Here is a 136,935-nt window from a genome sequence, read left to right on the forward strand (position 1 = left end):
TCCTGCCTTTCAAACGGAGGTCTCGAGTTCGAGTCCCGCAAAGTGCTTACGTCTACGGACTCAATGCTTTTCACTTCATACATGTCATACCTATACAACGTCCCTCTCGACCCAGGTGTAAAAATGGGTACCTGGCAAGCCCTCTGGAAGAATATTGCTAACACTGAAGAGGCTACCCTGGGTAAATAAGACCACATAAATCCATGTTTGATAATGGAACACTCTGGAGCTGCTTATCTTAAGTGCAAATATTTCAAATCTTGAATTGAACTGACTACAATAAGTGTTTCGGACTCAGGTCAGCACTTTTGGCGTTGATATTCCTCATGTTCCTCGATCATAATTGTTCTGAGCTTGATAAGTTTCCTGAAAAGCAAATGAAAAACATAATACATGTAATCATATTGAAACCTTCAGTGTTTGGTGAGACGTCAACCTGGTAAATGTTTCACATCAATGTCACCTGCCTGAGCCGCACTCTCTGAAATTCGAGAAATTGCTCAAAGCGATGACGTTTTGTTATTTTTCTCCTGTCCCCGACAAACATTTTCATCGATTAAAGCCAGTACATTTTTTTAAAGTCCCTCATTTTCAACAAGTTCGGATCCTAGGAGGTGTAGTGAAACCTGAAGAAGATTGAAGGGGAAGAACTAAGATTTAACAAAATATAAAGGAGTGATAAGTTTGAAAGAGTACACCAAACAAACACGAAATGGAACATCAGAAGATGCTATGTTGCTGGAAGGAGAGTTTTATAATTATGGAGATGGTGTCAAAGTTGGCGTCGAGGGCATGGAAGGAGGGATAACGAAGAGGGTGTAATAATGGGTGATGTTCTTTATTCCGAAGGTCAATTGATTCGAAAATGAAAAAGGATTCGTTAATACGAGCATTTTGTGGCGTTATTCCGAAGGTTCCTTAATCCGGAAATGTAAAGACAGTGCGTACTGACGAACCTTCGGAATTACGAACCTTGTTTGCGTTTCGGATTAACGGACCTTCGGAATGACGAACCTTCTTTTTTCTTTCTTTTTTTCATTTTCGGATTAACGAATCTGTGAAATAACGAACCTTATTTCATTTTTGGAATAACGAACCTTCGGAATAACGAATCTTCGAAAGAAGGATTCGTAAACTGGTAAACGCAATGATATTATAATTCTCCCTTCAAACTTGTTGGAAAGTTGACAGTGATGTGCCTCAGTAAAGTCAAATGATAATGCACATTAAACTCAAATGTGATATTGATTACAGCAGTATCAATACATAAATGGGAAGAAAATGTCATTTGAAAGGGATTACTCAAGCGTAGAAACCATTTTGCTGCACTAATAATGAATAGATTTACACTTTGCAAACAGAGCTACCATTGCATTGTGTGTCGTTATCTTCGTGGTGGAGATTGGCTGAGATGAGGAAATACTGGGATTCGCGCCCGATTTGCTGTATTGCTCTTCCAAATGGAAAAATGGATTCAGAAGGGCTTACACTTTAAAATTGCAAAGGAAATAATTATGAACACACATAATAACCCTCTCACGGCACATTACCTATCCTGTCCTAATTGCATAAAACGCACAGGCGTGCTAATGTGGAAGGGGGATGCGTCGGCAACACCAGTAAGCGTACGCGTAAATCGGTATTACCTTACGCACACCAATTAACTAAGTGCGTGTTGATTGAATAAGAGGGAGTAAGGGAGAGAGAGGAGCGGGCACCTGTACATTTTGGAATGGCAGTGGCGTCCTGCCGTCGAAGAGTTTTTCTTGCGCCTAAGCATCGCGCCCTATTCCCTAACTCTACCATCTTATTATACTACCATTTGCGAACCTGATACTAGCATTCATCTTTATCCGTGAAATGAGGTATAATTGAGAACGCGAATCGGTTTCCCTGTTGTGTGTGTGTGTGTGTGTGTGTGTGTGTGTGTGTGTGTGTGTGTGTGTGTGTATAATACTCGCACATGAATTGGTAGCCTCTGCTAATGAAGTGGTGTCGAACTTCGCAGGACTAAAACATATATGCGTGGGACTGAAAAGTCTGACAGACACTGGAATAATATGTCCGTAGAATCTCCCGTTGATACGTCTACCATAGTATCAATTCGCCTTTCGTTCTCTGTGCAACTTATTTACGTAAATGGTTCGGCAAGTGACTCCTTGCTAAAACATCACATATACTTCCAATGTTCTTCATATTCCGGGTATTGTTTTTACTTGTAGGCCTGCATTGCTCTGATAAATAAACATCCGACTCAAAGATTTTATGAAGATTGAATTATACATACACACCTACTGACAGAGATTGCGAGTTTAGTTGAACTGAGGAGAGAGATGACAAACAGAATGTGCTTACAGAAATAGTATCAACGTAAAACGGCAAAATCTATTCATTTATTCATTCATTCAGTTTCCAATTTCCAGCAGAAACATATATATGTGTATATATATATATATATGTATATATATATATATATATATATATATATGTATATATAACAAAATAGAAGTACATAAGTTTGCAAAAACATTTTGAGTACAAGTAAGTATACGAAAAATGCTGAAAATGGGGAGGAATGCTGAAAAAACAAGCAAAGCTTGTAAGAATGTTATTCAGTGGACAGTATGAAAGCCGTATTTGAAGTCCATTCACAGCCACTTGCTCGATCTTTCTGCATGACCAACAAAAGAGAATCTCACACGACACACCTCTTAACCAGACGGTGCAGAGAATCGGGGAGCAACTTTCTACGATATCAAGAGTTCCATTGATGTCCTAGTCGTTCCTCCACCTAAAGTTTTTTATGGAGTTTATTCTGCAAGTCAAACCTTTGGTACGCACGATTTTAGCTGATTTCATTTCGAGATGAAAGTTATCCAATCATCTAACTTTAACCTCTGAGCAGATAGGGTGAACAACAACAACAACAACAACAACAAAATCCTAACCGATTATCCCTGTAGGCCTAGGCAATTTGTCATCAAAACACGATTTCAAAATCTTATAATCTGTCCTTTCTTCCGTGATCACCAAAGAGTTGTCAATTGAAATCAAAATCAAAACGCAGTTCGAATCAGGTCATCTTATGTTTTATTTTTCAGTGTTCGTAATTTGTTTGCTGTAAACTGGTTGTATTTCATCGATTTATTCACTTCTGGTGAGCACCGCAATCTGTACGACATATTGGTGATGGATTACAGCACGCTCTGATACTTCCTTCGTCTTTGCATCCTACTTGTGAACTCTAATACTTGTTTCTATTATCAGGAAAAGGGAACCTTTCAATAGTGTGTGTCGGACTCGGGGCACAGCAGAAGTTTGCGCGCAACAGTACAATATACTTTGAATGCTGTGCAAGATCTGTGAGAATGTGTGACCTTCGTGACTCAGTCCCGTTTATGTTGATCATGTTTGGAGACGGCCGTGCATAGGGAGAAAACCCCGCGTGCATACCTGAAAAGAAAATTACGAATTATGCATTTCACCTACGCGCACACTCTCACACTTTCAGTCGCTCCACTCGCTTACTCACACACTCAGCTCTCTCTTCTTGCGTGTACCCCAGGCCTCGGCTAGTCTGCTCGAGTTCAGCCTTTTTCGTCTTGAATGTGTGACTTGGCGTTTGTACTCACTTATCAATCCTCCCTTCACAAACACCTTCACACGAACAAAAATCATAAAACATTCACACACGCACACACACTAACACATAATTGTAAAATACGTACATATGAAAGTGTATATGTGTGGATGGATGTATATGTTATAAAATACATCATATTATTATCATTATATGTAGGCCCTATATATACCAAAATATCAATCGAGATTATCATCGGTCTATATCTTTGTGTCATAAAGTTTATACGTCAATCTCCAAAAGTTGTTACATTCATTTTGCGAATACTGCGCTTTCCAAACTAGCCACTGTAAACGAATCCGTCCCAGCATATTTGGACGAAAAGATTTCATGATGTATTCTTTCATTATCGGAGAAAATTTGTTTGTTCTGTCTTGTGATTTCGTTTATTTAGCTATTTATTAGTTATTTCTATTATTATTATTATTATTATTATTATTATTATTATTATTATCATTACTACTACTACTACTATTATTATCATTATTATTATTATTATCATTATCATCATCATCATTATCATAATTATTATTATTATATTTGTTGTTGTCGTAGTTTTTGCACAGATGCTCCAAACTATCACATAAGATTTTTTATGTCTCAAAAATAACATTCTAAAAGATTAATGATTTGCATCGTTTACATTTAGGACAGTTTATTTATAAACTAACAAATCATTCCCTCCCCCTTGTGTTTGACTCTTTGTTCATCAAAAATAAAATCGTAATTCATACCTTACATTGTAATGAATTTCAATTGCCATTGTTTAGGACCATTTTTACAAAATCTACATTCTCTTTTGCTTGCAGTAAATTTTGGAATTCTCTCGATAACAGCATAAAAGAAACTTTAAGTTTTATTGATGGTACTTTTAAATTACAGATTTTTTGGGGGTAAATTTCTAAAATGTCACAATGGATTTACATTTCTGAAAGCCGTAAATTTGCTTCATTCCTTTATTTTAATTAAGTTTGCTTGATTCATATAAACAAAACCGTCTCCCTATGTACCTCGGTGAACTCGGCTCGTATGCGTTACATGCAAAAACATCGGTGTTAGATTTAACACCATGGGTGTTAAATCTAACACCGATCAAGTGTCAATAGAGGACCACACCCACAGGTGTAGAAAGTATGTTGTGATGGTGTTGAAAAGTGTTCACCTGGAACTTCGTGGTGTTGATTTGACACTGTAGCTGGTGATATTTTTGACACTGCGCTGATGTTAATTCAACAATGACACCGCATGGAGTTGATTTGATATTGCTGGTGTTAACGTCAATGGTATAACACCGTCCAGCTTCAATATGAGACCACACCAACTGGTGTTACTACGGTGTAAATGTGTTCACACCTTTAAAAAAAAATCAAGTACTTTATCGTAAAATTCTTGATCGTTTTGTTGAAATTCAAAATCAACAAGAAGAATAGTAACTAAGAAACTATTCAAAAAAAAAAAAAACAATTTTATATTTTTAGATGACATCCGGAGGTGATAATCTAACACCATAATTGAGCACCGGAAATTTAACACCAGCTCGGTGTTTCATATTTAACACCGGACTTTTTGCCGTGTTGGTATTGACCCTTGAACTCCTCTTTCTTTGCCCCTTTTCCTGTCCTCTTTTTCTGTCCACTAATAGTTATTTTCTGTTTTTTTTCTTTCAATGAGTGCCCTCTTGTATAAGAGAGCTGCTTTGTATTATGCTTGTGTGTGCGGTTGTGCGTATGTTATTTGTTTTACGTTGTTTTCTTTTCCCTGTCTTCCCATTTTTTTTCAGGGAATCTGCCATATTGTTCTGTTTGCCCACTACTATCAATTATTATTCATAAGGGGTCTGCATTTTACAAGCCAGGCTTTTCAGCCGTTCCTTCCATTTCCAACAACTTTTCTTTGATACAATAATAAGCCCCAGTTTGCCTATTATGATCTATATGACGAATTATCAAATTGAAACTGATTTCCCTTTCAAAAGAAATGAGCTGTATTGATTTCGTATGTATAGATGCAAATGTTATACTGAATTTTATACTTCTTGTTGGAAATGAAATGAAATGATATAAACAAAAGACTGAAAATTTCTGTCCCTCACTAGGCAGGTATAATACGAGCGTACATTTAAACCGCGGAGACATGCGTGAGCCTTTACGTAAATAACCCGGAATAATTCATACAAGATGTGAGCAAGAAGAAAGATTGTCAAACCCTTTTTGCGCAACAATGAAATGATTGCACTGAGTCGTCTATTTTTACCTTTCTTCCCCCCTTCGTCTCGTCTTGTCGGCGATCTTAGACGGGGGAAAAATAGACAGACAGTGACAGCTCCGTGCCCCAAAAGACCCTTTTGTCGGAAGGCAGAGCCGCGTAGTGGCGGGAAGTTGGAGGGGGTCGAGCAAGAAAGAACGGAAACTGAATCACGAGAACTGGGAGTGCCCGTGCAGAACAGCTTATAGAATATTTCCCCTTTGAAAAATGAAAGAAAATATGTCTTTTTTTCGGGATAAAACCTGTATGATTATCTAAGGATTTTAAAAAAATACAGGTAAAAGGCAGCATCTTATTATATTCCTGTTTTTAGAGAAAATGGGATATTTTGTCAACGGTATTTGAATCTGTCGAGTTGAGGTGTTCAAATTGATGAGCTATGTTTCGAGTATTTTGAGTAATGTCCATAATATCCATATTTTGCTAACTTCAATTTCATCATTTCGTATATCACAGAATGTCCTGTAAGTTTTTGTGTAACGATGGACGGCTGCTGAACTCTCCAACTTTATGCTATATGTTTTGCCGAGTAATACAAAACACAGCAGATTCAAATAATCTATATAATTATAGAGGCGTGTTATATACTGTCATGTACAGTGAAGTACATAAAGCTTACGTCGCGGTAAAAATTGAACACATTAGGGATCGCGAAAGAATGAGAGCGTGAGTGCTACGTTCACACTGTCGTGCGATCCGTTATGATCGCCACGATTGACTATTAGTAGCTGATCGTAGAATACTGTGTATGTCTTTCACATTTGCGCCTCTTTCGAAATCGTGGTCTTAATCGTGGATTTTATAAGTCGTGGCGATCTTAAATCGTCAGATGTTATCAGACCTTGAGGTCAGTCTTGGCTATTGCATTGCTCGCAGCAATTTTTGAGCCGTCCGAAACTTGTCTACGATCAACGCGATTGCCACGACTGAACTCACGATCTGAGTTGTCTGGAGGGGTAAGATTACCACGACCACTCCACGATAAAGACCACGATTTAAAAAGTTGGGCAAAATGTATTGGACATACAGAAAAATTCTACAACCATGTCGTGGCGTGCGTAACGGATGGCACGATATAGTGGGAAGACAGCATTACAATTCGTAAAGGACGGGCAATTAACGGCCAAGCAGGTGGATGGGTCGGATCTGAAATAATGACAAAGTCTCTCTGGAAGACATTGCATGTAAACAAAGTTATAGCGACAAAAATAAGGACACCCATCACGCGGAACATTGTATGCTACTTCACTCTACGTCAACAGTGGGACGTTCCTGTCATATTTTCGCGCATGGTGAGAGATGAGACGTGATATAATGTTACACATGACTACCACATTGAACTTAATCCTGCGTTTAGGAGAGGCTGATGAGCGTAGCCCCGTCGTCTTGACACCGAGAAATTACACGAAATGCCTTATGTTGTGTCTTGCCGCCACGGTGCTATGGATCTACGCGCACACAGTACAGGTGCACCGCCACGCTCACGGGCGTCGCTGTTACGCCACCGGGGCGTCGATCCAATAATGGAGGCAAAGGCGTGGTGTAATTTTCGATGCTCCGGAGGACTTCACACACGTACTCGATTATAGTTATGCGCTGATACTTCCGCGGATTAGTGCATACTTCAAATCACGGCCATCTGTCCACACATTGATGATGTGTCGTACTTACCACTTACTCACGCAAATGTATGAGATTTGAAAGCGGAGTTCTGTGACAAAAATCTTTGTCGTCAGCAGTCCGTGAAAGACGAGTTGACAGTTCACTCCCTCCCCACCCCTCCCCCAAGTCTCCCCACTCCACCAAAAAGAGATCACATCATGTAATAAACGCAAAGGAATGTTTGAATAATGTAGCATGGATAACATTGCTGGTTAACACAGAAGCAATGCTATCGCTTTGTGTAAACATAAAACGTGAGCGCTCGCGCACTCACTCTCTCTCTCTCACACACACACATGAAGATGATTTCGTTACTGTGTTGATCACCAATAATTGAAATCATTCTTTAAGAAAAGGATTTGTTGTTGTTGTTGTTGTTGTATAGCCTTAAAGACAGATGGAGAGATAACAAAGTCCTCAAAATGATATGTGAAAACAAACTCATCACGTGGGAAATCCTGCAAAACGCTATAGGTAGAGATATTGTGAATTGTGATCATGGTGATCCAATGCCGATTCCGTTGATTGGCGCCTTGGATTCTTGGCTTACAATCCATTGAAGGAGGCAATCACTTATAAATCACCTCCAAACTCCTATTTTACAGGGAGTGGGGGACTGGTTGGAGATATCATACTGCCCCATATTGTTCATCCCGTCGATATTATTTCCCGACACCTCAAGATTTTAAATCCCGCCTTTCATCGTGCGTTTTCCGGAGGTCGAACAAATTTGCTAAAAGGTTTACACAATTTTTTGCCCGATGATTGTATGGCTGTATGCCAGCTTGGTGGAACAAGGTTCTAGCCTTCTGGTCCAGTCCGTTGGCGAAAAAAAAAATGGTTATCACCCATCGATATATGAAGTCGTCTGATGGGGCACATTGAGTGAAAAGTGCTGCAAAATGAAACGCAGATAATGAGCATTATTCTGAAACATGTCGACACGCACATCGTCACAATTAGTGAAGTCGATCTACTGCCGATCAGTTTTAGTAATTTGACATCTATCAGTAGTTCATACATTCATATAATAACCCATAAATTCACTCTTTCTCTCATCAGTTTATCCGATTTGCAGCTTCAAACCATCTGGCACCCACTTAACTTTATACCTTAATAAAATCATTATCATTGATTGCTGATGCATGTATTGGTCATCCACATACATGTATCAGACATTCTCCGTGTATAGGCTTATATCATGGTATGGAATTGGTTTATCTACTGATCAGCGTATCGACATTTATTGTTCGTTCTTTTCTTTGTTCACTATTTCATTCATTGGAGAGCATATCACAAACACATAAGAAAACATCTGCGGTTGGGCCAACCGATAGGTCGGCCTTAAAATGCATCGTTTGCCGACCATGCGCGAAGAAGACAACCTTTAAACGATCGAACAATCAATTACGAGTTTACGACGTGATCAAAATATTGATGAATGATTCACACGAAGCCAAGATTATCCTGATAAACGAGGAATGATTTTCAGATAAGTAGACGTTTAAATGAGGGAATTTAATAATGAATGTAATCAGTCACTACATCAATCGCTCGATACACGAATGAATGGAATGATGAATGAATAGAAATTGTGTAAAATGGGATTTCATAACAGTTTGTTAGTCTTGTGGTATTACAATGGACGAAACCGGGCAACCTTGTCGATAACCACGATATCTTTTTGAGACCTGAGAAAGTTGGTATCGCGCATATATCCGACCATCGTTTTGCTATTATCGATTTGCTGGCAACCCGTCTATCCAAGTTACGAGAAAGGTCTGCGGCGGTAGACTACCCACGTTTACCTGGTGAGTTACCTGCGTATCAAGTGACAATTTGATTGACGTGCAGAGCATATTTTCACCGTGCGGGCCTCGCGAGGTATGCACGGGGCCGAGGCATCGCGCAGCATGGTTGCAGGGAAGGCGCTTGCTGGCAGGGACGGGAGATAGCCTTCCTGCACGGACGGACTCAGCCAACCCCCCTCTCTTTGCTAGGCAGGCTCACTGCCGATTGGTGGACGGGTTGTTTAGTCATCCACGGTCGTCACACCCGCGAGTGAGCCAGCACACTTCAACACAAAATAAGAATTTAAAAAAAAAAGAAGAAAGAAAGAAAGGTGAAAATGTGCAAGATAGCACAGAGAAGAGAAAGGAGGAGACAGGGTGATAAGAAGGGAACGAAATAGCATATGGTCCATCATCATTTTGCAGTTGGCTTTCACAACCTGCGCAGGGAGACGACAAGACGGCTGGTGCTACCTGGAGACCCTGTATTATTGTTGTGTTTTTCACCATGACGGACATATCTCAACGAGTGTTTAATTCAAGGCAACACTCGCACTTCTACCCTCGCTCGCCACTACGCGGCCTATCACTTTTTTAAAAGCAAGCCGCTGACGCATCGGTGCTCCTTCAGTGGCCCCCTCGCGTGCTTGGATGCATGCTAATTGCCGAAGAAGCCCCGCCAAGCTACCTTTTTTTTTCCCGCCCCGAAGTCGGCACCCCCTTTTAGCTCAAAGCAATCGGTGGAATTCCAGGTGTGTTCTCGACAGCGAGAAATACAGCCCTCCACAGCGAGGCAAGTGGAGCGCTGCACCACGCGCACATGCACACAAACCCACACGCACACCACTAACCCTGGCGCATATTTACGAATTAAATGCACTTTTATTTGAACAACTTGACGGATACGTACTTCGAAGGGGCTGTATTGTTTTCGGGAGGTTCTGCCTCTACCCAATAACACCTATAGCTTCTACAACGAAAACGAGAGAGAAAGAGAGGGAGAGGGGAGAGGGGGATTATATTCGATTCTCCATCCCACTTGCATTGATGACCGCCCTTAGTGAAGCTCTTCTCTCTGTGATCCGAATAGCAAGCACTGCCGTGAAGTGGGGTTAAGACTTGGCGCCCATCACATGCGACAGATCAGTAATCCGCAGGTGCACATACCATTTTTCTTGCTCTTTCTGAAGGCGGAATGGACGGTGCTGGAAAAGGAGTTATCTGCTCAACAAAACGACTCCTCACCTGCAAAGTGACTATCTAGAAGACTCTTGAAGAGGTTCTTTCCTATGAAGCTCGAAATGTCTGAAGTGCTTACATCTGCCGACGATCTCATACCTGTCATTTTGCGCTGGCAGTGAAGGCCGGTCATCTGAAGAGGAGGAAATCTCTAGCTTTGTTTGACCCTGCGAGCAGGGTTTCCAGGTGTGCTTCGCCGCGGACATCTCGAGGACCTATTCAGAGAGGTGTGGACGAGGGTTATCCTCCTTTTGTTTTGTCGAGGAGGTTTTTCGTTCATCCGGAGAACAAAGGCGGGGAGGGGAACGTTTAAACAACGCCCGCGGAGAACAAAAAAGAGATCTTCGTTACATAAGCCGGGTTATGATGTTTTCAAGAGGAGGAGGGTGTCGAGAGGTTTCGCACAAGAGCCTGTAGGAGGTTCGCTCTTTTTAGAAGCTCGATAGACCCGCAACGAGGAACTTTCACAAACACAGACTCGCGGTCTATTTGGCCTATAGTGTCACTGGACTAACCGTCGTCTGCTCGCCATACACAGTTCGTACGAAAAACGCGAAGGACTTCTCTCATTTTTCAAGAAGAGTTGGAGTGAGCGGGATGCCATCGACGCTTCCTGCTTGATTGAAAATTAAGATTGGAAAAGGAAACTGATTGGCATTAAGGAGACGGAATGCATGCATCGCTCATCCCCGATTTTTCGATCGTCTGCGTTCGATGAGTCCTCAGAACCTTGCCGCTCCTAACTCTCGTTAATCGATGCTTGTTTGTTGCTGTTGTTGTTTTGCCGGGTGAACTTCACCGTTTGGAGGATGCAGTCGAACCTGAACTTTGAGAATCAGCCCAGCGGAAACTGTTAGGATTACTTACAGATGAATTGTTATCGGCTGAGTTTCGCTCTTACTTCCTGACAGGATTGACATGGAATGGTTCGCCCACTGAGTCTCTGTCGCCACACTATCGTCACACCTACGTTGATATAAACCGTGACGAAAGTTGGGAGTTGTACTGTCGTTGCAGAAAAAATTCTGCCAAACTCGGATATTTGACATTTGCATCCACGGATTTTTGGGGAATTCACTAGAGTGGCTTATATTTTTGTCGACCAAACAGCCTATAACATCAGGTGAGACGCAATTTTGATTACACAGAACCGACGAAATCAATGACGAAATATACATCATCATCTTTAACGCAGTTAATACTATTACTCATATTACATTCATTAACGTTTGAAAGAATGTGAACAGGATAATTACGCAATATAACATTGTTAAACTAAATTATTGCAGCATCTGGAAATATCAAGTTAAAATCGATTCTCTACATATTTCGGGGACGTCTTTCGCTGTGTTCACCCAAGACATCTGTTAGTTCTCACAAAATTCCTTTTAACTAATTCAGCCTATGCACATTTCTGTCAATATCAACAATATCATGCTAAAAAAGAGCAATATACTCAACATTAACATCCGTGATAACATTATTGGGTTCTAGCTGTATTAGATTCATTAGATTGTGATTCATTACCTGTACACAATACTTCAGACGAGAATATAAGAATGAAACACGCCCGAGAAAGTACGCAAAGAAAGCTGGCTAGCAAAGAAAATAGCTGTCATGTCTGTGGTCGAAATCATTGATTTGTCGTGACAAGAAGAATATTATGCTTTGCCATTGTGACGGTCTAGTCATCCACGTTATATCTACAGTTCATCGTCATTATGTATGACCATAGTCTTTTTTTTTTTACTTTTAGTTCTCACCAGCAATACTATTGCGCTTTTGCACGAAGAGATTTAATCCCCAGGAGAGTTATGGAAACTTGGGCACTATAACTTGTTTGTGATAGATGCCTGGTATGGATTTTATTCCAAATGAGCGATTATTTATATGGATGCCTTTAAACTGCATGTTATATGGAAGAGCAACATTTGAAAACAGAAAGTGTCCAAAACCTTTTGAGAGTGAAGTACGTGTACTCTAAACAAGTATGATAACTAACACGGTTATGAGCGTGTGGGGACAACGATTAATTTTTTGATGGACTTAAATTTCAATTCAAGATTTTTGCTTTGGAAGAGATCTCCTTGTTTAACCTCTGCTTGCATGTTTCGTTATTTGTCTTTTTTTTTTCGCTCTCTGATTTAAGTAAAAGAGCAAACTGATATATATATATATATTTTTTTTATTTATTTTTTTTTTTGGTGATTATCATTACCTTCTCCATAGCCATGGCTGCCGTATGTACTTGTCTAAGAGATTTGTTTATCTTAACCCGTTCCATATGGGAACCTGGTGGCCTGTGTATTAAGTCTATGGGGGTTTCAGAATTCAGTATCGAACTGGTTAATTTGCACATTGCAACTTCTGACAACAAGAAATGAAACCCATTGTAAATTTGAAATGCGTCAGTGGTCACGATAAATCATTATGTATAAGAGAATCCAACAAACCTGAATGCACAGTCAAGTTATAAATCTGTAATATGAATAGGAAGATATATAACCTTAATCCATACAGTTGTTCGTTGGACAACTTAACTCTTACTCATGTCACCGTTTTCAAAGTTATCACCGTGCGCACTGCAGATGACACTTATTTTTGGTTATAACTTGCATCTACCGTTTATTCTTAACTTTCAGGAACGGGCATACGTGCAGTAAAAATCTCTTCCTCACTATAATATTTCATATCTCTCAGCGGTTAAATTGTATGGAAAGGGGTGGGGGGGGGGGGGGCTGGTAGCATAAACTTCCTTAACATGAATTAGAAATCGAGGGGTTGGCGAACACCGATGAGAATGCTGGTACACTTTAAATTCACCAGGGTTTTTTTTTAATGCGAATTGACGGGGGATTATGCTGCCATCTAAAGTAACTCTCGTCATCGCAAATGATGCTTGTATAATGTATGTTATTCGTTCGCACGGCACACAAGGTTATCAAGATGACTGGTGTTTATGCTGATTGGTTTAAAAAAAATTCTCAGTACAGTATACCTTGAAAATCACTCTCAGATGAGTGGCACGGTATAATCATTTAATCGCTTTTATCACAGCACTTTCGTCATAGCACTGAAATCAATATCTGCCTGTATGATTGCGCTATACGAGGGAAACATGTTCATGTTTTAGTTGCACGCGGCCATGCGAGTTCCTCGCATCTCCGTTACACGTCAGTGCGGGCCAGTCATTTTGCGACTCTTTCTGTTGCCTGATTCCTCCCTTCTTTTGAGGTCACTGTCTGAAAGCTTTAGGAAAACATGACCGAATTATCAATGAAAGGAGGGAAAAGGGGGAAAGAGGCAGTGCATACTAGCAAACTAAGAGGGAAATGTAGACGGGGACAGCATCAGAAAAGAGGGAAGAGAAGAGAGAAAGAAGGAGGAGGCACAGAGCATCACCAGGCTCGGATGAGGTGATGCCCGTCGGTTATTGCTCAGCGATAACGTTAAAATAATTTCATCGCCTGCAGCCGGTTGGGTGGCGCGCTCGAGTTGCCAGAGATCCCTGTTAAAAAGTACGCGGTGTAAGGCGATACGCGCAAGGTGGAACGGGAGAGACACAGCACATCGAACGCCTCGCGATGGGGCCGCAGAGAGCGGAGGGAAACTGGGCTAAACATGGATCCTGGCATAAAATGTCAGGCCGGATGAGCACTGGAAATGGGAGAAAAGAACACCTCAGAGGGGGAAGGGGGAAAAAGGGAGGAAAACAGAAGTAGAAAAGAGAATCTGGACAGAGAGGGGGAAAAAGAGGGGGAGGAATGAGAGGGAACATGATTAGAATGGGAATGTGCAAGGGGTTGAAGAAGGGGCCGAGAATTAGTCGTATTGTATGAAATTCATGATGAGATACGAGACGCGCACCAACAAAATGAGGATAAGAGGAGAATGAAATGGGAGAGTATCGCTTACCATCACGGGGTGCGGGGCTATCGCCATCATGAACATCGGAAGAGGAGGGTGGGAATAAAATAGGGGCCAGTGCACTTCCACATTTTTTCCCCCCTGCCTACCCGGAGCTAATTTGCATATCGCGCATTGATATCCCGGGACTTATTATCAAAAAGAGATTGCCTTCAAGATCAATATCAGTGGTGGCGTCTAACTCGGTGGTTAGATCTGCAGCACATTACAATCACCATCAGATTCCGCTATGTATAGATGCAGGGTCCAGGGTGATGATATACGACCAGACATGTGGCAAGGAAATGAAGAGTAAAATTCCCTTATTGTTTGTAAAAGTAATGATTTGTGAAATGAATTAATCATACCATGATAAATGTCATCAATACTATTGTCAAAGGCAAAAAAAAAGAAGGAAGAAATGATTTAATGTGTGTATGTGGGGTTTGTGTTTAAGACTTTTTTCATTAAACATATCCACTACTCATGCAAAGCAAAGCAATCAAGCAAATGGGGCGATATCAGCGAAAGTAAACGCTATTATTGTATCTTTCCAACCATAATTCTAACATTAACTTAACAATGCCTTTGATATTTCGTCTTACTTATACATAGAATAAACAAAATACAACCGATAAACATGACAAATAGTTAAAGTTACATTCTAGCAAGCAATCTAAACTAATGCCCCAAAAGGATACATAAAGGCTAAGACTCATTTGAAGCAAATCTGACGGGGACGACAGGCGAAGGAAGAAAGCAAATAGAACCAAGTGGCTTTTATTTTGTTTGGATTCTTACAGGAAAAGAGGAACTTTTTTTGTACACCCATAGAACATGTGTGAAATCTGTAGTCCTCGGTTTGGTTGTGGTATATAACGACGATTCATTTTTGTTTGAAGAGGAACAGCGCGTGAAAATCGTGTTGGGCGCAATATTATCAGGTGTCCATGTATTCTTATAGTCAAATATAAGTATATACAATCATGATTGTGTTCGCATATTCTTGCTGAAATTTACATTAAAGTATGTCGAATTTAGAGATACTTTTTCTTGTTTGCAAGATTATTTGGCCACAAATGGAAGGCTGTTGGTGATTCAGGTACTGTATATCATGAGTTTGTCATAATGTACTTTCTTTCTAAATATTACGGTGTCACGTAATAATGCCGTCGGTTTTCACCATGAGAGTTATATTATAGGAGTTATATTTCATATTCATATTTGATATATTCACATAGTTGTATCTGGGATCTATTCATATCTTTCTCTCGCCCTCCATGTATATTGCGTAGTAATATATATCTCATATTCTCGGTATATTTATTGGCATATTTGTCGTATATATATCTCTCCCCTTATTTCTTTTGTCTGTTTATATCTCTGTACTAACATTAGATTCTTTTCAGTTTGTTTACTGAAATTTCACTGTCTTTTAGTTTCCCCGCTTTTGTTCCGCATACACGTACAGATTCCGTACTTTTTGTGTAATAAGAGGCATTTTCATTAAATCAAATGCGGTACAAAGTATTTTTGCCAGTTAGTCAGTGGATCGGTTTTTGTTTTTGTTTTTGTTTTTTGTTTTTGTTTTACATTCAGTGTGTCCACAAAAACAACGATAACAAAATAATGAATTAGAGGAGTCAATTGGTATACCAACCACGAAATTGTTGTAGAGGATGTAATAAAAGGTTGGGTCCTGATTACTTAAAAGGTTCAAATGACCAATTATCTTTATGCCCAGGATGCCGCTTATAAGCGATCAAGGTCATTGCTTTATACAGTAATCGATATAAATCGTAGATAGAGCTCATGGTTAAAGTGGTGTATCATGAACCACAATCAAAATTCTCTCTGGTATATAGGCCTATACCATGCAAAAAGTCCGGTGTTAAATAGTGAACACCGAGCTGGTGTTAAATTTTCGGTGCTCATTTATGGTGTTAAATTAACACCTACGGGTGTCATTTCCAAATTTTAAACTGTTTTTTGAAGAGTTTCTTAGTAACTGCATTTCTTGTTGATTTTTAATTTAAACAAGACGATCAAGAATTTTACATTAAAATACTAGATTTTTGAAAAAATGTGAAAATAAATTTACACCAAAGTAACACCAGCTGGTGTGGTCCCTTATTGAAGCTGGACGGGTGTTAAGCCATTGATATTAACACCAGCAAATATCAAATCAACACCATGTGGTGTCATTTTTGAATTAACACCAGTACAGTGTCAAAATAACACCAGGTACAGTGTCAAATTAACACCACGAAGTGTCAGGTGAACACTTTTCAACACCATCACAGTGCATTTTTAACACCTGTGGGTGTGGTCCTTTATTGAAGTTTGATCGGTGTTAGATTTGACACCCGTGGTGTTAAATCTAACACCGATGTTTTTACAGTGTAGGATAGTGTGATATGCTTAATGCCGTATCTCAAGCTCTTTCCAGCATAGTATTACGTCAATAATTCGCATACTGTTTTATTTACTATATACAACGTCAGTAAACATTCTTGGGAGTTTTTCTTTTCACCTTCGATTTTGCAGCTGATTCCGATATTATGCTGAGCTTTCCCGTAGAATTTGGCATCCCTACCCCATACTATATAGAGTTGTTGAATATCTGATATTTCACGTGTATTTCTATGAGTTGCATTTTTTTTTGGGGGGGGGGAAGCTGGGGGTCGTATCTACACATGCAAATTATACAGAGGTAATATGAAAGAGCATGTAATTCCATGAGGATTTCAATGTTTATTTGATGAAAATTTATTTTGAAATGGCTGAGATATCCAAAACAGAGCAATCCTAATAAAGTGTGGGACCCACATTTTATTACGATGGTTTTGTTTTACTTTGTTTTTGGATGTTTCAGCTACTAGTATTCCAAACCCGATTTTCATCAAATAAATTTTGAATTCCTCTTAAAATGGTATGCTCTGTACTATTTCATAAGTGTTTTCTTGGTATCTTGCAAAAAAAGTTAAAACCCAATTTTCGTCTCCACCAATACTGTATCATCCCTTTAATAACCTATAGAAGGTAATCAACCCCTCAACCTAGTGTATAATGCCAATAATCACAAATAATAAATAAGGACAGTGTAGTATGCAAGCGTGAGAAATCATGATATATTAAAAGGAATGCAGGAACATGAAAATCCCAATGCAGGAAATGATGATGACGATAATATTGTAATAGTCAAGGCCTTCAAGCATGGAGCTTTAACAACGAGTATAGCTCCATGCTCCAAGCGAACGCACACGGGGTTATCATTGTGGGTTATTCAAACAAAGGAGTTGGAGGGCAAACTTATACCACCATCGCGTAATTATTATTTAACACACAAAATAATAATGCAGTAATCTGCTTCTATACGCCACTCCGATGTTTTCGTATAACTGAATACGAATACCCCAGGGAATGCGACAGTGACTCAATAATAGGTGTTTATGAGGCTTAGTCACTCATGCTTAATAATTCCCGTGGGGAAAGAAAATGTGATTTTCTTTCCACTATTGATCTTGTCGTTTTGCTACTCTGGTTTTTATCGTTTTGTTCTTTGTTTATCACTTGCTTGTTCTGCATGTTCGATGGCATGATAGCATCTAAAACGTGCTTATGCTTAAAAATTACTTCACGCGCGCCCGTTGAGGATGAATTCGCTCGCTATACCCTCTCTCCCTCTCTTTCTTAGAGACCATAATTCTGAGAGGACAAAAACGGAACAATTCCGTGTTTTCACATTGAACGTGTTTTTGTTGTTTTCTTGTGTGTTTTTTAGCAACTTACATCGCTGAATTAATGGTTTATAGGAGAGGGAAGAGTGGTGAATTGTAAGACTATTTCTTTCTATCACAATTTCCATGTGAGCCAGGAATCGCATGTATTAACACGATCGCTCCTCCGCCACCGGATATACTTCCTTATTCTGTAGCAGGCAATATCTTGAATGTCTAAAAGCATTTTTTTTTGAGAGAGAGAGAGAGAGAGGACGCTTTGTTCTTCAAAACCCTCTACATGCTCAAAGCACGAGAGAAAGAGTGTACTATAGATACTTATTGAATCACATAGTTGTTTGTATTACATGTTTAGCATTTAGACCGGGGTATTTGACATCAATTTCAATTCGTGTTTATTTCATTCAAACAGATAAAACATTCAGACAAAGGTACATGATATGATTATGAATTCAAATTGACAATACAAAATATAATAGATTGTGAAGACAGCAAGAAAGACAAAGTTTTATGAGCAGCTGCCACCATAACAAAAGCATTTACAATAAAAGTCACATTAAGAGGTTAGGACATGGTTTGGCAACGACGCAATATTATTCCTCGATCAATAATTGTGTTTTTATTATTTTTGTGTAATCATGATCATAGCAGGGTTGTTTCTTTCGAATTGTGTCTTTTGATTAGTTGGTAATAGTAAAATCAAACAAAACTTTGTAAAGTATTAGTTGAATGCCAAATGTAAATAATCACTGTTTATCAATGCACGAGGTATCGTTATCAATCGTGTATCAGTGTGACTATGATGTTTGACTGCGAGAATTTTAGTTTCGATATCACACCTCCAATATTTGGAACAGGCTTGTATTACCAGGGACCATCTTCACGTGGAAGCATAGTGTTTTTCTCTCTTTCTTTCTTCCTTCCTTTCTTTCTTTCTTTCTTTTTTTCTCTCTCTCTTTGTCTATCTTCCCTTCTTTTCTTGTCTCTTATCCTCCCTTCTCTTTCCATCTCTCCTCTTCACTTCTTCTCTCTTCTCTTTTTTTCTCTTCTTTTCACTTTCCCCTTTGCTCTTGAAGAAGAAAACATGGGGGAAAACTCTCCCCTTTTTGTGTCTTTCTACGCTCTTGCGAAGAGACCGCTTTAATATAATGAGAATACCTCATTGTCCTCGTTATTTAGAGCTTTCACGCAGGTGTGTGTGTTGTGTGTTGAGGGCACATCTCACCTATGCGTTGAAAGTAAAGGAGAAAGAGAATCATTGAACAAGGGATTTGGGGTGGGAAATCGAGAGCGGCCCCGCCAAACTCCCAAAGAGGACCATTAGTATTCACGGCACGAACGTGTGACGTGCACAATGAATTACCGCCCAGTATTAGCGTGCCGTGTGAAAAAAAAAGAGAGAAAGAAAGATCCACTGTTGTATGGCATCGGGCCGAGAGGTGAGAACTCCTTTATTTAGTTTTATCTATTCAAAGAAAAGGCCGGCCCATTATCTGAAAGACGATTGGGACACAAGGTGAAAGAACCCAGTTTTTGACTGTTTACGTACAAAAGGACATCCCTGTAAATCAATTCAAAATGTCAGCAAACCACTAAATTCCATGGAAACCCGAATATTTTGGATGGACGGTGTGAAAGTAGACGCAGGGTAGGATGTTTTTTTGGCGTAAAAAGAATGCTATATGGCTTAAAAGACATAGTCCAATGGCCTTTCTTGTTCATTGCTAACGAAACGGTATAGAATATCACCCCAAAGACTCGCCAATTCTCCTGAACGGCCCACAGAGCAAATGTCCTTACACATTACAGTCGATTAATCTAAAGAAACCTAAGACTGGACATTTTCTGTTTTCTGACAGTGTCTGGGTAAAATAGCTGTGATGATTCCATCTGAAAACATATAAGCTGCTATCAAAATAATTGTGGAGTATTAACATCCTGCTCTAATCAAATTTCTCCCCTTTTGAAAACATGCATATTCAATAAGAAAATATTATTGATTTGTATCTAGAAACGTTTCGCACCCCCTTATATTGATATTATTTTCTCCCCTGTTCTGTAACACACGGCCCTTCCACAAAAACTAGCAGGCCTACATGTAATGCATTCTGTTTGCCTCCTCAGTAAACGCATTCCCACACGTTGCCATAGTATAGACCTCTGCACCCAACATTAAATAGCGCCATCACTGGTCGAAGATTCCTACGTTCAAAAAGGCTCTGTCCATGTACAGCCCGTATGTATACACGCATGATCTCATCGCATGACACCTAGTGTCATTGCAGAATAAGGAAGGCGTGACTCTGAAGACGTTGTAATTAGGTCGGCTATCGAGACAGACGGTCAGATTTTCGCGTTAAGAATGGAATGGACACTTTCTTTACCCATACGATATTCACCACGGTGGCGAAAGCTATTCATTACTGCACATAATTCGGGTGATTAATTCGCAGTCTGACAAGCTGCGCGGCCGTGTCCGAGATTTTAATCATAGGCGCTTTACGATGTTCTGGCGTGTCTGGACTGTGAATGAGATGAATCAAACGATAATGTGCTCAAAATCGAATTCTACTTTCATTAGGCGGTTGCGGGCTTAATTGATAAGTGCAAAGAACTTAGGTTTAATTATGATTAATTCATTGATAAATTTGCAAGATAACAACACAGCCAGACAAAGATGATCAAAATAATCTCGCCCGGGTATTTAAAAAAAAGAAAGAGAGGAACGATTCTACCACGTAACTACTACATGTACAATAACACTAATATTACTTCAACTACTCCATTTAGTCGTAAAAGTAATGATAATGATATATAAAATCAATAACATTGTTCCGATAATATTTCTGTAATGTAGGCCTACCCTGAAATATTATTTTTGTGCATTCTCATGTTTATCTATAGGTATCAGTCTTGTGATTTCCGCTCTCGTTCTGTGTCTGTGCTTTTCTTGAGTTTTTATTATCCCACAGAGTGTGTTAAAAATAAATAAATCTCAAAAAAGGCACAAACTCTCACTAGCGTTGCGAACCATTAGAAACTCAAAACAATTTAGGGCCTACATGCGTTATTCTCTAGTCACAAAAATAAGTAGTTCCATCTTCGTCCCCCCCCCCTGTCTCGCTCTCGTTATGTTTGTCATAATCATGCGAAGGGTGGTGGTATACGACATTCTCCGCGAAATCTGCCGTTTTCTTTAATTGCCTAATTGGCCGCTTTTCTCGCCTGTGTATCGATCGCGCGTGCGTCAATCAATTCGTCCAGTTGAAGGGTCTAAACTGAGGGAGAGGCACTGTTTAAAACGCGCACACCTGCTCGCCAACCAAACGCGGACTCATCTTTTCCTACCATTGAACATAAACATGAATAGAGCGACCTACGCCTCTTGGTTTCATTTTCACGCGAAACTTTAATCCCCCCCCCTTATGTCCCTGTAATATATCGAATTACCGTCTATCCATCTTATCTTCAATTCCCTTTGTCCATTTGTCTTTATTTCATCATACATATATATAAATATATATATTTACAAATCATATATATATATATATATATTCATATAATGTATTATATACTATATATATTATATACATACATTTGCATATATATGTACGCATATGTATGTATGATATATATATATATATATATATATATATATATATATATATATATATATAGTACACTAAACTCACGCGTTTTTATATGTATAGCCTGCTAGTATTCATAACGAGATTGTACTGGATGTAATGTTCTAGAAGGTACTGCTGCACATTGATTTCATTGATTTCTTACGGTGGTTTAAATGCCAATCAGGTTAGTGTCACTGGCATATTAAACGTTGTGCTCCCAGCAACTAAGTTTGTCTGTCTGTGACTCAATTTGCTTTTTTTGTTTTCTTTTTTAAAGATGATCTAATTTGACTGAAATGATTAAGTATTTTTGCAAAGCGAAGTTCACAACTCTGCGTTGAAATGAAAATATAAATGTCGTAAGATATCGGTAGCTTATAAATTCATTTAGTTGCGAAGGGAGAGCGACTATTTGATTGAAATTATTTGATGTGAATATATTCCTTATTCGGAATATTTAACTCTGATGATAAGAATGTTGATCAGCGTTTAGAGTGTCGATAGGATTTGGAAACATCAAAGGCACCGTTACTCAAGTCAAATGAAATGATCCGTGCAGAGTGTGATGTTGGAGAGTCATTTTAGATTCTAAGCAACAACACGAAGGTCCCAAACGCTGTTGAGCGCAAATTACGGCTGTCATCGCCGTACTTCGAAAATCGAGCTTGATAAAGTTTGCGACCTAGTCATGTGATGCGCTCCGACCAATGGCATTGCTTATGCGAATGAACAGCATGCATAATTAATCATACACAAAACGTGGGTGGTTTACACACATTCGAGTGCTTCGCTCCCTACTCGGTCTCCCACAAAATACTATGCGCGGAGTGTATTGTAGTATTGTAGTAAATACGCGAAGAGGGAGAGAGGTGCATAGGTGACCGTACACAACACGCCGATCGAGAGTGGACGATTTAGGCGAGAAAACGAATGTCAACGCATCTCTTTTCGCCCTGCACGACGGAAATTTGTTTGAAATGTAGGAGTTACAACTGGATATGTTAGATATGTCTCGTCAATCAATGACAACATGTTTATCTTGGATTTTATTCTTGCAGAGAGGACTATAACGTCGCGAAAGTGAGTGTTTACGACAGCGAAAACTCAACGCTGCAGTGTCGGGCATTGGAGAGGGTCAACACCCGGTTCTACGAGGGGTGCCAAAATGGCGACCTCCTCCTCGCAGATTATCCGATGTTTTAGCACGGTTTTGGTCGTCTGCTGGTTGATTTTGGATGCCCCAAGCAAGGTGTCGGGACAGAGTGCTCTCTGCCCTAGAGAATGCTGGTGTCTTGGATCCCTGGTTGACTGTAGCAAACGACAACTTCGGAGTGTTCCGACAGCCTTGCCGACGTGGGTTACAATGCTGTAAGTAAACCGAAATTTGCATTCCTGTGTGAAACCCTGTGTGCAATACGAGTGTAGGTTTCGCTCAGCGGATGGCACACAATGAACGCCATGGTTAGTGGCAAGGCTTTTGACCATGAAGTGCATGGTCAGTGTCAATGCCAGTCGCCTGACAATGTCACACTGTAGATTATCTCGTTCTTAGCAGAAGCGGGGGTTGTGTAATAAAAGTTCAAACTAATTCATCTAGGGCCTACATTGAGTTCTACACAGTAAAGTTGGTTCTACTTTGTTACTAGACATCAACAATACAACATGTTATAACTTTCAAATACTCAAGTAGTGTCAGGACGTCAGTGATCAGTGATTGGATCTTACTTCAGTTATACCTCCACACCCAACTCCTGTAACTTTCTTGTTGACTTGTTGTAGTTATACTAATAGAGTTCTGTGTGAGCTTTTTGTGTTGTTTTGTTTTTGTGGTTTTTTTTTTTTCTGGGACATGACTTGACGAAACCAAACATTTGATTTACCAAAGTAGCAATGTAATGCAACCCTGCTAAACAAAACCCGCACCAAAGTTCGACCTCTCATGCCAAAATTCAACCACACGCAAAAGCATCAGGTTTACATGTAGCTGGCAGTCAAAGTTTGGATGGCGATATGATAGACTTATGGGCATCTTGCTTTCAATACAAAGTTTAAAATGAATCTAAACCAAGTCAAGAATGTCAAAGAAAGGGAGAAGGTTATGCATGTATTCAAAGTACAATGTACTCGAGGAAATCTGACTCCAACATATCTACATTGAGTAATATTACTTCAATGCAAGAGTGAGATACAGGCACGATACTAATTGAGTGCAGTCACAATTAAACAAGTAGGCGCAAAATGCAAAGATCACATAAAATGGGCTCTTCGTCTCAAGTGTCTCAAAACTAGAGAGAACGATGAAACTACTGCTACTAGCTAGTAGTTTTGACATGCCACCGAGCCGAGTTCAGTGGCTACATGTACTGTATGTATTATCTCACCAAAAACAACAACATCAAGACTACTTGAGTCTGAGATAGTATTCTTTATATCACCAGATGGCTTAGAGGGTACTTTTATTAATATTGCAGAAGAAAGTACTTTTCCTTCTCTTCATGTACATTTGTATTTGTTTATGAAAACATATTGACATACATTTTTATCAGTTTGTCAGTCAATTATGTTAATTGTACTAATTTGCAATGTACAACTTTCATTGTGAGAACCAGCATGTGTATAAAAAAAAAAAGAGAATGTGATAGAAACTTACCCAAAAATTGAACCTGTCCTAATTAGGTTTCTGTCACAAAATTTGACTATGTCTCCATGGGGCATGAATATAACTTTGTGCCTTCCTGGTGGGTTTTCTTTGTTATTATTTGTTCATGAAGAATTTTCCTCAAAGTAATTGATATAATCCTCTAAGATTTGAAAAAGGGTCCTGGATATCTAAAATTTTAACTGGAAAAATCATGGAAAAATCATGGAGTTTAATTTTGTAAAAGGTGCAGGAACCCTGACAATTTCTCATTAGATATTTGAACAGAATATTTGTGAAGTTACAGTGATTTCAGTGGTTACACACTTTCTAATCAAGAGTCCTTCACTCAAATGAAATCCTTATAATTTTGCATGGAACTTGGCTGCTGAATATCAAAATGTATATTTGTGTTTAATGGTCTTCAAGAATCACTGTGCATGTCAAACAGCATGTGCTTTAATACAGATATACATTTTGTAATAGACAACAGGAAAATGCCAACATTTGCATGACTGCGGCATTTAGTAGTTATCATTTTTTGACATTATGTGCATTTTCATAATTCATTGTAGATGATGCAAAGTATGTTTAATATATATGTGAAATATTGCTCAATTTACTGTTAGTAAAATCTCTGTGAATTCAAGTGAGTTCAATGTTAAATCTTCTTTGTACATGAAAAGCATTAGAAGATTATGAATATTTGCAAGTTTTGGCCCTGTGTTGTACGTGGCAAATTATCATTTTTGAAGATTATGAGTATACCATGATGTGTTGGCCCTGTGTTGTAAGTGGCATTTTATCATTTGATTTTGGAGATCAGTGCAGCTTTCTGATTCAAGAGAGCCCATCTAAGCTTGTCTTTTTAAAATAATTGTTTCCATAAGTATTGACAAACCATTTGTGGGAGAAGTCAGCCAAAAGGCAGTAAGAAGACCAGATATGAAAAAAAGAAAAAGAATAAACATCTTCTGCAAATGCTTTTTGGAATGTAATAACTTGTGGAACATTACTGCTGAGTACTGTGAGATTCACACAAAACATACTGTACGTACATTCAGGATTGATTATGCAAAGACTGTAACACTGCTTGAATTTGAAATTGAGACATTAGTGGGAATGGCTTGAATGTCTTATTAAATGATAAAAGATATGAATGGTAACTGTATTATCCATGGTGACAAGCAAGTATCGATTAGAGAAATGTTGTGATTGACAGAAAGTGCAGTCACCCTCTTTGCCAAAATATGGCATCATTCTCTAGAGCATTGATATGGTCATATCTACATTGTAGAACAGAGCACTGGCCCAGTTATGGCATGCATCGATATGTTGGTCATCATCCACTTGCTTCTAAAGTCTCAAAGAAGTAGAAGAAAGGTTGGTCTTGCCCAAACTGAAAGATGTTATGATCAGATTTGTGTGTTTGTATTCATATTCCCATTTTTTTAATGCCTTTTTTGCTCTACCATCCGGGATACTGTGAAGCCAAAAATGTTTGCATGCATTTCATTTTCATGAATTTCGCGAGAGCCAAGATTCGTGAAATTAAAATGCACGCAGAAGTTCTCGTCTACATGAAACGCATTAAATGCCAGTGGCAATTCACGAAAATTTCATGCTGCGAAAAAGGCTGTCAGTTCCAGTTCGCAAAAATATCTTGCTTAACAGTAGATTGATTCATGGCTCCCTTTGGTGACATCACAATGTGAACTCCGCAGGAAGTGTCTCTTCACCTCTGACCTCAATGTGTCTGATTGGTCGTGTGCATAATTTGCTTACAAATTTGAGTGTTCCACTGGGGACCCAGGAAATGCGCAGTGTAAAAAAGAAAAAGAAAAAGAAAAACAAAAAAAAATGGGAGAGAGCTGAAAGTCAACAGCAAGGTCATGTACATGCTAATGCCAGTGAGTTTTTAGAGATCATGTCTACAATGTTATTAAGATCAATTACTTGTACATCGTAAGTTCTCCAATGCAATCTGTCATTCGCAAGTTGTTTCATGGAATCGTGAGTAGAATGTGTAAAAAAAGAGAAAATTTAAACAAATTAAACTGTAAGATGAGTTGAGGCCTACGAAAAAGTAATATTGAGAAATCGCTTTCATGATTCAAGGATCTAATCTAGATGTATCTGTACATAGTTCCTTTTCACAGACATTATAGTAAAACATTAAATTCCAACTGATTTATCATACTTCAATTTTTGGTTGTTGTTTTTATAAACTTTTTTGGGGGGGGGCAGAAGAAGGCAGTTTTAATTCCAATTTTGCATGAAGAACAACTTGTGCAGTGGAGTTTCAGGTGTCACTTCTATAGAAATTGCAATGTAAATATCCTTGACCATAAAATGTTAACTTCTCCATTGCAAGGCTTTCATTTTAGTATTGATATAACCTGCAACATTTACACTGTATCTTTCAGTGATATGAAACGTGATGTGGAATCATGAACTATGTAGTAGACAGTCACTGAAACATTAGAGCACACATGAGTGTGCATCATAGACAGAACACTATTGTTGCCCAGTGTGAGGCGACATCAATTATAACGAAATTAACTTTTTGACATTATACATTACCTGTATTAGTTTTATTAGTTTTTTTTTTTCGTTCTTGTGTTTTTGTATACAAATCAGGGCAGGTGATTGTTATTGAGTTGAGGTCTGAATTATAACAAACAACAACAACAACATAAGGTTAGATAGTTGGGAACATGTAGGCCTACATGTATATCCATGTCTTTATAGTCAGTTCTGATGTCAGTGTTAAACAACTGAACTTGAAAACTACATGCAATAGCTCTGATTAGAAAGTTAAATGTGTGTGTGTTCAAAGCAATGATTGACACTTTGGAGAAATGATGGTCTGCCTACGCTCCAAATTTTGTGCATGAAAAGTGTCCTTTGATTGCCAAGCAAACAGGCCTTCGCATCACGCAGAATATTGGAGCAGTGTAAATAACCTCCCTTTTTTTACGTTCAGGTTGTGGGCAAATTTACATCTCACGCCAAATTATGAATTGCAATAGCATCCTGAGTAGTTCTCTGTTTCTGTGGACTTTGGAGTTCTATGGGAGATTAAGCCAGCTCAGGTCAGCTAGGATCAAATTAATGAAATGGTATGCCAGAATTGAAGTTATCTTGTTGAGTAGAGTAATTCAGGATGCTATGTTATTAAAAGCAACCACAGGCAACGACAAGTTTCTGTCCAGTCATATAAATTTACACTGTAGTTTTAATACTGCAGTGTTACAGTGTTTTGTCCTGCACTCACATCATATCAGATCTCCGGTGGGGGGTAGAGGACCAAACTTTTTTTTTTTGATAATGACATTGACTCTTTCTGCATCCCAATATTGCAGATTGATGTGTGTAGAAGTTGTATGAACAGTCTGGGTATTATGAAACATTGCACGTACAATGTAATGTGTAGGCCTATATAATGGAGAACCAAATGATAATATGATGATATTGTCAGGATGTAGATAATACAGGTTGTACCTCTGACCATGTCAGTAGCATTGGCATTGCACAAACAATAATAATGTTGAAAGTGATAATAACGGTAACTGGTACACTTGATAACAACTAGGAAGATACAGTACACAAATTTGAAGCACTGGATGAAAATTTTGAATCTCTCCAATGGGAACAGTCTTAGTGGTTACAAACACAGCGTTCATGTTTGTCCGCCCAGCGACTCCTGCTTGAATACAAAAGTGTGGTAGGGGTGCGTTAGCGGGGGAGATTAGCAGAGCTGTGGTCCCTCTTGTTCTCTACCCCCGTACAGTTTGCAGGTGTAAGAAGCCCAATTTGCGCACTCGTCCTTTGTTGCGCTGTGTTTGCTCCCGTACAGAGAGCCAGGTTTACATTTGCCTCTGACCTCTGTAATGGGCAGCAGATTTTTTTTTCTTCTCCTTCTCCGCAGAAAGGCGTGACCGAATAGTTAAGACAAGAATGTTGCCCTAAGCCAAAGCACAGCTTCTACTGTCTACTTACCCCCCCCCCCCCCCCCCCTTCTCTTTTTCTTTCTTCCTTTCTCTCACCTATGTGCATGGAGTTGGGGCATATTTGTCCCTGTGGATTATCAAAACATTAGAACTCTTTTTGCCCTCCTCCAAAGTCATGCCATGCTCTGTTGTTGGTATACCAAGGGGGGGGGGGGGGGGGGAGATGGGTGAAATCCCTTCTTCTGTGGTTTTAATATTCGTCCCTCAACATGGCTGCGAGCTGTCGATGCTTCAGATGAGAAAAAATGAAACAGCAATAAGTTGGGCCTCCTCATTCTTCTTGCAGATGGAAGTATTGTGCATATCAAATTTCACATGTAAGATGCTCAGAGTGAACTGCCCTTTTGTATAGAAATCTTGTTTTTTTCTTGGGGGAGGGGTAATTAGGATAGGTGGCACTAAAAACTTATACTCTCTCTGCCACATTTGTGGGACTGGGATGTTTGTGAAGTGAGTAAGCCAGGGGGTCAAGTCGAGCGTGTACCAGAGTTCTGAGAAAAAGAGACAAGGAATCACTAATCCCTATTTGCATGTAAATGCAGCACACTGTGTGCATTGGTAGTGCTACATAGGCCCCCCTTGTGTCTCTCACACCAAGGTTTACAAAATGTACGCAAACTGCAGCGTGCAGCAGTGTAATCACAATGTAGTGCTGCAGAGTGGCGTACCTCTGTGTCTAGATGCGTATCCTCTGATATAGTATTGTAAAAGGGCTTTGCCTACATGTACTGTACATCAGTGAGTGTTTTCTACAACGTACATACATGTACATGTACATTTGTATGCCTACATTGTACAGTGGGTTTTTAAAGGTTGTGGTTGTAAGTCGCCGTCATCACAGAAATTCTCTTACGTCACAATCCAGGAGTTGTATTACAGTATATGTACAAATGTATCTTCTCAGAATGCAGAATTATTGAGCGTGCATGAATTCTCATGTGAATGTGAATGCTTTAGCATAGTGAGTTGCAGAAATTTGTACATGGAGTGTATGTACAACTGTACATAGCCACACATGTACATGTAGGCCTAATTGTAAGCACTGAAATTCAATTGTTAGTTGACTTGGTAAGTTATCTGCCCGTCATGGATGTGCATTGTTATGCTGTTCATAGCACTGCTATAATTCAATGTGTACCTCAGAATATTTACTGTGTTCATGAGAGCACATTGAAACTATCTTAGCGTTCAGAATAAGTACATTGTAAGTGACGTCGGGCCCTTATACACAGCTATAACTTTTACGTGCCAAATATTTTTATGTGTTAGGATTTAATAAACAGATTTGTTTGCTTGGTCAGATTTGCAAGTTTTGCTCTACAGGGGAAAAAAAAGACAAAATGTACCAACCTCTCATTAAATGTTTGTGCAAAATATGATTTCATTGTAGTTTTGATTTTCAGTATTTCTAAGTCAAATTTTTACTTCTAAGACATTTTTACAATATCATTTTCTTGGAGTTACATTTCTTACAATAACTGCAAGAGGCAGTATCTTCAAGAGTTCAAGATCTGCAGATACTAATACAAAATATTGATAATATCTACTTGATATTTGTTCATAGTACACAAGTATTCATATATAGCTAACGGCTGCACTCGTGAGTTCAACAAGAGGAAACTGATTTTCTAGTGTCAGTCGGAAGTGGCAAGGGCACGAAATGGACGCTTGATCTTCCTCCATGAACCTTGGCAAGAATGACCTGTGTAGAGGAAGTGTAGGATTGTTGTGTCATTGTACTTATCACAATTCTTTCTCCCTCTCCCTCTCTCAAGTTTAAAAATAAAACCGTATTTCTGGGGTGCCTGCTTCCGCAAATTTGTATGTCAGTCTACGTTAATATACAACTTCGGACATGTACACATGTAGTGAATGCCACCACCACCACCACCAAAAAAAGAAAAAAAAAAAAGATTATCACCATAAAAGTTATAATGTTTGCTATCATAAGCCTTATATTATCGAGAATAAAGTTTAAAATCATCTTCCACTCCAGATTAATGTTTAATAATAATATAATCTTTATCAACGTGCATACTTGAATAGCCAGAGAACTTGATGTAGATTTGCCAGACATTGTAGCAACAACTATATTTTTTTGCCTCCATACTGCATTCCATAAACTACTGGTATACAATTGTAGGCCTATGATTTTTTTTTTCATTTATGTCTTTATTGACATGTAGTCTGCTGTGCAATGTTTTTTGTATTACTATCCATCAATCCTCCCACCATATTAAAGAGAGGAAATACAGGTATAACAGGTAGGCCCTACATAACAAAAATAAATACAATTAGAAATCACAATATTCCATAATAATACTGTAAAAGAAGGGGGAAAAAGAGGAAAAAAGAAAAAGAAAAAGAAAAAAGGCAGGTACATTATCGAAACATAGAAAAAAAATATTGTGCATTGTATCGTGCATAAATTGATGGATCTTAGAATAAACAATATGCTGTAGTCAGAATTCCACTTTGATTCGAACTAGTAATATTGAGTGAGTCTGCTTAAAGGTATTGTTTACCATTGGGAGCAGTGATTTAAAAAATGTTCGAGTTATCACATTTGATGCATATACAAGTATGTGTAGGTCAGTTGTATCATAAAACATCCTGCCGTATAAAAATTTTGCAATAAAGTCTAAAATGTAAGGAGATATCACCATTTTTCTCACTAAACCATAACTGTAGATGGTTTAGTATAGAAATAATCTTGTTATAACTATTGTTCACATTTTGTGTATTGAACATTATCAAAATTTTGAAATTGGTTGTTTCTGTCCCTAACTCACATCTCAGAATTATTTTGAAGCACTAAAGTTGGGTTTTTGTTTCATCTACGAATTGTAAATTATGCCTCTCTAACCTGCTTCAAGCTGCCCTTCAACATGAACAATACTACTTAAATGTAATGCATGTATTTCCTCTCTTTTATATGGTAGAAGGATTGATGGATAGTTACACATGTATTATACAAAAAACATCACAGCAGACTAGATGTCAACCCTGTGAATGAACAACCTACATTTTGAATTGTGTACATGTACCCATTCCATGCGCTGGATGAATTGGTGTGTTATTGTACAGAGGGGTTAGCGTCGAAAGCTTACACCATGGAGCTACACTGTCTGTAGCAGTTCCATGCTTTGATACATGCTGCATAGCCTTCTGCACACTGTGTGGTGCAGTGGGCTTTTCAAGCTTCTACCCGTACCCATGGCTCTAGCTGTGTAGCCGTACATGTCAGTCAGCCCCCCTTGGCACACGAGTGTGACTGTGGAGGTGTGCGAATGATTGATCATCCAGCGGCCTGCGAGGGCTCTCTGCGGAGTCCCCCGCCATAAAAACAGGCCACTACAAAATAGATTGTGCCACTTATGATGACGGCTTTCAGATTGGACAATAATTGCCCCTGCTTACCGCTCTTGTTCCCTTTTGCACGGGCTGAATACCCCTGCCCTTCCAATTCAATGCCTTCTCTCTCCTTCTCTTTCTCCCTCTCTTTCTCTATCTACCTCTCTTTTTCTTTTTTCTCCCTATCCTTATCTTTTACATTACAAGCTTGCACCTGTGTTTTGTACTTAGTGCGCTCAGCTAGTTTGGGATTTGCCCAGTTTGTGGTTTTTCTTCTCCTTTCTCTCTCCTCTCCCACCCCCCCCCCCCCATTCCAGTGGTTTTGGAGAAAATAACTCGGAAGAGGAAATGGGGGATGTTCCAATGTAGTTGTCACACAGTTCATGGAAATGAATGCAGGGCTATAGATCAATAGGAGAAAGGCATCATGGTTCAAAATGGAGTGCTCTGTACCAAGAGTCAAACTAATGATGTGTAACATATGCATTGGCAGCTATTGTAGATTATGAATTGGTACACGAGTGCATAAATAACACTGCCCAGCTAGAGTACATGCATATTCCCATTGAATATGTTCAAGATATAAATCTTGTTTTGTGAATAGTCAGGGCAGAAAATGTATTATATATAAAATGAATGCGGTATATTAATTATCAAGTCTTTTGTAACTAAAATAAGATTAATCCTTTCTCTCTTGCTCATTTTTGTTTATCATTATCATTTTTTCTCTCTTGCTCATTTTTGTTTATCATTATCATTTTTTTTCAGTGATAAGGTATTGATCCCTTCCTTTAATACAACATTTTCTAGATGAGATTTGTTGTTGTTTAGCTCAATTGTAGATACAGTGCATGTGATTATTGTCAGAATTTTTGGAATTTATCATGTCTTCATATGCTCTCATGCCAGAAGCTTTAAGTTCTGGATGTGTACAGTGCAGAACCGTTGTGGTTTAGTGCACGATTTAGGAATTTCAGGTTTTTAAAGGATGTAGATTTATAGTGAAGATGTGTATGGGTTATTAATCATCACAACACCTCGTTGAGGATAATCCTTATAATTTCGGAACTTGAATTTTTGTGAATAGGCCCTGTATCTTAAATCATTTATTTAAAAACAAAGATTAAATCATTTTGCATGAAAACAATTGAAGTACAAGATTTTCTGTAATCTAGTAGAGGCCTACATGTATATACATTTTCCTTCTTTTTCTTGTAAACAGTTTTTCACCTGTCTCCTTCAAGAAACAACTCGGTGTAGTCTTTGGAGCCAGGCTTTTCATATCTTACTGTATTTCTAACCAAGCACATCCTCACCCTCCTATTTTCTGTGCATACAGGGAGTTGCAGTCTAACCGCATTTCTAGCATTCCGGATGGCACCTTTGACGGCTTACTACATCTAGAACAACTGTAAGTTTAACCATGTACTGTAACATGATTTATTTTTTTTAAATCAAATGACCAAATTTGCTTATGATATGAAGCGGATTCACAGTGAGGATTCACATTTAATTTAGATTCAATGCATGACACGAGTGCTGAGTTGTGTGTGTAGCGTGTTGGCCCTCCAAGTTGCAAGATTACATTTTCTGCATGATGGATAATATTAAACATACATAATGTTCTCAGTTGCTGTAAACTTTGAAACTGCCTCACAAACATTGTGGCATTGCTTAGTCTCATAACGTACAAATTGTAGTAAACTATCTTATTATTTTTTTTTTTTGCATGAATAGATTGGTATGTAATGTACCCTTGGGATGTAAATCAACAGTGGCCAATGATGCAATGTAATCTTGTATTAAATCTCCACAAAGTCCTCTGGTATTGAACGCGATGAATGCAAGCACTATACACAATTTGAAGCATGTTCACTTCCTGTACACAGTCTCAGTAATTCAGTAATGTAACAGTTTGACATTTATAAGTGAAAGCTGAAGATTTTATCTACATAAATAAGAATTATCTTGGAAGATAGCTGGTGCATTCATCTGATTTGGTAGCCTTTCGTAAGCCCATGGTATTATAGAATTTTGGTAACAATGTTTTCCTGGGAACAGTGAACTTATAATTTAAGTGAATAATTTTTCTTCAAAGGGTTGAATATGAGATGCTAATTTTCATATTGTGCACTTCGATATGATTGCATGAATCTGAAAATCCTGTGAAGAGTGTATGAGAGCTTGCTTCAACCACATGAACAGGAAATATGGATGTGGGATTTTATTTATAAGAGATAAATTTTTGTGTTTGATGGATCAAATCATGATATATCGGCATTCAGTTACAGGATATAAATTTTTGTATCAAAGCTTTGCTTGCATGGATGATTCCTCATATCAAGTGAACTTTAGAGAAGAATACGGTTTGATCACTTCTGTTATGATTTTTATAAAGGTATATTTTTGGTTTGACATTGGTATCTAGAAACAACTATCTAATTCCCCCTGTTTTCATGGCAAGATGGCCCCATATGTTACTCTCTCATTACTTTGCATCGCAGTTATTGCAGAATGTTCTCCTGACGGCATTAGGCAGTCCTTGTTAATTGATGCGCGAATTTGTGTTGCCGGTAAAAAAGCGAGGTGCGCACACGACCACTTTGCTTCCACCCATCACACTGCGTGACTGACAATCCGAAAGGCAGCACGCAAAGTGCTTATTTCCTCCCAATCCAATTAGCACATTTCTCCTGCATTAGTTAGGTGCACCCGCCACAGTGGATCGTTGGGTATTGATCGGCGACACCGGTGTAGCGCGGATTTGGAAATTAAATGATTGGCGAATGCTCTATCATTTCCTGGTTAAGGGTCTTTGATTGCTAGCTAATTACGTGTGTTGCATGGGGGCAAAGCTGTGTACAGGAAAGGGGGGGGGGGGCTTGCTGAGGGAAAGTACATTTTGGGGTCAATGCTCGGTATTGGAAATGGCGAATGCTGCCTTTTTAGATTGACAATTGGTGTGTTTCTGTCCATTTCCGATTTTTGGTTAGGTTTATTTTTTTTTTTCAATCTCTAGCTAGAATGCTGGCAGATTGTACATTATGGAGGTATGATTAATCACACTGATGTAGGGTGGCTTACAGGAAAACTGTCATGGTGCTTTTCTCAGAAAGGAATTCGGGCTGGATTTGTGTGTGAGTGTGCGTACCACATGTCAGAAAAAAAAAAAGGTAAAATCAGTGAAGGATTAGTTTGGTATGGAGAGATTAGCCGTTGTTTTGGTGTTTTGACATAGCTCTAATCTGTCTTTTCAATTGCTCGTGCATTCCTTAACTGATGACGTTACGTTCCTCTTGACTGCAAGGAATTTTACACAAGGGGGGGGGGGATGGACAGCAGGGAAAATAGAGAGATTGTGATATTTTGTCTTTGTACCCATAGTGTCGTGCAGTTACATGTTGTTTTTCTGTTTCCTTGCAAAAAAACTGTCACAACAAATAAGTCTGGTAGAGGCATACTGTCAATGGAACGCTATATGTATATGTGAAGTGTTTTGATTTGTGCTTTTCCACTGGTGTTTTTTTTTCTTTGCACTGTAGATTTTTTGCACAGTATGATGAAAATGTGTTTGCTGTGTATGTTTTCTTCAGCAAACATCCTATCCAATCCATGTGCCAAAGTGTACTATGTATGTACAGTTGTAGCCATGGAAATGAATCGCAACATTTCTGAAGGGAATCTGCCGATGCGACTTGCAGAATCAAGCTCACCAGAGCTACAGTACATCATCTCATGATGTAAAACACAGACACACAGAGAAATGATGATGTATTGAGATGATCTGCCAATATCTTACTACTACATAATGGGGAATGTGCGGTGAAATGTACCATGTATTTGTATTTTCACGGCCAGGTAGAGGATGGTGTTTGGTGCGTTCGTCTTTGACATCGTCAGTTTCGGCAGGATTCCTTTTATCCGGGGGAAGCCGCAACTCATGTTGCCTTTAATGTGTATATGCGTGTCTGTGGGGAACATCACCCAAATCGCCAATTCTGGTGATAAATTGCCTTGACCGCAGACTAATGACTCAGCGAGTGTGATAAATGGTCCTAATTCCTGTGATGTCTCGAAGACCTAATTGGTAGCGCTAATTATGATCTCCCCAGATGAACTTCGGGTGCTAAGTGTCTTGTAATGACTTAGGCGCTGGATCGTGCCGCTTTGAGGTGGCAAACGTGGGTTATGCATGCACAGCAGAGACGCAATGAGGATTGTGCATTCACACCACAGGCAGGTTTGGGAAATGAATGGACCTATGATATGTACATATCATGTGCTTTCACTTGTTTTCTGCCTCTGTGATATAAAATTTGGTCCAAACAAGACTTGGTATTCTTTTCCATACACTCATTGGTGTCAGTGATATGCTCAAGTTGGGTACAGTCGGTAACAATGGTGTTGTGAGTGGGTAGACAGTTTTGAGCATTCCTTGCCACAGGTAAACCAAGGTGGTGAACTTCAGCAGGTTTTAGACACTTGGACAGAAAGTGAAGGCTAATGCACGCCCCCCCCCCCCCCAAAAAAAAAAAAATGCTCGAGTAGTATTGACTTGTGCACAATAGTCTCACTATTTAAACTGAATTCACAGCTTGTGTGTATGTGTGTTCATAGAGCACCTTGGCATAGTATTTCAATTTAAGTGCTATTGAACTGCCCCACAGTTTTCAAAACTGATTTTGTTCCTTTTTATTTTTTAAGTTCAGCCACTCCATGTGTTTTGATTATTTGAGTAGACTTGAGGAGACAAGTGCTTCTTGATTAGCTTCATTCATTATGAACAAACAAGTGTCGGTGCAATCTGTCATGTCTTAACCAGCCTTGGACTCGCTCTCTTAGGACTCCGTGAAAATCGCACCAACTCTGATGTCATGCGCAGAGACAGCGTCAGACAAGACGAAATGAGAGAACCGTAATTGATTAATCCCCTTTATTGTTATCTGTCTTTTCCCGTTCGTCTGTTTTTTTTTTTTGTTTTTTTTTTGTGTGTGTATGCTAAGTCTGTCATGTTGCTGTGGAGTCGCTGCTTAGTAACCTGATCTGCTGTGTCTAGCTATCTTCCATCTTTAGAATTATCTGTTTTTTAATACTTTTTGATAAACTTGACTTGATAGGATTATACATGAAATGTCAACAGTTCACAGATCAGAGTTGTTTCTTTATGATTGTGCAGCGGGTTTTTGAAGAGTTTTATTTTATCCGTCTTTGCTGTCCCTCCCAAATGCAACCCAGCGAGTACGTGTACATGCATGCATGTCATAAAACCCCACTCACACCACATGATAATGATCCTCTTTGGGGGTCCCATCTTAGCCTTGTGTTGTGATTGTTTTTACACGCACGGGCTGATCAATGGACGTAATATTTTTATCTGCACATCACAGGCCACTATAGGGTCAGGTGCAAAAGCTCTGGTTGCAATCAATTTATTATTGACTGCGAGACTGGCAGGCCTGTCAGCTCAGCCAGTGTGGATGAGCGAGCAGCGAGAGAGAAGAGAGGGAACGAACAAAAGCGCAGGGGGGAGCGAAGGAGGAAGGAAAGGAGAGAGGGAGTGTTCATTTGTAAGGGGGGGGGGGGTTCTGGCACTCATGCTTAGTGTGAATGTGTAGGCCTACAGTGTATGTGTGTGTGTGTATGCGAGTGGGATATACAAGATATGAATTCATTGTGTCGCCACTCGGTACTGAATATCATGCTGACATCATTGATAGCCACAGCAGGAATTATTGTTACCAATATTGTAATTGCTATTTATCATGCTGTTGATTATATAAAGCTGGCTGATCATGACGAATGATGACACCAATATTGGTTATTGTGATATTTGGCTTTTTTTTTTTCATCGTAAATACAACAGGAAGTAGGCATATGCCATTGTCAAAGGTGCAAACCTTGTAATAATGTGATCAGTAATCATTCACAATATATAATTGTCTGAGGTTGAAAGAGATGTTAGTGAAGACAGCGCTGGAGAGAAAATCAAGGGGATCATAAATGCATCGTACCCTCTCATAATGAAATCATAGAGAGACTGATTCTAATGCATTCTGGCATTATTACCATGTTCACACATTCTGCGGTTTGATCTCGAAAGTAGGTGCAGGGTTACATTGCCACGATGACATTGCACACATGGGGTGTGAGGGTTATTTTGGAGACTTTTATCTCTGAAGTGGAAAGAGCGCCTTGTAGGCGTTGAGACCAAATATCCTGTTTCTGATACACGCATGCATCACTAGATCCCAAAGCTCCCTTCCTCTGACGGAAGTTGGCCATCTTTCTTATCACAAATGTCTCCTCCGAATTCCCACGCAGACTAATGGGTAGGGATCATTGTTACAAATGTGTGACACATTGGTTCCAGCACATTATTTGGGATGTATACAATTTCAGTCCTCGACTAAATGACTATCAGGCAAAATTGGGCTATTCGAAATTTAATCAATGATATGATTCTAAGATAAGTCATAAATCAATGTTGAAGCTATCTGAGTTCAGGAAAATCTGAGGTAAACTATCCAAAGTGGATATTTCAAGAAATGAAATTATGCATTCAAAAATAAAAATAAAAAGAAGCTATTTGCTTTGATTTGCTTACCTTTGGAAACAACTGAAATACTTAAGAACTGCTTCATCCTTTCATTGAAAGCATATGGAGATGTTATGTGTGCACAATAGTTTACCAAGCTACATTTTCTTTTTGATCTGGGGTGTTGGATAACAATTGATGTCACCTTTTGCGGTCATGTGGTGGCACGGAAACAATGGTGGCAGCTTGTAGTCATGTCTTCCCTCCCTGTATGCAGGCCTGTCATCCATATCCACAGTCTGACATTACCGAATGGGGCTAGGAGGGGAGCGCAGACAAAATGTTACGAACAAGGAAGGAAAAGCAAGAGGGAGAGAGAGAGACAGCTAGGGAGAGATAGATAGGGAGAAAGGAGAGCGAAGAAATGTCTTGCGTGGGAGAATTCAGTGCTGTGGGGGGAATGCTGGCAGAAAAGGAGCTCATCGCTACCCAGTCCCGGGCGAAAGGCTTCCATCAGTGGAAATTGATAGCTTTGCCCTGACAAATGTGGCAAGATCGAATTGATTATGCGCGGGAGGGAGAGTGAGAACATTTGTCTGCGTTACCGCCGCAAAAAATGCGCGGATTGGGAGATATGCACGGTCTGCATGTGTCTGTGTGTGTGTGTGTGTGTGTGTGTGTGCGGGCCGTGTAGGTGTGATATTGCGACCTAGCAGGCGCTTAGGGCCAGCGCTTGGCGAGAGGGGGTAGAGAGATGTGTGTAAGATGTACAATTGTTATCATTCCAAGTTAGACATAAATGTGTCTTGTACAACAGTAAGTAAGAATGGTGTGCTTGCTATGTAGAGTACTTCCACATTTTGTGCCAAACATGAGATCGAGATATAGAGAGGTGGAGGGGGGGGGGGGGGGATGGGGGAGAGAGAATGAGAGAGAGAAGGGGGGAGAGCAAAAGAGAGATGCTGGGGGGAGGCAGGGACTGTTGAAGCACCTTGAAGCATGCTATACACAAGCAATATATCCAGCAAATATGAGCAGAACAAATGCATGTCTGGCTGGATGCTAGGTTGTGTTGGCTCATTCCCTATGCTTGTGACATTGACAATTGTGTATGTGTAATCGGGAGATCCAAACGTCACTCAATTATGTATGTATGTGGTCGTAAATTTTGCAGTTCCCCACCTCCCCCTGAACAAGAAAAAAAGGGGCTATATTGTGGATTGACTTTCGTGATGTGCTTACCTCTCCCTCTCTCTCTCTCTCGCTCTCTCTCTATCTCACCGCCTTTTCCGCTGTAGAAGAGTAATTCCCTCCCTTTTTTCGTCCCATTCTGCTGTGGCCAAGGTTATCACAGTCTTGATCGACGTAATCAATGCGCAGCCCCAACACTTCCCAACAAAGGTGGCATGTATGGGTGCTGGCCAAAAATTGGAGCAACTCACCTCTCCTCCCTGCATTTTTCACAGCTGAGAAGTGCTAAATAGGCTTACACCCCGCTGAGCGCAGCCTTGCCTCCCGGCAGCTCCATGCCTGTATGCTGGCTGCACCAGGTTGGGTCACGTTCGCAGTGTGTTTGTGGCCATTTAATGCAGGCTTCAGTACTACTTTAGATATTAAGTATCTCTCTCTCCCCCCTCATCCTCTCTCCCTCTCCTGTTCTATGTATCCTTTATACTTTGCCTGGCCCATACCGTGCTGTACTTGTATCATGCAGTACTTCTCTTCGTTTGCTCTGAAAAACATAACAGTGACAAAGAATCAAGCATCAGAAAACGGCTTTTCAGGTCATTCGATGGCTCTTCTTGTCATGGAACTTGAAGTGTAGAATTATCAGCATACTCCATTTTGCCAGTAAATTTGATAAAATATTTTTGACATGGGGGAAGGGGCTTTGGTGTTGTGGTATATTTGTTCTTATAAGGAATTGAAGCATTTTATTGGGTTTTTTAGCAGGAGGCGTAAGCCTGGAGTAGGCATTCCTGCCCTTTCTCCATTTTCTGATGTTACTAGGTTGACATCAGCCTGAAAAATTGGATATCGATGAAGATAGGATCTTTTCTCTGATCAATTCATTTTGATCGTTTTGTGGGACTTGGACAGGAAAAAGTGATGTGTGCCAAAACATGGTTTTCTGTCTTGTCTTATTTTCACTGAGGACAGCAACCTGGTCACAGTGTCCTGCAATTACCAAATAGAATAAACACCTAGATTTGATTAACATTTGTTTGAAAACACAAATGTAATGGGCAGTGCTCATAGCAGGAGGGTAAAGAAGTCATTTCACATGAAAACAAAAGAAAGCCTTTTCCACCTGTGCGTTGTTTGTTTACAAGTAGTGTTGCCCATCATATGTGTACAACCGTAGGAGCCGCCGAGCGGAATTTATGATGGATAAAACAAGAGTGTCGCTTGGGTGGTCAAACCACAACAGGAATGCATCAACAACCGGAAATAAATCACGGCATCGTAATGAGAGTTATCGTCCGTAAATTGCATATCGAGCGAAACAAAAAGTGGAGATTAATATTCCTCCACGCCTCCGTGACTTTCCCAATGAGCGGGGAAAGGAGCGGAAAACAATGTCATTTTTCTCAGCCATCGTTTCCTGCTGTTTATACCACCAGCTGCGCCGCGGAGATAATTCTTTGTCAGTTCCGAAGCTGTGGCTATTGTTGGACCATTGACGGCAGAGCTAACTTTTGTGGCTGTGAAGAGGGAGGAATTTTTGCAGTTTTTGTTCCATTGATGGACACAATGCAATCTGTTTAGGACCGTTGAGACTGGGGTATTGTGGAATAAGTGTACACAAATTTCACACTCCAATAACTCCCCTAACATCAACATTATGACCTTCCTCAAAATTCTCCTGCTCTGGTGTATGTGTGTGTGTGTGTGTGTGTGTGTTTTTATCATCCCTCTTTTATGATAACTAATGTTTCCTCTTCCTCTCCTTCATTTTTATTGGCAGTTTTATAGTCCGGTGTCAGAAAGAGAATTCTAATATGTGATTGTGTGTGTGGCATGTGAATGGGGGAATAACTTCTTTTTTTTTTTCAATGTTCTCTGCGATAAGCACTCGACGACAAAGTCAGTGAGATGGAGTCACAACAAGTGTGCTATCATTGCTGATGTGATGAAGCTGATTGTTTTAGCGACACACTGGCATTCAACAGCCAGTATCCTGCCATGAAAATTGTGAAGGAGACAGGGTCTGTTGTGAAGACCTTTTGCAAGGATGATGATCTGTTGTAGTAAAACGTAGACTGTAGTATTGGAAGTAGGGAATACTGAGGAAAGTTATTATGAAGAGGGACCCTGGGATTTGCATATTTTGCTTATCATATCAGATACCTTGACATATCACTAGCAAAAAGAAAAACAACCTGAAAAAACTAGAGATTGTAATTTGTCATCACTGACAAATTAAGGTGATCCGATTTTTTTTTTTTATCAATGATTCGAGTCCTGATCGCAATAGGCATGACCATACAAGTTTCATCTGTGTTTAGAGACATTGGCCGTGTGATGTTTGCATTCTCATTTAGAAAAGGGAGTCATATCTGCCATCTTTGGTACCAAATTCTGTATACACTGAATAACGAAGATACAGCAATGAATACATATGACCTTTGACCCACCTTTGCACTCCCAAGATTGCATCTGATGAAATAGTGGTTATTTTGTGAAATGATTCTCGCGACATCGTCTATACGTGTGAAAAATATGGCAAAGATAGGACAGGTATTCGCCAAGATACAAGATGAAACATTTATGACCTTTGACCCTAATTTACATACCCAAGATGTTGTCTGATCTAGTAGTTGTTATTTTATGAAATAATGTACGAGACATGAACTAAACATGTGCAAAATATGGGGGTGATAGGGCGTGTTTTTCTTGAGTTATTGCAAAGAGAGTTGCAGAAAGAAAGAAATATCTCAATACATAGAAGATAAGCTTTAATTTCAACCAATTTTTTATCGTAATCCCGACATCGTATGAAAAAACAAAGGAAATAAAACGATAGCGCAAAGTCTCAGCTACAACATATTAAAATCTGGGAGAAATTCACCGAAGGGTAAGTGAGCTAGTGCTCGATAAAGACAATCATGTCAATTTTCACATTAAAGAAAATTCCCTCCCATAGAGATAACACGTCATAACGAAGATACAAAAAGAAGTACATATGAATGACCTTTGAACTCAATTTGCAACGACAAGATGGCATCTGAGTAAAAAGTGGTTATTTTGTGAAATGATCCTTGTAACATGGTCTTTGCGTGTGCAAAATATGGGAAAGATAGGACATGTATTCACTAAGATACAGGGTGAAACACTTATGACCTTTGACCCTATTTTACATACCCAAGATGGTGTCCGATCAAGTAGTTGTTATTTTATGAAATAATTCACGTGACATGAACTAAACATGTGCAAAATATGGGATTGATAGCCATTGTTGTGGTTCATCTATTGCACAGAAAGTAGTAGAAAGAAAGAAAAATAAAGAAAAATATGTTATTTTATAGAAATTTGAAGGAGAAGCATAAAAAAATCAGAAAAAGATAAAGTAAGGAAAGGGAGATTAAGATTAACTAAAGAAAAAGAAGAAAAAAAGTGTTTTAAGAAATTAAAAAAAATATTGGCAGGAGTGAGCCTCGAACCAGGGACCTTAGGATTACGAGTCGGATGCGCTACGCAATGACCTATTTCATTCTCCATAGGCCCTGTGTATTAAGCAAAATGACGCTGCATCGAAGCCTCGTGACATTTTCAACCAAGTTTTTCGACGTGATGCCGACATCGTATGAAAAAATGGAGGGCACACTTACGATAGCCCAAAGTCTCAGCTACAACATACTAAAATCTAGGAGAAATTCACCGAAGCATAAGTGAGCTAGTGCTCGAAAAAGAGAGTCATGTCAATTTTCACTGCCAGAAAAACTGCTCTCCCATAGAGATAACACGTAAACTGGTCAAATTTGACAATATTACTTTCAATCCATTTTTACGAGGTGATACTGTCCTCCAATCAAAATGTTGTTATTCTATTAATGAAAGATCATTAAATAAGCTACAACATACTGAAATTTGGGTGTAAATTGGCAAAGGATAAGTGAGATACGCTCGAGTGAACTTGAAATTTGATGACGTCATTTTGAAAATTTACTTTTTTTACTTTATTAAGAAATTTGATATCTTTTAATCATTTTGTCAGCATTGCCACCCCATGAAATGACATGTACAACTCATCAGCTTTCAAAATATGTACAGAAAATGGAGGGTCACCGTCCATCCTGACGAGTAAAATCGGATTTAAAATTGGCGTTTTTTTTGGCATCGTTGCACTGTATATCGCCATTGACGCGCGCGCGGAATTTCAACTTTGACGGGCCCGTATGACGTCATATTGAGTCGGATTGACTTGAAACTTGGTAGAAATATTTCTTGACATTTCAGGCAGCCGATAAGTGTGAAAAAACGGGAAATTTCTATTGCATATGAGCTGTGCGTGCGTATATGAGCGCGCGCGTACGCGTCCGTCCAATTTTTTCAATTTTTCAAAAAATGCTCCAAATGGTCTGAAACGTGTGCAAAAAAAATTTGAGCTCGATTTGAGCATACAAATATTTCAACGCGCGCGTACGCGCACGTTTTAAGATATAGATGAATTTTGAGAATGTGAGTAGAATGCGCATAACTTGAAATGTATGTGACGTAAATTTCATTGCAAAATTCCATTCCATTAATGAGATATGAATGAAAATGTGTTTTCATATAATGACGTCATAGTAACGTCAAGGTCGACTGATCACTATGATATTACTTGATCTGCCGTCTTTGGGACATGATACATATATGGTATGAGTTTGACATTGATAGGCAATGCACTTTCTGAGCTAACCTCTGCACAACTTTTGAGGAGAAATAAAGAAAGAATCAGTACAGATACAGAAGGTGATCCGAAGGATACTCGGATCACCTAAAAAAGAAAAACAGAGAAATTTGTTCCATTGAGACCAACGGAAAGAGGTTGCTCTGCCAGATATTAGCTATAATATCAGGTATCTCTGCACCTAGTTGTTACTCTACTGATCTTTTGAGCTAGAGATATTGGTGTGGGATGCATTGGGTCCCATGCGCAGATTACAGCCTGGCCGTAAAGCAGATTTAACCATGTAGGCTTACCCCAAACAGTTCATGAAAAATGGGGAAATCTTGCTTTGGATGATGAAGGTCTCTTTTGAGGTATGGCAAATTATGGTTTCTGTCATTTTTTTTCTCTGCATCTCACATTGTTGGGGTAATTTGTAAGCTCTTGTTGATAGTATTAACATGCATAAACTTATTTAAGTTATAAAAAATAGAAATCATGTGGTAGATATAGTGGACATTTATGTCATAAAGGGCTGTAATAACTTAACATACAGTATTGTATTGATATACAACCAATTTTGTTACTTCTCACCACATTCTCAGTTGAGGTTACAAGTATTAAAGTAGCGCTACAGTATAAAATGAATGGACAGTTCAGAACAAAATGCTGTGTCCATACACTATAACTCCTGCAGTAGTAAAAACAGAAAAATGAAGAAGGCGTTGGGGGAGGGATGGGGGGATGGGGTAGGGATCACATCTGAAATTTCATCCATACAGTGTTTGCTGCCACTGGGTTGGAGGCAAACAGTGCGGGAGTGAGTACAAACTCGGGAATCGGGCGAAGATCACGCTTCTGTGTGTACTGTCATGGTTCATCGTTCCGTTCCTCGCTTGCAGTTCTGGCTGCCCCCTTCGCCGAGGTGCAACTTTCGATGCGAAACTCACACAGAAGAACTTGTGAGTTTGTCGTGTGGGCAAGGCTGTCTCTTCCCGCTTGTCTGAATTACTCAGCATAAAGGAGATGGATCCGGGAGTGGGAAGAGGGGGCAGACAGGGGGGAGCTCACTCAAGAACGATTGGATAAAAATTTGAAGGGAAAACACGGTGGCAGAGAGAGGATGCAGGACTATTTATGGCACGAGCGAAAGATGAGAGAAAGAGCATTGTTCGCAAGCATGAAGCATCCTATAGCACTTGGTTGGAAAGTAACATTTGGAAGTGTGCAAACATCGCTACTTCTATTGGCAAGCAAGGAAGAGGTGTTTGAAGTACAGCCTTTTATTTTTGTCCTGCCGTGCTCTCTCCTTGCTCATCGTCTTATCTTCGTCTCTGGCCTCCCCCCTTTCATGCAGGAGCTGCTCCGAGAGGAGGCAAAGCAAAGCAGGGCTGTGTACACAAGACGGACGGAGGGGTAGTTGCCTTTAATGAATGGCAAATGAGTGAGCCCTGTCAATCCGCCCATTGAAGGAGAGCGCAGTCGTAATTAAAGCAAGGCTTTGATCAGTGCCAGATGTCAAATATGAGGCATGAATAGGCCTTTTTCTCCTTTTCTCTTCACAAACAACACCCCCTTCTCACCCCTCTGTTCCCCAGCCACTGCCCCCCCCCTAAAAGCTGACAAAACGAAGAAGATGCTACGCCAGAGAGATAACAGGTTTAAAAAGCTATTTTTGTACACTAGCCCCAAGAAGAGTTCGCAATGTTTATTGCTAATCACAATTTTCCAGTGCGGCATTCTCAGTTGCATTATTCAAACCACCTAAAGAGAAGAATTCCTTGCAAAAGCTGTGTTTATGTTTGTGTGTGAATGTTTGAAAATTACTGGACTACATTGGAGTATTGAAATGAAGTTCTTGTTCTCTAACGAATGACTACCAGAACTGTTGTTTGATGGCTATGTCAAAACAGAGAATAAATCCCAAGTCATGCTGCAGTTTTCAAGATGCTAATATCCTATCGTATATCAGGTTTGTTTCTTCTTTTTTCAGACATCTAATCGCCACCATTCAGATCGATCCACCAAACAGCTCTCAAAGTCTTTATTTTTAGGAAGTTGTTCCATATAAGGCTTTTTAAAACAGCATCAGGATCTCAAAGCGAAGTAATTTGAGAGCACTGTTTACCCACTCACAAGCATGGCAAGTAAACAATTTTGTTGCCCAAATAAGCAACATTTTAGAAGAATAGGAAGAAGAGGAGGAAAAGGGGGGGGGGGTCTGGAAGGAGATGAGGAATAGGAAAAAAAGACACTGCTATTATCAGTTGATATTTATTTGTCTATTCATCTATTTGGGAAAAGATAGTCAAGCTGGTAATCTAACTCTATCAACATATTCAACATTTATATGTACTTGTACTCTCTTATCATTTATGTGGTCAGTTCAAAGGGTCATTTTTATGCTACATGTAGTAACCCTCCTCCCCCCCCCCCCCCCATTGTCATTTAGCCCTCTTGGTGTATGTGTCAGTCAAGGGAAAAGAAAGATGGTCAGCATAACCTATGAAGTAACATGCACCTTTTCACGTGTTTTCTCATAGCTCTCTGTGTCAGTGTTAGGCATGGTAACAAAAGTGATCTCCGCTGCCCCCCCCCCCCCCACCATTACATGCTCACTTTTCTTCTGCCAAAAACCTAATTTTCAGATCACCAGATAAAACCACAATGCATAGCCCTAAATGTCTGAAAGACAGTGTCTTTCCTACAAACTGCTACAGTTATCACAGTCTGCATTGGAAAAAAGACTTGGGGAAGAGAAGTTGAGTCAGATTGTCATGTTGAACATTGCTAGAAAAGGTCAGTGCTCTTTCCAGCGCCTCAATTCAATTTGAAGCTGTTTTTGTTTTATTTTCTCTTTAACTTGCCCAGACATAGCATGAGGCAGAGCGTTGCCCCCCCCCCCCCAAGTTTCGTCTGCTCGTCAATCAGTCAAGTAGTTTGAATGTGCACATGGCATGCTGCCAGTCGAAGGGGATCAGGGGCAGGGAAAACAACTCTAATTAGATTAAAGAAGGGCGGAGTAAAGGGATAATCCCCGTAAAACTGATGTGCTGTGATTAGTGCCAATTAAGAAATGTGTTGGGAGGAGAAGCGACACTTCTACGTACAGGCAGAGTAGGGCTCGGAAAGGATTGAGGGCTTATGTGTCATAAACACAATAGGGATCGGCATGTGAGCTAGTGCTGGTTACATCATACCTTCCTCTTAATTCATAAGGGTGATGGGGTCCATTTGGGGTCTTTTAGCATGTATGGAATATAAATAGTTGCTATCCTCCGTATATAACCCAAATATTTCTAGGTACCTTTATTGGATTGGGGGGTTTGAATTACATTCTGGAACCAGCAGCAAAATCGATTTGCGGGAGATTTCGTTCAGATTCACCTCGGGGATCGAATGTGGGGCAAGCTTAACTCAGCACACCAAAGGAAGACGTATGCTTGAGGCATCATTGTTCGAAGTTAGAGGGGAGAAAGAATCCTGGTGCTCCAGAAAGACTTGGTTCGAGATTTGCGAGTATGAATGTCCTTAGTTACCTAAGAATGTGCCCGGCTGACATTATATTTATAAGTCCTTGTTTTCATTTTTGTCAAATACAGTGAGCAAATCGTTCCCAGCCTTTTTTTCCCCACCAAATAAATGTGTGGCTGATTGAAAGTAGAACTGCACAAATGAAAAAAAAAAAAAACATTCAAAAGTAAAACCAACCTGTGTATCTAGGCATTTGCCAAATTTTGCCCCCCCCCCCCCCCCATGCTCAGCTCAGGAAAGTTATCACATAAATTTATTGATGCAGAGTCCTTGCATAGATTGTAAATTTGTGCTCACAGATGGGATGCGCACAGTGCAGAAAATTTGTCCTTAGCCAGTTATAAATAAGCCATTTGTTGAGCCATGATCTTCGGACTATAATCTTCTGCAATATAAAATTTATTGCCAGCCATCAAACTGGGTCTCAAATTCCAAGTACCTTTTCCTGCTTCAAGCAAATTATGCCTTGCTGCTTCTATCATGTGCTTGGGCCTTTCTCAGCCTGCCTCTGTCTGTGCCGAAAAACTTCCTCTCGGCCAAAATGAGAACCAGTGGCTGATGGTGACGGAGCGCATCATCTGGACGCTTCCTTCTTCTGTGATCCCTTCCCTTATCAGGAGTGGCAAGTCTAATGATCGATGCATAATGCTCCGAATTACTCCTGTGCCCGGTCGGCCGCTTGCGACCGCGTACGGGAACGCGTACGTTGGTGCGAGTCGCAGTGGGCAAACATCATGGCCGGTATTGATACAGGCGAGCAGGCTGCCTAATGTGCAAAAATTGTTTCTCGTGCCTCAAGTTTATTCCCAAATTTTCTGGCACGCTGGGTTTATTCCCATTTTTACGTTTACATTTAGCTTCATTATCTTTTTCCCCACTCTCTTCTCTGTATGGCCAGAGGGTGTTGTTGACAACTCCATGCCTCTATACCATTCCAGGGCAAAACAAAGGAAAAGGAAAAAGAAATAGATTGGTACAATCTGGGCTATGTATGCCAGCTAATAAGTGAAGCAGCAGCACATCATGTGCGTCTGAAATTGAGTTTTGATCTGTAGTTGGGGGCTGGTGCGGAGGTGAAAATTTGGTGGGTAGCGTTGTGCGTGCGCAGTAGGGAGGGGTGTTGTGTTACAGGGTTGGTATGCGGCAGCGAGGCGGCATAGTTCACACCTGGGGTCTCTGTAAGCAGGCGACCTCTCTCCTGGTAGGTCGTCTAATTCTTGTGATGAGTGGACTTATCGTTTTTCAGCCAACACATCTATAATATAGAAATTGATGAAAATGAGATGTTGATATCTGCACCTCAGTTTAAAAACACACACACATTGTATGGGTATGCAATTGATGCGTGTTACTGTGCTTTGTTTTTCAGTCCAAAACAATTGTGATTTCTTCCAAAGGTTTTTGGCAATGGTTTTCTGTTTGCAGTGTAATTTAAAATTAAGTTGAAATTTGATGATGATTTTTAACCCTTAGAATTCCATCATAGTTATTCTGAATGACATATAAGATGAATATGAGGCAATTGAGGGTGTGGCCATGGTTCAAATCCTGCATACACAAGACAAGTGTACACAGGTAGGGCTTTGTCTCCTAGAAAGTTGGAGGAAGTGAGGGTTAATTTTTATCTTTGAATGGGGGCAGAGGAGAGACTGTCTTCAGTTTTTGTCTAATTAATGACACTCTCCACTTTCATTAAGTTCATGCACGAGAATGAGCCGTAGTCTTTGTTCCAGACATGTCTCAATCAGCTGGTTAGCAAACTTGCTTGTAGTGCGAAATCATTGTGTTTGTTCTCATTTGAACTGTGGCAGGGTTTTTAGGTCGCTAGGTAACCTGTGAAGTGTGATGCCATTTCGTTGGCCCTCATTCCTTCTGTGTCTGGCATAGTTTCTTTCTGTGATTTTTATTTTTTGAAGGTGATGTCTTATTAGTCTACTCTGCTGGTGTGTCTGACGTTAGTTGCTAGGTAACCAGAGCCCTTGTTATTCCTCAGTGTCAAATGTTGTCTGCATCAGTTTTGCGTGGTGAGTGTTGAGTTGGGCATCACTCGTGACCGGCCGCACTCGTTCCCCATGCGCGATGAGATCAGTTGCTAGGCAACCCATCCATCATATCATTGTCATCCTTGATTGGTTCTCAGATGATTGGCAATGGCAGTAGCCGTGAACCAACATCAAAGAGAGTTTGGATTGCTATGAGGAGGCTGTGCCTGTATTCCTGAAACACCATTTTGCATGCGGTGCACGTGTGAGGGCGTCGTGCAGTTTGATTCCTGCACTGTGGCAGTGATTAACCTCCAGTGAACTGCATGTAATCTCTTGAAAGTGAAAGAAAAACATTGTAGGACATCCTGTAGTGGCAGCATTAAAACAGTAGAGTAGCTGGTAATGTTCTTCCATGTTTACATGGCTCTGTTGCATTCATGGATGTTGCAGTTTGTAAGCAGTCCGCTACATGTATGGAAGGTTGCTTTGAACTGATCAAACAATGTAAGCTGCAATTCCGAGGGTGACTTCTTTAGATAAAATGGGGCCAGTCTGCCTCGTTTAAATACTCAAGGCTGTGCATGGTGTCATCAGAATTGCAACTTAATAATTAGTTGCCAAGGACAGTAAGGGTATGTGTGCTTGTTCTATGTCTGTGGTAGTATGTGAGATGCACATTCACAGTGCGCAGACGTCACTTGTTTGCACATCAAAACAAGTTGCACATTTCTGATTAGCGCAAAAGTACAATGGAGGATGTAACTCAAATGGAAACACAATAACTCCCAAGGAGATTCCGTTGAAGTGTTGCTTCTGCGATGGCAGTCGTCCAGCATTTATCATAATCACGGCGAGCTCATTTAGACTTTTGTGCTCAGTTGCCAAATCACAACTTTGCTTCATCTCGCCAGATTTCCTGAATAGGATGGATGATCCAGGGGCTTTTGCTACATTCACAATGCAAGGTCGCTTCATTCTTCGCACATTTGTAACAGGATTTTGGCAAATTTTCCTGTCGGAATTTGTCAGCAGTCTTTGTTCACCTTTGGGGAAAGTACACCAATCGCATTTTTACATTCCCCTCAGACATTGGCAAACTTTCCAGAAGTGTCCAGCCAGGGGCATGGCACAAGTTTCATTCTCAATTTTCCAAGGGAAGAACGGAAATGTTTATCTCATTCAGCGAGGTTGAGAGAAGCACATGAAGGACAAAAGAATAAGAAATAGTCTTCCTGAACTCAAGTATCTCATGCCAAGAGGCAGGGTTTGAAATGGGTAGTTGCATTTGATGCCACAACAAAACTTTGTGCCGATGCAATTTACTTTTTGTGAGCGAAAAAAGCAAGAACTGTACATGTGATACGATCCTCGTGATCTATAGTATGAAAACAAGAAGGATAACCACATCAAGTTATATGTAAATTTGGCCCAAGAATCTGGCTTAAGAAAAAAAATGAAATACAATTTGAGAGAATTTAACAGTCTTTCAGTCATGAGAAAGTGTTTCACTGATTGGACTGTTTGCAGTATTTGAGATATATTGTTTTCTACCTAGAATCATCAGTTTTTCTATCATGTCATGCTTATTTGTATGGCAGGGCAGGGCTCACTACTGTTATGCTGCTGTAAGTTACATAGTAGTATTGTATTGTACAGTATGTGTTTGTTTTTTTAAATATTGGGGAGGAAGGGAAGGAGGTAATCATCTTTATAATAATACTGGTTTGAAATCAAGGCAATTTGTAATACTAAGAAAGGATGTCGTTCGCTGGGCAAGTGAGATCTGTCATTTATTAAGTTGGATATTGATACATTTACTGTATGAATGTTTGACTGAGTTGATAGATGTTGGGTGATATGTGTGATCATTACTCGCCTCGGACTTGTCACTTTGGACAGCCTGTCATGGGAGTTGTCTCTAGTGCTATCCATCACTCATTGATATATCCCTGACATTGGATGGCTATTAGCCACAGAGGAGGCTTTCCAGCTATGGGGAGTTCTTTGTGCCAGTGCCAGAGCTGTGGAATGCATGTCGGGCCCTGTCAATGTCGACTATGTGCTGCATAATGTGCTGGGGACTGTGCTCGTTCCCCTGCATGCGTTTCGCGTACCAGGGCGGCCACTATTTTTGGCCGCAATTCCTCATCACTTGCCAGCTAGCCCACTGCTCCAGTGCTGCATCTTCCCAAGCTTGGGTTCTTTAGAGTGGAGGACCCTCCAGGATCATCTGCACCTGTGCTAAACTCTTCCAAAAGCTGTCATCATAGACACCTTTTGTGTTTTCATGTCGCGCCAGGCACCAACTTCACATCCACCAATTATAATCATATTCCTCTCTACCACCTTCCCCCTTCTTAGCTTTCAGGTTTGGAGGGGGGCAGCTTCGCAAAAACAATGTCTAATCCATCCAATTTCTTTCCTCCCTGTTTGTGGTAGCACCGGTCCGTATGTGTCTGCCCATCCCCCTGTCCCGCCGAGGTGCTGTGTGTTAAGGGGTCGGCCCACACACATCATGGCGGGGGTTGCACAAACACCGTGCCGTAATCCATCCTCGCTTAATATGATTTTGGCAAGTGTCGGGGAGAGAGAGGGGAGAGCGCCCGCGCACAACTGTCGTCAAATTCAATTTGCCGAATGCCAGGAAAGTGATTATGAGGGACCCACGCCGTCCAGCGGGTGGCTCTACGGCACAGCTCCTTCCCCGCCGCGTCGGTGCAGTCACCGCACTCTGTTTTTTTGGGGCCGGTGCATCTCTGCTTCACATCCTCTCTCGGTGCTGGTGCACGGCAGCCATGTGAAATGTGCCTTGGGGGAGAAGTGATGCACACATCTCCCAAGTAGGCTGGAGGGGGAAAAAAAAGCACAACAAAAAGGAGAAGTTTCTGGGAGATGAACAGAATGATGTGATGATAACGATGACAACAAGAATGAAAGCATGTGACAGACCAGAGCTGCACTTGCATGCAGCCTTGAGTCATTCATTGCAACCAGACTAAAGTTTTGCTTTGTTGTCGGTTGTGCAAGGATAAACAAAACAAGACAAAACAAAAAGCGAACGAAATGGCAGTATCAAAGTGTAAAAAACAGTGTCATGATAATTGATATAATAAACACTTAATAGGTCTATACATAAACCACCAGAACTGGAGATCTGTGTGAAGACTAGGCTTGGAAAAACCTGTTAAATAATTTAAGGAGTATGCCTATATCGTAGTGTCATGAAATGATGGACACAGAGTGGTCACCATGTTATTGTCAATGGCTCTAAAAAAATGCATTGTTTATAATGCCATCAGTGCCACTGCATATGATGTGATTTGAGTGTGTAGTTTTTAGGTTCAAACACCATGAAATATTGATGTGAAGATGATATTACTGTGTAGGACCTATACAAGAGATTATACCTTCTTCCTGGATGTAGATATATTTGTTACACGATTGGATCAACGTGACAGTGACGCAGATGCAAGTGTAGATTAGATGATTTTATTAGGCTAATGACAACATCTGATTCACAGATGCAACCAAAACAGTGCCCCTTCCATACATTCTAGTTGTTGCTTTTTTTTCATCCTTCTCTTGCCAATCCCCTATTCTATGCTATCCCAGACAATACCATGTACATGTACTTCATAATGTGCTTTCCACTGAAATCAATTCACACAGACTTAACCCCACTTCATTACACCAACCCCCCCCCCCCCCCCCCCTTTCGCCTTTACCTACCAATGTCCCATCTCTTCCTGTGTTCGTTCCTCTATGGAGGAGTGTAAAGCCCCATTGTGTGAAGCCAGTTTATTGCGCATTCTCCCTCAGGGGGGAGCCCTTTGTGCCGTTTGATCGTCTTTCGCACCCCTCAGCTGAGCCCACCTTTGTTGGGCTGTTGGCCATGAAAGGAGCCCTTTAGTGCCGTCCACAATGGGTGTTGTGAAAAGGGGGTCTGCCCTCATTGTTAACAAGCACTCTGTCTCTACTCTGATGGAATGCCCAAGAAGAAGAAAAAAAATGGGGGGGGGGGGGAGGAGATAATGGAAGGGCAAAAGAGGGTGAACTGAGGAAGGAATAGAACTAGTGGTAGTACAAGGAGAGCTGAGTGAGGAATGAGTTGGTGCTTAGAGTAATGAAGCATTTCAAAAGAGGGGGTGGGGGAGAGAGGGGGAATTGAGAGAAAACTCAGGATGGTTGGGAAATCAATTGTGCAGTAGATTAGGGAAGGACAATAGCCTAGGCCACTGTGGACAGGGAACTGCAGCTGTGTGTCAGGATCCGGGTACTCAGGCATGGATGACGTTCACAGTCGAGCACCCCCCCCCCTTTTTCTCCCCCTACTGGTGCTATTCCTTTGCCCTTTGCCAAGCCAGTGTTCAAGAGAGAGGGAGAGGTGTGATTAATTAGGAGGAATCACCCTTTCTCCCCATTCATGATCTTTGGCCCAGTCATGCCACAACCATTTCAGACTTCAGTAAAAAAAAAAAAAAATTGTCAGTGACGTGGATATAAGCCTATGTATCATATACTATAGGCCTATACTATATAAAAATGCAGGCAAAATGTTGAGTGCCTTGAAGCAGATCAAAGGTGCTTTATAATCTGAAATGACAATTGAGCCCGTCACACAACAAGATTTCAAACCTAATCAGACTAAGAGCAGTAAAATTCACATTTCTAATTAAATGTCCCTCTGTTCTGTACACAGACAAGACCAAATATGATTTCTTGCAGAAATTGATTTCACGGTTCAATCTTCCTCTGTACTGTAGTAGAAAAGAATAACAATAATATTTCACAATCTTCTTCTGTAGTATAAAAAGAAATAGCAATAATGATATTTAATTTATAAATTCCATTTCATCATTTTAAAATGAGTGAGGAATATTATGCAAGTGATGTTGCAGTCAAGTGACGGCAACATCTTGTTTTACTGTGAACGGCAACATCACGACACTTTCTTTGGTTTTCACTCCATTTTAAGACCTCTCGGTATAAGCATAACCAGGGAGGTGGGAAGACCACCTCCCTAGTATAACAGTTGTACAGGTACAGCCAAAATGTCAATAGTGCTATAACTAAGTACAGTCTTGTTTAATGGTACATTGGTTCAAACAGCGCTGGATGATGAGAACTGTAATCTACTCAAGGGGCATCATTATTTTCTGCCAACATTTGTCAAATCCTGCAATTAGATTTCACTTCTAATAGGCTGTTTATGTGTATGTCTGTGTTGGGGAGGGGGGGGGGGGGGTGTAGAGCTTTGAATATCAATCTCTCTTATGCAGCTCACAAAAAAAAAAAAAAATGACAGCTTTTGAAATGAGAACTCGCCCATCCATCTGAGTATTAAAGTGGCATGACAAAATTGCTACCTTAATTTTTGCTCATCCTCTTCACTAATAAGCCACTCTGTGACTCTTCACTGTGATACAAATACATGACTCTAACACGTGACCTTCACCTTTTGCCTTCGGATCTGCTGTACTCCTGAATTCATTAGGTATTATGGATGCCGATTCCTTAGAACGGGATTCATTTCATGCATAGACATAGGCATCACACACTGCCGTGATCCAGCCACCTCGGTAGTGCAGCAGCGCAGAGGAGAGGTAGCAACGATTTGTGTCTCGTCGCCGTGTGTTCCTCTTGTTCTTGCCTGAATTGGAGCTGTTGCCTGGCGCAGCGTATAGGAGTGTATTTGGCATTTATACTCGCGCGTTTTTACATTCAGCGAGAGACGCAGAGAGAGCTAGCATCCTATTATGTAGCCAGCACATTTCTGTAGTGTACCATCCGTGAAGGGGGGGGGGGGATGAGGGAGGTAGCACGGAAAAAGACAGAGAGATGGTGATAAAAAAAGAGAGGAAGAAGGGAGAGACAGACAGAGAAAAATCCATAATATCTGTTTTCTTCCTCGGGCTGTTTGAAATCTGGGTATGCAGCTTGCTCGCCAAATTATGCCCGTATTGAGCCAAGGCAGACTAGGCCTATACGCAGGCATTCGATATGCACCAATCTAGTTAGTGGGCTAATGCTGATTAAAGTTCACGCCGTGATGGGGGAGCATCTTATTTTTCTTCTTCTCGCCGTTTCCCGGGGTGTATTTCGCACCTGTCCCGTTGCCTCTTATTAATCTGCCTCTGCACTTGGCACGAGAGGAGGAGGAGGAGGAGAAGAAGAGAGAGGGGGAGATAGGAATAAAAGAGAAAGAGAGATGGGAAGATGGATGCGAAGAGACAAGAGGGGAGAAGAAAGGTAAATCGCTAAGTAGAGAGGTAGAGGTATTACTCTGTGTCAGTCAGCGGGCGAAAGTGGACTAAAGCTGGCCGGGAGGTGCATGCGAAATGTGATCCCTGCGGAATTGCACTCGGTTCTGTTTCCGATTTGTACCCAAGACTCTTTGCACGACACCTCTGCTTACATGCAGCTCATTTTCTTGCCCCCTCAACCCCCCCCCCCCCCCTTTCTTGGAGGGGTGCATTTATGGGCCCCCTTACATTACCCTTCCATATCTCTTTTGACTAGTTATGGCTGAAAGATGGAAAGAGAGGATACTAGTACATCTCGTTTTGAACATTGCCTATCATATCTCAAGGCAGCAGTAGGCCTTATTTGGTCAGCATTATCAAGATTTTTGGTTCTTTTTGTGAAGAAATGTGTGGCCAGCTATTAAGATGATGACACTGGACATCATAATGTACCACCAGTGGTCAGTGATTACACGAGATATTTTTGCGGTGCATTTATCAGAGAAGTTGCAGAAGTGAGGCAGATTTCGTATAACAGATTTTATATGTAACAAAGCAATGGCAGTCAGACTGCGATGGGTGCTGGCTGCGACGGGTGCTACAGATGAATTTTATGGAAATCAGTTGTGAGTTGGGCTCCTGCATGAGGGGAACTGCTTCTTATGTGTCCAAAGACAATGGGCGAGTACAGTGTTATCGAAGGCTTTTTTTTCTCTTTTTTAAAGGTGGAGTGCGTGGGTACAGGAATATAGGCAAAGGGGCAGGGTCAGAAATTCGGGGTACGGTAGGGTGTGCGATAACCAGGTTCAGCCGGGGATAGGATTTCCAACGTGGCACAGGCGCGGGGGATTAGCGGGGCATGTTTTCAGAAACGGGGGTGATGACGGGTACGCCAGCAAGGGGCTGTGGCGCTGGTTTAGAAGTGCAAAGCGCAGATTAAGTTGGCGGAGATTAGGAGGGATTCTGCTCGACCCTGAACTAGGGGGGAGAAGAAAAATAATGGCAAGGTGCCGACGACGCCGACTGGATTCCCACACTGCAGACCTATGAGAGAAGTTACAGGGTTAAGGCCGGGAGAGAAAGAGGGAAAGAGCGAGAGAGAAGGACAGGGAAGAGAAATCATAGAAGCAAGGTATTACTGCCTTGTGATTGGCTAGGACGAATCTTTGCTAGCCAGACCTGACATGCCAGCCATGCCAACGTACAAATCCCTTCCCTTTCATAATCACTACATTATGTGGTAGACAAAGATTCAGACAAAAAGAAAAGTGAGGAAGAAAAAAAAAAAAAAAACCTTCCTCCCCCCTCTCATTTCCCCTCCAAAAAACAGAAAAAATAAAGGGTAAAATGTGATCTAAAAGGGGACACAGGCAAAGCAATGGAGCAAGCCCAAACCGTAGCAGTTTCCCTGATTATTTCTCTAGGATCTTGGGTTCAAACCTGCAAGCACATTTGCAGCACGATCTCAGAGCTGTAAAAGATTCATCTTGTTGGATTGCCTTAAATTCAATGATAATGTTTAATTCGGGGGAAGAAAACAAGGTGAATTTGCTTTATTCATTTCCTTAATTCGCTTGAAGTGTAGACTTACTCGTCCTGTGTGCTAAATGTAACCACTTTAATTGATCATTTCTGAATGTCAAATAGATTCAAAGTGTTCCTGTTCCAATAAGTGATTAATATGTTACTTATCAAAGAAAAAAAAAATGGTTCAAACTTGTGATTTGATGAATTGTGGCAATGTTGTTGTTTTATTTTGTGGCCATGCACTGTCTTGAACGGGCAAAGCCAGTGAATGAAAAGAGCACTGGAGCAGTTTCCTGGTGCTGTGGGTTTATTTAGTCAGGTGTGCCGAACGAGAGCCTTCCCGTGTTTACTCACATCTAGAATGAATCAGATATGTATATAATACATGTGTGTGACCCCAGCCTTCCTCTGTTTGACGTTCCCCTAGCTATGGAGTCGGTGTGTGCGAGGGCGATAAAAAAGTGTGAAAATCGTGTGTTGGGTGTCACCTCCCCGTAAGACGAAACAAAGGTCTGTTTTTGAAAAACACAATCAGATTAACGGCTGTTTGAACAGTCGCTTTGTGTTTGCTCGGCAAGTCATGTGACCAGGGAAGACAATCTTTTGATAATACTTCATTACTTACATATTGGGTTGAAGGGGGGGGGGGGGGAGAGATAAAACTGTGGATAGATAGGTGCACGAGGCCATGATCTTATCTCAATATGGCTGATTGTATAGCCCAGTTCAATTCTCAATTATCACCATTTAAATAATCGTGTACGGATGGGAAGGACGTGCTGATATGGCGGCAATGATTACAATTAAGAAGTCTTCTCACCTGTTGGGGGGGGGGGGTCCTAAAACTATACAGAGGAAAGGCATAACCAACCAACGGAATGCTAGTTGTAAAGATTTTAGGTGTGTGTTCCTTTGCACATTTCACTGTAGTCTATGCTATTGTTCAGATTCTGAGAACTTTAATATGCAAAGGTGACCATTTGAATCCTGTTCCTCCATTTCGTAAGCATTTGTTTGCCCTTTATATTTGAGTGAGAACAGATCACACATGTTGAGTCATGGCTTCAGTCCACTCATTACAACATTCATGTCAATCTGCATTTTTAAAGGACAGCTATAAACCTAGATAGTTGAAAGGAAGAGATCAGTAGAGCAAATCAATCATATTGTAATTCTGCAGCCAGCATGCAGGTCATTTGTTATCTTTCTTGAATGGTTCTTATTCATTCAAAGGAGAGTGTACATTATACTCTCAGGAAGCTGCTCATAATTCCTATTGAAAGTACAGTAACCAAACAAAACTGATATCAGTAGAAACTGGTAGAAAACATGAAGATGAGGTAGAATCGTGTCTTTGCCATTTGAGTATAAAAAGTATCACCCTTCACTCTTCAGAATTAGTCAAGTTCTTGAGGTCAAGTGACTGACAGTTTAGCAAAATAGGTTCAAATTGTCTGATAATGTAAACTGCAAAAGGTTTACTTTCCCCCTATTCAGACGCATGTCATTTTATACCAAAACTCGATAACGAAACGACGTATAAAGAATCATCGTATAGCCGACAGACCGTTCAGACCTTGATTTCGACCGTTCTGGGAAACGTCGTATAGATGTGCAGTTTCCCACTGCGCATGCTGTTATAGTGATGAGTGACAGCTGTGGGGTCACCTTTCGTGCACACTCCCATTAAGCCCCGCCCAGTTATACCGTTCGATGGTCGCCATACGTTCAAACGGACACGGAATGCTGATTCATTATTGAGTTCTAGTTCGAAACGATGCTCTGACCGTCGTTTCGCTATACGTCGTTTCGTTAGTCGGCGTTCAGACGTATAAATTCATCGTATAGCTATACCGTTTTGGTATAGCTATACCGTTCTAATGTAAATTTTTTGCGTCTGAATGCCCTGCTTATTGTATGCTCACTTATGCAGTGCTATTGATGACACAATTGAAATTGCACACTTACACTTTGAAATTACGGGGTCATTTTGCCCGCTCATTTCATGTCATATCCATCTTAATTTTGTTGAATCCTGCACTATCTATCATTAAGAATCTAAGCGTCTATTTGTGTACCATAGTGATTGAATTAAGTAAGATGGTAGCACTGTAGACTTTGTACACAGGCATATTGACTATTTTTATTTTTGACTGCTGATAAGTTTAGATGGCTGTGTTGATGTCCGATTACACAACCTCCTTTATCGTGCTTCCAAGTTTTCTTATCTAAATCCTCTAACGCTTGTGATATCCCCCCTTATTATTAACCAGGTTTGCACAGAATGATTGTGTGAAGATCAGTGAATGTTTTTAATGCAAATCATATGTCCATTAATGATCATTTCTTATCTTTTCTATGTGTCGTTGCAGGGATTTGAGCTACAACAAACTGAGGCGCCTAAATTCCACTGTTTTCAGTGGGCTGACCAGACTCCAACAGTTGTAAGTAAAACATTACAGATTATTTTAGGTATTGATGCACACACTTTTTAATAGCCAGCTAGACATCCTGATGTGAAAAAAAAACGAAGACTGATTACTGTTCTTGTGGTTGAGTGTCATTCCATGTTCATAGTGTCTGTCGCAAACATGACTTTAACGCAGCAAAAAAAGAAAGAAAAAAAAATCCAATGTATTTTTGTTCTGGGAACAAGGTGGATATTTCATGGCAGTGATGGTTGATAATTTGGAAAAAAACAATCATAAAGAGGGGAAGACAAAAATCTGCAGTTGTCACATTTGTATCATGTCCACCACATTAGAATTGAGAAGTAAAGGCCTGGTAGAACAGAAATACTGGTAGCTGATTGCCTGGACGAAGTTCTAGTATGAGCGATCAAATACAAACATTAATATTTTTTTTATTATTAATATTTATTCAACCAGATGAAAGAGCATATCATAAGCACTACAGACATTAAACAAAAACTAGAGTGAACATTACAAAAGGATACACTGTACTACATAACACAAAGTGATAGAGGTATAGATGGTGACAACCTGCGGGGTGCAAATTTTGTGAGGAGCCAAGATTTGCAATTAAAGGACAAGTTCACCTTCATTAACATGTGGGTTGAGTGAATGCAGCAATATTAGTAGAACACATCAGTGAGAGTTTGAGCAAAATCGGACAATCCGTTAAAAAGTTATGAATTTTTGAAGTTTCTGCTCAGTCACGGCTGGATGAGAAGACTACTATAGCTTGTGATGTCACATGAGTACAGCGATATAAAGAAAGAATAAAGAAAATTCAACATATTTCCATTTTCCTCCCATAACAAAAGAACACGCGACTTCTCTCTTTCAGAAGGCAGGGGGAATAATATTACCCTTAACATACGTCAGTAGCAAGTCGAAGAAATGTGCGCTTTATTCAAAAAGTAAAGTTTTGTGAAATTCTCTTTTTATTTTCCTTTATATAGTTGTATGCATGTGACATCATACACTGTAGTAGTCTTCTCTTCCAGCAGTGACTGCGCAGATACTTAAAATATTCTTAACTTTTGAACGGATTGTCCAATTTTCCTCAAACTTTCACTGATGTGTTCTACTGATATTGCTGCATTCTCTCAATCCTTATGTTTATGAAGGTGGACTTGTCCTTTAAGTAAAATGCACATGAACGTTTTTTTCTTCTCAGTGCATTGAATGCCAGTGGCAATTCACAAAAGTTTCATGCCCCGAAAAAGGCTGTTGGCTCCAGTTCACGAAAGTTTCATGCAGCGAATGTTTTTGGTTTACAGTACATGGTTTACAGTACATTGCAATTTCTGTCACAGGAGGCAATCTTTTCGCGAGGTGTTGTCTTTTGTGAATATCAGTTGACTCGGGAAATTCACGAACATAAACATAGCGAAACATACGGTGTGGACAGTATGTGCCGCGTGATCTCTCCTGTAGACACAGTGTGAGATAGCAATGTGTTTCATCATATTGAGGATGATTATTCAAGATATATATCGCTGTCGGGGCGATACAACCTCGTATCTCACAAACGTTAGATGGTCAGGAGAGCAAAAAAACATGGCACCTGAAAGAGCTAAAACATTATGGAATTGCCTTTCCTGTGACATGCCATGGTGGCTTCATTTTTTTGTGGTAAGACAGCTAGGATTTGGACAGGACATCACTTCACTGATTATCTGACAATTCATCAAAATAAGTGATTTTCACCAAAATTTGAGATCACAAGGTCTTGTCACCCCCACCAACATGTGCAGAATATGGGTTCTATAGAATATTATTTGCAAAGCATAGAGACATTCTTTAGTAGAGACATGTACACGCACACACAAATGGAGGCAATTGAAAGCTTGTCCAATCCTACTGATAAATCTTTCTCTTTTCAAAAAAAAAAAAAAAAAACTTTTACTTGTGATTTTGCGTTAACCAGCATGGTCAGAGGTCATGGTTTCTGTGGAGAAGTTTGTGTATCTTGCGCCACGAGCCATCACCCATTCGATTGCAGGGTTTTAGATTGGCGTCAGCAGGGGGAAGCGCATAAATCACATGCGCACGGGAGTAAAGAGAGTGCGAAGGGTAAACTACCTTGTTTTCTTTGCCGTCGCAATGGCTACAGAAGTCATCATTCTCGTGTGCGAATTTGACTCGAGACAGCTCGTACTAGAGGAGAAAGAGAGAGAGAGGGAGACATTGCCGGAAGATGGCAGGATGTACATCTAAATACTGCAGGAAACTGTAACAATATTTATATTGTTTATTATCATATGAGGCTCCAGCTTCGGATAATTCAACATTTTCCTTTGCCGGATGATGAATTGTAGCATTTGACCCGTGCGGTCGTGTCGTACAACAAAGCCAGCCAGCACGCCACCCCCTCGTTCACTCTCTCCCAATTCTTTCTCTCGTTGTTGGGCTTGCGTACAATACCGTGCGCTCTCCGCTTCCCCTCCCCCTCCCCTCTCCTCCTCTCCCCTCCCGCTCGTCTCTCTACCCTGGCTGTCTCTTACTTTCACCCGCTCGCTCGCATGTCACTCAGTGGTCCTGATCACATATCTGTCGTGTTTGTATTGGGGCAGCCTGGGCTGATGCCCTCACCATCTCTCCCTGTGCTCGCATATCTTTACTTTATTGCTCCATCTCGACAAACGACAGTGTATGTGTGTGTGTGTGTGTGTGTGTGTTTGTGTATGTATGTATGTCTGCATTTATCGGGGGGGGGGGGGATAGGAGCAGAGAAGGGGGTGGGGTTAATGCTTGAATCCTTGTCGAGGAACCGCTGACAATCTGTCTTGTTCGGGGGTTAAACGACCAAGAATAACTGATAGGAATGAAAACAAATACACTGGGTCCTATTCGGGATGTCTTCCCGTATTCAGCAGTGGAGAATTACCGCATAGAGGTTCTCACTCGGGTTGCCTTAGGGGGGTTACGAGGACTAATGTCTTTCACACATACACAGACACGAAATGGCTTACAGAAACAAACAAGGGTAATGGAGCACAGAAAAAGTTCTAGAAGAAGAAGGGAAGCAAGTTGAGAATTTCACTCAGTTGCACACAGAATGCTTTCCAAGTCCTTTAAAAAGAAGAAGAAGGAGAAGGAGAAGAAAAAAAAAAAAACCGGGTCATGCCACATTTACAAGCTGGGCCTGTGAGGGATGGGAAGGGCACGACACAAATTAATAAAACGAAGCCGTTAAAATTGGGCAAGGTTTACGATGTCCCACCCCGCAGCTGGTATTCATAGTCCATTGTATGAGCCACAGTGGGGTTGTGTGTATGCTCTGTGTGTGTGTGAGGGTGGATGTGTGTGTGTTGGGTTTTGCTTGATTTTTATCCATTCACTCCCCTAACCTTGGATTACACTCTGCTGGAATTTTCCATTTTTTTTTCTCTCTCCTCTCTCACTTGACTATTGAATTTTTGAAGGTGTGAGTAATCCCCCTTGTAAAAATAAGCACAGAATAGCAGCATTGACATTCCCTGAGCATCTTCCCCACATCGGGTAGCCTTTAAAACAAGGCGACTCGCTCTGCGTGCCCCCGTATAGCGCGTTTACCCCACAAACCTGTTGGCCGGCGAGTGGAGCGAGCCGCCTTTATCCACTCGTTCAGGGATGTGTACTTTTGTCGTTGTTGTTGCTTTATATTCTTTGACAAATTTGCGTACAAATTTGACGCAGAAAATACACATGGCACCAAGGCAAGCCTCGTTACTCGTTAATATTAACTAGAATAAGAATAGTTACTTAACATTAACGAGGCTTGCCTTGGTGCCGTGTGTATTTTCTGCGTCAAATTTGTACGCAAATTTGTCAAAGAATATAAAGCAACAACAACGACAAAAGTACACATCCCTGAACGAGTGGATAAAGGCGGCTCGCTCCACTCGCCGGCCAACAGGTTTGTGGGGTAAACGCGCTATACGGGGGCACGCAGAGCGAGTCGCCTTGTTTAAAGGCTACACATCGGGAGGCTGCTACGAGGGTTTTCGGTACGGATACAAGAATCTACCCCAAAGCAAGTCATTTTGAGGGGAAACTGATATACACTAATGCAGCAATACAACTAAGATTTGCGTGAATTATATGACATCGGATGAAAATGTTGAACATGCTGACTATACTTGAAAATCAGCAAGTCAGCGAGCACATTGTCCTCCATTTAAGCCGTTATGATGTTCGTTAGGTAGTGATCTATGACTTTGTTGTTTTTTTTATTGTTCATGGTTATAATATGTCAGTGATGTGAATTTTCAAGATCCATGTCATATGACCATCTACCAGTCATGTGACTTGCATTATTATCAGATGTAGCACTTGTCTTCACCAGTCTGCTTTCCTTCAAAACTATGGACTTCATGTGGGCAGATTTTCATTTGTTCAAGGATTTGAAGTAGATCTGTCTGTCTTTCTGTCTTTGCCTAAGACTGCCACAATATACTTAGGTTTGTTACATTTGCTGTTGCAGGTATAGTTCTTGGGAGAAACTGTGTTGAGATATCTTTTTATAACAATTTATTTCTCTTCGGTGTGATACAAGAAAAATAACTTGTGAGGGTAGTGCTCTATCATGCTCTATAACCACCAATGACAGCACATAATTTAACCAAAACTTTAAAAATTCATCACTTTTAAACAGATTGTTCGATTTTCCTGTAAATGTATTTATGTGCACTACTGATATTTCTGCGTCATTCACTGTATCCACATACAAATATATTGTGGGGGTAAATGCCCTATTTATGGGACACCGTTTTCTTATCATTAGCTCTGGAGAAATGAACGTGAACACATTTTTTGATTTCATACTGTGGACAAATGTAGCTTGTCTGGCCTTTTGACCCCACAAGAGATAGGGCTCGTCGACTGATACTCATCTTGAAATAAGAACAGAGTGCTGGCCACCTCTCACACTTGTGCTATGCACCCTCAGATTTCTCTCATGGGTCCAAGGTGTAAGAAATTAGATCCCCTAGATGCATGAGAGAAAGTGAGGGGGTTGGGTGCTCTGGGAATGGGTCATGGCTTCAGAACATGCTGAAGCTAGGCATCATGAGAATGAGACCCTGACTCAGTGTTGCCAATTTGACTACTGTATTATAGGAGGCAAAATACAAAAGTAGAAACACTGATGTCAGAAGATGGATCTGCTGAGCAGGGGATCATATACCATCACCAGACCCACTGGCTTTCATTCAAAAATTCTCACTCAGGCCTTAGTGCCAAATTTTACCAGTCATGCAGTAACTGTAACCGTAACCGTAACCGTAACCGTAACCGTAACCGTAACCGTAACCGTAACCGTAACCGTAACCGTAACCGTAACAGTAACCGTAACCGTAACCGTAACCGTAACCATAACCGTAACCGTAACCGTAACTCTCACTGCTGTGAATAGGCTACATGTATGAAGAAGCGGAGCACTGCAGGTGGGACATTTTTCAAGGGATTCTGTGCTAGTGAGTCTTCCAAGTTCATGAGGAGAACTTTTACTAATCACTCAGTGACAGAAATGCAAATAATCTTATTATTATTTGCTGCCATTTTTACTGCCTCATGACATCAATCTCAAATGATTATGACTGTACGGGATGGTCTGCTAATTTCGTGTGTGCTGTGACATTGATGATGGTGTGATAATGTTCCTCTTTTCCCTTTGCTTTAAACCTTCCTTTGTTTTGGTATCTTTTCTTGTCTGCAGAAAATTGGCATCCAACAAACTGACATCCCTACCAGTCCTTGGACAATCGGCCAGAAATCTGACCCAGCTGATACTGTGAGTATTTCAGTGACTAACCTCGGAATCATTCCTGAGTTCGAACCCGAGAGGGCTAGGGAGAGATAGAGATAAATAGTGGGAGGATGAGGGTTTAGAGATAGGAATCACTCATGGTTCATAGCAGTCCTCCCAAGCAAACCCTCACAATTTCCACCAAATTTCATGCCAAACATGATACACATGTATTCTCGTGTTTGTAAGTTGGCCAGGGGGATTGGGAAAAAGGAGAATGATCTGCCGCATGTTAACTGAAGCCATCCGGGGTTGGGCAGTGACTTTTGTTTCTAGACGTTACACGGATGTCCTCCTCATTCTCTTTGTGGAGTATGCTTGGGCAGCGCAAACTGCTAGTCATCTTTGGAGAAGATATGCAATCAGTGTGCCTGAATGGGGCATTTTACTTTGTAACCCAATACTTCACACAATGTACTGTATACGCCATATATTTCGTGAGTCTAAATTTTTGCGAATCGGGAATTCCTGACAATTTCATGAGTGGTTAAATTTGTGATGTCCTGTACTGAACGGAGAAATGTACACGCGTATGTCATGTCCACATTGGGATCAGAGTCAATATTTTCGCATGTCTTTGATTTCGCGAATAGCACCTGACTCGCAAAATTCGCGAAAATTAAAACCTCGCGAAATATTCGGCGTATACAGTAAATGAAAGATAGTTGGTAACCTTACTTTAAAGCATTGACAACAAATAAAAAACAAATAAAACATATTTAAGAACATCAATTTTCCTTGAAAGAATAATCTCAACTTTGTAAAGATTTATTTGTTTCTTTCCTAACCATATTTTAATGTTGTTTGCGGATAAGGCACATTCTTCTTTACATCAAAGGAATGACTACAACCTTGGCAGTTCCGTACAGACACGGGAAAAGTCTGTTTCTTTGTTTGTTGTCGTTGTTGTTGGTTTTTTTGGGGGGGGGAGGGGTATGCAAAGCATTGCAGACGGTGGGCGTATGCTGTTTGTTGGGCAGAATGAGACAGAACACATGATCTCTTCCCTCCATGATTGGCACTTGTCCTCTTTTGTTTGAGACACATCGTGGCCATGTCAATCTCCATCGGGCTCAGTGTCTTCTTCATCGTGTGTCACATATCGCTGCAATTACCGTGCTTAAAGGGAAGATAAACCCCAAGAGCAATGTGGATTGAGTGAAAGCAGCAACATTAGTAGAACACATCAGTGAAAGTTTGAGGAAAATCGGACAATCGATGCAAAAGTTATAAATTTTTAAAGTTTTGGTGTTGGAACCGCTGGATGAGGAGACTACTAGAGGATATGACGTATGAGTGGACAACGATACAAAGAAAATATAAAGGAAATTCAACAAAAATTCACTTTTCTAGAATTATGAAAGAGCAATGGACCAACCGCTTTCAGAAAGCAGGGGGAATAATTGCTACCCTTAACATATGTCAATATCAAGTTGGTGGAATTTGTAATTTTCATGAAAAATTGATTTTTGTAGTATTTTCTTTATATTTTCTTTGTATTGTTGTCCACTCATACGTCATAACCTTTAGTAGTCTCCTCATCCAGCGGTTCCAACACCAAAACTTTAAAAATTCATAACTTTCGCATCGATTGTCCGATTTTCTTCAAACTTTCAATGATGTGTTCTACTAATGTTGCTGCTTTCACTCAATCCACATTGCTCTTGGGGTTTATCTTCCCTTTAAAGAACGAGTTCACCTTGATATTCATATGGATTGAGATATCAGTAAATATTAGTAAAACACATCAGTGAAAGTTCGAAGAAAGGAGGACAATCTGTTTGAAAGTTATGACTTCTTAAAGTTTCTGTATAGTCACTGCTGGATGAGAAAGACTACTTCAGTGTATGATGTCTAATGTGTAGAATGATTATAAGGAAAGCAAAGAGAATTAAGCAAAAAAAAAATAATTTTTTGAAAATAATTGCACATTTCTTCGCCATGTTACTGATGCATGTTAAGGGTAATATTAATCCTCTACCTTCTGAAAGAGGTAAGTTGAGTACTCTTTTATTATGCAAGAAAAGTGAAAATAGGTTGAATTTGCTTTGTATTTTCTTTAAGTCATCGTACACATGTGACATCACAAGCTGCAGTAGTCTTCTCATCCATGATGGCAGCACTGAAACTAAAAACTTCATAACTTTTGAACTGATTGTCCGATTTTTGTCAAACTTTCACTGATGTGTTTTAATATTGCTGCATTATCTCAACTGACATGTGTAAAGATGAACTTGTCTTTTAATGCCACCAACAGAAGTCTTGTTGCTGTCACTGAAGACTTCTTGTCATGTGACGTCAGCCTCGTTTTGAGCTGATGAACTGAAAAGGGTTAATAATTCAACAAACAGATTCGACCTCGCTACGCTGAATCTTTGCAAAGACCCTGACGGCACTAATTGCAGAACGCTCATTTTCCTTATGCGTGCGCAGTGCGCTTTCAAGTTTCTGCAAGAGGATTACGCGGCACTCACTGCTCTGAAGCCAAATCCAATCTTCAAATGAACTTTGGAGGGAATTAGGCGGCGGGTGGGGGGGGGGGGAAGAAAGGCTACCCTCTGACCTTGAACAGACTTTGCCAGTGTAAGCACAGCGTATACATGAGCCCTAATGTCAATACATTGAGAATTACACGTGATCAACCTTACAGTGAGATTAATATTTCATACTAATGTATTTCCCCTTTGCCCCCACTCCATGTGATGTGTATGAGGAAAAAAAAACAGTAGAGAGAGAGAAAAAAAATGCAGCTGTATGGGGTAAATCAATTTCTGTGATTGATTTTATGACTGGTGTGGTGATAAGTTTGCCAATGGCTTCATCTGTACTGTAATTATCTATGCCACAAAGACAAGAGTACGCGTCACCTTTGTTGAGGTCCTGCTTTGGTTGCAAGACAAAAATCCCCCCGCGCAGCATCCGCACAAACGTAATGCAAATATGGGTTATGATGTTATCTGTTATTGAAAATCTACCGAAATGAAAACAATTGCTGTTTATGTAGACACACTCAGGATATTTCGGGAGGCCCGTGTTATTCTTGCTAGCAAGGTTTAATTGAAAGAAACAGGAAAAAGGAAAGAATGGTTTGCGGCCAGTATGTAGCATCTGAAAAGTGCAATTCTATTTCTTTTTATGGTGCCACTAGTTTCACAAAACGCACTACGTACAAGGAAGGAAGTTCGGTGATACGGATCGAACTTTCACCATCGCACTTATCATTATATAAACACCCTTATTTATTATCTTTCACAGAGAATAGAAACGAGTACATGTAAAAATTGACTTTAACATAGAACAAAAAAGAGTACACTTGAAACACAAGTACCGATAGAATCATCAAACATGTGTCTTTTTAAAAATGTCTTTAAAAATAAGAGAGGGTATTGATAGTTTGCATAGAGGATTTGTCAGTAGCGCAGAGTAGATAAATTTCTACATTCTTGCACATTTCACATGGGCAAAAAGAAAGATCACATCATCAAACCTTGACATTAAGCAAAGGGTAGAAGTGTCACCACTAGCGCTTTTGAGAGCTGATATTTGAAGATGGATGCAAACCCATCTCACAAAGGCAAGTGGCACTATTATTATTCCCCATTTCCATCCCTCTCTCTCTCCTCTCCCCTCCCCCTTTCCTTTCTACATCCCATGAATGAAAACGAGGCAACCTATTAATCATCTGGCAAATCAGGCGACCATCATTTGTCTTTTATCGGTTGACCCAGTCCCAAGACGCTCATCCATTCATCAACGTGCTCACCACTTCATTCATGCTGCAGCTGATCATTTTCTTTCCTCCCCTTTGTTTTCTCAATTGTTTTTATTGACGTTGTTGTATTTGTCACCCCCTTTTTTTTTTCTTCCTCCTAATTCTTTACTTAAAACTGCATGAGTATTCTCGGGGACAAGCCTCCCTGGGTTCGATTTGGCATGCGTGAGGCACATATGCCTCGCAATTTCATGCACAATATCTTTAATGATGTATGAACCCTCATGAAAATGCATAAGGAAAGGCAAAGGAGAAGAGAGAAAAAGAATGAGAGAGAGAGAGAGAGTGAGAATAGGTCCCCATACTCTATTTGCGGGTAAATTAGTGGTGCTATGAATTTCAATTACGACGCGTGATGCGGGTTGCAGATATCTCGTCGCTCCAGTGGCGGGGGCTTTTCCTCGGGATCGACCGATGGCGAGATTCGGCGGTATCGAATTCGGGGGGAACAAATGCGCATTGCAATGGCGTGTGACCCGAATGTTGCTCTTCTCATTACGGAATGATTTAATAATTTAATCTCGTAGGTCACAGTTTCTCTTTGCCCGACACTTGTCGTGTCCTGTCCAGTGTTGTTGGCCAGTGCAGTATCATAAATCCAGCAGAGCGAAGTCTGAAGTCGTGAAGATTTATTATTGCTGTCTTGATTAGAAACTGACATGCTATCTCTCTTTGGAGTCAACAGTGGGATTATAATCATTAATCAATAGTGTGACACCTGCAATGATAATAATAATGATTTGAACAAGAAAGTGACTACTTAACACTATTGCAAAATCTGGTTGCATTTTAAAAACTATATAGGGGATTGGCAAACAGCTTTACAGTGCAGCAGGAAGTTTCCCCTGTGATCTAACTGACACATAATAAATTTTGGCTGTTCATCAGATTTTTAACAAATTTGGTAAAGAGCAGTTAACTATTAATTTCACAGTTCACCCTGACCTTCATCGAGCAGGTTTCTGCCTTCCTGTCTAGAGTTTGTGCTGTCTCTTCATAGGAAATGCCAGCGATAGACAGTCTGGCAATTTTTATTTGCGAAGTATAGCAAAAACAAGTCTGTTCGTGGTAGTTATTATGAAAAATAATCCAGGCTTGGTATTGTGAAAGCACCAGCAGAAAACATTTGTTCAGTTCCCATTCTATGTCCGAGTTGGCTTTAATCCTTGAAATAAATGACAGAAACCTCGTAAAGCATTGGACATGAGATAACATACCATGGGACTGTCAACGTTTACAAAGCAGTGAAAATCTTTACAAACACATCTATTCAAATTAGATAAGATGATGGTGTAATTACCGAACAAGTCACTCATTTAACCTGCACACAATCCTTCACAAGATTTCCTATTGTGATGTAAGATCAAAAAGAATTGAAAAACAAAACTGCTTGTAGAATTCAGATCAAGCTATTGCTGTTGTAACCTAACAGTAATGACTTTTAGGAGAGAGGGGTTGTAGTTGTTAAGACTATCAACCAAGAATGTGAATTTCATAATATCTTTAAAAGATAAGTCACTATTAGAACTGTGAGGTGATGACATTGTCACATGTAAGTTGCATAGCATATGTGCCTTCAACATAATCACTGCTCTGAGAAAAATGAAAACATTAAAAATCGAGCAATCGAGCAACTTGACCATTTCATATCTAATTGAATTAAAATGTCTCCCATTCTCTATGTTTGATTTTGCTCATGTTAAATGAAATTGGCTTGAAGAAGTGAGCGCCACTGCTGTTGAAATTTGAATTTGGCCTGGTGAAGTTTACTGGAAAGGACATGAGACGCATCCACAATGTCGTGGAGTTTTTGCTACATGTTGCCATCATGTGCAGAGAGTTTCCCCACACATCAGTGAAAATAAGGCGTGGAGTATAATAACTGTGCTGTTAACACAAAATGTCATTCATATGAGTCACACAGGAACTATTTTGGGGGAGAGAAAAGGCAGAGAGTATGTACCTCTTGTCTCTGAGGTCCATGTCATGAATAGCTCTGGGCACTCATGGTTTTATCACCTCCATTCTTTTCTCTAACTACTTTCTGACAAATGAAAACTGTGCGTCCTTGACCGTGGTAATTGATACTCGCTTCAGTGAAATTGACAAGCAGATTGACAAGAGAAACAGAGGATCTCGCCTCATTCCTCCTCGGCAGCTTACTATCTTACTTTCCTATCTCCCTTCTCGCCCCATCCTTGTAAACGCCAGATTATCTGCAGACGGCGTTGATTGATGCTTGTGGCAGGGGGCAATCTTTACCATTTTGCAGTCAGCCTCTTCGTGTCGTCTGTCACAAATGCCAGTCGAAAATCGACTGGAAACTTGCACGGATCGACGACAGTTATGTGAAGGGGAGGAAATGTTCAGAAGGGTAAACATCATGGTGATTTGAATGTCCAGCAGAAATCTTTGTAGGGACCAATCAGCATCTTTGCTTATCCCTGTCTCTATAGAGACCATTATTTCAAAAGTGGCTGTTGTATTCCACACAAGCAGAGCTGCAGAGCAGGGACAGATGTGCTAGAAATATTAATTATTCAGGCATGAGATTTCTCCGCGGATCCGCGGATTTCCGCGGATTATGAAATTCTGGGGAGAAAATACACAGTCCGGAAAATTTCCGTGATTTTCCTCTTTTTCTTTTTTTTTTTTTTTTTTTTGCAGCCACCATATCTCGCCGTGTGTGAATGGTGATGAGTGCATTTGTCAGCGGGCAGCTGTGCGATGTTGCATGTTTCATGCGTGAAATGGATGTGAAATGTGCGTGTCGATCAACTTGTAGCTACTACATGTATACTGTAGCTTGCAGTGTGGTGTGATATGATGCACACGTGTGTGAGGCTGTAACTGCGTACTATCAAGGAGCTTCGGCATGCATGCTGCCGCAGCATTCAGCGCGATGCGTTGACCAAAAGATCGGTCTGTATCTGTCCGTCTGGGAATGTTCCGCGGAGACTGCGTCTGGCTTCATGGATCTCCTCCGTATACGGAGGACAGCGTTATGGCAAAATATAAAAGAGTCCTCCGGACAGACGGATCTTTCTGTCTACGCGATGTGCTGCTTTTGTATCCCGCTGATTACGTTGGCGTGACCTACATTTGTCATCGTGATTTTGTGGACCGGTGAGAATATTTCTTTCTTCAACGAGAAAATGAAGACCCTCGTGTAGCGGATATTGACACAGATGTCTCCAATACAGTAAGTTCAAGTGGCAGTGGTTGGAATATGAAGTTGATCTCCCAGAACCAGTTTCGTCTTGTAACCACGTTAGGCCAGCTAGTCAATCGACTTCCTCGGGACCTGGAACTTGTAATACAATTGTACATCATCCGCCGCAAGGATTCGCTTTACATTCTGGACTTCATCCAACAATACTTCATTTGCTTGGTCTACATTAGCTGTTTATGGACTTAACCAGGTCTACAAATTTTTGTACCTCCTGTAAGGTATTATAGGCAGTCTAAGTTTAGCTGTTGCATCCATGGACGTAGAGACGGTCAACAATGCTGAGCTGCATGTATGATTTATTTTCAGCTGTCTTGCATACATGATTCTCTACTAGACTACATGGACCAAGATCAGCAATACTTTGCCTGGTCTGCGCACTGTAAACTATTAATGGACTAAGGAGACAGCCAACAATGGCAATGCTAAGCTGTGATTTATTTTATTTTATTATTATTTTTTTTTTACCCGTATGAACTGAATCCAGCAAGACGTCACCTGGATGTACATTACTGTGATTTATTATGGCCTCACATTTGAGTAGGTCCTAGGTATAACAGTTAAGCATACTATTCCTTCCTTTAGATTTTGCAAGTGTCATTCATGAGTTCAATTATCACAATGTTTCTCTGTAAAATGTACCTCATAACAATAGTAAATTTCAGTTGTAAAATGCATTAAAATGAGTTTCTTCATACCTTGAATTTCAAAAAGTCCTCACCGTGGGAGGGGGGACACCCCCCTCCCACACCCTCCCCCCGCTCGGTCGCTACGCTCCCTTGCAAACTCTCTCCTCTTTTTTCAACTTTTCTCTGTCTCATGCCTGATTATTTCTAGAAAGAAGCATAAAATGTGCATATGAGTGCATATATAGGTCTACATATTTATATGTGTTTGTTTGTGTCTCTGTGTGTATCCTTCCTCTCAAAAAGACTTAGCTAAATGAAGACATTTGCAATACATATTGATTACACTTGCAAGATATGGATGACAAAATTTGTATAACTTGTAATGGATATTTGCATTTCTATACTGATTTGATTTGATTTTTTTTTTTTTTAATAGGCCTGTTTAGGTGGGGGAAGGCACAAAATGCACTTTAGCATAGATTGATATGGTAATGTTACCCACTTCACGTTTGCTGCACATGTAGTGCAAGCAAGGACATCCCGGACCAACATGTAATTCATGCAGGGGAGCTCCCTCGTTTGACCGTCAATTAAAACGGTGCTCGAGGGTAGCGCCCCTGGTCCTGAGACTTGTCCGCAAATGGCTTGACCGTATCGCGAGCATGTTTGGACCATGGAGGTAGTTACCTCCATGTTTGGACTAGGCAGGAAGAGAGAGAGCTTGAGTATGAACACATTTGTGGTAGACATTGAATAAAATGTTTGAAAAAGAAAGGAAAAATATCAAGAGGAAGATTGAAATCTGACTAGGGGAAATGGATATCACCCAGGGAGAAAGAGAAGTGAAGAGCAGGAGTGTGAGATTTGGAGAAACACGGAGTGTGATATTTGGAGAAACAATCTCTGGAAGCTGCCTTCAAGTGACCTGGCCATGGGTATGAACTTGTCTCTTGACCTACCACACTCAGTTCATATGTATCATACTGTTGTTTTAGTCTCACCTTTCTCTTCAACCCTGCCCCTCTCTCACCCGACCCCCCCCCCCCCAATAGCAGGAAATATGTGACCCGCTACAACAAAAAGGTCCTAAAGTCGCGCACGGTCGAAGCCGTGAAAATCGAGTTTGAAGTCAGAGCATTAAAATTGGTCAAAACTTACGATTTTCTGATTTTGATGTATTATTGGAGTCTAACATGTCTTCTATCATCTGTCGAAATTTTGAAGCAAAATGGTGAAAGGAAAGACCAAAAAATAGCGTTTTTCTGAACCATGTTTTTTGGCGTTTCAACGAAGCAGAAACTGGTTCGAAAATTTGGATTGAGCGCCACAGATAGGTTCCGCCCCTAATGACGACCAGAGTGATCTCATTGGTCAGTTTGCTGCTTGCTGCTAACCGAAGCGTGAAGCTCGCACACTGCCCAGTCGACTGGTGCGTGGGAGCGGGGTGCGCTATGCTTAGCCGCTTCTCACATCCTGGTCACTGATTGGTTGGTGAGGAGACCGCCGACGCTGACGTGCTTGAATGAACTCTTCAGGGGTTGCTAGGGCTTACCTTCTATTGTCCAGAGGTGAAAACTGACTTGCGTGTCCCTTGATCGCGATTGCGTCGAAAGGAAGACTTTTAGGGCGCTTTTCTTGAAACAGTGATTTTCCAGACGTCTCGACATGCTCTCTTTTAAACATCGATATCTCTGCAGCCGATTATTTTTTATAAAATGTGTTATATATCAATTCAAAGCAGAAAGATTAGGGGATTATATCATGTAATTTTCAAATAATCGACCTCACCCGACTTTTGGATCATTTTGTTGTAGCGGGTCACATATGCACTTCTATAAACCTCCACTACCCAATCCAGTCCAACATAACCGATCTTTCCCTGTCATTCTATGTTTTCAGCAGAAATACTGTGTTGGCCAGAGTAGTTACATTTTTATAGCACAGTATCAACCACTCTGCATCTATAGGCCCTGTAATATACACTGTAAATTTGTGTACCAAGCAACCAGATGATGCGAGCTTATGTTAGGGGAGGGGGAGTGGGAGGGGCCTGGGTTGGGGGTGAGGGTACTATCAATGTGCTTCTTATTAGGTAATGGTATGCATTATTGCTTGTGTTCTTGCAATTAGTGTAGCTGTAATAGCTATAATCATAATTTTGATACAAATCACCAAATTGTGTGCCTAAATTAGGCCTGCTGGAACCCAGTTTGGAATGGTCGATGGGGTTTGCAGAGCAAAGAATAACAACCCCAAACTGTCCTCTGATGCTGCCCGCTGCAGCACACACCCCCAAATTCACACTTGGCTGCAAAGATGCCCCAAAAGTGTATCGACTTAATTAGGGGGGAGTGAATGACCTCTCAGTGTCTAAGAAGTGAAAGGTGCGCTGTCTGGCTGGCGGGGCGAGAGAACATTCCATCTGTGTGCCCCGAAAGGAAATCCAATCCCAGCCGTCGCTGGCGGTCCCGGTAAAAGTCAGCACCTTCTTTGATCTGCTCCTCCAGTAGGAGCAGCAGCATCATCATCATCAACGGCTCTACCATCTTGTGGAGGAACACCTGAGCTGATCACTGCCTGGTATCCTCATCAGGCGAGGACTATCCCAGAGATGCTAATTCTGTGGAATGCCAGTTGAACTTGGTTGTTCTCCCTCAGCCCACATCTCCCTCCCCTCACCCCCTCCCTCACCCCACCCCCTTTTACTCACTCTCACCCTCATTGACTCTCCATCTTTTATTCGCTCGCATGTCTTTCTATCTTTTGTAGTTCTTCTTTCTCGAAGTGTATGCTTCTCCACCCCGGAGCATTTCATCCTGTCCATAATTTACCCATCCACACGTGTATCCACACAAACACATGCACCTCCACACAGACGTAAATGGCACCCATGGTCGACGCCCGCCAAAGTGCATCTAAAGCCCCGCTAACTGTGAGCATCTAATAAAAAGAGGATGTTGTGGGACTGTCTGCCACTAAATCACCAAACAATAAACCAAAAATTCACCTAAAAATTATTTCCTTCAAATCAAAGTCGTGTGTGGATAATTTGCTCTCCCGGTCGTGCACACAGATGTGTTGAAAATCTATTACAGGTGTACATCACAAGAACTTATCAGGCTCTAAACTGATATGCTCCAAAGTTTTAATCCTAAGCTCCCAACTTTTGACAGACATGAACGAAAGCTTAAACACTGTTTCAGTGGAAATAAAGAAGAAGCCAACCTGCAAACGCTTCATGTAGTACCTACCCTTAGTCATGTGGTGTGATTGTTATTCCACATTGTTTCAACTAGTGTTGCCCAGTGATTTCTGCATTGTGTCTTCTGTACATGTATTCATTCACAAATCTCATCTCTAACCCACAGCATGGAACTCAAAACGTAGCATACGAACTGCAGCCATCAACTTTTTTTTTGATTTTGGGAGGTTCTGCTCTCCTCAAAAGCGAGTCATGGTTAGGATGCAAGAAAAGTAGCAGTCTCATTCCTTTTCTCCGTCAGTTCCCTTCAAATCAAATCATCGTGTCAGCGCATCCAGACGATTCATGTGTCCAATAAAATGTCAGTGTCATCGTATACGTCTCAGTAGCTGTCACCTGCACACAAAGGCTATCATGCCGCTTCCCCATTGTGTTGCCTGATCAAAGGTTTGAACACAGATGCAACAAGAACCCTCCCCCCCCCCCCTCAAGAATAGAAAAAAAGAAAAAGAAAAAAAGATGTTGGATAATGGATGCCACATGAAGTCAACATTGTCCATGTTTGGCCAGGAAGCTTGGGTGGATGTAGTGTGGCTGCCAGTCACCCCTGTCCTAGTCTCATCGTTACAGACCCATAATCAGTAGAAGGCTGGGTTGTTGTGGTTTGTTCCTTGTTTTTGCGTGTGTGTATGATATGTCTGTTTTATGCCTTGTTTCCAGTGTAGTGCAGTGGACGGGTAATGCACTTTATACCTTGTTCCCAGCACCGTTTGAGATGAAAACAGTCTCAAATCGTTCCTGTTTCCTTGTTGTGTAGGACCTACATTGGTGAAAGTTTGTACTTTATTGGATGCAAAGGAAGAGTTTGGATCACGACTCTCAGGTAGTCACTGACCTGACATAACCCTGTGTGGTGATGGGGGGGGGGGGGGGGGGGGGACTCTCTCTCTCTCTCTCTCTTTCTCCAAAACTCCCATATTCTGTTTCTGTTAGGAGTGCCCTTGGTATTATGGGAGACATGCAATTCTTTTGTCTTTAGTCCCATGCCATAGGGATTTGTGGGGTTGTTACCATCTCCTCTTCTTCACTGCAGTGCAACTCCCAGAGGGCGGTGTTTCTGTTTTCCTACACATTGTAAGTGGGATTACTTTGATCCCTAGAAGGTGTGCTCCTAGCCCTCCATGGCTCCCTTGTTCTGTTTGATTGGATCTGGGGGGGGGGGGGGGCAAAAGGGACTCTGCATTTTGACCAGAATAATCAAATGGTATGTGTTGTATTTGATTGCCATGTTGAACTGCTGGGTGATTAAAGTTTGGCGAGCTATGTGTAATGGAAGTAACGTTAGAATACAGCAGTGCTTGGAATTGGAGATGCGGAGAAGGAGAGGGGAGGTGTACTGTTCAGAAACAGGAAGCTTGGGAGGCTCGACATGACCTGCCCAGGCCATCCAGATCTCCGAGCGCATTCCTCCCCGCGAGTCTCCCTCCCCTCCGAAAAAAAAGAAGACTTTCATCCTCTCCCTCTCTCTGGAAGTGACCACCCTCCGGTCATTCACTTTGGCACTGGAGTTTTCTCCTTTTGAGTGGCCTGTTTGGAGTGTGTCATTCAGAGCTCGGGATTGAATAATGCATGAGTGCCTCGGAAGGGAACAGTACTGGTCCCCCCCCCCCCCATAACCTTCCGACCTTTGTATAGGCCAATTGGCCAATTGGAGGGAAAGGACCTATGAAAAGCACAAAGAACAATTTGCTCTCTGGGCTTTGTAATGGAGTGTGAATGTGGCAGGCTGAATATGCCCTCGCGCGGTAGGCAAAGGGGGTCGATCATAACAAACGAGGAATGACCTTTCTGCTTATCCTTTCCTGGAGAATCTTCCAGTTTCTATTTATCCTCTCTCCCTCACCCCTTTTTTCCTTATTGTCTTCTTTGTGTGTGCTGCTGTAAGGGTGTTGTGGAACATGATAAGTAGTTATATGTGTGTTTGCGTGTCTACTCCTCTATAAAGAGGTGCGTGCTGTGGCATTGCAGAACACTAGAAGATATGAGGTGTGTGTGTGCTGTAATGTGTGCCTACCCCTTTGAAGAGATACAAGGGCTTGGTGTTCAGGACCGCTGGAACTTTCAGAGATTTTTTTCCCCCCTTTATGATGACATCATTATTCAGTCCTTGGAGCAATTTGTCTCATTGACTTTCAAACGACATGTATGTAATGCAGGGGCACTCTGTGTGTGTCTGTGTGTGAGTGGTATGTGCGTCGTGTGTGTGCGCGTGAACGACACAGTGTTGCCCAGCTCTCTCCATGCAAGGGGGCAGCTGGGCACGGGCGCACGGGAGGGTCGCCTTTGAGTGAGGCAGGAGAGATTCGGGGGAAGAATCTGGAGGAGCATGAATAAAACAATAACAGGAGCTCATTAGATATGGGCAAACACAAGTGGACCGGTGCCTTATCCTTTTCTACACTTCATTCTGTTTTTCATCTGTAAGACTCCTCTTGTTTAAAAAAGAAAAAGTGTTATCCTTCTCCCCCCCCCCCCTTCTCTTTTCTTTCTCCTACACTGTGGACTCTCTGCCCATAGCTCTTATCGTAGGCCATTTCATGTTGGATCTTTGTGAATTTGTGTATCCTCTGGTTGTGTCGTGCTGTGGACTCAAGAATCTCACTGCAACCTTCATTTGACTCTAAATACTCCTCACGCTATGCATTTCAGTTGTTCTATGATTAGTCTGAATCAGATTGTATTGCTTAGCATCCATAACTCTCTTGATGGGAGGACTCGATGTTGGTACAAAAGAACCTCTCAAATTGATTGTTCATGAGACTTAAAAACAGAACAATGTGAACGAGGCTCTGTGTATGAATGGTTTATGTACAAGTACGAGTTATTTTTGCCTTTGAGTGTATTGGTGTATGGCAACCATTTCATTGTAATTAACTAGAAGAACACACCTTGTGTGTGTAGGAAATGTATTCCTGTCTTCTATGGTACAAACTCTTCTCTCTGAATAATGAGAGAAAGAGGATAGCAATTCAAATGAATTACTTAGTGAATTATTTGTCGTCTTGTGCATTTCCGCAGCCCTTTTCCTTCCCTCTCTTTCTCCCCCCCCCAAAAAAAAAAAAAATCTCTATCACTCTGTCATTTCTCAGCTTCTGTAAATGAGATGGATATTGGTGTACAAATTGAGAGTGCCACAAGCTATTTTACAGGTCACACCACCCGAGTCTGCTCGGGCAGACATGGCTATTGGCGCTGAATTCCACCTCCTTCCACTGGGGAGAAGAATGGCTGTCATCTTGGAGACAGCTGCGTATCTAATACCAATATATCTTCAGCCACCCTATCTCCTTCATTATCCCACCCCATTTTATACCCACCCCCATCCCATGCTCAGTTTCATGTTCATACCCTTTTTCCAACTCCTTATTCATAGATCTTTAACCCCCCCCCCAAAAAAAAAAAAATAAATAAATAAATAAAAAAAATAAAAAAAATAAATAAAATAAATAAAAATAAATCTTGTGCCTCTTTTGGAGAACTTCTTTCAATCCTTCTGTTTTGCTATGAGAATGCCAAAACCACATGCCATGTACGATCATGAATTAATATTTTCCTCTTTTGTTCCCATGTCCACGCACAGGAACAGATTTTTCTTCATCTTGCCCCTTGCATACTAGATGGGGTAACTCCAGTTTCTCAGGAATAGTATCGAGAGGCAAACGTTTTGAGGACTTACGCTGTCAGCGCAGAACTGCCGAGAAGCGTCATTCAAAGTGACATCATAGTCATGTGGCGGGAACAGCTATTTATTTTTATGACGCCTGTTGTACGTCATAACCAGCTGCAGCACTTTACATTCAGATGGTCATTGCCAGAATCCATTCAGGTTACCCAATGATTGTGCACTTACCTTTCCCTGCTTTGGAAATGAAATCGGTTTCTCGTAGAAAAAAATGCCTCTTCCGATAGGTACTACGGGCTGAATACATCCCAGTATCCGATGGAGATGATGCTGATGCGTGCATGCGATGAACTCCTACCTGCCAACGAACCAACGTAGCTAATCGTATGACCTCTGTTGGAGTTGGTGTCCTCTCCTCACTCTCATAGTAACTCTCTCCTTCCCTACCCCCCCCCCAATCATCCAGTCCAATTCAATATTGGCTCTATCACGGGCCACTATGCCTACGTTGTCTGCAGTTCATTGTAAAACTGCCCCAATTCCTTTTTCATCCCCATCTCGTTTCATTTCTATTTTCTCCACATCCTCTCCTCAATAGTGGTCCTTTCTCTCCCTCTCTTCCATCTCTCAATATACCTCTCTCTCTCTGCATTTCTTTCTTTCCTTTAAATAAGTCTTGGGGGTTTCAACTCCCGTTCATTCCTCCCCCCATTATTTGATCCACATTCTGGGTTTAGGGGGGAGGTTTCACTTAGCAGTCCTCTCCCGTTTTCTCCCTCATTTCTTGTACCGCCTTGACCCAGCTTTTAGCCGGACCTTTCCCTTATTTGCAGTTGTTGATTGCGATGAGTGATCTTCATCTGAAGTGACAGATCCCAAGGAGGTATATTTCATCTCCACCTCCCTCCCTCTCTCCCCTTCTTTCTCGCCCTCCTCTGCCTCAGTCTTCTTCGTTCTTTCACCCCTGTAATTTTGTCTGCAGTGTTGGTGCATTCATTGGGACGGGGGCAGTCGTAGTAGAGCTCAGATAAGTGATTCACTCTTACTGCCCGCAATTGATTAGAAAGGGAGAGGAGGAGATTCAAAAAAGAGGAAAAAAAAAGTAAAAGAGAGACTCACCTTTGCGCAAAAACAAAATTTAACCAACCACAACAACAACAACAACAAAACCCTCACTTACACAGGCATACTGTACTTCTTCAATGTAGAGTCTGTAGTGGGTTGAATTCACAGATGTGATTCAGAGCTGTATGAGATGAGATGTACGTTTGGGATAGAGAAAAATATAGACCTATACATACATACATACATACGTATGATGTATTTGTTATAATCACAATTGTTAGATGATTGTGTAAGGATAGGCCTTTTTGAGGATTGTCTATATTGCGAGTTCTTCTTTGGTCATCTTTCAGGCACACAGTACAAGTCAATTAGAACAAAATTCACTATGGAATTAGTAGTGTTCGGCACAGGTGTCTTGGCGATATAAGAATGAAGACTGCCATGTTCCGTTGGGACCCTGCATTTAGTTGACTGCTTTGTTCGGGAGTTCGCCAGGGAACGAGGGGACTTCCCGTAGCGGTGAAAGGGTTTAATGGAAGTCTCTCACTGGAATTCCTTCGGCAGCAGCGGAGCCGTATCAGGCCTTGTTGAGCCCTGTGACTCACGCTTCCTGGTTTTTCTTGCGGAAGCTTTTTTTTACGTGTGTGTGTGTGTGTGTGTGTCGTCTTGGGCATTGCACCACTTTACTCAATAGCATCTGCTTAAAGGAAAACTTCAGTCTAACTTTGTTGACTTTTGGGTAGACGTTGTAGGAGTCATTTTAAAACAGTGAAGTTTAGAACCGGAAATGCGATATGAAATAGGAAAGTTGTGGAATTTCACTAATTGACATATTTTCGCAAAACATCGATCATTTTATGGAAATTCTGTGACCCCATGATGTCAAGGTATTTTATGGAAATTCTGTGACCCCATGATGTCAAGGTCTGACTACTCTCCTGTTGGTTTTTACTTACAATAGGCATGGTTAAATTTAGCATCCATACTCTACCTTTAATGAGTCAAGTCTAGAGAAATATGATTCTAAATGATTAGATGACAGGTTGCAAGATTTTCTTTGATTAATTTTGAAGAAACAAAATAAAGAATCGTGCTGTGAAATTGACGTGATGTGTTTTACTTTAATTCTCTCCCTCTCCATCTTTATCGCTAATCTCAGCTGGGTCCCTATGCCGCATCTCAAAGAGACTCATGCCTGTTTTATGTGCATGAAAGCTGTGAACAGTGCCCAACATAAGGAGGGGGGGGGGCATTCATGGTGGACACAGGATGTCAAATATAAGGCCTGTTCACACTGGATAATGGCATTCCAGGACCCCATTTCATAAAGAGTTTGTTTGATGACAACTCTTTGCTGGAATGACAATTGTCATGGTAACGACAAGAATACAGCTTCCTGATTGGCTGTTTGCTGTGGAAAGTTGTCATTCCAGTAAGAGTTGTCATTCTAACATCTTTTATGAAATGGGGCCCAGATCCATCCTGTACATATGACCTACAGTCTACTTGTTATTTCATGAATACTGACCGAAAACCTGCAGTGTTACTGCACTTGAGAATAGATTTTTTTTTTTGCTCGGGAACATGATTGGCAAAGAAGGCTGCACGTAACTGTAAATGTGACATAATAGAAAGCCTTGCCAGCAGGCTGCGAATAGCGTTTTATGCATGGCTACATGGAGTAATCCAAATATTACAGAGGAATTGAAAATTGTCAATTTTTTTTGCAGTGAAGGGTCATCGCTTGTAAAAAATCCTAACAACAAAACTTGCACAAAGAAAAATGCCACTCCAGTGTTGTTTTGTGGTGGTGTTTCAGGTGGCTCTGCCTCACATATACTGCAATGTGGCCAGCTCTGTTCAATCATAATCTGTCATTGTCAGTGTGAACGGCTCCCCGGGTAAGTGTGACTGCCAGAGATTGCCAGATTTCTTGTCGTGTCGGGGCATTCAAATCCTGTGATGCCACAGGTTGGTGTGGCATGCAAAGGGGCACACAGAACCTTATTCAGGATCCCAAGTGCACGGAGGGTAAATGAGGCATCTCCCTTTCCGTGGAATTTCTCATCCGCACTTTAATTAGTTTTCACTTGTGCCTTTCTGTTGCTTTGTCATACAAATTATAGTTTTCTTGTTTGTTTTTTTACCCCCTACCACCCCCTCCCATATAGTTTTCATTGTTTCCAAAAGATAATATTGATGATAGGTTTGTTTTACAGTGCAGAGTATAAGGTTGCATTAAGTATTTATCTTCACAATGCGTTTAAGACTTGATACCACAGCACTGTCTCAAAGGCTTGCTCTCGTTAATGAAATCGCCATCACCATGCCGGGGCTATGACCTGAAAGAGGAAATGCCCTCCTTTTGGAGGACATGACAAAGTGAAATGATCACTTATCATCATATTTCTCTCTCATCTTTCTTTCTTTCATTTCCCCGCCTCGACATTTAATGTCTGTCTGTACATATGTTGTTCTCTTTCACTTTCCATATTTCATTTCCCTTGATGTTTATTTTTTCTAAGCCCCCTCTGTAATTATCAAGTTTCAGGATGTAGCTCTTCACAGAGGTATAGAGTGTGAAATGCAATATTTAATAGCATCTTGTGCTCTTCATACATGCTGGCAGGCGAAACATGCCCACATAGTGCATGTTGGTACCCATAGTGTTTTTGTGGTGTAAAGGGCTAAAGTCAATTGGGTGTGAAGAGTAGATCAAAAAGAAATATTAACCTACATCCTCCTCAATAACCCATCTTCTCTTTGAGATTATACCGTGCTGGTAGATTTGTTCTTAACAGACCTGGTTCTTTTAAACAATGTGTTAAGAGTCATGTTGTAGTATACATGTATTTTTTTATTCATTCAGTTGTTTTTGTATTTGTTGTTTTTTTTTTCGGTGTGGCTGATGTTGAGTTTCATGAAGGGAAAACGTGAGCAAAATTTGATATGTGATGATTGTAAGTACATATCTTTCTATTTGTCCTCATCCTTCCATCACTCTCTATCAGGGAAATTGTGATAATTTCATTCATTGACAAAACAGGTACCATGAATCTTAAGCATGCTCACCGATTTCGGGAAAATACCATTCTCTGCATTCTACAGTCGCAAAGGGAAAAACGAGCATGAGGGATGACTGAGCGTGGTGTGCTTTAATATGGGTTTGATTAATCTCAGGTTTTTCAAGGTGTGAATTTTGCTTTACGTGAGAATTGTAAATTCATTGGGGGGGGGGGGGGGACTCGTGCGCCCCCCACCTTTTGTTCAAAGCAGCAAGAGCATGGTTGTGAGATACTGTACATGAATGGGCTCATTCAGCCAAGGATGTCTTTTATTATGAAGGCACTATCATTGTGACCTTCATATTTTTTCTGTAATCTTCGCTGTCTTCCAAAGGGATATTTGCATAAAGGAAAAAAAAGGTCCTTAGTCCGACCTGTAGTATGGGAAAGAGAAGAATTCCCCGTGTGATGGGAAGAGAACTGTCAAGATATGAATGGAGATAAGGAGTGAAAGGGGGGAAATCTTCAGAGACACTTTGCGAGGGGGAATGCACTTTGCCGCCCCGGCTGGCCGGCCGCTCCGCTGCAGCGCCCTCGACTTGGCAAACTTGTTATCAATGAAGAGGAGCGGGGCTTGAGCTAAATACGAGGAAGCTTAGTCAGATCTGGTTGTCGTCACTTTGTTTACATCAATAAACGGGGCGAGATGAGGATGCTGCCTAGTTTTGTAGAACCCCCCCCTTTTTTTTTCGTTTCTCCTCATGCTTCGTACTTTGCCATTTCTTTGCTCACTTAAATGCAGAGCCAATAGGTTTGTGATTCTGTAAAGAGTATACAGCCATGTTCCATAGTCCTCGGTAGTCCATCTTTGGCATCCCACCCCCCCGAAAAACAGAGAGATGACAAACGCAAACTAATCGTGCACAGCATTCTGATGACGAAGCAAACAGTCCATTTCCTCTTTAAAGGATTAAACAAAGATAAAAAAAGAGATGGCATTCATGTGTCATCTAAAGAGAAAACAAGGGAGAGAGAGAGAGATGACACAAAATTTGATTCTTTGCATGTATCCAGAGAAGAGAGAGAGGGGAAAAAAAAATCATCTTGTCATGTCAAGATAGGGATGAGGGGAGGAGATTGTTGAGACATGTCCAGATTTAGAGAGACTCTAATCATGGCTTAGTTAGTACCTCTCTTGATTAACTCCAGTTTGTCCACGCTAAGTAGTCCCACATGACTGCTGACGGGCGCTCATGAAATAATTTCTCTGCGATATGCATCTGCCAGATATGATTTTGAGCCAAAGTAGGGGAGGATTTAGGTTTGGGGGAAAGGGAGGCTGAGGGGGAATTTACGCAAATCCCAAGTTTTGAGCTCCGAACACACCACATTTTCGCTAATCTCTGATTCCACACAACTGTGCTCACTTGCGCAGACAGGCACACTCATGTAGACACACACATAGCGACACACAAAAACATGCACAACTGCACATGCATCCTCTTTTGCAGAAAGTGATGTAACTATTCCTCTTTTTTTTTCTTGTTTTGGTAACCATTTTTTGGTGTTCATCGTTTCTTTTACTTTCAGGTTGTATGCATTTGCTGATATTTCTGTTATTGAAAGGCTGAACAAGGAGTATGAAAGAGAAAAAGATTGAATGCCATGTAGTAGTGTAAATATGCATTTTGCCTACGTGCTAGTCGGCACACATTGTTGATGTATAACATTCAAGTGTGAATCTCAAAATTGACTTCTTTTGTTTTTCTTCATGTGCTTACGTCTTTCAGGCATCATAATCGAATCACAAGCATCAGTCCGGCGGCACTACGCGGCTTGACGTCATTACACATGCTGGACCTAAGCTACAATCGCATAGGACAGTTCAGAGCGGGCACATTTCCACCGGACAACCGGCTTCATCTCTTGTAAGTATTCCATCACCAGCGCTGAATTAGATGTTGAAAAGTGCGAGGAAAAACCAAAACAAAATAAACAAAGCAAAACGGTGCAGTGAGATCTATATGGGCAGACAAACAGTGACTGTACTACTGAAGCAGAAACTATTACAGTGACTGTCACTGAAGTAATCCCTGTGGTAATTCTTTATCACTATATTGTCTTTTGCAAATCATCAGAACTCTGACATTGCAAGGTTGTGGGTCGCTTTAACCAAAATCTTGCACTATGTTACAAATTTGAATGTTGGTTGAAGTACTCCATAGGAACTGAGCAATCATGCTACAAATATTTTGCTCCACGAAATGATCGTCCAACACAATTTAAAGTTTGGAGACGGAGCTGGTTAATGCAAGCGTCCGAAACAAGAGTTGTTGTAGTTTGTGTGTGGCCCCAGATTGGGGCACGGGTCAACTTTCAACACGAGGGCCTGTGTCAATAATACGGCTTTTGTTACTGAAGGCACTCCACTCCACCAAGTTCTCCGTCAAATATTTCCATCAACACGGCAGAGTGGTCCCCAGCCAGCTTAGGGCGGACGTCCCTTTTCCATTTTCCAATCCATTTTTATTTGCACAATCCCATTTCGGGGCAGGCTCACCTTCTTGCAATCTCCTAAATTGAAGTGCTGTTTTTAGAGCATCTCTGGGCAAAAGAGGTGGGAAGGGATTGTAGTATAAGGGCCGGAGGCAAAAAAGGGGGGGGGGGGGGTGCGAAGGGTAGGAAGGGGGATGCTGGATGCAAAACACGGGAGGATCGCATCAGCCAGTCCCCGGCGGTGATGGATTAAAACGCTTAGCTCTGCAACTGTTTGTCTTAGTATCACGATTGGTCACCTGAGCATTAAGTCATCCAGTGCTTTGAAAACAAGGAGAGAAACAATAACAAAAAGCAAGATAGTAAGAAGGGACAGATAATGCCACAAATAAAGGCCGCCCCCCCCCCCCCATATCTAACTAAAAGGGAGCATTATGGAGAAAGTCACAGGAGGGGAAGTTATGGTGTGGGAGGGGGAAGGGAGATGGGTAACAGTACAACCAGGTCTGGCAATTAAGCTAATGCACGACATGGACACGCAACCACACCTCGCGCATTCACTCGCTTCTCCACCTTTTTCCTTGCTTTATTTTTTTTTTCTCTTTATTATTTTTTTTTACCTCCTTCCACTGGAGAGTCCATTTGCCTGGAGGCAGGTGAGGCAGTGCACGCTGCCGACGCTGAAAACTCCCACCACGGAGGAGTTTCTGAGATGTATGACCCATTTCAATCATTGCTGAATATATGACTCACAATCCCGACCTGATTGCTAACATTATTTGTGGAATGTGCGGTGCACCGATACCTGCAAAAGAGCTATACGCAAAAAAAAAAAAAAAAAAAAAGGAGGAAAAAGAAGTTCTAGAAAGAGAAAGAAGATGAAACCAAAACTCCCAGGAAAGAGGCTGAAAGTGGAACACAGATTAATTTAGTCATATACTTCAGAAAAAATGAGAATTACTGTCTAAAAATGCCACAATTTTCTTATTTTTGTCCGTATGATTACAATCGGATGCCTTGGGTTCGCTAGAACTAATGGTAATGTCCCTGTTTCAGCAGAGAGTCTTCCCAGTTCTCGGCTGATGCATGGCATGCCTCTTTTCTGCATGACCCGTTCCATTGATATTCCTTCACCCCCCCATTTCTTTACTGTCGGTAATATCTTCTGGTGATCCTAACCCCTTTGGTTGCAGGACAAATTCATTATCTAGACAAGGGAGAATACATTTCTTTTTTTTTGGGGGGGGGGGGGGAGGGGGGAGGGAAGGAGTTGGGAACAGCCATACCTGTAATTGATGAGTTAAGGAGGCACATGTCAGATTGATGAGATGTGGCAGACAGGTAGCCAGTTTCCATGGCAACCAAGGACTAGTCATCTTTCAGCCAGCCATGCAGTGAATGACAGTGAAGCTGTCATCAGCCTCATCTGTGCATCCTCTCACTCAATTAAAAAAAAAGGAAATAAAAGAAGGAAAATCTCTTTTGAAAGTATGCCGTAGGAAGAAAGCGAGTTCCCCCTCGATTAAGACTGCTTAAGCAAAGCCGTTGAATAGTGCCGTAGCATTTTGACAAGACCCCCAATGTGTTGTCTTGTCGGCACAGCCCGCTCACATCAAACACTGAGCGCCATTCCCAGCGAGTCCCCATTAGGCCGAGTGTGCAGCGCGCTGTGCATACCAAAGAGAAATTCACTCATGAAATGCTTACGTTGAATTTGCTGTTGATGAAGAATTCCTTTCAGGCTTGCCGACGGCTGAGACTCCGTGATGAATTGTTACTTAGGGATAATGACAGGCATTGTTTTGGGATTCAACAGCACTCCTTAATGATTCATTTTTCCTCCTCCCCCCCCCCCCCCCCCCACCAATATTTCTTTCTAGGCTATGATAAGAGTCGTACTGATTATGATACTCATGCAGTATATTGTGCAGTTAAGGAAAAACTCAGGCAAGACATATTGTATCTCATGCATTGAATGGTATGCAAGTTCTGTTTGCAATGATCCGTCTCCTCACATATATTCTTGGATTCGGCACAAAGAGGGATGAATGAACTCTGTAGAAGTAGCCATTGACGGTTCTACATCTCACTTAATGTATACCCAAGTTGGGTGTATTTTCTACCTAAAAACATTTCTCTTGGTTAAATTCATCCTCTTGAGTATCTTCAAATCAAAGTATTGGCAAGAAATTGATGGCGCCCCTTCAGATATTGACTCTACCTCGATTGGCTTTCCAGGGAAGGTGGACACGGTGGTAGAGGGGTTAATGCGGGGTGATGTGCCTAAGTGGTTGGCAGTCAAGTTGATGCGATCGCAGCGATCAACACCTGTCACGGGAAATGGTGGGGGCAGTTTAACTGCCATAGATCCGATCCCTGCCGGTCGGTGATTGAAGACTGGTCCCTGAGACTAATTGAAGTGGTTGTGATGGGCAGGGCGGACAAAGATGGCAAATGAAGCAGTGACGTTTTATGGGGGGCGGTAAAAGAAGCCGAAGGTGACACGTGTCCGTTGCCAAAGATGGTCGGTTGTTGCAGCATCCTTTGCCGCTCCTGTTTAGCAGGAGTGAGCGGTAGTGGGCTCAAGTCAGGTCTTAGAAAGAGAGAGAAAGGAACTCCGATATGCAGAATGGCAAGTGTGTTTCAGAAAAGAAGAATTTATCTCCAAAACAATGTAACATAATCACAATGAAGTGTTTCTTTCAGTCAGGAAATTCTTGGTGCCATATTGTTCATTCTGCTGTCTCCTTTCTGTTCTGAAATGATTTAGGACGGTTTTAGGGCAGAGTAATCATCCTATGTGCCAGAAATGCAATGATTCTGCTTTTTGTCGTTTGCTTGATTTGAATATGTACCAATGTCAGGCATGTCTTCACAATATTTTCATGGCCTATGACATGGGTTGACAATAATGTAATATATGAATTCTCTTTTCTCTTGTTGTTTTCCATGTCCTTCTTTCTTTATCTCCAATTTCCTTCTCTGGGTGCCTTCTCCCCCTTCCCTCCCCCTTACCTCCCCTCTTACTTCCCCCTCTTATTCCTCCTTCCTTCTTTTGTATCTCGTCTTCAAAACGTCGCCAGATATTTGGAGAACAACCGTATAAGCAGCCTGCAGGAGAGGAGTCTGGACTACCTGCGATCTTTGGAGGTCCTCAAGCTCAACCGCAACCGCATCGCTTCCCTACCCCGCGATCTCTTCACCCACCTCGAGAGCCTGCGACTACTGTGAGTACTACATTTTGCATGCTGTGTAAACCCTTCCCTTCCCCCCTCCCCCTTTCCCCCTGTCTTGTTCTTCAGAAGATTTCATGATCATAAGATATTTCTTGAAGAGATCATATTGCTCTGTTCATCCATTATTTTTATCGCGACCTTTGCCATACGGCCGTCTCCTGTGTGAGATTGGAAGTAAACATGAGTGATTCCTGTTCTTTTCCTACTGCTTGTTTTACTTTTTGTGTATTGTGTGTGTGTGTGTGTGTGTGTGTGTGTGTGTGTGTGTGTGTGTGCATGTTATTATCATATCCGAACTTCCTTGTGTACAAAGTCATTGGTATATTGGCATGGTAGCCCTGGGAGTGTTAGTGTGCACAGAGGAAACCACCAAGAGCTATTCTATGTCATGAATATGCATAAATTTGTAAAAGTAATAATGCATATGTATGAGACTGATGCTACTCCTTGCAATAACAGTCGCCCCCACATCTGTTGTTGGAGGAGCAAGAAATGTTGGTCTGCCATGAAGTTCTGATCCAAAGTTCTGTGTGTTGCTTTGATTTTTATTCACTTTTCTTCCGCTGGACTGGGCTCATGGCTGCATTTCTATTTGGTTTTGAATAGGATGGTACCATATTTGTGCTCCAATATGGCATATAATGACAGAATTCTGGACAGTGCGTCCGATTAAAGCTTACCTACCTATCTGCGTCCATGTAGGGAGCAAGAACCAAAAGCTCCCTCGGAAATTCTGGCAGATTTCATAAGAATATTCACCTCTTGGGGTGCTAAACCAGTTTTGTTTTTTCTTTGTCCAGTTCCACAGTGATGATCTCTATTCATTTGCTTGTATAGTCTTCTATCCACGTGTTGTGCAAGAACAGGACAGCCGCAGCAAGTTGCCAAACAAATGTGTGATACCAGTGCGTCAGGTGTTTTCCATGAAAGTGCCAATTCACTCCGAAGAAACATGTGCTTTTTCTCGTCCTCTCTTTCTGGGTCTTTCTCTTCTTTTTTTTCTAAATTAACCCTCAGGTTCCTGTGCCAACTGCTTGTTGATGTAGAGGAAACAAGATTCCCTTGTTCTCCATGACACAAAGTGTATGCAATGAGAAAGAGAGAGAAGGCTGCCCGTCTCTGAGCAGTTGTTGCAGCCCTGTCAGTCTTAATTGCAGGAAGCATCTGATTACGAGGCCCCTCGTTATCCTATGATTTGGCATTTCTCTTTTTTATATTTCTGTCTTGTTCTGTTTTTCTCAGGATTTCTATTTGTTGTTGTTGTTGTTGTCGTTTTGATAGTACCTAGAAATGGATATAGGGGAATGGTAAATGGAAGGAGGCAATCCAGGTGTGCTGTGGGCAAAAAGGTGTCTTTATTTTGCTACCCCTTTTCCTCAAGGCCGGAAATGGCCATTTTCGGCTTGGCACCTGATGTCAGAGGAATGGCTGAGCGAGAGAAATTGAGAATGAGCCAAAATGTCTCTGAGACTTCATTTTCATTTTCTTCTTTGGCTGTTTATATTTTGTTTGTTTGCTGTTGTTGTTTTTCTCCTGGCAGACACACAGTACAGAAGATAGTGTTGTGTGTCTTTGTCTAACTATGTGTTCAAGTGAAGAATAACTGCACACACAGAAGAGGATGAATGGATTGTGAACAGGATGATGGTATGATAGGACATCAGAGACGACAGACGTGTTTTGCGGTTTCAGTTAGTTTGCATCCGTATTCCAGTTTACGTTTAAAAAGAAACACACAAAAGCCAAGCTATGTCTTTTATTTTCATCAGATTCTCTTTTAAAAAAAAAGAAGATTTCAGATATGTTACTCTGTTCAGGTAAAGGCTTAGACAGGGAATTTATACTTTATCCACTTTCACTGACATCCTTTTTCTTACCAGGAAGGAAGGGAACATGGGATTGATTGTCCGTCATACCCCCTTTTGTGTTGCATGCATTTACGACAGCAAGTTTGAGTACCGGTACATGTATGTCTCATGGATTTTGGTAATCATCCAATACCGGCCTTGTGTTTGATCACGGCGTGGCAGAGTTTGTTGATTCCTCATCTAAAAGCTCGCTATGTGAGTAAGGATTTGGAGTGGGGGAGGGGTGCTGCTCGGACGTGCTGTCACAAATGTCAAAGTAATTTGTAGAAAAGGTAATTCGGCCTTGTCCAGTGTGTTTGCGAGGGACGGCGTCTTGTCGGGGGGAAAAGGTTTAGTGCCACCGGTCATCGCTTGACAGGTGATAGCGCGGAGTCCTCCCTCTGCCACCGTTTCTGAAGGCGGGGAGGGATGCGGGCGTTGTCTCCCCTGAGATAACTGCATTACATAACCCCAGGAAGTGCCTTAGTGTCTACTCATCGTAATGACACGCGTGGTGACTCCCGTTGATAGCATCGTGTCACAAGGGTTGGCTGTCCTGTTCCTCCCGTCCACAGGAGCTTCAGTAGGTTATTGCTGCCAAAAGGTACAGTAGTTGTTGGTAGCCTTCCCTCAGAGTCCTTCTGGATTTCCTGGGAGAGCCGTGTGCAAGAGGACAGTTGGCAAATGAAGATTGCACAAATCAATTTTCGGTTCAAGCCGCTGCCCGGGCATAGTCAGTCCTGAAAAAGTAAATTTGTTGTATTGGGTCGACAAAGCTTAACGAGTGCTGCTAATCACATAACTTACAAAGTTCCTCTGCTGCTTGCCGTACCGATCACTGGTCAGATGTTTGGGAGTGATGTCAAGCAATTTCTCGTCAGATATCAGGGCTGCATACAACATGGCTAAAAGATCAGTCAGTATGCAAATACTACAAAGTCTGCACTTATGCACATACAGAGTATATGTCTGGGTTTCACTAGAAGCAAAGGGAGGTGGAAGAAATAGTGTAGTGATGCTTGACAGGATTTGGGACAAGTTTGTCCTTTTCATCATGAGACTAGAGAACTGCCCCATCTCTTCTCTATCCCCCTACATCATTAACTCCAATCGATGCTTTATCTTTTGTATGATTATTCAAGCAGTGGGGGGGGGGGGGGGGGGGGGGGGGGGGGACTAACACCTCTAGGCCCTCTCACCTCCAATCACAGAAATTAGGGCATATATAATATGTAGAAAGGGAAATGCACAGTAGAAGATGGGAGCATTGACTAGGACAAACAAGAAGAACACTTCTGGTGCGGGGGTGCCATGACGTCTGTCCTAAATGTCACAGCTATCCAACATGTCTGCAAGTTTCTTGGTTGTCCTGGTGTTGTTGTTTTTTTCTTTTGCCCTTCTTCTTCTTTTTCTTTCCTCTCTCTCTCTCGCTATATCTTCTCTTTTTTTTATTTTTCATACAAGTGAATGTACGTTCCGGTACGTGTTGACTTATTTTGTAAGGCTATACCCAGCCATCTCCCGGGAGTGTTTTGCAAAGTGATGCGGCCAATATTGCCGAGATGACCAGGAGGAAGGCTGGAAGTGGGGATGGGAGGGTTGTGGCTGAAGAGGAGGGGGAGGGAGGAGGGAAGGAGGAGCACACCCCGAGAGTGAACTCTTGTTTTGGCGACATCCCGCCCGAGAGCCGTGGGTTCTCCCGTCAGCAACTTGTTATGACACTGCAGCGAAATTGATAACAAGATAACAATATCCATCGTCTGCGCCTGGTGTACTAGAGGACCCTGGATGCGCGATCCTCCTCCTGTATACATGCTATCCCTTAAACGAGTGGAAGAGAGCGAACAAAATGGTGAGCGCAGTAGTGTCATGTTATGACTGAGCTCTGCTGTTGGGCTCAACTTGTGGAGGAAAGTCCATGGATTGGGCTCTATCTAGAAGCAGCTGGTAAAAGTTCGAGATTATGTAGGCACGTGAGTTCCTTTCAGCTGTCCTCCAGGTGCGAAACGAAAACTAAACTCCAGAGCGCAAAAGAAAACTTCAGAACAGACAGCAAACATCCAGTATCCTGAATCAGTCACGACACTTTCTGTCAATATTTTGGTAGGGCTTTGAATGCATGGATACGACACAAAGTGCGGGACAGTTGTGTGTACCTACCAACGTTTTCAAGAAGTGAAAGTTTGATGATCTCAGAAATAGCAACAACAACAATCCCTAAGTCTTCCCCTTACATCAGTTTGCCAATTCTGTACCAAAAAAGTTTCTGGTATCAACAGAAGATCAGAAAAGAATAGGAGGACACTCCCCCCCCCCCCCCCCCTTCTCACAACGAAGTCCAGTGCTTCAGGTTAGTCAGGTTTACTGACACCAGACAAAAAACATGCTATCCAGAGTGGTCAGATTATCAATATCAAAGTACAGAATGCCTATGAAGATTTCCTTTTTTAAGTTTCTGAACTTTTTACATTTGTTTAATGTGTCTTCATCTCTTCTAAAGAAGATATCCAACCTGCATGATAGTGTGCAATGCCCCAGACTGGAAAACATCGGTGATTGATTCTTGTGCTGCGAGTGTCACACAGGACGGAACATTGCACGGCGGTCCCTTGAAGTCTTCTGGGCACCTGTAGCTTTTGTGTTATTTTTATTGTGATTGCTTCTACTCCTTTGGTGCATGCCACATTTCTATTCTCTTCTTTCTCTATCACACTGACATACAGACCGACACACACACACACACACACACACACACAAATACACGCATACATGTTACACTCACATACAAACACACACACACAAGCATATATGCACAAAGTGGACAGATATATCGTGTACATGTCATCAGAACACCAGCTCTGTTTCTACAGCATTAATGATGCAATGATCTTTCATGTTTTCTTTTTCTCAGCTCTCTTTCTCTCTCTTTTTCTAACCCTGTCTACCCCCTTTTTTTTAACCCTCCCTCCCCCCCCCCCCTTCACCGTCAACCACTGGCTGATGTTGATGTAGCGAAAAATGCCTCAATCCATTTCACACTGTTCTTGCATGTTCAAGTGCTTCTCGCATTGTAAATCATATTCATATTGAGAATATTGCCAATGGGGAATAATATGTTGAGATTCCCAGAAAGTTTTTCAGCTGTTCTTGGTTGTATAATCTGCTACCTGCGATATAAAGCATGAAATACCTCTCTGCCAGCTCCCTATAGTGCATTTGCATGAGTTATCGAGCTGTCTTACGGAATCGTCAACATTTAATTGCAAGGGAAGGTTTGTTTTTGTTTTTGTTGCAATCGTTGCTGATATCCCTGGTAGTGGTATTGGATGTTGTACTTTGTGGTCATGTTGGGGGTAGCCTCATGCAGGAGTATTAGATGTGTTCAATTTGACAGGGAAAGCGCGTAAGCTACAAGCTGCTATGTTCGCGGTGCCATTGACCGGCCTCTGTGAACCACAAAAGTCAGCGATTAACCACCGTGAAGTGTTTTGTTTCTGTTTTGTCAAATGAGCTTGGATCTATGTTACATAGCATCGTGAGATTGAAATTGCCCTGGACTCCAAAGAGGCAATTATCTGCTAGACTTTATTTTCTAACCAAATGACTACTGTGAAAGTCTAATGACTTAGTTATGTTCTCTGATTGTAGTGCATAGCAAGTGAAATGAAATGCACAGTGGAGGGAGATGGTCATACCAAGAAGTTACTAATTAAGCTTTCCTAGTACCTCCTTGGTCATACAAGCCCAAGCAATAACTTGGTGTATGGTTTAACAAGCCACACCCTAAGACCTTTAGTGCTTTAGCTTATGTTATCACTGCCTTGGTAGTGTTCATTTTTAATACCCCTATAGATTTTGTTTGTCCCTGTTTTTGTGCCCCCCGGGTTGTTACTGTCCCTGGTCTTCTCTTTTCTCTCTTTTTTTTTTCCCCAGCACCTATCAAATCTGGTAGTTTATAGCACATAACGCTTTTTTTTTTGTTTGGGGGGGGGGGGGGGTGAGGGATGGAAGAAGGGGTAATATAAAAGATGGAAGAGAATTGAATGAAAGAGGGCAGAAGCCACAACCGGCTGCATGCATACGTAATGTGTTAATTTCTATTTTGACAGAGCTCGAATTAGTCACCATGCCCACACTTGTGTCCCGGACGTTTGGCGTTGGGGTAACGGCATCGATCGGCCGTGTGTTATTACCACAAATTATCTGTGCTATTAGGTCAATTGGGAGGCGCAGCCCGAGTGGGGAACCACTGCCGGTGGAAGACGTGGCCGCAGATGCACAAAAAGGCAGGGGCAGTCGTTGGGCATGCAAGGATTATAAACAGCTTATACGGACATATTCGTGAATATTCTATGATGCCTTAGCGTAAGAGAATCATTGTGACAGGGAGTCTCTACCCTTTCCCTATTTATGCAGCGACATCAAGTTCAATTAGCATTTTCCGTCAGACATATCCTGATCTTTGTGATTGAATTGCACTTCAGATTTCTGGCACAAAACATCAGAATTTTTGAACAGCGAAGGAAAGGCAGGTGTTTGGTATACAGTTCGTCCATTGAAATGCTCAAATTGTCTCTTGCCGCAGTGGGAAAATAAACTGCAATTGACATTGTGCTAGTCATGGGGCAATAGCGACCTAGCATTAGATGCTGTGTGGTTGATGCTGTATCAGAACTTGTTACATGTGTCAAGAGATTCTGTAATTCCAGCCCACCACCTCAGTTGATGGATTTCTGGATGATGTTGACTTTGCTTGAAATCCCTCCCCCCCCCCCCAAAAAAAAAAAAAGAAAAAAGAGAAGATGTTAACAGTAACACAGTGAGCATTTGCCACAAATGAAAAACATGATGTGTGAAGTAAAATATGATTTTAGGTCCGTAAGTTACGGTAAAAAATGCCTCAGTCACTGCTGGTTACAAATGACGTGTGGTGACCATTTATGGCATAGTTGTACATATATGACTTTTAACCTTTATTGTGCCTTTTGCTGGTGAAGACTTTATTTTGGTCATGTTTGGGTGGAAAATTTGGTCTTGTGATACTGGCAGAACTGTGTCAAAAGTTTAGGTATACAAGAAAAAGAGGTAAAGCAATTCTTACTCCTCATTGCTAAATCTGTACAGAGCTTTAGCTTTCTCTGAATATGTGTGTTGTTAGTTTTTCTTGGTCTTCTTGTTTATTTCTTTGTTTTATTTGGGGGACTTTAGATACGCTTAAGGCAGCAACTTGGCATATTTGTACTAAAAATAATTGATATTTGGAGACACGGTATCAGAGGCAGTGACGGCATCCGCAATGTGAATCATCAGAACAGATAACCGAGCTGTTGAAAGATCTGAATCAGAGGAAAAGTGAAAGACAAAAAAAAAACAAAAAACAAAAAACGAGGACATGAAAGGGAAGATGGAAGAAGAGCCAGCTAAGGGGTCAGTCCCCATTATCACCCGTTCCAATAATCACCAGAGAATAGGGGGGTTAATTATCAGATTAGCTGTCAGCAACTTGCATTTCTCACTTCTCCAACCTCGTCTGTCACAACGAGGGTTTTATTGGCTGCGGCTCCCGTGCCAATAGGTGACAAAGCAGGTGATTCTTTTGAAGGCTCTATCGCAGGTTTCTGAGATGCAGTCTCTCTCGCTAAAGACGGAAAAACGTCGAACGAGACAGCCAGAAAAGGAAACGAAGAGACATGACGAGAGGAGGAAGTAGAGGAAGAGGGGAAAAAAGTATCATTTTTTTGTTCTATTTTTTGGACAGCTTTCTGGAAAGATGAAATCATTGTCGGCTGATCACTCAAGGATGACATGAGAAGGTGTCTGTTGTGGTAATAGACACATTTTGGCACATGTCATCAGCGCGCTGCGGCTCAGCAGGCCGGGGTTGTTCATTGAGCACTGGTTGTTGGCAAGTCCACTAGTGCACAACCACTGGACCATGCTAACTGAATGCACATGATGTATTAAGTGTCTCACTGTAAGGGACTATAATGTACACATTATTGCTCGTTAGGCTGCTCAAAAACTTTCTCGAAACGTTACTTCGAGATGTCTAATCGGTGCTGAGAGATTGCGATTTGGAAGATTAAAATGTAACTGTGTATTCATGCCAGATAGATTGACTTTCTTCTTTCTTGCCTCTCTGTTTGTTTGTCAGTTTCTGTCTGTCTGTCTGTCTGTCTATCTCTCTGTTGTGGCATTTGGTCTGTGTGTGTGTGTTTTTTTGTCTAATGTATAGGCCTATTGAATGTTGTATTCACGCTTGAAAATGTAAGCTGGACAGAGATAGATTGACCAGTATATCTGGTTCACGTAACGTCTAAACCCAAGGGTGTCTGTGCTATATTCATTTTATTTCAGTGTGTGTTTGTGTGTGTTGTTATTTTGTTTTTTCTTGTTACCTGTGTGTATCATCATACTGTTGGGGCCACCAACCTGTCCAAATAGCAAACGTCCTGTGAGGAAGTGAAGCCACTAGGAAGCATCGTCATTTCTTTTACCTCCCCAACATCCCCTGTGTTTGATTACCTGTGGTTCCTTTGATTAAGTCCCACTGCTTCCCCTCTTCCTTTCATTCTTATTCAGTTTCCAGCAGTGACCTTTGATTCCCCATACGCATCATCACCACTTCCCCTCCCCCTCCTCCAACTCCTTATTCCACCCTCATCATCATCATCGTCATTACCAGATAACTTGTTTGATTACCTATGGTTACCTTGCTTTAAATCTCCCCCTCCCCCTGTTTTCCAGTAACATCATCCCTGAATTTACCTGTGGTTCCCCTCAAGCTTTAATCATCCGTTCTCTCCCATCCCTGGTACAGGATTACTTGTGGTTTCTGCAACCGTTGCCACCCCTCCCCCCATCAACCCCTTGGTGCTTGATTACCCAAGTATGTTGTATTCTATCCCCTCCCCCCCCCCCCCACACACACACACACTTTTGTTGCACTCTGCATCAACTCTAATGACTTTATCTCTATTTTATGAATGAGGAAGGCAGTGTTACATGCGAGTGAATCTTGACAGGCTTAAAATAAACCTTTATTACAAGGTCTGACATTTTGAGTCATACATGTTCCCTCTTGAATTCAACTTTGACTAACCTTCCCACTTTCTCCCTACCCCCCAGAAAAAAAAAATGGAAAAAGAAAAAGACATGTGAATTTAGTGATTGATCCTCCGTGCTTTAGGTAGATTTTTATACTCGCATTTTGAAACTTAAAAATCAATCCCTGACAAAAGTGATCAATCATTTACATGTATGGAGACAAATTTTGGTGAACCATGACATTTGAAGTCTGCAATTTGTGGTTGTGTTTTTCTTCTCCATCTGCCTGAAGAGAGTGGTGTAAGCTAGGATTGTAGGTCAGTTCAAGTCCTATTAATATTCGTAAGTTGTTGCTCTTTTTTGTCCAATCAATGGCAGAGGATCCATAATTAAGCTGTCACCAGCTCCCAGTTATCATGTCAGTGTTTTGTTTTTTGTTTTGTTTTTTTGCCATCTTCATCTTCCCCTCCTCCAGGGGGGCATTTCATGAAGGAACTTGTCGGATAAAATATCTGACAAGTCAATTATATCCGACAAGTTTTGAGAAATTCTTTAGTCTGATTGGCTGATTTCTCTGAACTTGCCGGATATTATTGACTTGTCAGATATTTTATCCGACAAGTTCCTTCATGAAATGCCCTCCTGGGGGGCGTTTCATCAACGAGTTCGTCGGAGGTTTTCACCAACAAATTTGCTATCGGCCAATCAGACGCAAGGATTTCAGTAGCTTTTAACAGTTGTCAGTGTAAATCACTGACAAAAAGTTTCATGAAACGGTCTCCTGTTCTTTATTCTAATTTTCATCTGTCACATGTTCTCACACGATCTGTCCGCCGTTCTCTCATGTTCCTCGTTCCCGACCTCCAGGTGATAATTTCCTCTTCCTTCACCGACTTTGACCGGTTTCGAAGTGCTAGACCTCCCGTCAGCCAAATACCTGTCTTGTCTTTTTGTGTGAAACACCGGGGAAGTGAGGGCAGCGTGCAGATCCTGCTATCGAGATTTAAAGGGGGATTCGTAATGTCAAAGAGGTTCCCTCCCCCGCCCTCCATTTTTTGATGCCATATTAAAAAGAAACAGATGATTTGAAGATAGAGTGAACACTGAACACATGTGAAGAAGTTGTTGACAGGTAGAGTGGATGTTGGGATATCTGTCATTGTGTAGTGTGGGCAATTTTGTGACTATGTTGTTGACCGTAGGAGAAATCCTTCTTCTTGGTGCCTCCACCCAAGACCAAAAAACAAACAAACAAATGATTTAAATCTTGAATGTGTAGTGAAGCCTGTTTTGTTGATGTTGCTAATGCTTCCTTGGTTATAGGCTGTGTGATAACGTTGTGTATTCTATATATTTGTTTATGGTTTAAGCTTCAGGGGATACATGTACCACCTGTATGTCTTCAAGAAAGTATGAAATTCATAACATTTCCCCACACAGGACCAAAGAATGATATTCATAAGGCCAGATAACCACCTGATACATGCCAACTGAAGAACTTGTTCAATGATCGACAGGCATTCAGCCTTATATTCTTGTATTGGGGGTGAATGGCAGATTAAGATGAAAGTCAATTCTGTTTGTAACTACCTGTTGCCTTGCTCAGAACTTTGCGTGTGAATGGGCAGACAGCAAGTAAGACTGCCCTCTCCCTAGCAGTAGTTTTAGAAGTTCTGGAATCAGTGTGATCACTCAAGCCAAGAATCTCAAGTCCAAGGCTGCTTTACAATGAGCCCATTATCTGCCAAAATGGCCTAGGCCAGGGATGGGTAGGGAGAGACATTTTGATGAAAATCTCTTCCTCTTTTTTTTTTTTTTTTTTGGGGGGGGGGGAGGGAGGGAGGGGTGACTTATTCACAGTTTGCTATACGTTACTTGTTTTTTTGGCATTTTTATGAAATAAACAGATAAACACATTGTTTACACGTAATCAGAGAGGGGACAGGCTGACTCACAGTATGGCTGTGCAGACGTAATTAGGAGAGGAATGTGTAATATCCCAGGGTAAGCTGGCATGATCAGTTCTTTTCAGGCCTTTTGACACCGAAGTGTTCACACCTTGTACGTCACAAGGTCGTGTTGTTATTGTGGCTGTGTAGTAGCTGGATGTTTGTTTTTTCTTTCAAATACAAGAATGTGTGGCCAGAAAGCTACATTCCCTGAAACTAGAGAGTATTTGTGAGATTTATTTAATTATTAATTCTATTTTTTTACAAGTCATGTAGATGTTCAAGCAAGGATAAACTGGTATCTCGATCCGTAGTAAGATCATTTGTTGATCAGTCTTTGTGTCGGCCTACTTGTTTACATCAGTATTGAAAATACAAAGCACCCCAATTTTCCTCTTTGCTAAATGTTCAGTTTTTCAAAATGTAATCATCTCATGTTATGGTCATTTCTCTCCACATTGTTTAGATGCTGATTTCGGGGGATGCTGTTTTCTCCCTTTTTCTTCAAAATTTGTAAATATTGCAAAAGAGATACTGCATAGTCACATTGAACCAATTGGAATATTTCAGACACATAAAATGTGAGTCAAAATCGTAATGGCTACTTACTCAAATTTTGCTGATCTTTTCTTTTCTTTTTTGTTGTTGAAACACTTACATTTTTAGTAACGAACAGAGGTACCTCCCTCAGTAAGGTGCATTTGGTTAAACAGCCAACACTTTGAACAGCACATCTTGTACCCGATGTACATACATCATGCCATAGTCAGTGGGGGTACTTACGTGAGGACATTTAAAACGTGTGACATTCTATTCTCCAACTGACCCCTGCCTGGGGAGGGATGGGGAGAGAGAAGGAAAGAAAGAGAGAGATGAAGAGAGAGGGAGAGAGAGAGGGAGAGAGAGCGGAGGATGGTGCACACAAGAAGAGATCCGCGACTGGCAAGCATTGCATAAAATATATTCCCTTCCCATTCATGTATTCCCCTATGCCTATTTGTATTCCCCCCTCGACTGCACGGCAGCTCACAGAACACTCAGGAGTTCTGCTTTCATGCTAGTCTCCTATCCAGGCCCTAGCTTGCTTGTGTTCCATTCATTTAGGGGGTAACTCCGATGGAAAGTGACCTTGCCTTGCGTGCAGCTGCAAAGGAGTGGAACATAGTGACATTGCTTACCTTTAGAGTTCAGTCTAAAAGGATTCACTGTGAAGACAGTTGCATTGTTGAGGGTTGAAATTATAAACGAAGAGAGCCAGCCAACCAGTAGCTTTCGGCAGAGTGCCAGATAATGGTTATAGAGTCGTCTCATTCTCGACGTGCAAACGGAAATGACTGTACGCTCGTCCACTTTGCTATTAATGACAAAATGTTCAGCGCTGAACCCCTTTCATTAACGGTGCCGCAAACGTAGGTTTGGTTTTATGGAGTGATGAATGCATTCATGTTGGGGGGGGGGGGGGAGGTTGTTCCAAGGACGGGGTCTGGGCTCTCAAAACTAACAGCATCCGGGCGCTGATGTCCCTATCAAGCTGACAAGTTTTCTGGCCGCGCTTCTCCAGGTTTGATTTCGATTATGCAGCAGCTCCGCGGCCCTGTGCTGGGTGTGACTCAGCCATCGCCCCGGTTTGGTTACATTCCCTCGACGGTCCCACTGCTGCTGTCCACTTTACTTCCCCCCCCCCCCCTTCTTTTTTTTTTTTTTTTCTCTCTCTCACTGTCCTGTCTCTCTACTCCTCCTTCGTTCATTTCTCCATCCATTGTCCCAACTTCTATGGCATTTTCTCATCCTTTTCTGTCACACGCATCTTTGTACTTATCCTTCTTTCCCGTACCTGCCTTCTATCCGTTTTTCTTATTAAATCACTTCCACTTAAGTTCTTTTTTTTTGGGGGGGGGGGGGGGTGGGTTGGGAGGGGGACCTGTAGGAGAATGTTGTTTTTCCAACACACCTGTGTGTTTCAGTGGCGGAATATTCATGGAGTGTCCAGGATTAGTACGGATTATCATTCACATTCTAAAGTGGATCTCAATCGATCAAACCATCCCTAAACTGCAACATGCTGCTTACATGTATAACCTCTGTAATTACATCATGTTGTCAGTTCATTGACATTGTATCCCAACCCTTCCTCTACCCCCCCCCCCCAAAAAAAAAAAACCAACACATTGAAAATTCATGAAGAACGGCTGTGCTCCGATGCAACTCTGTTGATCGCCAAGGGACTCTTCAAGGGTCATTGCCAACATACAAGTTACTCAAGTTAGTCAAAATGGACAACGCCTCATGCGCGACATTCACACAAGATTTACTCACGCTGATGGTGAACGAATGCACTGATTTCATCAGGAGAGAAAATGTCATACACTGTGACGTGCATACACTGTATGAGTGTTTCTGCCGCGAATACCTGAACAGGAATTGTTTTTTTCTTGCAGAAGAATCTGGTGCGTAATAGATGTCAACTGTTAATGTGGAGTTGTATGTGTGTGTGTATGTGTGTGTGTATGTGTGTGTGTATGTGTGTGTGTTTTGTTGGTTGTCTCCAATGATGTATTGACATCAATCATCATCAAAGCTTGCTAGATCCATCTAGAATCCAGTGCTCCTCACACAACCACCACCCCCCTCCCCCCCCCCCCCCCCCCCCCCCCCCATCCCAGCAGCGCCTCTCTTGGGCCATTTTGCCCCCTCTATCTGGCAACACTTTCATAATGGCGAGAGAAAGAAGGGGAGCAAAGAGCTGGCGTGCGAAACCAGACCCGGCCACTAGCTCTTCATCCTCGCTGGTGACTAATAGATGATTAGCGTAGATGACCCATTTATCAGGTTTCGCCGAGATAAGGCGATCTGGAGATGAGGGGAAGGAAGAGGAGCTAACCCTCTTCAGCACCCATGGAGGAGATTGGCTGGTTTTCACCCCATTCCCTCTTCTCCATCAACCCTACCCTAACCCCCCCCCCCATTTCTTTTTTTTCTCGGTTAAAGATCTTTGAGGTAGCAGTGATTTGATGCGATGTCACTCGAACATACTCCGAGATTGGAAGGGATGGATTCATGAGGATACTTCCTCCGACAGAATCGTGTCGGGGTGCAAAGATGCAGGCGGAATGCATTTCTCATCCACGGCAGTATAATGATATGTGTGTTTGCAAGTCATCGCCCACAATGCAGCATTGATAAATTTTGTACATCAATGAATAAAAAAGAGCATCATAAACTTGTCCAAGAAAAGGAAATGAGAGGGGTAGCATGCAGTTTACGTAATGATTTGAAAGATACTAGTGGGCTTCCCTATAAGCAGGACATGAGGATATGAATATGCCCCAACTCCTTGTACTGTCCAAAGAACAAGCAGTCCTGTATAGCCGATCTTATTAACGGCAACAATGACGGATGTTAAACTGCTTGCTGGCACACTACCGTGCTATTGTTACACCTGCATCTAGACTCACATTTCCATGCTAGGTCAACCCTCTTGACTGTCTGTACTGACACCTTAGATTGTATTTAATGCCACATGCTGGTAGTGCTCTCACTTTGGAGTTTCTGTTGAGGGCCCAATTGGACAATATTTCTGAAAGTGGTCATACAAAAGGAAACAAAACAGTATTGATGCTCCCTTTTTTTGGGGGGGGGGGGGTGGGGGGAGGGGTTGCATTGGGTGGATGAGGTTTGGAAGGGAGCAGCTGTGCAGAGGTATGTGAAATATGCTTTACACAATGTTTTAATACCGATAGTATCGAATAATCCGCATTGTGTTCTACAAGAGCTTATGTCTATGCTCTCTCTCTCTCTTCATTTTTTTTTTTTTTTTTTTTTTTTTTTGGGGGGGGGGGGGGGTTTGTTCATTTAATCCTCTTTCACACGCAGAGTAAATGCTGCTAATTCTCAATGGCAGCACCTGCATGCTACACCAGCCATGCTTGACTATGTTAAATGTAATTGGTTCCCCCCGGGAAAAAAAAAGGAATAGAAAGAAAGAACAAAAAGTAAAGAATAAGGTGATGATATTATAATCGTAAATGCAAAGGGATACAGTGCCATTTACTCAATGTCATCTATCTTGTAAATCTGGTTGGTTTTGAAATATCAACTCCAATGCCATGTGAAATGTCGACAACTCATGGCCACCCATTCCATAGGGCTTGTCTGCCATTTTCCCCTCTAATTTTCTGATCTTTTCCCTCAATTTTTTTCAATCCTTCCACTTTGATTTTAGACCTCCAACCCCCCCCCCCCCCCCCCTTCTTGTTGCAACCCCATCACTTGGATTTTCCAGCTTTTTATACTCCATATGATAGCAAAATTTTTTCCAGACTTGGGAAGAGGCCAGCACTGAACTTAGGAAATACAAACTGTCAGAAAATAGGAAACGCATTCCCACAGAACTCTCAGCCAGAACCTGTGCCCACCTCTTTCATTAACCGCAGTGGCGTTCCGCGATGTAATCCCGAAAGGAGATCCGTGTGCGAACCTCATCAAAGGTGCGTTCCGTCCTTGGGCAAAGAGAATGGGGGTTCGATGTTTTTTTTGCATATTTTCACACCCTCGTGTTTGCACTTCCATCAAACTGCCGATACGCCTTGTGATCGTGCCTTTCTTTTTGAAAAACCTGCGTGACGGAGGTGAGAGGCGCTAGCGCATTCTAGCGATCACATAAGGACAAAAGATCCACCAAAGCACGACGATGCGTGCTATATTGAACTCTTGTCTTAAACTCGCTGGCATACCATGTTAGACATTCCCACCCACATTCAGATACGTCTGACAAATTTTCATGCCCTCACCTTTATTCATTATTAGGAGGAAAGACCAAAAAGACAAAAAGAGAGGCAAGCTAATTTGCCCATCATAACTGACTACATTTATCTTTCTGTGACTAGTGGTATCTCTGTATAGAATTCACCGAATGTCATGTGATTGCCTGGAGCTTGAATTCATACCTCTTGGTTTTTTGTCCTAGTATTCCTTCTTCTTTTTTTTCAATGTTAGCCATTTTTTTTCCATCAACTCTGCTGCGAGTTTCCAACCTGGTGATTGTGCCATTGAAGGCTCCCTGATGCTTCCTGCTCATTCGTTCCATCACGGATGTCGTGGGCTAATGTACAGTGTCTGTGTGATCTGAGGATAGCGGCCATTGCTCTCTCTTTCCCCCACAAAACCCCTTGTAAAGCCACAAACCAATGATTAAAATTAGCTGGGAGCAAAAAAACCGCAGACACTGACCGATTCCCAAGACCTCTGTCACATTCTGATGTGTCTGATACAACTGTATAGTTCATTCCTTATGTTCCTTTTTTCTTTTCAAGCAGCGAGTTTGCCTGCTTTGGTCATGACTGCATTCAGCTACAGGTGTCGCATGTCGGGCATTTGAATCCCGTGAAAATAATTGAGTTTGGATTGGTCAAGGCTGCCTTGTCAGTAAGACCAGAAATAGATTGACCCTCTTCTTGTCTGCAGGGCTGCTTTCAGGTTAAAAATTGGAACTTTAATTGGAAGGTTAAAAATCAGTTTGGCTGTCTTTATGAAGTAGAGCCTAATATTTATGTGTATTGTGCAACTTGTCACCTCACATTGGAATGCAAGCAATGTTTGCTCTTCATTTGCATGTTCCGTTCAATTTCCTATTGTTGCATAAGCATTCGGCTGTAAAACTTGATATATCTGATAAATATCCTTGACTCAAAATCCTTTTTTTTTGTGTGTATTTGTTTTTCATTTGGTGGAAGTGACGCTAACATTTCACAACACCTATTGCAGTTTGAGACAGTGTGTGTGTGTGTGTGTGTGTGTATCCTGGAGTTTTGGTTTGGGAAGGAGGAGGGATAATGTAGGGTGACTGCAAAACTCTTAAAAAAAAAAAAAATTAAATCACCTTTTGAAGCGGGAATAAACAGGAAAAGATTCATGGCTTTTGAACTCGGTTGTGGATGTTGTTGCTTCGTAGTTTTTGGATCTCTCGGTTGGGGGCTGATCCCCGGACTTTGGCGATAATCCTTGGATGCTGATGATGCGGAACGAACCACCTTCCTCGCCAGATGTTGGTGTCACAAGGCGTGGAATCTGCAATTTTCATCCATACCTGTACAATTTCAGCCTCTCAATTTTTGTCTGTCATCGCCTGGCATGTTTCCTCTCCCTCTCCTCATCCCAAGGTTAAGGTTGCTCCGCTGGGCAACTGGCAAGCTAGCAGTGATCTTCTTCAGAGCACCCCTCATCCTGTCCACAGATTTAGGCAGTGACCCATCATGATTTTAGCTATTCAGCAGCCCACCTTTTTTTTTTTTTCATTATATAAAGGACAGGTCAGAAGGGTTGGAACTTCCAATGATAGAGGACAGTTTTCTCTCTTATGGCATGACTTAATTATCTTTTGTGCCTTTTTAATTTTAGTCTCCCCCCACCTATGGTATTCTTCCTTGTGATCTGCATTAATTCTCCAGATAAAGCAAAACACAAAAACTGTTTTGAATCTTAAATATCTTTGGTGATGTGAAACAGGACTGACAAACTGATGTCCAGCATATCAAAATGATTATATGCAAATTATGATATGACATCACAAGCAGCAGAGATCAAACGACTCATCCTTTCTCTGTTTTGCTTTTTATACAGAGAGCTGAGTCGCAATGAGCTGACCACAGTAGACAGTCTGGTCTTCAGTGGCCTGGACTCTCTGGAGGAGCTGAACCTTGAACGCAACCACCTGGCCGAGCTGATGGACGGTGCCTTCTACGGCCTCAACTCCATCCAGCAACTGGACCTGGACGGCAACGAACTGACCTCCATCAGCCGCCGCTGGCTCTTCGGTCTCGAGTCCCTGCTCCACCTCTCCGTGGCCCACAACCGCATCAACGAGACCAAGGCCCTAGGCTGGGACTTCTGCCCCCAGCTGGAGTACCTGAACCTGGCCTACAACAGGCTGACCAGTCTGGAGGCGGAAGAAGAGGAGGAGGAAGGTGGAGAGCGGGGCCTGGAGGGCGGGACTGGGGCCGGTGGTCCTAACGCCGGCAACAGGATGGGGGAGACGTCGGGGGTGGCGCCCTGGCCACCCCTCCTACGGGAGCTGTACATCAACCACAACCGCATCACCCAGGTGGCCGACAGAGCCTTCGTCCAGCTCAATATGCTGCAAGTCCTGTAAGTGGTCATCGTAGGACTTGATAACTTGGTAGTTTGTTATCTTGTAACTTGACAGGCGATATCCCGAAATTCCCTTCAATAAACCTCTCTTCCTTGCTCTCTTCCCCTCCCTCTTTCTCTTGTGTTGTGTGTAGAATAAAATCTATGTTCGTTGAAACATGAGGTTTGGTTATTTGTGTGCATGGCTCTTGTGATGCTGTAGATATAAGTGTAAGGCATCGTCGTAAGTGTTAGTGTAAGGCATTGTCGTAAGTGTTAGTGCAAGGCATTGCCGTGAGTGTTAGTGTTAGGTGTAATTGCAAGCACACATTGGATGAACAGGGAGGAAAACACTTGGATCTCATGTCTGTTGTGTTTTTCTTTCCCCCTCCCACAGTGATCTGAGTGACAATGACATTGCCTGGACGGTGGAGGACATGACGGGTGCTTTTGATGGCCTAGAGTCCCTGCAGAGACTAGGGCTGGCCAACAACCAGATCAACTCCATCGCCAGGAGAGCCTTCAATGGACTCGCCAACCTCCAGTCGCTGTGAGTACTCGGTCACTGTCAGGAGTGTCGCTAGCTCCAAGGATGGGGTTGACTGATGATGTGGAAAGTGATGAAGAATCCATCCTGATGATGATGATGGTGGTGGTGTGAATTAAGGCAACGATGATGATAGTGATGATGAAATTGAGGATGATGATGATGATGTGAAAGATGCGGTAGTCATGGAAATGGTAGTGACCAAAAGGATAATAATGGATTTGACCCTGGTGATGATAAATGTGACGATGATGATGATGATGAATATCAGGAGGATGGTAGTGATGAGTTAACATGAGAACAAGAGTTTAGATCCCAGTAAATTTGTGTGTTAATCATCCACAAGTGACCGTGATATTGCCATGGCAACATGTCAACAAACTGTAAGCATGTTGAAATAAGTGCCAAGAATGATAGTGTTGTTAGTCCTAGAAGTTGTTTCTGCAGACCTCCTTTATTCGAGCAAGAATAGAGATTGCATATTGGCACTGTCGTATTGTAGCAGTGATATATGTAGTGTAAGAAATGGAGAAGCATGTGAAGTTGTAATGTTTTTTGTTCACAGCATGCTCTTTTTCCTCTTGTTGTATTTGTCTCCCAGGGATCTGGCTGGAAATCCAATTACCACCGTGGAGAATAACGTCTTTGAGGGCATGCCAGAGCTGAGTCAGCTGTAAGTAGTTTTGCTCACATAAAATTGAATGAATGGGACTGTTGCATTATAGTGTGGGACAAATATTGACCTCTCACGTTATTTTGTTTTGTTGCCTTACAAACGGTAACTTTCACCTGATATATGTATAATTTGATAAAGGAATGTTTTGACTACCAATGGCTTCATCATTACCTGCCTTGGAGTATGACAAAATCTGGTTACTGTAAACCATAAATTTTTGCTTGCATGAAACTTTCATGAATTTTGCAAGGAGCCAGGATTCACAAGAGTAAAATAGATGAGAAAGTTTTTTGTCAAAGTAATGCAGTTAATACCAGTACAATGCTTAACACCATCATGATCAGCAATCACCAAAAGTTTCATGCCACGAAAAAGGTTGTAGGCTCCTATTTGCGAAAGTTTCATGCTAAGGAAATTTCTGGTGTTACACTTACTGTATTCTGCCACAGTGAATGTCTCTTTGCAATGTTTAAACATTGTTTCACCAGAATTGAGCATTTATTGTTAATAGATCTCTGACCCTTGCATGTCATCTGGGAGGCATTTCATCAAGCGTTTTCTCAGATTTTTATCTTTTGACAAATTTGCTCTCAGTCAGTCATGATCAAGGATTTCAGTAGCTTAAAACAGTTTGTGAGAAAAAAATGTGCGACAAAACGCTTCGTGAAATGCCCCCGTGGGAGCCCAATTCTGGAAAAACAAAAACAGAACAAAAGCAACAACAATAGAGAAACAATTTGTCTTTAATTATTTCTTCATCTGTCTTTCTTCTTTTCACAGACTGGTGAACAGTTCCAGCATGGTGTGTGACTGTCAGATATCATGGTTCCCCACCTGGCTGCAGGCGCAGAATCTGGAGGCGGGCGTGGACGGTCGGTGTGATCATCCGGCCGTCCTGCACGGTTCCAACATCTTCAGCGTGGCCGCAGAGGACTTCACTTGTGGTGAGCTGTCATCCCAAGCTGCAGCTTTTTTTTGGGGGGGGGGGGAGGGGGGAGATTTTGTTTTCTGTTGTATCAAGGCTCCCTATTTTGTCAGAAATGTTGCCAACAACTTTGCCAGTTTCGTGCAACATTTTTCGAGCAGTGAGGGACCTATTGTATGGACTACTATGCCATTTTGGTGTTTTACTATCCAATGAGGCGCGTGTAATTTTGATGTGATAGGCTTGTAAAGGGAAGAAATGAAAAGAGGCTGGGATCTGCTTGGCACGCACAGCTGTGCTGGCATTTTCAAAATACCTGTTGCACCAAGTTGTCATTTTCTGAAGTTAGTCAAACTTTGGAAATGCTGCCGAATTATTTTGGTTTGCTTTCGATAAAGAATTGTGTGGTAAAGGTAGACTTCTATAACTGTCACATTTGGATATTGGTCATGTAGATGTATGTAGATGTCATGCAGATGTAGATGTCATACACCTTGGATGGTGGTGACAAAATTGGTCATGACACCACATGTGCAAAAGCCCCGTTGGGGGGGGGGGGGGGGAGGGGAGACATTGCCATTTTTTTTTGTTCACAAAGAATCAAGAAAGAATTCTAGAATGGAGTAGCACTCTTGATCTCTCTCCCCAAACCCTTCCCCCTCCCCCAACCCCACCCCACCAAGCGGTGAGGAGGGTTGATCCGACGATGATCCAATCACTGCTAAAGGTAGAACACATTTTTGGCTCTCGACTGAAGGGTGGATCATCTTCCCCTTCCCCTGCCCCCCCCCCCCCCTCCACCCCTCCCAACCCTTCTATCCCTCTACTGACCCGAGCTCTATCTCACATGGCATGTGTCCTATATCTGTCTGCTTTTCCTCTCCGCAGCCTGTCCTTGTTCTGTCCACTTAACCTCATTTTCCGGCTCAGTCTCCGAGAAATAAAAAGGGGGGAAAAAAGATCAGCGAAAATTGACAGGCTGCGCAAATTTCAGCAACTCTGCTGTCTCCTTCTTGCTCTTGGTTTTCAAACGCTATACTCGTCGTCTTCTTCTGTTTTCTTCTTGTGCGTCACTTGCAATTCAGATCTTTATATCGCTTTTTTCTCGCCTATCTCTGTGTTCATCTTTTCACAGCCTTGTCCCATGTCTTTCTGCTACTTCCTTTTCTCTTGCCCCCCCCCCCCCCTTTCCCTCATTTTTCCCCCTCTCTCTCTTCTCTCCTTTTCCTGTGCTTCCATGGTTCCCAGTGAAGCTGTTGTCTCAGGGAATTGTCATTTGAGGAGAAAAAGAAGTGGGGGGATAAAGTTGAAGTAATGCTGATGCCGAGGATGATCCTTGAAGCACCAGATGATGCTTGCTTATTGAGTGTTTACTGCTTTTCCTCACCCAAGTCGAAATCAAAATTGTCGCGCCTAAATGGCAAAGGAACAACGTCTTTGAGTGTGCTTGAGTTTTGTGTTGAAAACACATCCACAAAAAAAGAGAAAAATGTCAACAACAAAAAAGGGAGGGCTGGAGCTGAGGATTCATTATTTCTTTCTTTGTTGCCTGCATGAAGTAGAGTGGTCACTTGAGCACTTGGTTAGTTTTGCTCACCATTGTCGATTAGAAAGTGATTATTGAAGTGGACATGCTTTGGGATTCTTCGAGAATAATTGCATGAAATGAAAGGGTCATTCTCATTGGAAAGAGTAACCAAATTGAGGGATAGTTTCAAGACTATGCGTCATTGTGCAAGACTTTGTAGTCAAGATGTTCTAGGAGGTAGTTAAATAAGAATATGATGAGATTATGTACCATGTATTCAAGATGTTTTGGGACGTAGTTAAATCAGACCTGTTTTTATGACCTCTATTTATGTCAATAACAGACAAGAAATGATGTGTGAATTCACCCCTCAGCACTTGGGTCAAACTTTCCTAATTCTTTAATCTTTGTCTTTATCATCTTTAATAATGTCCCCTCCTCCTCTGTCTCTTTTTTTATTGCCTAGTGAGCTTGAAAACATGTTGTCATCCAAGTACATAGTCATCCCTCTGCTCCTCAAGATTTATCATGTGTTTGTTTGTTTGTTTTTTTCATCCATTCCATCTTCAATACTTTGGATGTTTTCTGCATCCTTAGACTCGCTAGACAGTCTTTTTGTTGGTAATCACTCCTGACAAGATTCACTGTTGTGGTTGGATATTTGATATGCTCACTTTGAGTGTTTGAAGATTGGAAATTGTCATCTTGGCGGTGTTATTTATCTCAGTACCTCATTTTTTAGATTGCACTCTCCTTTGTTAAGCATCAACAGCTATTCAGATACAATTCTTCCTTAGCTCTCATTGTCCATCTAAATCTCTGTTTTGTCTCAGGCTTCTGACTTTTCTCCAGAATCTTTTTAGGACAGTCTCTCATTATCCCTGATTATTTTTTGTGTGTGTTTGAATGATTTTTGTTTCTGACTCATTCCATCTTTTGTTCGTGTTGCAGATGATCGTCTGAAACCATTTATCATCCGAGAGCCAGATGTGGTGACGTCACTGAGAGGGGACAACGTTTCCTTGATCTGTACCGCTGGAAGCACGAGTGACACGCCAGTCAAGTTTGTGTGGAAGAAAGACAGGGTGGGTGGTTTTTGTGTGACATACAGAATATTTTATGTGTAATGCACATACTTTTGCCCAGAGAACTGTGTGTCATAGAATGATGACCTACTCAGAAATTGAGTTGGCTATCTCTCTCTCTCTCTCTCAGTAGAAGTTTGACATGTAAAGCAAGTGCTTTATTGTTTGATAATTCAAATGAATTGAATTGATACAATCTGGGGCTAATGATGTGTGATGACTCGTCACAATTTTAACAGTCTTCTCTGTATGGAGTGACAAATACTACTGCATTCGAGTGTAAGATTTACTGTCATTCACCAGCTTCATTCGGAAAACAATATTTACCAATATTTTTTTTTCAATGGTGATGTGTAACAATAAACCGTGCTATGGTTTGATTAGAGATAGTCAAGGATAAATATTGTTGTCAGTAGCACCAATGTGCACACAACAAGGATTTCATCCTCAATTATTATTGTTGCTGATCTTGACCCACCCCCAAAATCCAGACCATCCTGGAGGCTGCCAACACCATCTACTACGAGCGGCTGAACCCGAACCGCGTCAATGAGTACACGTCGGTGCTGAGCCTTCCCCACATCCGAGAGGAGGAGGAGGGGCGCTACCAGTGCATCATCTCCAATGAGTTTGGCTCCACCTACTCCAAGAAGGCCAAGGTCACCGTGCACAGTGAGTTTTTGCATGTGTGGGGGGGGGGGGGGGGGGGGGGGGAGGGGGGCAATCCTCTCCCCCGCCCCTACCCCTTGCCTCTACCTCAGTGACTCCCATCTCCCTCTCTGCCTCTTGATTCATTCTTTCTCCTAATATCATTTGCTCATTGCAGTTTGTCAGAATTTTACATGTGCCGGGAAGTATAACATCGTTTTTGTGGAGCATTTTTTATTTTCAAGACCTTGATTTTGCTTTTGTCTAGCTTTTTGTATGTTCAAGACCTTGATTTTTTTAGATATTTGTTAATGTTGGCATTGGGGGGAAAAATAGAGCATGGGGTAATTGGGAGCTTTATGAGGTCATGAAACGGATAGATGCACAAAATCTCTTATTTTAAACGATGTTTGCTTGGAAAGTTTTTATTGAAATCAGAGTGCGGTCTTGAAAGTATCATGTGATTTTTATAATGTACTATTTGATTAATCTGTTTCTCTTTGCCTTTGCTTCCTGTCTAGTCTTCCCATCATTCACCAGCACACCGATTAACATCAATGTCCAAGTGGGGGGCGTTGCCAATCTCCCGTGTGCCGCAGTGGGTCACCCGACTCCAAAGATCGCCTGGCAGAAGGACGGCGGCATCAACTTCCCCGCCGCCCGGCAGCGCCGCTTCAAGCTCAACGAGAAGCTGGAGCGGTTCTACATCGACGACGTGCAGATGATCGACACCGGCGTCTACACCTGCACCGCCCACAACGCCGCTGGCACCATCAGCACCAACGCCAGCCTGACGGTGCTGGAGCAGCCATTCTTCACCCGGCAGATGAAGGATTTGAGCGTCACTGTTGGTGAGCCAGCGGTGCTGGAGTGCAACGCAGAGGGAAGTCCGCGCCCCAACATTCGGTGGTTCAAAGATGGGGTTGCGTTTGTGCCGGGCGAGGGGACGCACCTGACTGACTTTGACCGGTACCTGATCATCATGAACGCCGAGAGTTCCGACAGTGGCAGCTATGTCTGCGAGGCATCCAACATGCTTGGAATTCAGACCGATGGTGCTAAACTGACCGTCAGAAAGAGTAAGTCTACAAGGAGCTGCAATCATACACTTCTTGACGTAGTCATTTAATTTCTGCTCAGTGACTCTTGAGAAATGGTTTTTTTGTTTTATTTTGTTTTTGCATTTCACCAACTGCATTCAACAGTCACCATTTTAGCCATTTTATAGAGGCACTAAAATTACTGAAATGAACCCATAGTAGTTTGTGAGACTAAGACCTTAATGAATCCAACCTATGGCATCCATTCTGAATATTGCTTTTTGTATTTAATTGATTGTAAATAGAATCATTGCATTTCTTTTCATGAGTTGACTGTGTCTAGCTTAATTTCATCACAGAGTTTTCTTGCAGCTAACTGACCTTATCAGGTATATTCTAATACAGCTTCTAGTCAGTATACCGTAGCGAAACACTTGCTGTTTAAGGTCAATGTTGAGATGCAGTCACTATATCGCTCCTTCTCTCCAACGTAGACACTCAGACGATCTGGAACATGACCACCACCACTATCATCATTGTGGTAGTCATCTGCTGTGTGATGGGGACTTCACTCATCTGGGTGGTCATCATCTACCAGACCCGAAGGCGGCCCAAGAGATTTCGAGGTGAGCGGGGCGAGGAATCAATCTCCCTTTTTGCTCTCGATAAATCACAGCAAGTATTGTATAGTGCCATGCTTCTCGACTGCATTGAACCTGAGGCTCACTCTGGCTCCTAATTTTTTTGAGGCCCACCAAGATCAAGTATGAATCTTTGTCATTTTATTTGTGGCTGACATCATGGCCCACCTGTGAGAGCATCGCAGCCCACTGGTTGAGAAGCACCGGTGTAGTGTATACACCATCAATATTTCATGAGCATCATCATTGCGACTAGGAACTTGGAAGACCATTTTATGTTCAGGAACCACAAGAACAGAATGAGAAATGGGAGTCATCCCTCTTCAAGAGGCAAAGTGAAGCCTAATCGAGCAAAGCAGTCTCTTCTACTTATGAATGACAGTGAGCATGGCTTTGGGTCCCTCCACGATGCTCGATGTGATATGAAAACACATATGAGCATTCAAAAGTGATTGGAGAAAAATTGAGAGTCCTGAATCCAAACTCAGATGGAAAACCTTTCTGTGGCAAACATGGTAGTTAGTTTTTGCCATGATCTGTTTGTGATGTGTACAAATGTATGTAGCAATGCAGTTATGATAACAATACTATCAGGTATTAATGTGCATTCTATGTGCTGGTTTTCCTCCCCCGTCTGCCTTCTCTAGTTGCAGAGACCCATGTTGTTCCGGCAGAGATCCCCAGCTCCACCCTGAACGGCTCGTCGGAGGGCACCATTCACCAAGAAACAAGCAGTGGTGTATCCAGCGCAGGTGAGTCCCTCTTGTCCCGCCACCGAATAAAATTGCTCTAATGGAGCAAATGTGATAACGCCCAAATCATTGCATTAAAGGGTGTGTACAGTTCTGGTCGAGGTGAGAATTTAGCATTTAACGTTTTGCGAGATATTCAGAAACCACTCTATGAGATGTCAAAGAGCATGCAATTCTAAGGGGTATCAAAAGTTTATTTGATGAAAATCGGTTTTGAAATGGCCGAGATATCCAAAAACAAGGTGAAACAAAGAGATCCTGATAAAAGGCGTGGCCTGTCGCCTTTCATTATTATCACTTTTTTGGATATCTCAGCCATTTGAAAACCAATTTTCGTCAAATAAACGTTGAATCCTTCATAAAATTACATGCTCTTTCATATTTCATAAGAGGTTTCTCATTATCTCACTTATGAATGTTCAAAACATGAATCCCCACCTCAACCGGTACTGTACAATCCCTTTAAACCTTATTTCTCAGTGCATTCACAAAATAACCCTAAGTAAGACCATAGAGGCCTTGGTATTATCCTCGCATGCATAGTGTTCCTCGGGCAGAAACATGCGGTCGACATGCATACAGGCCCAAATGTGCAGCAAGTGACACATTTCATATACATCCCGAACATGAAAATACTAGAGTGGGACCGGCTAGCATGAAAGTGAAAATACTCAGGGGACCACAATGCTTTTTAGTGCTGGCTGATGGGATATGTCTTGTTTCTAGGAGATCCAAGGGTGATTGCAGTTTACGATGGCCAATGCTTGCATCGATGAATTTCTTTGTGGTTGGTGTGCAGTGTGAGTTAAACATCTCATTTTTGACATGTACTGCCATTTGGGTTTTGCATTAGACAGACTTCCTTTGTAACGCAGGTGTATGCCAGCCATGGAAAGTCCTGCTGAAATTTGCTGCTTTCATTTTTCCCCACTTGAATCATATCCCCCAACCTTGATTGATTTGTTTTTTTTTCCCCGCCATCACACAGCAACCGACAAGTACCAGGGGGACAACGTCAGCGACTGCGACTCCCTGGACGGACCGCTGGGCAAGCTCAGCACCTTCAAGTTTCCCAGCCGGGTGCGCATGGCGGCCATTTTCCCCAGCGAGACTCAGATGCAGGACCCACCGGAGCTGGACATGTGCGGACCCAAGCACCGCTGTAGCATGACCGGTAAGCAGACTAGCCACATTCAGCACAGATCATTACCCACATGGGGTCCCTGTGCAATCTCTCGCCAGCAGAGGGCAGCAGACACCAGTGTGCTAAAGCCCCATAGCATACACAGTGTGTAGCTGTTAATTTGCTTCCAGACAGCCCCATATTATGTCTGCAGAAGCAGATTCTGCCAGAATACACCCAATGTACATAGAATGCATACTGCATTTGTTTTCAGCAGTGTTTTGTCTATTAGCAAATTGCACTAGTCAAGGTTTTTGAGCTGTGCAGTAATTCCAGTGTTAAGCGTACTCACAAAAGTTATCATCATGATCATGACACAACTAATTAGTATATGAAATTACGTATACATGGAACAATATCAGAGCTTGTCCTAGATATGAATGCATTTCCATAAGTAAAGCATCTCAAAGCAAAATATGTAGAATGCTTTTTGTATTCATCAGCTATATTCCACTGAAGCAGGTGTAGCATGTTGTTTTGTCATAGAGTGTGAATGCTGCCATGTCTATGTTTTAACGAGTTTATGTTGAAGTTGATGTCCCTTATCCTTTCTTGGCAATATGTGCACAAATTTCGCACAAAAACCTATGAGCAGGTAATATAATGTGCCATGCAGAGTGTTAAAAAAGATTAAATAAGACTGAGGTTATAATGACACAGAGAAAAGTGTGGTATTCAACAATGGTTTGTTGTGTAGTAAATCATTATGCTTTTGTTGAGATCAACAAAAATTTTTTGGGTTATAGTCATGATTTTTTTAGAACAGATTTGATGACCCAGGAATTTTTCTTTATCAGATAACACCCACCGCAGCAGCTTAGACCGATACTGCCTGACAGACTCCGTAAGCGAGGCAGACCACAACACCTTGGAAAGGCGGGGTCAGCTCATCGCCCCACCCTGCTGCGGCCTTGCCGGGCGCTCGCTAGACAGTGCAATCAACAAGCACCCGTATCTCCACCATGGGGTGGGGGGCCGCGGGGGGCGGATGACTCACCCCGACCGCACCCGCAGCGACGGGGAGGATGCGGAGATCGAGGAGGAGGAGGAGGACGATGAAGATGTTTTCCAGGACGAGGCGACCAGGGACCGGTTGCAGCGGGAGCGGCTGCTGACCAACTCGGATGAGGGGCTGGGCAGCCAGACCGCCTCGCCGGTCAACCGGCAGAACCACCACCGCCACCACCCTTCGCCGCAGTGCTGTCATTCCTATACCTCAGTGTCGTCGCCCAACGGTCGGTGCACCTCACCAAGCAGCTTTAAAATACCTCATGGTGAGTACGGACCAGGTTTCTGCAGGTCCTAACTGATTTTATCCACATCCACTCAGTCTAACCAAAAAAATGCAAGAATATGATATAGATATATGATATATACACTGAGTCAGTTACAAGACTTACTTGCTGTGATCTGGTCTGTAGAGCAAGAAGTGCAATTTGTGTTCTTAAGTAACAATAAAGCAAGACCTTGAGAGTCCTCTCACTGACCCAAAGTCAAATTCACTTGGTTGCGGACAGGAAGTGTTCCTATGGGCTTAAAAAAGTGGTATTAATGCCCTCATGAATTTAGATTGACAGTTTTTGTCTGTTGATATGCAGCAAAGTGTTAATGACCTCCCAAATTCTGTATAGAAAATTAGCTATTATCAGTTATGCTGTTGATATCGAGTAAGCAACCTGTTGCATTGTGAGTGGATGATATGAGATTGTGAGTCTGACTGATGGAGCTATTTGGATCTCTTTGTCCTCTATCCTGGCAGAACATGAACAGAGCAGAGATCTCTGCCCAGCGATGACCATGTCATCTTCATCGTTGCCGTGCAACGGGAGGATCCCTACCATGCACCTGTACGAGAACCCGACGACAGGCGTCCACAATCAAGATAGAGACTTGATCTCCGGCCACCATCTGTGCCGGAGCCACAATCATGTAAATAGTGCAAGCAGTGTGAGTGGCGGCGGGGTGAATATCAACAACAACAGCAACAACAACCACTGCCACGTGGCACCTGCCAGCCCGACTGTCAGACAGTCGCACAGCATTCCCTCTGCAATAGCTTCCACCGGTGGCGACATGTCGCCGGGCATTGTGGCCCCGCTGTCGCCCACAGCCCACCTGTCGCCCACGCTGGGCGGCCACCAACATCTCCACCACTTCCCCCACCGCAACCAGCCGCCGCAGCAGCAGCAGCATCACTGCAACGGCAAGTATCCCCGCCAGAACCAGCGACACTCGCGCCACGAGCGGCACCGCTCCGAGAAGAAAGGGGGCCAATCGATCCCACGAACTTCGTACCTGCCGGCGTCAAAGGCGCATCCGGCACATGCCTCAAATCGTGTGACGTCGCCAACATTAACATCCCCAGCGGAGGTCTGACGAGACCTTTTTTTTCTTCTTTTTTTTTTCCAAATTCCAAATGTGGAGATGTGGCCCCCCTGCAAATTCTGAAATGACAGCCAAATGCTTTTTGTGTGTGTGTGCAACAACCAGAGATGTCTAAAGCTAAATATATGATGTGAACATGGTTGCTATTATACTCATTATTTTCAACACTATGGATGCAAACAAGAAAAAAAAAGGAAGTAGTGGATTTATTCTTCCTTCTCACTTGTGAAAGATCCCCATGCTTCGAGAGAGAGAGAGCAGCACAATTTTTTCGTTCTTTTGTCGGTTACACCGCTTCGGCGCCAGATCTTTGCAGCACCACCGAATATTGCTTCCTGTGCCTGTTGTAGGAGCACAGGATTTTAGCGCTTAACGACGTCCTCACGCAACTTCGTCTTACCTTATCGCAATGGATATCCACCTTAACGTGATGCAATTGCCATTTAGAGGATATCAGTGAAACTATTAAAAAGAGGAAGGACTGAGTGCTGGGCAACGAGAGAACTGTCACAAGTTGAGCTTTTCTGCGTTGTTCCTTTTTCATTTTAACGCTAAGTTTGATATACTGTCACATCTGTATAGGATCTGAAATATCTCGTAAGTGCTATAAGTATGTCTGTCTGTACGTTATACCGTTACTGATCTTCCCTCGTTTGCAAGGCCAATTATTGCGGTGGCATCTTGTGCTGTCCTTTTGTGTAAGTGATCTGTTCACCCCGTCTTTTTGTTAAGGGATTCCTTTGTAATACTAGCCCTTGACATTGTGACGTAAACATAAGGGGCCTATGATAGCAAAAATGTTTGGTTTTTGGAATCATCTTCAACACATGCCATACAAGGCTCATCTTGTACCTATAAAACATTTCAACATACTGGTGCGCATTTAGCTCAAAGTCGAAAGAGAGAGTGATATGTTCAATCTTAACCCCCCCCCCCACCCCCCACAGTTTGATTCTGACAACACACACTTACAATTTTTCTACAAAGAGAATATTTCGTGTGGGACTTTATCCGAAAATGAAAATCTTGTCGAATCAGATTCGTGAGACCAGGAATTCAATCTGCCGTGACAACGTAAATGCATTAATCATAAACCGATTATGTGTCATGACTGCTCGTCAGTTGAATCCTGTCCAAGTCTTTCCTTTCCCACAACTCCTTCGGTGGGAGGGGGAAGCATTCTTGAAAACTAAGTCTTGTAGAGAGTAACCAAGAGGGAACTTACAGGGGAGGGAAAGAGTAACCGTTTATTTCATGTAGAACAATCGATTGGGTGGAACACAGTGTATGGAGTGATACCCCACTCACACCACCAAAGGATTGCTCCTAATATGTGTACGATTAGTGTTACGAAGCTAGCATGTCTCAAATTGCTTCTTTTTTTTTTCTGTCTGTTTCTCTTCGGGTTTTGCAAAGATGTTGTCATGTTCTTTGTCAGGTGATGTGAACGAAAGCTTTAAAACTTTGAACGTTGTCATTTGTTTTGAAAACGTGTTTTATCTGAAGTGCAATGATGACCAAAAAAGTCATATTTTTCTGTAACTTTTTTTTTTTGTAATTTCACTGTGCTGATCAGTAGATGTGTGTTTGAGAGTGCTCTTCTCGATCTAATCTATTTCATTTTTTTTTTTTGTGTCGGTTGGTTGGTTTGTTTGAGGCAGAGACGCTATTTGATTTGAGAGAGAAACGATATTTATGCAAAGTGGTGCAGTTCTTGTTCTTCCCACCGTATTTTGTGTTCTGATTTCTATTTTTGAAAGGTTGACGAAAAATGTTTTATTTGCATGCATGTTGCCATTCTGTGTGAAAACTGCTGCCGACTTCCTAAGGTTATCAAAGTCTGTGATTATCGTTATTATTCTTTCTTCCTTTTTTTTTGGTTGAAACTTCAAAGCGTTTATTGCATGGATTTTTTTTTTTCCTAGTTTTTCGGGAAGAAATGACTGAGCAGGGAGTGGAAGAGTAGACGGGTTTTACAGAAAAAAGAAGTGAAATAAAGTGAATTTTTTTAATGATGTGTCAGGATTTGATGGCATGGTGGCAAAAAGACGTGCGTCGCGGGCAGTTTGACTTCCTTATCATGCCACGCCTTTCTTGCAGAAAGGAAACGGCTTATAGCATTCTGGGCTCCCCTGTTGGGTTTGGATCTGCATTAGGAATAAACGGGCTATTCAGGTTTTAATGGCAGATCTTCATACAGGGCTCAAGCTCTTAGCATTTAAATTTTCCATCTGAAGATTGCCAATCTGAGTCAAGTAACCACATTTTTGGTTCGGGGTAGGACTTTATTTGGGGGGGGGGGGGAAATGTGCATCAGTGTTTCTATGGCCTTTGTGTCAAGTACATGTAGCATTGCACTTGCCCATATTATTTGGAAAGTTTATAACTTTGGATGACAGAAGTGAGAAAAATGGACGGATTGCGACAAAGATAGAAAGATGCTTGGGTTGTAATGTGGTCAATTGACCTACAAGTGCCATTTTTGTTCCATAGATTTTACCGCTACAGTCCAAACTGTAGTCAGCACGTCAGATTGGGTCCTCAAGCCATCCTCACCAAAGGTTGTGAGCCCAGAATGTTCCAAAGCAACTGTTGACAGCCATGGTAGTGTTTGCATGTAATATGTACATAGAGAGATTGTTTTTCTTCTTCTTCTTCTTCTTCTTGTCTTCTTGTCTTCTTTGAAAGAATGGAGAGTCCAAGAAAGAAAGGAAGTGAAAAGTGAATGATGTGGAAAGAGTATTGTGTAGCTACAATCCGATGCCGTCTGGTCGTACGTAAGTTCATGACGATTCGCATCGGGTCGGTGGAGAGTCTATCGCCGTTTTTTCGTGTTATCATTATTCTACCTCTGTACGTGTAAGTTTTGAAAGCGTGTATCCGAGTGCTGCTGTGTGTGGCACGATGGGCTGCCATGTCAACCAGGCACTGAAAAACAAGCTTATGTCTCAATGTCAATATGTGTAGAATAGGAAAGGAGAAGAAATTTACAAAAAGTAATGTATGGCTACTATTACCAAAGCATTGTGTGAAATAAGATAGTGAATTATGATGGGAGAGAATGTACTGTTTTATTCATTATTTATTCTTGCTAGATTTTTTTTTTGTTATTGAATGTACATTTCAGGGCCATTTTATTCTTTTTTAAATTTTTTTCTGCAGAGAATTTTTTGTCTTCTGTTCACACACACCATATGCTGTCTTCTTATGCTAACTAAACCATTGCATTGCAGAGCAAAGAGAGTATTTTGTTCTGCATATTATTTTGCAAAAGCTCTGAGAAATCCCACCATTATCCATCGAAAACACTCGAAAAGAAAATACATGTAAGTCTGCAAAGTCTCAAGCTTGATTTAATGTGGAGGTCTTGTCACGTCGTTGTTCCTGTTTTGTAAAAGTGCCGCCTTATCGTTATTGTCTCGAACTGTCCCGTGGCGGTAATGTATGAATTTTTGTCAGAAATCGCAAGATGTTTTGCCAAAAACACAAAATAGAAAATTGTTAATTTGCTCATTTGATTCTTCTGCCAAATAATATAAGTGCCAACCCCCGTGTGAATTGCTAACTCGTATGTGTAACTTGACTGTTGTTTTAAAAGTTTGTCACTAGAAATTCCAAGCTGTCCGGTGGATTAACTAATTCAGCCTTTGTAGGAGGGAATGAAAATAAAATCTCCAGAGTAAAGTAACAGAGCCTAGCGCCTGTGTAACCTTTGTCAAGATTGCATTGGTAGATTGCAAACTTGCCTTTAATATATCCCCCAAAAGTGTAAATGTTGTGAACATGTTTTTTGATCAAAAAGAGCTGATTTGGTTGTTTTTAGTCACAGTCCTTTGCCTTAATGCTAGTCCTCTGAGTTTGCCAGAAGTTGAAGATCAAATCATGGAAGCACAGTATTTTCTTTATGGTGTTAAGCTGGTTTAGGAGCATTTTATGGCGTGTTTTAAGGTACGATGCCAAGACATACAAGGTTGTGTCCATTTTACATTAGTCCCAGAGATCTATATTGTGGGTTGCAAGTGCACGATGAGAAACGTAGCCAGCCCAGTTTTCCTGCCACCAAAATTATGTTGAGGCATTTCTCTACTTTCGACAAAATACAGTCTCCCGCGAATGGACATCTTTTTCCTTTTCAGAAACTGCAAAGGGATGTCTTTATGCCAGAATTCACAAAAATAGTTTGATTTTTGTGTGTGGTTGTATAAATTTTGAATGTGCAAAAGTGTGTCACACATCGCGCCAACAAACATCCTATACTAAATGCTGTATGCATGGGAAGACATGCCTGCACAAGGTATGCATATTTCTCGCTTATTCTAGTCCATGGAGGATATCCAAAGCACGCATTTGATTGAAAATACCTTTGTGAATTGGCACCTCAATGTCTTTAAGATTTCCTTCAAACAGAAATGATATGTTTTTCCCTGTTGAACACCAGCAGTCCCTGTTTGAAAAAATAGAAAGATGGAAACAAAAACAGTGCTTATACTGTTAGGCAGACATCACTCAAATGTAATTTTAACTGAAAGACTGTGGAAATCATAATGTCACAATATTCCATATGTGGTCATGGAAATGATTTTTTTTTTCTTGTAGCATGTTCAAGATGAAGCTAGTATTCTAAGAAAATTCCTTGAGGAAAGGAAATTCAAAAGTACCCTCATATGTCGTTGCTAAATATCCCCAGTCCCCCCAGTTTTAGCTAAAGTTTGACAAAATGTAATGGATATATGGTTTTTATGAACAAATATTGCATAAACTTTTGACTTTTTTTTTTAAGGAAGGGTTGATCTTTCAAAAAGGCAGGGTAATTAATGGTTCTTTGAAGCCTGCTTCTGCTTCAGTTATGCAATTGGGATGACAATATTTTGTGCCTGTTGGCGAGAGTTGGAAGTGGAAGTTTGTTTTTTTTTTTTTTTGCATTGTCACAATTTTTGGAGTATTGGCCATCACAAATTAATGTGTGCTCTAATCGAGAACTGTGCCAGTATTGTGGTTATGAACAAAAAATGGTTACGAACAAGAGTAGAACCTGTCTATGTGAACCTCTATTCCTGGTCCAGTTTCCGCAGGCGCAAACCATGCATGCTGTTCATTTCTTTGCATGCTTCTTTTTTCCCCATGTATGTTCAAAGTGTTTTAGGAAACATACACGAAAACAAAACAAAATTGGTGCCTGCTTCTACTTCTGTTTATTTCTCTGGTCATCTCCATGCAAGTGTAGGTATGAGACAAGTAACTGCATTAGTGTCACAAAAACTTGTTTGATTTTATTCTTCCGTTTCAAACTTGTATGAGTAGGGACTACTTTCAGGAGCACTGTACGTTCTGTTAAATGTAGATTACATTTTGTGCATGACAATCAGATATGGTATATGGTAAGAAATAGGTTGGTTTCTAGTATTTATTTAATATATTTCGACAGCTGTACGGGACGGAGAATGTGGAGATAGAGTTGGCGGTTGCTGTTTGTGTTGTGCCCCCTCTTAGTAATGAAGTGGAAGGGTACGTCACTGTTGCTGCAGCAGCCACTGTGCCTTGCCTGAAACCCGCCCCCTGCCCTTTCCCCCTTCCCCCTTCCCCCTTTCTGCCCTCCCCTCCTACCTGATATGCCATTAAGCAGAGATCAACAGAACAAACAGAACAACAACAAAAGTAGAATCAAAGAAAGATGGCTGCGAAATATACTTTGTGGCAAGCAAGGGGAAGTGAAAAAAAAAATGGAGGATATACTGCACCCTTTCAAAACCAAGGCATTATTTCATTTGAAAGCAGCTTGTAGTGGGGAAGGGTATTGCTATTTGTTCTCCTCCTCTATTTTTTGCTTCCATCTGTCTAATAGTTTCCACTCCTGTTAATCCCAAACATGCGACAGACTCGCTCATGTGTTCATTTCTGTGAAATGGTCATAAAGACAGTCTTTTTTGTTTTTTTGCAAGGTCTCCATTGGTTGTTGCTGTTTTTCGCAGTCATTCTGTTTGTTGGCCGAACTCTATTTACCTCCCCTCGTCTTCTCGATCACAGTCATGTCAAATTTTTTTTTAAAAACATGTCGTTTTGTCATTGTTATTGTTATTGTTTGAATGAAGTGGAGGTGAAGACAAAAGATGAACATACTAAGATACATTTAAATCCTGTTCTTGCTAGATATTATTTGTACAGTTTTGTGTATATGGAAAAGATGCTATCATTATTAAATGCAAGAAAAGAGTAAATTGAACCTTTGCTCTGCGTGAACCTGGTGTTATCGATAAGCGTTTTGTCTCGATATGTGCTTGAAAGTGTGAGGAGTAAATAGTGTGGCCTTGTGGTGGAATGTGCGTTCCATTGGTTGTTATTCCTCAAAGTGTTGCCAGCAGAACTCAGTCTGAGAATGATCCGTTAATTCATAGCTCTGCAGGTCAAGTTGTTGGGTTGATTCGAGTTTGTGAGGGATAAGTTGTTGGTTAGTATGAGTTTGTGAGAGAAACGTTGGTTGATGTGAGCACTGACCCTACCACAAAATCCTGTACGGTCCATGATGTGAGTTTGTGAGGGAGAAGGTTGATGTAAGTTTTTGAGAGAGAAGTTGTTTTATGTGAGTTTGTGAGGGTGAAGTTGTTGGCGTTGTGATTGTTACTGTGGCGATAATTATCATTGTGTAGCAACTATACCCCAGTATTGACAGGTGCCCCTTGTACCGTACCTGGCAATGTCTGGTTAAAAAGAAACATACAAGAATGGGTACATTATGATCTGTTCCAAAGCGCATTGGGTGTGTGTGTGTGGGGGGGGGGGGGATGTTAAAACGAAAACGAACAAAGGAGTACCTTGTTGCATCAGTATACCACAGGTGTTTAAATCTGTCTCCAAAACACCTTCACACAGAGCACGGGATCCAAATTTATGTACGCTATTAGTTTGAATGGGAGCACTTATTTGGACTGCTGGCTGAATTTTCCATCTTCTTTCAATTTGGCGCAAGTCATTTTTCACACTCTGGACAATGAGCGTCAGTGTTCAGTCAAGCGTGAACAAAAATTTGTTTCGTTGATTGCACTTGATAGATGAGACTATTGGGCATCCATAAATATGAAAAAATCTTCCATATATTTTGAAATGTAATTTAGACAATTTTTTTCTTCAAAAGTTTTTTGATACGCCCTGTGTATATATATATATATATATATATATATATATATATATATATATATATATATATATATATATATATTCTTGTTAAAGGGTTGAGGAAAATAGGTAATCACGTTAAAGGTCAAGTTCACCTTCATAAACATAAGGATAGAGAGAATGTAGCAATATTAGTAGAACACATCATTGAAAGTTTGAGGAAAATCAGACAATCCGTTCAAAAGTTATGAATTTTTGAAGTTTTTGTTCAGTACCCGCTGGATGAGAAGACTACTGCAGTGTATGAATAACTTAGATGTTACATGCATACAACAATATAAGGAAAATATAAAGAGAATTTCACAAAATTCCATCTTTTAAAAAAAGTACACATTCCCCTGACTCGTTACCGACAAATGTTGTGGGTAATATTATTCCCCCTGCCTTTAGAAAGAGGCAAGTCAAGTGCTCTTTTATTATGCGAAAAAAAGTGAAAATATGTTGAATTTTCTTTTACATTTTCTTTATACTGTTGTACGCATATGACTCACAAGCTGTAGTAGTCTCCTCATCCAGCGGTTCCAACACAAAAATTAAAAAAATTCTTAACTTTTGCATCGATTGTCCAATTTTCCTCAAACTTTCACTGATGTGTTCTACTAATATTGTTCCATTTTCTCAATCCTTATGTTTATGAAGGTGAACTTGTCCTTTAAAGAAGCACTAACACATACCAATAACAGCAGTCATTGAGTTCGTTCTCGCTTTCCCACGTCACTGAAGCAAGGAGTACGTGCCACAGTTTTTTCCATGACCCGTTAAACTACCCGTGTCCTGTACTACAATGGGGCAGCAATAAATTTGACCAGCAATTTGGGTCGGCATCGGCCGTATCGGCTGTAAATGGCCAATTCGTTCGTTGTCACAAGCAAACTACAGTAGCCCAAACAACGCATAATGCGCAATCCGTTATCTCGTACTCATATGCAATAAACATAACGATGATGGATTTTTTTAAGAGACGTAAATCATTACATTGAGAATATAAATCGCTAGATCTTTTACTACGTCTTCGACCATTGATTGTCTTTTTAACATCGCAGCACCCCTTTTGGGCGCCGACGAAACGATTACGATCACATGACGAAATACGCCGAGTCCTCATTTATAACCTCAGCTTTTGTGTGACCAGTGGCGTTTCGGCTGGACGGGAAGACATTGCGTGAAGGGAAAAATCCTGGCTAGTGGTTTTATTCATTCATTTGTCCCCTTTGCTTCGCCGGAAAAAGCATAAAATCTACCATGCAGTGACTATTTCCTTAATAGTCGAGGATCTGTCCTTGGTTAATCATTCATTAGTGTTTCTTGATCACTGAATTACAATCGGATGCCACCACAAACAATCTTCATTGTGCCGGTGATAAACCACGTTGCGTTTGGAGATGCTGTTCTTTTTTTTTTCGACGGGATCATCCAACGAGCTCTCCAACCACGAGTCATACGATTTACGAGCTATGACGTTGAAAAAAAAAAAGGTCCACGAGTCATACAGCCCACTTGCTAGACAATAAGTAAAACAGGCTCCTGAGCTAGGCACTATGCAAATATGGCCCCTGAGCTCGACACTATGCAAATGAGGCCCACAAGCTCGATACTACATACAACACGATAGGAACCGATATGTAATTTCGAGCTCGTGGGCCTTATTTGTTTTATAGCGTGTAGCTCGTGGACCGTATAACTCGGGGGCCTGGTTCACTAAGTGCCTAGCTCGTGGGCTGTGTGACTCGTGGGTATCGAGCTTGTGACGTGCACCTTTTTTCGACGTCATCTTTGCTTTACTTTTTTTAAATCTTCCTCGTCTTTATGTGTTTGTGTGTGTGCGTGTGTGTGTAAAGGTATTGTTCTTTAATTCAAAGTTGTTGTTTTTTGTGCAGTCTCCACTCCACATGATAATGTATTTAAATAAGATACTGCAATACAACACGCAATCATGCAATCGCACACACAGAACATTGATAGGAAATAAATGACGATTTAAATCATGATGGACAACGTCTATACTACAACGCTCTTAAGTACAATTTAAAGTCTTGTCATGAATGGATTCCCGCTATATTTGTTGGTATATTTATTTTCTGGTTCGTTTATCAGTGACATTAAAGAGGTTAGACGCCGATAGAAACATCGGCGCGTATCTAAAGACAAGGGTCATTTAGATTAGATTTACAACGTTTCCAAGGTTTGGCAGATTGTGTGCTTGCTCCCCCGTCATGCAGGCAAATATTTTTTGATTAGCGGTAGCTCGCCATGGCGACTCGCTGTGGAGATAGCAAGACCCCTGCACCCTTGCGTTGCAGCCCGATAAGCGATGTTCAACGTCCGCCATCTGACCGAGATCTACCGTAGTTTGTCAGCTCGCGGAGCGTGCGCCTCAATGCCAGCATGTGATTGTGCGCAAGGAGTATCGTGATATTATGCTACACATGTGGGGATGACATACATGATAATGATGATGATGATAACAGTAAAAAAATATTGGGAAGGAGACGAAGATGAAAATGAAGAAGAATAATGTGATGAGGGTGATGCTCATGATGATGATGATGGTGATGGTGATGATGATGATGATGATGATAATAATAATGATAATAATAATAATAATGATAATAATAATAATAATAATAATAATAATAATAATAATAATAATAATAATAAGAACAACAATAATAATAATAATAACAATAATAGATGACGATGATGAAGGGTTTGAGGAGGGGGAGGAGGATGAATAACGAAGAGGAAGAGAAGGAAGATAATCATATGTATACATCACTCTTAATGACACTAATAGATGGTGTGTCCAAGAAATTGTGGTCATGAAATGGAAATTGTCACTGGTAGTGGTTGTTGTTGAAGGTGCATGGCTGTGGTAGCATTTTTATAATGGAGAGATAAAAGTGGTGATATAATTGCAGGCTACGTAATCGTGACTGTAATAGTTGAGATTTGGGCAAGGATACTTGTGGCGGTAGTGGTATAGGTTGGGGTGTGGTTTCGCTGGTAGTGTAAATAGGGGTTAAAGTGGCGATATTGATGATAATTTTGTGTTGGTGTAGGTGCCTTATAAGCATTATTATTTTGCTATAAAACGTAAAATTACCGTTCAATAAAATTTTGTTGTTCAACATTCTTTATCATATGAATAAACAATGTCACATGAAAAGCCTGGGCTGCCTCTGGATTAAACAGGAGGCACAAGGCAAAGACAAAGGACAGTACAGTAGATAAATAATTGCAGACATGATCCTCCGTCCTAATCTATCATTATCATCTCCACACACTGGTTTGTTTATGTTGTGATCCTTGTAAACTACTGTGTGTATTATGATAAATTTGACTTGACCAAACCCTCAACAAGAGATAATCAACACCGACCAAGGGGGTGGAACTCGTGATATTTTGTACCTTTCCAAATCTATAATGTACACTGTTACTGTAAGAATGATATCTTTATACTATCTCACATAATGCTTGGGTCAAGTAAAAAGAACCATCGGAAAAGTTCTCTTTTTTAAGCAAAGGCAGAATTGTAATAAAAGTGTCATCTACTTGCATGTATATCTATGATCTCTTGTTAAATTCTAGATCTTTTCTATTCTTTTCTTCGTATCTAAGTCAACAAAGATTACGAGCTCGGACATTTTGAACGAACTCACGTCTCTGCTGCCATTAAACAATGTATTTTCTTGCATGTATATGAGCGCTTTGATAACGTCCATTCAAGTTCCAAAGTCATATCACGGCGTGTGAATAATCATTAATCACAGTTAATGAATAGGAAAATTATCGCACGCGTTGTTTTGATAGCTCAATATCATTTTAATGTGTGTATTTTGACACCCGTTTTTCACACATCGGTTGCAAAGAGTACATACGTGACATCCTTTTAACGACGAAACGCGTATAGGTTTGTACATAATTATTATTGTTGAAATATTGTATACACTTACTTCAATAGTTCTTGGTGAAACTTGGTGGAAGTTTTCTCCTCTGAAAATATCATAATCTTCAAACAATTTGTTGATCTAGCAATCATTTTATTCTCCCTCAGCCCAAATATGAATGTTTTGGAACCGCCAGAAATATGCTACTTCTATGTAGTCATTCACATGTTATGAAAGGAGACGTATACAAACACCATTAATGTATGCAAGCACAATTTAAATCGAAATATTGCTGGAAAAGCTGCTGTAAATGACATATATGTTTTCAACTGCAATTTCTGTAACAGAACTCTATTTTCTTGAAGAGAAATCGCCCCTTGCCAGCACATTCACGTCTGCGGGAGTACGCTGAGAGCACGGAATACTTATTTACACATACTCATGTGTCAAATTATTTCCATATCATATAGAATAACTACTTTGTAGGTCAATTAAGAATACGCTGGAATTTGGGTACTCACTTATGATGTCGTTGTAGAAATTTCACTATTTCAAAACAAACAGTTTTACCGTTACAGTTCTAGAGGGACGGATGGCAATGAAACATCTTACAGACAAAGAAAACAGAAAGCATATTCATAATATCAAAAGCTTTCATTATAAGTAACATCTCGATTACCTCAGGTGCGAGTTTCCTTCACTTTGTCTCCCTCTACAAATTAAATTTGTTAAGATCGCAACTGCTGATCTGTAAATAAATAAAATAGAGGGAGACAAAGTGAAGAAAACTCGCACCTGAACCTTCACCCCTCTAAATAATATGTTTCTTTCATCTTGATTACTTGTTAGTTAGGCATGGGTAATCTAGCAGCATATGATAATCGTCAGTTTTTCATTATGAATCACTAATCATCATTTTATCAGACACTTTACTATCTACTACAGTGCTATATATTTTTGAAAATCTTATCACTTTTACTACAGTACCAATGATACACCATTTTCGTCATCTACATCATTTTCAAGAAATGAACGTGCAATTTACAAAAGTTTAAAAAAAATCCATACTGATAACAATTCATTTTAAAAGATATCATTATCATTGATTGAATTATAAAGGGAAAATTATCATGCTGCTGCTTACACCACACTGACACTGTGGATATTCTTTTCACATTTACAGTTGTCTACTCTGCGTGTGTATTCTTCCAGGTTTAACCTGAAGTCTGTATTAGAAGAATATGTAAAGGTTTACCAAACGCTTCAAACTAATCAATAATTGATATTGCATATGGATAACATTTCGAATTCTTTAACCCATTCTGGGCCAATGTGTCAACTGATGTGCACAAATTTTGCACACAAACCTATTAATAAGTAATCAATGTGGCACACTGCATTTCAGTCATCTGTTGTGAGGTCATTTGGTCTATTCTATACCAATGTAATTACGTCATAACATAATTGTGACTACTACAGGAATAGAAAGGAACAATGTGTTACCACCATGTCGCAATGCCACGATAACCCTCATGTCAGACTTCATATCATGCCAATGTGTGCAACTCCACTTAACACTTTTATACCATTTGACTTCTATGTGTAGTGGAGTTATTATCAGGTGTATAATATGATGGGCGTATACATGCGGTGGTGTGACCAAAGAACTGAGGCATTATACTGCGACACAGATAGGTTGTAGCGTTTAATCACGTTACCATGACTACGCAGCCATGGATACCAAGTTCCGTTACGTAATATCAAAACCGTTATTAACCACCCTTTTGTAACAACGATGCGCTCCACTTAAAGAGATGTTTGTCTAATCCATTAACATTCACAAGACGAGGGAGCTCACGTTCATTTGATATTACACAGCTTCATTATCTCAGTAGCGCAGAGTTGATAATGTATACATTACCAAGAAACAGGGAGAGGAGAACAAAAGAGTTACTATACACTTCGACATTGCGTCAATACCACAAAAAAAGCAACGAATTTATTAAAGGGATGGTACAGTTTATGAGATGTGGCTTCAGATTTCCTTCGCTTTTTATGATAATTCTTTTATATAATGATACCCTCTAAAAATTTTGAAAGAGCATGTAATTTCAGAGAATTCATCAAAGTCTAGTTGAAAAAAAATAGTTTTGAAGTGGCTGAGATATCCAAATCTAAACGATCCTAATAAAAGGTGGGACCCATCTTTCAGTAGAATTGCCTCTTTTTCTTTGTTTTTGGATATTTCAGCTATTTCGAAACTGATTTTCATCAAATAAACTTTAAATTCCTCTAATAAGTGTGTGCTCTTTGCCATTTCATACAGTGGCTTATTACGTCTCGCAAAAAGTTGAAAGCTGAATTCTTACCTCAACTGATACTATACCAACCCCTTAAGTTTAATGGATACGTTTATGACAAAGAGTGGAACAGAAGAACAGATAATAAGAAAGTTGACTGGAGTTCTTGCCCGAAACAGCTACAAGTAATGCGTGAAAACTGAATTTCAAGCGTGGGAATGTTTGTGTGTGTTAAAGAAGCAGCTGGTCATTATGGCTTTGTTCCTCGGAAAGACATAAGGTAGCCAGAGCTTGGAAACGGTTGGTTTAACTGAGTTGAATTTATATTTAGGAAATTTTACGACTAAACGTCAACGGATGAGATACCAAATAGTTTGAGATCCCACCTTTCATTAGTAATTACTATTATATTTGCCTTTGTCTTTTTTCTTTGCTTTTAAATTGAAGTCCTGAGAAAGAGTAAATTTCTATGGCAACACTGCATTCTCCTCAAACTCAATGTCTTTGAGGTTAGCTCACGCAACGTGATAAGTTGTGCGATTGACAATGGGGGGGGGGGAGCATGAAAAAAAAGTTTTAGATTTCAAAAGTGCATCCATACACTGGTGCTATTTGTAACTTTGTTGACTGGACTCACGCGGGCAAATAAACCGTTTTTATAAAACATTCAGATTTCATGAATGCCTGGTATAACAAATGTTGGTCCTGAGAGTCACGGCACACTTGCCTGAGGATTGCCCGACATAGCGACAACTAGAGGATGCAAACTGGATTCCAAGTACTGAAATTAATAGAAGAATAACGAGAGAATTGAAAAGTTCATTATTAAGTCCTTAGGGAAACTGTGAAGGCCTAAAGGTTTGTTAAAGGGATAGTACAGTTTTGGTTGAGATGAGAAATAGGCTTTCGAATTTTTGCAAGATACCAAGAAAACACTTATGATATAGCACAGAGCATACCATTTTAAGAGGAATTCAAAGTTTATTTGATGAAAATCGGGTTTGGAATAACTGAAACATCCAAAAATAAAGTAAAACAAAGCGATGGTTACAAAGTGTGGGTCCCACACTTTATTAGAATCGTTCTTTTTTGGATATCTCAGCCATTTCAAAACCAATTTTTATCAAATAAACGTTGAATTCCTCATAAAATTGCATGCTCTTTCATATTTCATATGAGATTTCTCATTATCTCACCTAAAAATGTTAGAAAACTGAAATTAGGTCTCAACCAGAACTGTACGATCCCTTCAATACAATAGTGACCTAGCCTTTTGTTTCTACAAAACATCGAAATACGTACAAGAGTAGACATGGTAGATGGAGTTATCATTGATGGACGACTCAAATTACTCAGTATACAAACATACTTGCGTTGCTAACAATGTCATCTTCACGGAGGTAAATGGTGTCAGGTCGCATGGCAACTGCTTTCCGGGTGTAAAAGAAATAAATGATATCCCTCATGATATTGGTATAAATGGGAACTACAAAAAGCTTTGAAGCAGGTGACATACTAGACAATCATGTTCAACTGCATTGTAACCAAGTATCGACTTGGAGGCCCGTCGGATCAAAATGTATCCAATGCAATACGCATTATTTTCTCTCTTCAACAACCCATTGGATAATCACAGATTTGATGACAGTGACTGACACGTTAATCTGGTCATCAGTCTAGATATATTCCATAGACAGTCACGATCACGTACATTGTTTTGTTTTGATCAGTGACCGTAGCGAACCCGTCTGTGTCGGTATTCCACAAATAGCGGCTGGCGAAGACGATCTCCTGACCAGGCATCCGCGATCCGATGTCGACGTTGACGACGAAGCGATATCGCTCGAAGGTCGACAGCGATTTCACCCTCTGTTTGACGGTGTCGGAGATGGCCTCTGCCAGCACTGCTGCGGTCTTTGGATTGTAGGTCTCTTTCACGAAGAGGGAATCCAACACTTGTCGTATGCATTCCTCCACCTTTCCAGGCGCAAACTTGTGGCCCAATTTCGGTTCCAGACGATAGGAATTTTCAGTCTCTCCGCAGGTCTCCGGTTTCCCGCGCAAAGCGCCGACACCATCGTAGATTTGTCGGTATTTCCACCACATGGACGTGGTGATGTCCTTTCCAAAGTACAGCGTCGAACCACGCTTCATGTTCAGCTGACTCCCAGCGCGTTCCCGAACGAGCCCCGCCTGCGTCGCCGGTGCCCGCCGATTTGACGATGTCGCGACCGAATTAGCGTCGCTCTCACTGACCACATCACTGAACGTGACCGAACGCCCCTTCGACGTCGATGCGGCTGGCTCTAGAAGACGATCCATCTGACGTCGATTGTCGAGACTGATCCTCCTCTCTCGAGATTCCTGGCCGGTGGAGATGCTTTGCCTTGCATGCAACAAAGGTATTTTGCGTTGGCTTTCACTGGCTATTGCGTCCAAACGATGTTGAAATCCATCCATGCTTCTCAAAAAACTTCAGCTCTTAAACAGGTCGCCTTGGTTACCTTTTCTTCAGCGATTTTCCGTTTGCCATTTGGAGAAGAAGGTGTTAAGACCAATGAGTACAGCGAGAGAAGCACTCCGAATTAGAGGGGGAAATCATTCACATCCAAAACACAAAGTAGCATACATTCCTTGGTCTGTTCAGAATAAACAAGAACCTAATATCTCTGTAGTATAATCCGTATGAATTCAGGAAAACGCAGGTGTAACGTTATTCATATCTGAGAGGAAAATCCTTAGGTAAGAAGGTTTCAAGTTTGCTGCATCACAATATCAGAACGTAGTGCTACTTGGCTCTGTCCATCAACAGGAGAAGAATGCGGGAACAAAGAATCTCTTCGACTAGCCACCAGTGTTGCATGTATGCAGGGGAGTTCTGTGTCAACACTAACATGTTCGAGGGGGAAAAATAAATAAATCTTTGATTGACTGTAGCGAGCGGAATGCTTAATGAGCCACTTCGCGTACGACCTGGAAACCGATTCGTTACGTTTCCGCGCATGAATTCACGGTGATTATCTTCTGTAAGCCCAAACACGAATTGGGAAACCCTTTTATACACACGTAAACAAACCAGGCAGCGTTCCTCCCTTTGAAGTGTTTGCGATCGCGATACCGATCCGGTTAGTCTACATATCAGATAGGAAGTTGGTCCAGCCTCGAAATTTAAAAGGTTTTGTATGCACTGTCCATTGATGTCGTCTGTTCATTAGGTCAATATTGACTTTGTGCATAGTTGCAGGTATTTTTGGTGTTTCATTGTTCAAAGTAGGCTTTATGATTATGCTTTATGATTATGCAAATAAAGTAGGCTTTATGATTATGCAAATCATGTTGTACTCCTGAAACCAATGATAGCTCGGTCACAGAAATAGTTCACATTTTAGTGGTTTTTTTTTTTTCTTATTTGGCACCATTACATCATCTGGTCTTATCTTCTATCCGTTCTCCGTTTCTTTTTCACAAACACTGATTACTCGGGGCTTACAGCCAAACAAGCTTGCTTTCATGTAGGTCCCGTCATACTTTTCTTTGATCAACCCCATCTCGATTTCGACATTGACCAGTTATCATTACATATAATTACTGTGTTATCACCATGTATATTGTTTGTGTTTTGCACATTGTTTACAAGGTGAAAGAACTTGTTTGATTTCTGTTATAATGTCCATAAATGAGAAGTATGGAAATAAAATGAATTGAATTGAAATGTTTCTGCATTCTAATGGGATTTTACAATTTTGTTGCATTCTTGAAGGCATTCGTGAAAGGGAAAATGATTTACTTTTGATCAACCAAAGAATGCGACCAACGTTTGAACTCCGCCACCCGTTGGATCCCGGTTCAGTTTTCATTTGACGAAACGACTTTCGACAATCCTACGGCATGCACGACAGGCTGACAGGGTAATTATTAACAAACGTGGGTCTTTTACGAGGCATTCGAATTAATTGTGCGTACCCACCAGGGCTCACACCCGTAAATACAATGGAATGTCCCAGACCCCTTCACAAATTCGTACCAAAGATACCAAAATAAATGAAGAAAAAAT

General features: G+C 41.4%; 2 protein-coding genes across 2 annotated transcripts; one reads left to right on the top strand and one right to left on the bottom strand.

Annotated features, from left to right (window-relative positions):
* Nucleotides 1-22,729: 22,729 nt before the first annotated feature.
* LOC139742939 (uncharacterized) lies at nt 22,730-120,396 on the top strand. Its single transcript, XM_071653446.1, has 19 exons — nt 22,730-23,239; nt 33,216-33,287; nt 59,947-60,018; nt 65,741-65,815; nt 86,205-86,342; nt 89,994-90,137; nt 107,608-107,929; nt 108,020-108,132; nt 108,512-108,664; nt 109,263-109,334; nt 110,118-110,281; nt 112,742-112,875; nt 113,367-113,547; nt 114,045-114,602; nt 115,058-115,189; nt 115,852-115,956; nt 116,945-117,130; nt 117,937-118,413; nt 118,899-120,396. The coding sequence occupies exons 1-19, from the start codon at nt 23,037-23,039 to the stop codon at nt 119,513-119,515; spliced, it is 3,918 nt and encodes a 1,305-aa protein (XP_071509547.1). The 5' UTR covers nt 22,730-23,036; the 3' UTR covers nt 119,516-120,396.
* Nucleotides 120,397-134,552: 14,156 nt separating this feature from the next.
* On the bottom strand, nt 134,553-135,341 carry LOC139742953 (dynein light chain Tctex-type protein 2B-like). Its single transcript, XM_071653461.1, has one exon. It carries the CDS (start codon nt 135,339-135,341, stop codon nt 134,553-134,555), a length of 789 nt encoding a protein of 262 aa, XP_071509562.1.
* Nucleotides 135,342-136,935: the final 1,594 nt, after the last annotated feature.

This window comes from Diadema antillarum, unplaced genomic scaffold (assembly GCF_040938485.1).
Source record: "Diadema antillarum isolate AM-2024a unplaced genomic scaffold, OU_Dant_1.0 seq00001039_RagTag, whole genome shotgun sequence".
NCBI lineage: Eukaryota > Metazoa > Echinodermata > Echinoidea > Diadematoida > Diadematidae > Diadema > Diadema antillarum.

What these genes read in the sequence shown, in the direction of transcription:
- LOC139742939 (XM_071653446.1), top strand. Translation starts at nt 23,037, where the DNA reads ATGGCGACCTCCTCCTCGCAGATTATCCGATGTTTTAGCACGGTTTTG. An exon ending in GGCCAAGGTCACCGTGCACA is followed by an intron (nt 113,548 to 114,044) that starts GTGAGTTTTTGC and finishes CTTCCTGTCTAG; the next exon opens with TCTTCCCATCATTCACCAGC. An exon ending in TAAACTGACCGTCAGAAAGA is followed by an intron (nt 114,603 to 115,057) that starts GTAAGTCTACAA and finishes TCTCCAACGTAG; the next exon opens with ACACTCAGACGATCTGGAAC.
- LOC139742953 (XM_071653461.1), bottom strand. Translation starts at nt 135,341, where the DNA reads ATGGATGGATTTCAACATCGTTTGGACGCAATAGCCAGTGAAAGCCAA.